The sequence below is a fragment of the Grus americana genome, chromosome 2, assembly GCF_028858705.1.
Source record: "Grus americana isolate bGruAme1 chromosome 2, bGruAme1.mat, whole genome shotgun sequence".
NCBI classification, from domain to species: Eukaryota; Metazoa; Chordata; class Aves; order Gruiformes; family Gruidae; genus Grus; species Grus americana.
Genome location: NC_072853.1, coordinates 129,373,461 through 129,517,639, shown reverse-complemented (window position 1 = coordinate 129,517,639; position 144,179 = coordinate 129,373,461). Strand labels below are relative to the sequence as shown.

The 144,179-nt window shown below is 40.9% G+C and overlaps 1 protein-coding gene and 2 long non-coding RNA genes across 10 annotated transcripts; 2 read left to right on the top strand and 1 right to left on the bottom strand.

Annotated features, from left to right (window-relative positions):
* Positions 1-42,607: 42,607 nt before the first annotated feature.
* SATB1 (SATB homeobox 1) lies at positions 42,608-136,279 on the bottom strand. Of its 8 annotated transcripts, none has more exons than XM_054817554.1 (12): positions 136,159-136,279; positions 114,064-114,299; positions 110,085-110,261; positions 109,154-109,280; positions 108,303-108,426; positions 90,249-90,360; positions 87,155-87,609; positions 78,433-78,645; positions 69,823-69,978; positions 47,549-47,752; positions 46,966-47,061; positions 42,608-44,331 (listed from the first exon to the last, which is right to left on the bottom strand). In XM_054817554.1, the coding sequence occupies exons 2-12, from the start codon at positions 114,272-114,274 to the stop codon at positions 43,843-43,845; spliced, it is 2,364 nt and encodes a 787-aa protein (XP_054673529.1). In that variant the 5' UTR covers positions 114,275-114,299; positions 136,159-136,279; the 3' UTR covers positions 42,608-43,842. The 8 variants fall into 8 exon arrangements, with proteins under 8 accessions (XP_054673529.1, XP_054673531.1, XP_054673530.1 ...); XM_054817556.1 differs by having other exon boundaries at positions 42,608-44,328; XM_054817555.1 differs by lacking the exon at positions 136,159-136,279 and adding an exon at positions 117,196-117,329.
* Positions 118,892-122,002, top strand: LOC129203289 (uncharacterized). The gene is made up of 3 exons (XR_008575974.1): positions 118,892-119,020; positions 119,739-119,884; positions 121,104-122,002. It is a non-coding gene; the product is annotated as an uncharacterized LOC129203289 (long non-coding RNA).
* Positions 136,280-136,430: 151 nt separating the features above from the next.
* On the top strand, positions 136,431-142,164 carry LOC129203290 (uncharacterized). Its single transcript, XR_008575975.1, has 4 exons — positions 136,431-136,476; positions 137,471-137,656; positions 139,320-139,430; positions 141,117-142,164. It is a non-coding gene; the product is annotated as an uncharacterized LOC129203290 (long non-coding RNA).
* Positions 142,165-144,179: the final 2,015 nt, after the last annotated feature.

Here is a 144,179-nt window from a genome sequence, read left to right as displayed (position 1 = left end):
TGTTGGAAGACACTACCTCCAGAAATGACTGAGTCTGAGTTAGAAGAATGAAGCAAGCAAGCACCAAAACTCTTGTAAAATACAATATGTCTAAATTTGACAGTGTAAGTTTAAAATCCACAGTGTGTAATGAATTCTAATACAGAGGACTGGAGTAGCACATATCTGAAATTTGTCACGGATATTTAACTTGTTAGGAAAAATGTTAAGACTGGAAGATCTTTTTCTTTGGTCTACTTCAATGTTGATCACAGCTGTTTGCTGCAATTATGGAAAACAAAGTAATATTTAAATTTCAAAATTTCTTTTTAAAGGCTGCATAGGAATTTTGGACATAATTTCCCTGTAGTCACAGGAACCTATGGGAGACATTTTGTCTGGAGGGTGGTCACAGAACATCCATTTTATGTTTCACAAGCTGCAAAGTCTTTCCCTATATCCTCTATGCTTATCTAAAGGCAACATCCACAAAACTGGAATGTGCCACAGGGGGACAGCAGTAGAGGACAGGGACATCACCAGTGCAGTAGCCAGTAGTGAGTGCATTTGTTAAAGGAAAATACCTCTAGAAGAAGCTATATCTTACTACCAGAGAAAGCAAAATCCCTCCCAGTTCTCTAACAATCTTACATAGAGGAAAAAAAAAAAAATCCTTCCTGACTGCAGATCAAATTCAAATTCCAAATTATGTAAATAGTAAATTATGTAAATACAGGCTTCTGTGTCCCTTGTCTTCTTAATGTTATTGTCCTTCACCTTTTTTTACAACAAGAAACAGAAAAGGTTTGAAGCACACAAGATTTCAAGATGCTGCATTTCAGTATTGTCTGGAATGACAGTTGTGCTCCTAGACCCTTGAATTTCAACAGTAGCTACAGGGTAAAGTTTTGCTCTTAAGCATTCATCCTGACTGTGCTCTAAACTGTCAGGAGCTCGGAGGAGAATAAACAGAACATGGGAACAATCTGACCACGGTCCCCCTGGATCTGGGGCCCTACAGAATTAGTGCACAAAAGGGAGAAAATCTGACAGCTCAGTGGGGCCAGATCATTTGCCCTATGTTTTTAGTGGTGAAATTTATTTATTGGCTATGGCTCACTGGCCCAATAGTCCAGGATTAGAGGTTTATCTCCTGAAAGTGGAATGTTTAATTCTAGTTTTGATTTTACCCCAAAACAAAGTCTCTGTAATTCTGTTTTTATGATTTATTGGCTGCAGTTTTCCCGAGATGAAAGTAGGAGTTCAGCAATCTGTTCTTGGAAATCCAGCATTTTGCAAGGATTCTCTGTCAGCAAACATGTGATAAGCAAAGACATTTTCTTGAGTTTCAGGCCAGTGGCTTATTCACAAGATATTTTCCTCTTTGAAAACAGGTCTTCACTCTCAGTGTGTTGCTCTATTGATCAATCTGTTTTGAGAGAGAGCGAGAGCTCAGAAAAAGGAAGTTTCTTTTTTACCACATTAAATCCATTGAATTTGCCAGAGCCAGACATGATTATTCTCCAAATGGAAAGGGTTTTACCCTAAGTATCTTGTAAGCTTTTCTGGATGCTCCTGCAACACACAGGGAAAGGAATCAGCTAAGCTACCAGAGACTAACAACTTTGCAGAACAACTCCCCGTGGTAGAGGGAATGAACACATTGCCTCCTGACATGAGTCTTTACCCACATCAGTGAATTTTTTGTGTCTGTACTGGGAAGGGAAGTAAGGAAGATGATTGGGTTTTGCCACCAAGCCTGAAGCAAAAGGAGTATGTGAAATAACACAGCCTTCAGAGAGATCCCCGTGCTATTGCAGCCTATGCTGTCTGCGTACATGGGCATGTTTATTCCCACAGCACTCAGAGTAAGTGCTTACTCTTCAGTGGGGCAGGAAAAGGCCTGGAAAATTTTGTCTTTATCTATTTTTCCCAAGAAGATGATGCTGTAAATGATTTTCAAGTCTTTGAGGCCATCCATGCAAAATTGATCCACATAGGGAAATTTCCTATGTGAATATGGTATACGGCAATGGTGAAAGAACATTTTCAGCTCTGATCTGTCCTCAGCTTCTTCTAGACTTCTGCAAAAGCTCATCTTTTTGTGTCTTACTTGTCCGCACAGAATTAAAGTCACATTAATTTTTCATCCTGCTTGTGTCCATTGGCCTCTCTGGGCCAAGGACTGAGAACTTTCAATAAATATTTTCATTGTTCTAGTTTAAAGAATTACTTGATAACTAGCCTGTGACTGAAAACAGAAGAGCTTTGGTCTGCGGCCTCTAGCAGAGGTGCTTAACATTGAAATTCTGGTAAAAAACCCTACTCATAGTGATATTGCAAACTAAATCATTTAGTTTCCCACCTTAGTGTCCAGTATTAGCAAAAATCTTGCTAGTAATAGAGAAAAAATAGAAGATTTTGATGCTTCCAGAAGCCAGAGGCACATTATCAAAACCTACTTGATCTTCAAATTAGTAATAGAAATTTATCAAGAACAGGATGCTTTTATGAGGCTGGCAGGAGATCTTTTTGCCCTCTGGGCTGGAAACACTAAACCAGTCATACCACTTTCTACACTGGACAGCAACAGAAAGTCCAGAGACTTTCTGGGAGAAAGAATGGGGGAGGAGGGGGGGGTAAAAGCCCATGCTTTTAATCCTTCTTCTCCACTGCCATTTGCAACCCCTGGATTTTCTACATTTAAAATTTTGTGTCCCATTTTCCCATACTACATTTTATTAACCGAAGATTTTCAGAAATGTTTTTCTTCTCCAGATTCCCAAGATGGAAGAAGTAGGAGAGAATTAAATGCACTTGAGTATGTTTTTTTGCTTCAGCTTGCAATCCTGAACAGATTATTCCATTTGCTGTACTTCAACTTTCACTCTTGTGAAAATCGGAAAGAAGAGCTATTTACTGCAATTATTTCCCTACCCTCCATTCATGTCTAAAACAGTGACAAAAACATAATGGATCACTTTGTTCATTGAATAAACAACCCACAAATGCAACTTTATAAGGTACATTCCCAGGAAACAGATCTATAAACCTGGTAAATGCACCAAGACCCCATCAGGGATGTTTGAACTAAATCTTAATTTGTCATTCATGAACACTTCACATGCCCCTCTAAATGAGTTATGTACTGCATCATCGACAGGAAATATAACAGACTGCACGTTGGAGATACCAAAAAGGGCTTGTGGGAGTGTTTTATTGAGCATTGCACAGGTGTTAACAATAGAGTGGGTAACACAGATCAAAGGATTGTGCAGAAGCCACTTGATAAGTTATAAACTGTTCTTCATCTACCTTGTCTGATAATAACCTGCATGTCCACTCCGGCTCCTCTCTTCACCCTGTGAGTGCTAGCTCAACAGAATAGAGGTGAACAGCAACGCTATCACTGCTAACTTGATTCCGCAGCTTCAATCCCAGATGTTTTTTTATGACAACTTAGAGCAAGTTTGAGGCTGATCTAAATTGTGATGATGACAAGTCTGGCAAAAAACCCTGATCTTGCTCTAAAACAAACTCAATTTCCCACTCTTATCAGGCCTTCTGCATGGTGGGGATGGCACAGTGCCAGTGGGAGACAGCCCATCTCAGCATCATGGTGCGACTGTGTACTTGGGTATCTGAAGGAGCTCCTCAGCAGTGCAAACCAGCTTGGGCAGAGGGGTAAGGAGGGAGTTGCTCAGTTTAGGAGGATTGCTCCCAGGCCTCCAAAGAACATCCTGTAGAAACACGAACAGTAGTCAGTTAGTTTTCAGATATGGACTTTTCTTTGTAACAGGCACTGATTTATAGGAGGAGGGAGAGTTGAGGTCACTAGGTGATTGACATGACGCAGTGGTACCCTAATAGCTGTACATCCATCTTCTCAATCTTCTCTTCCTCCTTTTCCATCCACACTGGAGCTGTATTATCTGTCCTGATTATCAAATGAGGGTGTGAAAGAACAAATGACTGTAGTCACAGAGTCTAGCTTGGTAAGTTTTGTTAGAACTCTAATTTAATCTGCTCTGTTTTTGTTTCAGTTTGCAGGCTTTCTCCCCAGTTTTCTGTACGCTTGAGAGCTTTGCTTCAGATCAGTAGTCATGGTGGCAAGTGCTGGGCAGTGGGCTGAAACAATTTTATCTTGATGTGATAAAATAAAAGTGCATTACAAATGGCAGTGACAAGGTTTTAGTATTGGCAGTCTCGCTGAAAAAGGGATGTGAAAAATGTCTGCCCACTGGGCCCAGAAGTTGTTACTGTACTGACTGTGCTACAGAGGCACTTGTGTTTTTTGAGACCAAAGAAACAGATGGAGACAGAAACACTGATTTCCATGTATACATTCTGTTAACATCTTCTCTTCTCAGCTTAAAGTTCGCTTCACGTCCTTGAGCCTTCCAAATAGCACAGTAATGAATATGGAAGAAAAGTGCATGTTTTTGACTCAGCATCAATAGAGTACAACTCAGTACTCTGTGAAAAAGAAAAGTACAGTGAAAAAACCCTCCTCCTAAAAGTTATTATTTTTGTCTGAAGAACAGTCTCACATAGCCACAAGGCACACTGTCCAGTGTGATAGCCATTGCGCTGACAAACATTAGGGGCAATTCTTACTCTGAAGACCTTGCAGAAAACTTGGAACTGTTTTTCTTGTTTTATAAACGAGCAAGAGAGGCAAACAATGATTGAGGCACTGCATCCTGTTCCAGTGTCCAAACCACAAGAATCATCCTCTTTTTTACAGCTCCCCCATGTAGGAAGTATTGGCTGGTTGCTGACTCCCAGTATCTGAGCTTGAAAGAGAGGGGCTTCATTTGGAGAAGCCCAACCTACTAACAGACAGGGCGAAAAAAAAGAAAATGTTGCATCCAGGCACTTGCATTTTGAAGTTTTGAAACCAGATTTTTTTTTTTTTCCAGTCTATTAATTTGTTCTTCCAATCAGTCAGTCCCACAAAGACATAGCTCCCCAGGCACACACCCTGCTAGCAAACCTGCATCTGCAGAAGGTCCCTCCTTACGCTATATGCAAATTCTTCTGGAAGCTGGGAATCATTTGACTTATGAGGTTCCCGTCTTCTATACCCAAGTCATTCATCTAATTTACATGTATTCAGCTGCTTGTTTGTTTGCTTAGCATGCTAAGTATCAGTTTTTAGAGAGATTCACCATCTATATATGCTCTTTACAGGATGTGCTCATGTGTTACACAAAGGCTGTTTCTCTGTTTACCTCTTGCTGACTCCCTGGGGAGGACTGTGATGAGGTCTCCTATGCACCATGTGAAGACTTAATTCCATGCTGTATAGTATGTATGATATAGCTTGCTTCTTTATCCACCCTTGCTGTTGGGCCGACCTCTTTGTTCTATGGGCTTCTCTCCTTTTCTTGGCAAATGAGATACTGACATTGTTTTGTATTCTTTATGTTCACCAAAATAAACAAATTATGAGCAGTACGCACCACAGCAGGGTGAGTGGGTCAGAGAATTGTCTTACTGTTAGGAATCATTGAAAGAACGGCTTCATAAATCCTTCCAGGGAAAACTGGTCTCCAGCCCGAGCTATGGCACAACCTTTGGTGCCGTGTAACTTTAAAACTCAAGTTCAGTCAAACAGAAAGTTGCTCTTAAAAAAACCAACCTACCATCTAGAGTGAAATTCAAGACAGACTATTTCCTCTTTTTTGTCATAAAGAATATTTTTCAAATTTTCAAACATGGTGCTTGAAGAACATATATTTGTACTTGGGCACCTTGAAAAAAGTGGCTAGATTTTCACAGATGCTGACTCAACTTCCCACTGATGATAACGGGGTTTGGATCAGGCCCTCTGTTTGTACATGCCTTGTAGGTAAACAGAAACTTTAACATCTCTTGCTTGTAATCCTCTTGTACATGCAGAGAACAAAATTCACCATGTGAAGTAAGGAAGGAATAAAATAAACATACAGGTCATGCTTGCCAACAAAAGCAAACAGCAGGCCCTCCAAGGCAGCCTAGAAAACCTGCCTGTGAACAGTTCTGGAGTCTCAGTACTGTTTTAACATAACAAACCCCTTCTGGGACTACCATGGTAATTGCTGCAAGAAAAATAATTTTCATCTGGTAGCTAACTATGCTGTATTTCAAGCCAGTGCCTAGATTATCCTTAAATACCTTTGACCCCAGGGAAATTTAAATTTAACCTTTTGTCTCATTGCATTTACTAGTTCCAAATTACCATTACCATTATTTTCAGTTCTATGTTTGATAGACTATGTGACCTAGTGCAGATAACATATAATTGAGACTGGTCAAAAGTAAACGATTGTTTCATGAGCTATTCTGGGAACTGATCAATGTGTTAATGTCATGTCTTGCAAAGTTGATTGATCAAGTGAAAAAGAAAGAACAACAACAAGAGAAGTTTTCATCCATCTGCTTTTATAGGGCACCATTTCAACCAGTACCCCAAACTCCTCCCTATTTACAGCTGCGGATAACTCCTGGCTGACAAGACAGGGGCTTTCTTCTGAAGAAAAGTCGCTCCACATATTGGGACTGTAACACGTTCAAGATGAAAAAGACATTATCCACTCACACCCCCTTGAGATCCAGAGGGCAGAAATGAATGGTTCATATGCTCTCTCTCTAGCTACTGAATAGCATCTCTGTAAGAATGTTGTCCGCAGGGTAAATGTTATTTTTCACAATGCTTTTTGGAAAGCTGTAGTATAACCACCAGAGTAAGTTCAATAACACTCATATTGAGGACAGTGAGAACTGGGAGAAGAAGATCTACAGCTTACGAAAGCCTGTAGAAAAAGCTAAGAGTTGTGTAAAAAAATGCTAGAATTAGTAAAAATCTCTGTTTGCCCTTCAGCTGTCCTCTCTTTTTTCTATTAAAGCTTTGGGGGGAAAAATGACAACAGTTCATCTATTTTATTAACATCTTTTCTTCCCAGAAGAATTAGATGGGTGCAGACAGCAAGGATGGAGAGGATTATTTTAGGCTAGTACCTAGGGTATTAATTATATACCTAGGGTATAATTAGGGTATAGCTAAGAATCCTGGGATAATTATAGGAAATGGAAAACTGAGGCTGAATATTTGAAAAAAAAAATTCTTTCTGTCTGTACTGAGCTGTAGAAGAAGTTGCCCCAGAGAAACGTTCATTGTTTTGCATATGTAAAAAAAAAAAGTGATGAACTATAAATTGGGAAATATATCTTATAAATGTCTTTGCTTTCAAAACATGCTTCTCATTTGAACTTCCAGATGATCCACATCTGTTGATGTCCTCTGGTTTTCACTTGTGCCTTGTTTATATCAGAAATAAGAGATCATGAGATTGAGGTTAAAGAGCTGTTCATGTGCTTGAAATTCTGAATCATTTGCTTTTCCATGCATCCCTTCTGCTATTGTTACTGTTTCAATGACAATCACTCGGCTCTTTTCCCCACGTAGTCTCTAACCTGTTGCTCTGCTGGGAACTACATCATAAGGAGCAACCTTTCCACGGAAGGAAGATGGACAGGATGCAGGAACAAATCCCTCCTAACTTTAAGCTTTGGGATTATCTGAAAATGATAAGAAAAATTCAAAATGAGGAACGGGAGGAGGAAAGGAATGAGTCCCCCTACTACTCGCATAAGAAGGCCGGCCAGAATGAAGCCACCACTCATTTGGCTCTGAAGGAGGTTGTATTCTGGCATGCCATCTACCATCTTGCTCAGCCAGCAGCACAGACATAAGCAGAAACTCTTCCAACTGCATTAGCTATAGGGAGGGAGGACTTCCAGGAGCAATACCGTGGTAGCTTGGGTAGGTGCTTCAATGTCTCCTTTTGCTGAACACCAACTCCAGGGCCCAGCCCACCAGTAAACTTTGCAATGCACTGATCTGTCTGAACACCTCTGAGGGCTTCCCACAGAATCTGCAATCAACCCTTAAAGGTGTTTGGGGGTTTGCAGGCTCCAATCTGCCCCAGAATGTGAACAAGGGTATCCAGGTGAGGCACAGGCAAAAAAAAAAAAAAAAAAAATATTTGAAATGTGCTTTTAATGACCATGGGGCTTTGGTCTGTGCCACTAGTATTGACCAAGACTGGATTACTTGTGTACTTTTTCCTCTGGCAGTACCTGGTACTGCACACCACTTGCTTAACCTGATCTTCTTGAGGGCAGAGAAAAGGAAAGATTGAAAATTACAGCTAGTATTTCGAACTGCAGGAGAGTGTCCCTGTTTTTCTCTTGTTCTTTGCAGGAAGCTAATTGCTGTCATCTTTCTAGGAGAGAGTGCCCTTACAATTGAATCTCAGGAGTTTTATAACATGTCTTAAAAATGGTTTGTTTATTATTTTGGGTTTTTCCTGTTGTTTCTCCCCTCTCTCCACTGATTTGCTTCAGAGAAGCTAAGTGTACTGTACATAAACCGCTACAGCAAAAACTACTTTCTGTTTTTCCTCCAGATTTTTACATACCTTTTTAATGACTTTCAATCAGAGGCAATCTGTAGTAATAAAGCAATGGATGTTTATTATTATTGCTATTACATTATTATTATTATACTGTACACTATTGTTATTGAATTGTAAACTTGAACTCTGTGGTGCATTTTTACAATTTTCTGTGATTTGCAAGTGTTTTGGGGGATCATTTACATAAGGCACAGAACTGATGGAGTTTTCATGCATCCTACAGTGAATTTCACTTTGTAGATTTGTTTTAAAAGAGTAATGTCACTCATTTTTGATTACCTTAGTAATTTGCTCTGCCTCTAGTTGGTCACAATTTTAATTTAAGGAAAGGATTCAATGTCTCAGAGACACTGACGGATCCTGCCAGTGAATCCCACTGCCTGTGGGAAGTGCTGATTGATATTCAGAGCTTTAACACTTCCCATTTTGCTGAAGGAGGAGCTTCATCACAGACATTCTAGCTCTTCGGGCCCTATTTTTCACTTTTTTATATCCCAACCACGTGTCTCGTGCCGTGCCACAGCTACAGTACTGAATTCCTCATCAGAGAGCTCTCTGAAAGCAAGATAATATTCCCACAGTCTCAGCAGTTACAGTGTCCTCTGGGAGGTAAAATATCAGTTGTGGGAATTGACGGGACTTGCCTTCTCCTTGTTTTCCTCTTTTTTCGTTGGTGCAACAACAACAACAAAAACTTTTCTTGAAGAGAGGGCATTTATTTAAGCTTGTACATCTTGCCATGCCCTAAGACAAATACAAGTTAGTGACCAGACAGATTTTAAATCTCTATGGGTTACTGCACAGAGGGCAGCAGTTGTCCCTGCTGCGATCATGGGTCGGTAATGGTTTTGAAGGGATTGCAGGTGCACCCACACATCTGTGGGGTACAGCGAGTCACAAGGCACGTAAGTATGAACTGGAGCTGAGCAAAGGCAAACGTTATGGCTCTAGACGTGAAGCTGATGGTCCTGTTCTTTCAGCTCTAGGTGACAGATAATCCATTTTATAGGCATTTGCTGAACGGGATCAGTCAAGGGGATGTTTCAGTGCCTGGGATGGTTTGACCTGTGATTGTGTCAGCCCTGTGAGGAAGCTTGTCATTCTCAACTGCTCTTTTGCTGCTTTATGCATCAGTTCTTTCTCCCCGTGTCCTTTTTAGCTGGGTGAAGTTTATATGTTTTAACCATATGGTAACCAGCTTAACTTAAAATCTTGCTGCTGAGCTGAGCAGAAAGCTAGTCGTACACCCAGAAAGCAATGCATGGACTCTGCTTTTCCCTCCAGCAGCACACAGAGATGTTAGAAATGTCTCCTTCACGCTCACATTTTCAGCAGCTTGCCCCAGCCCACTGAAAGGCTTAACCTTGTGCTTCCTTCTGAATATGGCTGACACGGGCCACGATGAATGTGGCACTGGAGCCGTGACGGTTTCTGATAATCTCAGGGGTTTTTGTTTTGTTTTTTTCCCTCAAGAAAGAAATTGATTTGTATTTTATCTGCTTTTGGCAAAAGCAAGCAAACAGACAAAACAGCTACTGTGGAAAGGTGGGGCCCGAGGCCTGCAGGAAGGCAGCAGCTTCTGGCGAAGAGCTTCACAAAAAGCCCAGAGGCCCCAGGGGTGGGAGCGCTCTTTCAGCATTTCTTGGAGACTTGAAAAGGGAAGGACAATGGATTTAATCTCCAGGCAGGTTATTTCTATTAAAGCTCACAAGACAGTAAAGGCAAGGGTGGCTCCGTGAAAAGCTCGGGCAACTTCTCTCCCTCAGAGTCCCCAAGAGGAGATGCCACCACAGCCCTGATGCCACGCGTGTGCAACCCTGAGGAGCGGGGAGGCAAAGGCAGCCCTGAAACCGAGCTCACGTTGGTTAAAGCAGTAAAGTGGAGAATGGCAGTCACCAGGGTGAATGCCTGGCAGAGGACATGCTGACAGCACAGGGCTCCCAGTGTGGCGAAACTTATGGTGGGAGCAACAGGTAGCAAATATGGCGAGCAGCCATAGTGGGGCGAGCAACGCGTTCGTGACCAGTGGTTTCTTGGCTGAGGCAGTGAAGCCTGACACCCAGAGCTGCGGTGGCTGTGGAAATGTTGCACCTCCATGAGGGTCAGTGGGCCAGAGGAGGAAAGCAGTGACTTGTCACCCATGCTGTCACTCATCCTTGCTGAGGGAAGGCTTGGACTGTGGCCAGCGTGCTCTGGAGGCTGGTAGTTAGCCATAGAGCATTATTTATATACTCTTATTTTCTTTCTATTTTTCATTCCCCTCTCCCTTTTGCAATGATGTTCTGCTGTTTAAGTCCATGTTCTTAACTCATTGCGTGTGAGGGGGAAAAAAGAGCTCTCCATGTGCACCCGAGCCACGAGTTGTCTTAGATTTCTGGGTTTGGAGTTTATGCCAGGGTTTAAACATTTCAGGAAGAATTCCCTAGAGGCCCCTCTCGGCTGCCAAAAAGCATCCTGGCAGATGGGTTGCAACTCCGTGACTCGATGCAAGTGAGTGGGAGGACATGCCTGCTCAGCATGTCAGGGCCCTGATGCCTCCCTGCACTCGGGCTGCTCTTCAGCAGCAGCCATGCTGCTGGGTCCACCCTGCCTGGCAAGGGGAACGCTCCCAAAGAAACTGTCCTTGCATGCAGCTATTGATCTCACCAACTGCTGCTGTAAACGATCACTTGCGGTGTGGTCTGTAATCAGGATGAAGCTGAGATTTATTGAAGTTCCCCTCCTCAAGGGCTGGGGGTATTTATCTGAATTCAGTGGGTCCTCATTTGCCTGGCGACAGGACTGTGCAGATCCTCAATCACCGCCTTTTTATTTTCGCAGCAGCAGACTCTTTTCTTCTTGAAGACTAGAAGGGCAAAGCCCTCTGAAACAAAAACCCTTGTCAGAGGTTAAAAAAGCCCAAAACACTAATTAAAATAAATAACTAGGGACATAGTGAGAATGTTTGCCCACAGGGCAGGTTCTTGCAGGCTGTATTTTTCAACATTCCAGAAAATAACCACTGAAAATTTACTTTTTTTTTTTTTTTTTTTGCAAGCACCTACTTGCAAAATCCTTTCAGTAGCATGGTAGCTTCTCTTCAACATTTAGCACGTTGCTGTTTGCAAAAAGGCAGTGAATATTTTCTTAGCACATTCTAAATTATTTGAAGCTTTTTGCTAAAATAACAAATTAGTGCTCACCTTAGCCAAACCCACAAATATTTGTACAATTAAACAGCAAGCTTTGTAGTCAGAGTAGGAAAAGCATTCTCTTGTATTTTGTGGCGCCAAGCAGATTTTTTTTGTCCCACTAGATTAAGTTAGTTTAACCAATCAGATAAAAAGAGAAACACTGAATGTATGAAACAATAAATTAAAGACTTCTTTTTTGGGAATGCTTAATTTATTAGCTTTGATATTTGGAAAGACTGAAATGCTGTGGAGGTGGGATGGAGATAAGGTCTTATCAGGCAATTATACCTATGGGTTTTAGAGGATTAGAGAAGGTAACTGTAGCATGCAGGTGGGTCAAACCCAAGTGAATAGAAAGCAAGCAAGGTGGCATGCTACCTTCAAGTATGCCTCTCAGAAATGTCTTTTTTTTTTAGGCTTTATGTAAGTTATTCTTATGCAAGTGGCCTGCATTCAGTCTTCCTTGGTTTTGCCTCCTGTCCATTGTAAGCAGCTGGGAAGAAGGTAGAGGTGAGAATAAAACAGATTAAAATGGGAAAGGAAAGATGTGAACTATTTCCTTGACCCAGCACAGACCTGAGAAGAGATCTGAAGGTGAGGGCACTGTGCCAGCAGGCAGATTTCAGGAGAGGATTGACATGCTAAGTGCCTGGTAGGGAGAAGGAAGCCGGGAGCCTCTGCTGTAGGCACAGGGCAACGATCCTGCTTCCCCTGGCCTGCAGGACACCCCTTTGGCAAAGACCCTACTTGCTGGAGCAGGACAGCAGTGGGATTTAGGCTGTGTGCCAGTGCTCATTTAATTATTTCCTGTGGTGACGCAGAGGTGGAATAGGGGGTCACTGACCATCAGAACTGAATGCGCTATTTTATTTATGATACATCATCTCTTTATTGATAGATATAACTCGCTCACTCTGTAATTCACTAAGGACAAGTGAAGGCCAAATATTTCAAAAGTAATTTTAAAGTGATGCATGTAGCTGACAAAACGGGTGTAACCCCCTCCCCTCAACCCCCCCCACCCAAAAGAAACACTGCTATTTTGTGGAAAGTGTTGACATGCTAGAAACTATTCCATTGCTTTAATATAGAATTTCAGCCTTTCTGTTTCCAGGGATATTTTCATAAAGACATGGTCTTTATTGCTTGAGAGATCATCTGCTCCTGCTGCTTATTCATCACTTGCAGCCATATAACACACAGTCCTCTGTGACATCATAATCATCTCCAGAGCAACTAATTATGATGCCACAATCACAGGAGTGACTTCAAGTGAGGAATAAGCAGCAGGAGCAAATGAACTTGCTAAGTAACAAATAGTCTGTTTTCAGGCAAATGTCCCTAGTAATAAAATAGGAGGAGGGGGGAAACCTACAGAAAACATGACACATGGCCAGAAATGTTCGTAAATAGAACATTTAACAAAGTTTTTCACAAACGCCTCTTTGATGTCACATGCTGTAACTAGCTTCTCTGGGCCAAATCCTGAAAAACTGGAATAACTCCAAGGATTTGAGTCACTTGTATTGGCAAAGAAACGAAATGCACCAGATTACTTTGCATTTGCCCCAGTGCAACCAAACCTACTATGGAAATAGAATTAAAGCAACATCAGAAGGGCTTTTGCGTTCAGATAGGCAAAAGACAAGAAAATTGATTGGAATTGATAATTCTCTAACAACAATGACTTTAAACTGAATTAGTTAGAATTTGGCTTTGTAGAGTCAATGGTTATGCATACGTAAGCATGAAAGAGAAACCATCGTTTCACCTGTGTTGCAAGGTTACCATAATCTTGAAAAGATTGCCCTGAATAAGATTAAAATGGTAATCGTGACTTTGGCAAGAAAATACCATGATGAACCTCAGGTTTCTTGTGGATCCACTTGGTTTCAAATAAAGTGCAAAAATGAAAAAGATTTTTTGGAAACTGAAGACTGAGTGAAGAAGTAGTGCAGTTTTTGGTGTTTTTTTTTTTTTTTTTTTTTTAATTTACGGAAAGTATACTCTATATTGAACAACAACAGATGTCCTAGGAGTGAATGCAGGGCCGTAATTCACTCTCAAGGCTCTGCTGCTGTTCATAAACTGCTCAGGCGCTGTCTGACATCGGCAGAGTCCCGCAAGTGAATTACAGTCCCCTACCCACACTGGGGCCATACATTATTGGATGCAACGGGCAGCCAAGGCACAGTTGGCTCATGTCACCAAGTGGTTTGTAGGCAAACTGGTAGTAAACGAAAAATTTTTATTAATCAGAGGTATTTTTTCTAAACTCCTTTGTTACTTACAGGATATGTTCAGAAGCAAGTGTTGGTATTGCAGAATTGTCTGCATTAGTTTTGGGATTTGCTGCTAGAGTAGAAGCAAGGAGCTTTGAGGAGCATGTTAAACCTCCAGGAGAACATGATGTCTGATTTTCATTCATTTCTGCCTGCGTGGCACCATGAGAGTAGGAAAGGACATTAGTGCCCACAAAATGGTCTGGGGAACAGGTGTTACAGCCGATGGCAGGTTAAAATAGACCTGGAGGCTCCAAGAAATAGCCATTTCCCAACTACTAGAGAATAGCCCAGATGGTAGATATTCTGATATCAGTGAATCTTTAATACTATCTCATAAAGATTTAAAATGCAGTTCAATTTCAGCACAGTTATAAACTCACATCTTACAGTCGTACCAAAAGCTCCCTTAATACAATATGGCTGCTTGCACTAAAAGCAACTTAAGCTAAGGATCACTAGTAAATCATTTGTTTTATGCTCAATTTCTCTGAAAAAGTATCTCCCAGATGTAGTAACTTTGTTCTCAGCATTTTTCTTCTGGGATTTAAGCAACCCGCAATCCCTTCTCATCTTACTAGGTACCTAAAATGCTACATATCGCAAGAAAATTTGGCCAGAATTCTTCACTTGAAAGGAATATTCGGTTTATTTTAGAATCCTTAATAACTACAGAAAACCTCCCCCATCCCCCAAAAAAGTCTTTACTACCACTCCTGTCCCCAAGTCCCATTGCCACATCTCCCATAATTACCAACCCCCAGAGGCTGATTTTTGAAGCCATCTATCTGGAACAGGCACAGCTGAAAGGAGTGGGAGGAGAGCAGTGACTCAGCACTACAGACTACAGTGCAATTTGCTTTCTTTTTATTTCCACTTCACCATTAAGAATTTAGCCAGAAAGGTTAAAATGAGGAACATGGCAAGAGTCAGGGCAGAATCCAGAACTGTAAAGAAAATGAATGGGTTTTTTGTTTACTTATTTTGCTGAGCGTTTTCTTTCACAAAGCATTGGGGAAGGATTGGACTATAAAAGCCTACCTTTTAGGTGAACCTATTAATATGGGCCAGGTAGTTGCTAGGAATAAATTAGGGAAATCCTGTGATAGCTTTTATCAACGTGTTGAAGAGTTATAGTTTAACTACTTCTTTGTTTTCAACACAAAGGAGCTGGTGTTAGGCATCGAATTTGGAAGAGGAAAGAAATAGTATGCTAATGTAATTCATGGTCAGATGATACAAAGTCAAAAGAAGTTGCAAATCTGAGTGAAGATAGAAAAATTACAATAGGCTATAGAGAGGCTAGAAGCATCGTCAAAAACAGCATAAAGGGATTCAGTGTGGGGAAAAACAGTAGCTCAGATAGAACAATAGAGGCAAGTGATCCAGAACATTGAAATTCAATGGAAAGCAAAAATATGGAAAGCAATTGCTCCATAAAAAAGGAAATGTTGTTACTGGGCAGTAATTAGATATGAGTTTGGATTGCAAATAAATCAGCCAAACCAAAAAAAAAAAAAAAAAAGAAAGAAAAAAAGAAAACAAAAGAAAAAAGAGGACAAGTGCAATATCAGGCTTGTATATGTCAAAGTGCAACATGAGCTGAGACAGTGGTTCTTAAGAAACTGTGTTTGGGTTGACTCTTCCTTTCTGAATGTCACAGTAGCAAAGGAAAAAAAAATCCTAGCAAGTTATTAAGTTCTTTGTGTTTTTCTGTGAGGAACTTCAGATTTGTTTTATCTTTTATCCTCCAATGCCTTACAATCAGTGAGGGACTATTCCAGTCTGAGTTGAAAAATGCTTTTGCCCAAATTGCCTCCAATAGAGGAAAATTCATTGGACTACCCCAAGACCTGACTCTCCCCATCCACGTGCAAGTGCTGAGTGTTCTTCCAGGTACCTCTGTTATTAAATAGCCTCTCTGCTGACATCCCCATACAAACCATTACTGCGGGTTTTTTTCTGTCTTGAAGAAATACACTAGTCTCAAACCAGTCATCTGCATGTTAAGCTGTATTTAGAACAAATCATTTTAAAGCAAAACAACAACAAAAACAACAAAAGAGCCATGCTGATTTTTTTCTAGATTTTTAACAAAATGTTTGATGTTGTAGAGATTTCCAAACAATTAATGTGAAATTGGGGATTGTTGTTCCCATGATTTATTTACCATCTATAGAGAACTCAGCTGTGGTGCTGCTGCTATTGCTACTTTTCCCTCTGCATTTAGAGTTGAAAACTGGTAAGCTCTTTGTTGGGGCACGTTTCCATTGCATTAAAGTGTGCTGGAACTGCAAGGTTCAAGCTATAGCAGCGTGAACCAGTTGTTTTGACAAAGCACATGCAGAAGAGGCTGGCTTGGGGTTGTCTTTATTTCTTTCTCTCCTTAATACATTGTGTAACTTTGGGAAGGCCTGAAGAGTCATGTTTTGAAACGTGATTTTCTTTTCTAGTAAGGAAGGTAGTGCTGTTCCCACATCAGGAACTTGCAGTTAAACAAGCCATCCCCAAAGCTCATTTCCTCTTGTAGGCTTCATGCCCCTCCCTAGAAAACTGCAGTAGTGAACTTGTGACATGCTCCATTTGTGCCTAAAAAATGCAAAGCAAACAAAGCAAGGCAAATACCCACTTTTCTTCGGAGCACTGTGGGCTTCCTGTCAAAAAAGGTGCTTTTCCACAGAAGAAGAAAATATCCAGGTTGCAGCAGATGCAAGGAATAACTTGCAAGGTGCCCTGAATTTTTGTTCTGTACAGCTTAATAGAAAAAGAGTAGTGCCATCAATGATGCATTTAAAGTGAGCTTAAGTAGTGGGGAATATTTCCATGTCCCGTCTTAGCTGAATTGCTGTAATTTTGCTCCACTAAACCCATCTCATTGGCAGAGGGAAGGAGGGAGGCTGGTTGCAGGTCTGTTGCAGACCACACCGACCCTCCACTCTCACCTTCAGCAGATCCCCCTGGGCCACTTCAGGAGGGAAATCTTTGTCCTGGCTTAAGAGGCTTCTTTGGTTACTAGTTGCCTTACAACATGATTCATCTGGAGCTGCAAATGTTGAGCTGTTTTTGCTGGGCTTTATTTTCGAAAAGGCAAATCTCAGAGGGCAGGGGTAGCTGCTAGGCCCCAGCGGAAGGAGGGTATTTTGTTTGTGCTTTCCTTAGCCAGAAAAACATTTTTATTTTTTTTTTTTTTACCACTGCTACTAAGAATCCTATTTCCCCTGCCTCTTGTTTTAATACTGTAGGACTGCTTTTAATGGTGGCAATGTAGCCAGAATTAGATCTAATAACAGGCATCGTATAGAGAATCCTAGATGCAGCACCACATAAATAAACCAGACTGGGTATTCTACAAAATTGTAAAAATGAAATAAGGAAGGTGTGAAGTTAGAGGGTTGATTTATGTGTGGAAAACTAGTGCCAAGAATATTGTTATGGGCCTGGCTCCTAGTGGCAAGATTTGTTAGCAGAAACTGTCTCTAAATATTTATGCTCAGCTAAATAATTGCTAAATAATTCCAGTTCTCAGCTGGAAATTCAGGATCAGGCCTAGTCCGAATGGGTGGCTGAGTTGGATGGTATATTGGTATTTTATACAGCAGTCCTCTTACTCAATGACACTTGTAACTTTCAGGATATAATTAATCTCCTTTTATAAAGTGCTCTTCATGGTCTGTCATTGGAACACTTCTTTTAGAAGTATTTCTTTAAAATAAATGAAGCACTTAAAAGCAATATATTCGGTGTTATTTATTTGGGAATTAGTGAAGAAAGTTGTGCTTTTCTGCTCTGATTGTGTACTCTGCTTTGCATGAACTCTATTTTTGTCAGTTAACAACTTTGTGTGTGAGAGTGAGATTATGCTATTACTGTCATTATTTAGGCTTCTGCAGCTTAGGGACAAGATTTTTTTTAATGTTCTTTTTACCATGTTGGCTAATACTTACTGTGCTCAAGATTAATGGTGGGCTCCCTGTAAGGAGTTTTTTATGGAGAGACTCTAGAAGAAATTACCTCTTATGAACATACAGGGAAGAGAGAGCCTCATCACTCAATGCAGCTGGGAGACAGACATCTACAGTACAATATTCTTGTATTTTCCTCATCTCAGAGCAGTGTTACAGTGATGTGGCAAAGGGGACTATTTTGAGTTTATGATCATGAAACAAAGAAACATTTTAAAGGGACCTTGTCAAGATTGGGACTTCTGATATTGGTACAGGCCCCCCCAGTGGACTGGCTTTTGGTTACCTCTGTCTTCTCCCCCAGACCATCCCCTCCTCCCCACAAGACCCCTTCTATAAACCTGTTGAAATAACCCACTGTCAGGATTTATAAAAAAAACCCTGATGGTGGCAAAAGGGAGAAGAATTGCTTCTGGGCAGTTAGCACAGGACGGCCAGGGCCTGGGAAGGAGCAGCGGGCATCACCAGCTATTTCTACACATGTGTTGTGGGATCTGAGGGCTAGAGGTACCAAATGGTGTGCTCTTGACATCAATGAGTTAATGGCTTAGCATTTTCAAAACCTGAGCCCTTATCCTCAGAGGTGAAGTGGCGTTGATCTCTCTTGAAAATCAAATGCTAGGAAGAAGATAGGTTTTTCCCAAATAGAGACTAGGGGATTTGTTCAGGCTTTCACATGCTTTGATCTCTAACTCAGTGACACCACCAGACTTTTGGACAAACCTGCCATGGGTTGCCACAGTAGAACCAAAATCTTTCCTCCTCTTCCCTTCTCTCAGATCTCTTTTCTGAAGTGCTAGACTGCCAGAAGCACTCCCTCTCCAAAGGAGGGAAAGACAGTTCTGCAACATTAACAAATGACTGGTCAAAAAATGCACCTTAAAAAGACTCTTAATCTTCTGGACTCTAAGACTTTATTGCCTTTATGGAAGATAAGATATCTTGTATCACTTACATGTACAAAGCAGCACCTATCTTCTGAACCAGATATATTTTGAATATTTATGCAGAAACAGCTCCTTTATGCATTTTCAAATGTTCCTGATCTAGTTTAATCAATTAAAACAACATTAAATGCATTTGAATATCTCGGCTCTTTCTCTTATCAATATAATTCTCAAATGTTTTCTTTTCAGAGCCCAAGGTGATGAAAAATAGATTCATTTACTCTATTACTTCTTATAATTGTGGCTCCAAGACTTTTTTTCCCTAATTTTGAAGCCACAAGAAGACTTTATGTGGCTCTAAAACTGCTGTTGGTTTTCATACCACAATACTCAAGGGCATATCTCTCCTTCAGGCTGCTATTGTTTGCAATCTGGAGATAAAGGCACACTTGATAAAACTCTTAATGATGTTAATATTAATACTTTGGTGGAATACTTTATCCTCTAGTAATAGCTTTAAAGAGTTTGTTGAGATTTTGTCATCTCATACATTTTAATAGAAAATTAGGTTTGTGATTAACACGAGAAATATATCTACCTGTTACTTTATTTTACTTACAGTGTCATATAACGGCTACCAGTGGAATAATGTATACCTTACACCATATGTAGCTCAGCACTCATGGTGAATACTTGATGCTTCAGACAGAAAGCGAGTTATGAGCATTAGCATAGGCCACGCTGTTCAGTGTCAGTCCCTTGGGAAGCTCTGCACGGAGGTAGCCTGCTCTGAGAGCAGGGTGTGAAGCACTTTCATCTGAGGGACGGAAAGCTCCCAATCTCATAGGTAACCCAGGAGCTCCGATACTCCTTTTGCAGGGAGAAGGTCATTTTCTGATCTGTAAGCCAGCAGCTCTGTGTAGGCTCTGGAGCTAAGCCAGGAACTCAGAGTTTGTCCCTCTCAGCTCCTTTGGAAAGTTTTTATGCTCGAGGAAGTAGGAATGGTGGCTTGAGAGCACTTAACTGCAGGGCCATGGTGAGGAGAGTAGAGGAGTCCCCAGCTGTGGGGGCTTTGTCAGCTGGAAACACCACCAGTAACTATATGTGACTGCAGTTGCTGAAGCCATACAGTGCCTGCACGGAAGGAAGCTCAGGGTAGTCCCAGGGCAGGGAGATCCCGTGCTGGCTTCAGCTCCTGAGGACCTTAGGCTGCGGAGCATGCAGCACAGCATGGTATCTGGATCATTGCAGTGGGGTCCGCTTTCATAAAAGCCAGGATAAAGAAAGAATTCAGGGGCTGCTCAGTGCTTAGGGACGTGCCTTTACTGTGCATGTCTAACAGCCATGATGCACACTCTGCTGGCTCCTTTGGCTCCCATTTCTAACCCACTTTTGCCATATTTATTTGTCATGGATCTCCTGAAACACAGCCAATCCAGCCATCCTCTGGTCTGACTACCTTAGGTTCAGGTAGTCAAAGTCCCATTTCACTACACTGCCTGCTTTAGAAATAGAAATACTGATGACATTAGCTATTCAATCTGCACCCAGTTCTCCAGCAAGCACTCAAGCAGGCTAAAGCAAAGGCTTCAGTAAAGGGACTTAAGCCCCTACGTGAGAAGTCCTCCTACGGGCTGTAGCACTGCTCACTAACGGTTTCTTAAGAAAGGTGGAAGCAGACCTGCTTAAGGGAAATTTTATCAGGGCATAGTCAATGGTATCTAGTGCTATTGCTACATAACAGGAAGGAGGCAGCATTTGCCAAATAGGCCAGATTTACTCACATGTGGGAGAGTAGGTGACCAACCTCCGGTCCCCTTGGCGGAGGGCAGCGCTGCTCTGCCTGGCGTGCGGCTGCATCACAGCGATGTGAACGATACCACTACCCTTGCACGGGTCAATCACTTCAGATGCTATTGCATTCCCAGCTGCATGATTTATTGTGGCTGCCACGTGAGGGCTAGTGAAGACAGCCAGAATGAAGTGCTGTGCCAGTAACAGCCTTGGTAAATTAAGTAGTGATGGGCCTGAGCAGTAAGATTTTGATATGGATCTGAATTTTGAACAGCGCGAGTTCGAGGGAACTGGGATCCTGATTTTGGGCTCTGTCCCATTTAGAATTACAGCAAATGAACCCATCACCATTTTGAACCCAATGTTTCACACTGTGATAGTGGCTGTGGGAACACTTGATCAGCTGCTGTCAGTCAGAGCAATAAATTGGCCAGCTTTGTGTCAGCTGATGAAAATGCTGCAGGAAAAAGTGCGGGCTTTAAATGTCCTTTGGTCTTTCTACTCTCAGGCCAAAACCAAAAGATCTTCGTAATAATATAAATAAGAATGAATTCCCCAGATCCTCCTCTCTTTCAAGCTGGTAAAACAATCATCTTCTCTTCTTGCAATGCTCATCAGAGCTCAATTCTTTGTGTTGCAGCCAAGTATAGCAAAGCCACTGCAAATTAGGGAAAATAAACATTCTCTTCTTGCTTGTCATTTGAGGTTATCTTAACCTAATTCTAGCTGAATCCTACTTTGCAGGGCCTCATTACACAGCCCAACTATTTCTTCACCTGAAGGAACTTGCTTCCTCCTGAAAAACTTCTCAGAGAGGAAGAAGTTTTCATCCCTCACATACGGAAGGAATTTAATCTTGATAGTAGACAGTGTGCAGGATTCATGCTTCATAATGAGCTTCCACTGTGAATCAGGATGGGACTTTAAACCTGTTAGGGGTGGTGTAATGTGTTGATGAAAGATAATCCTGCTTGGAGTTCCCTAAAAAGACCTAACAACTGTTGGGCAAACCAGTAGTGCTGGACAGACAGCTCAGTCTGTATGAGTCTTTGGGCTGTTCTGAATACATCTTTTTATCTTCCAGGTACATTATCCAGTGTGTAACTTCCAGGTGACACTTAAGTGGTATGTTTAGCTTGAGAATAAAGCTTCATTGCAAAATTCAATGTATGGTTGTCACCTTGCAGGACCTGCAGAGAAACTCTGCCGGGGAGTGCAGCGCGGTAGGAAGTCTTCAACTTGCATTAAGAAAATATGATATAGACTACATGGTAGCCTTCTTTTTTTTAGTGAGGAGCTGAACTATTATTTTCACTAAGCTTGACAATCTTAAGTATTAACAGTCTCCTTGACTCGCATTAGATGTCCTATAGTTATGTGCATGAGTACTAGAAATATAGAGCTAGCACAAATGAGTGATTTCTTGCTGAATACCCAGTATTCATGACACCAACATTTTCCTTTCTCTTTCTGCTGCCCCAGGATTAATTAAAACTGTTACCTAGACCTCTGTGTCCAGGGAAACTATTTATCAGTTCATTTACTGTTTGATCTTTCTATTCTAGATGCTATTGTTATTCCTGGGATATTTGCTTTCTTTTCAATTTTTCTTCCCGTATCATTTCTCTTCCAGATAGTTCACATTGCCCAGTGTAACCTTGCTATCAAAGATAATGGACTTTCTGAAAGTCTCTTTAAGTCCCTTCTTCTATGAATAATCCTAATTGCCTAAACAGCCCATATGGCTTCCATGAGATTACTTGTTTAACTAATGGTTTCTCTCTCTTGCCTTACTGTCCCTTTCAATCCATCTGGTAATCCAAGGTTATAACTGGTCACAAATACTTTGTTAATTAGTTTTTGCAATTCAAAACGAGAAAAGTAATCACTGAATAAACGGTTCTTCTTTGTTCACCTTGTAAGGCTAACACTCTTTGACAATTCAAAATTCTAATGAAAAGCTCTAGCAAAATTTTGAAATATTTTCATCTTCTCGGCTCTTCTCACTAGCATTTTTAAACTCCATTTTCCCTATTATAAATCTGCTGGACTTACCTAACGTGTATGCATGACAGTAAGTCTGACAATATCAGACTACAAATATGATTTACTAAACATGGTTATTCTGAGGAGTGTATTTCTGTCTTGACAGTACCATCATGTATTGTGGTCCTTCACTGTCCTACAGTGCCTTTTAAGCAGTTGCCTTTTTCCAGTCTCAGGAGAACTTTTCAAGTGTGACGAGGTGATAATCTATAATAGGATTTCTGCCTACAGAGTACTCACAGGGTTTTGAAGCTAATAACTTTAACTAAAGATATTAAGCATTTTTGAAGGAAGCATGCCAAAAGAAAGAGTAATCTCAGTTCCGATGTAGAACAATAGATCACCAACTTAAAGGCTAACTGATGAGTGCAGATGTTCAGGGATCATGGCTAATTACATCAAAAGCTGGCAACCACTGGATTCTAAGTACCATATGTTGTTTCTCAAAACTAAGTGATGCTGCTCCTATCCAAGAGCCTGCCACCACTGTCAAGAAGCTAATAAAAGAGTTTGGGGTCTCAGTGGATCTGCACTGGAGCCAACAATGTAAGTTTGAAGCTGCCACTTCAAGATACAGCCTAATGTTTGTGTGCCCAAGACCTACAGTAGTGCTCCAGTCACAAGTGTGGGAGTTGCTGTCAGTTCCTCATGAGAACAGTCTTGCTTGCTAGTATTTGATGGGAAATTTGGTAGGGAAATGGGGTGCCTACAGTAATGGTAAAATGTTACATTATTACAGATATTCTGTAAATATGGTCCACCATTTGTTCTGTGAATCCTATCACCAGTCAAACCCTGGAAGAATTTTATCTGTTTATTCCATTGTGCACAAATATTCAGGATATAAGTCTTCCTCCCACAGCAGCAGGGAGCGGATTGGCTCTGTTGAGCCCTGTACTCTTAGCTGTGCCTGTCTGCAGGCAGGAGCTGCTCCTCTGTGTAGATTGAAGCAGTTGTACTTGCCCCACTGCATGGTCATGGCTGATGTTTCAGCTCAGCCCAACCTTCTGTCCTCTCCAGGGGTGAGGTTCCCCCAGGCACAAGGGTGGCTTGTCTCAGCCAAGGAGTTCGGCAGGCTGGGCAGGTGGAGAGTCTGAGCTGGAGCATCAAGCTAGCAGAACAGTGTAGATATGTCCATGTTGGCTGAATTCCTTTTTCTTTGGAATGGACCCCTGGAGACCTATGCAAACAGAGGCCCGTGGGTATTAGCTGTGAAAGAAAGAAAATATTCTGCAGTAGCTTTACACTAAATTTTTCTAGTAGCCCAGTGTCACAATGATCTGTATTCTGAGAGAATATTTGTGCAAGAAAAACTGCATACTTGATATAAAACAGTGACCATTTTTATTGTTGACTGGATGTTCTGCTTATCCATACTTACTGTTTTTGCCTCATATCAAAAGTTGATAATAGAAATTAAACACCTAGCAACTGTAGTGAAAAAAACGTAGGGGAAAAAAAGAGGGAGTGCTGAGGACTCTGAAATTTCAGTTCCTAAACACAAGACCTCATCTTCTGTTTCATTACAGTAAATGATGGCAACTTGACCAGCAATTTGGGGAATACAGTCCTTATGAAATGCTATGTTAAACATCCATTTTTTAAAAGTCCATTCTGTGCAGTTTTATGATACATTACTTTCTCTGAATTTCAAATGTGTCAGCTGTCTTATGAAGGAAGCACATTCTTTGAAATAGATCTAAATGGAGAATAAAAAAATGGGGTTTTAGCCAAGACCAGACATCGTAGAAGTAACTATACTTCAGGTAGGAGGAGCTCTAAAAGGACAACACAGAAAGTTACCATAATAAATACAGCCACAAAGGTTCAATGAAATGACATAGGATTTAATACTTTAAAAGGCAAACCCTTTACCTATTATACATTATGACAGTAATTTCTAGCTCATAACACCTCACATAGCGATTGCTATCAAGAAAATCTTCATTTGGAGTGAGAGATGCCTCATCAGGTGTGCTGGAACACTTGCTACACTTGCACCTTCCTGAAATTGCCTATAACCATGACACTTACTATCCTGCTGTTTGCTCACATTTAAGATCAAGAAATTATTCATTGTTTAATACAGCATGTAATGCCTCCCCTAGAAAACACCTCCTCTGTGCAAACATACCATGTATTTATTATGAATGAAACTCATTAATAAGTAGTGCAATCAATATTTGAGCTCTCAAATATCAAATGCTAGAGGTTGCCGTTTGGCTGCTATTCGTCTTAATGTCAGGATTTGGAGAACAGGTTGTACTTCAGTGGAGGTATCAATTTCCATAAGTCAGAATCAGAAGTCGTGTCACCTGTTTTGCCATCTATCTACTAAACCTTTCATCTGTCTCTTGCACACATGCAGACTTGCTGCAGTCATTAGTTATGGCTGCAATACTTACTGGCTTCAGTTTTACAGGAGTTTTTCCCACCACTGTGTTTATGCCCAAGCCGGGAAGATCTTTTTCAAATAACTCCCCATTCAATCGCTTTCTACTCAAACTGGTTTCCTCATTCTTAATCAGACTCTTATTGCCATTCACACTTCATCATGTGTGAGGCACTTCAGTCTATTCCAAAACCTTAGAAAAAGTTGAAAACATAAGTGGGACTGATCAAATTTTTCAGTGTGGACCTCTGTATTCTTCTGTTGGCTGTTTTTCTTGCTGTATTTTTCTATTATGAACTCAGTGCGTGGAGACTGCGTTGTACACCCAGACAAATGCAGACCTGAGGAACAAGCAGGGCTGTAATGTGAGAGGTGAGTGAAGTGAGTATGAGTAAATGACTAAATCTGTAGGAACTGAGAAACGATCCCACTGGCTGGGCTATCAGCAAGAGATTTAAAATAATTAGAAAATTACTGCTCAAGCCCTCTCTGAATGCAGCTGGAGGTCACAGAGAGAAGCAGCTCTGGGGGTCCTCAGACTGTACCTGGTCTTTGCAGGTCACTGCACAGATTTTGGTCCTGGACATGTGCCCTGCACCGTAAGGCAAGCAGCTCCCGTGGTGAGCAGCGCCCTACCTTCCCTGTCCTCTGCCCCTGCCTCCTCCTGGCAGGGATGCTCACTGCCCTGCTCTGCCACCACCCCCTGCAAGAGCCCATCCTCTGATGGGCTCACCACAAGGACCAAATGCCTCCTCCGAAGACTTCTGCTGCACTGGTTTTTCTGGTGTAACCTTTCATGAAGAAATACTTGCTAAATAAATAAGCTATACACTTTGTAGAATGTTTCCCAAATACCACTCTCTTTACTGTGGTCAGGACAAAAAATACTGAATTCAATGCAAAATTAATGCAGCTGGTTTTCAGTGTTCCTTACATTTCTCCTGACAGATATTTGGACTTTGAGTGATGTCCTTTGGGGACCCTAAAAGATTCCTTTTTGTAACTTCTTCTCAACATTTATAAGCTCAAACTTCTTTTCTTGAAGATGAAATGATACATATTCTGTTCTTTTTTTGTTCTTTATCATTACATGAATTCTTTTTAAATGCCTGTTCTACATGTCTTGTCTTTGTCTTTTTTTCTGAGAGCAGAGAACCCATTGCACCAAACCTTCTACATAAAGCTGGACTGGAGCCATCCTACTATTTGTTAGGGCTGATCTGTTCAGATTATTTATTTTATTCAGTTTATGAGCAATGTAATACCTGACCCATTCACAGACAGACATCCAGGCATCAGGCTTCATAGCCTCAGTACAAGTAAATATATAATACAGCAAAAAGTAAGAATGTAGCAAGATCAAGAATGTAAGCAGAGTTCATAATGTCCAACTGAACTCATTAGTTGTATGAAGACAGATACCCCAAACCATTACAGGAATATATATGCATGTAATTTAATTCTGTTACACAAATATTTTAAAATGTCATTGTGCCACTTTCTAAATTGAAATTTCAGTCTTTTATTTTGGGGCTGTTAAGCAGTAAAATGCTTATGTGTTCATATCGGAAACATAGGTACAGATTCCTGGCTCATTTTCTGCTATAGATATAGAAACCTTCCCCGCTCCATATTTTTCCACATTTTTTCCTCTAGGTATGTAAGAAGCACATTTGCACAGTAGTCCAATACAGCCTGTGTAAATCAGTGTCATTCCATCCAAACAAGCAGAGCTATACTGATTTACACCAGCTGAGGCACCAGCTGAAGATGGTTGTAAATTTTGTGGTGGTTTTTGATTTCAGACTCCCTCCTTTTTTAAGGATATGTGTGATGAAATCTCTCATGTAGACCATGGACAAGTGCACTATGCCTTTCCTTTTGAGAAGCTGTGTGGGTTTGTGCTACATGTAACTCCTAAAGGTGTTTTTAGCTGTCCTTGATTGTTCTTCTACCAAGTCAGCAGTTAAGCATAGCTCTGAAGAGACACAGTTTTCTTACTTGGACTCTAGTTTTCCATGCTTTTTTTTTTTGAATATTGACATCCTTAATGCATGACATGTTAACTGAATAAATACTACTTCGAGCAGTGCATAGCTGAACTTAATTTTTAAAGAAGAATATTCTCCTCTCTTAAGCATCACTGAAAGCTTATACACAGAAAAAAGAACAGTTATCTGCTGAACTGTATCAGCGTCCTCTGATATAGCCATCTTTAAAGCACTCCTTTGGGTAATAGTACTAATTAAATCCTGCAATGCTTATTCAGTCTTCTGTCCATAAAAACTCCCACTGATGGGATCTGAGAGTCCTCTGAAAAGCAGGGCTAACTTTATTTACGTATATAGATATGGATTCAAATGCCTAACATTACACAGTCTGTTGGAAAATGTCGGCCTCCATGCTCAAGGACCACAGAATAAGAGACTTCAGAGATGGACTGACAATCAAATAGGCTCTTTCTAAGCCGCCTACCAGTATAAAGATGCACAGTAAACTACAGTGTATACTGCTGGGTAGAATTTCTTTCATTCAAGGAGAAAAAAAGAAGCATTGAAATGATAGAAAAAGAAATTAATAGTGACTGATTCCACAGTATAGAAGGAATTTGTGGGATATGAGTTCAAGGTAATGCACAAGTACAAGAATAAACTATTTCAACTATTCATACACAATGCTGTCTTCCAAAACATTTGTAACTGCTCTAGAGAAAAGCTCTACACAAAGCCAGCAATACAAGTAAAAGTGGTTTGTTGAAACACTGCTGTGATGAAAAAAATATGGAAACATTAACTATACAGTAATGTGAACTGGTCCTATTCTGTATGGGTAAGTCCTTAAAATTTTGTTACTGTTGGGTGAATGGCACATGACACAATTCATCTGTTAGCTGTGGTTTGATATCTGGTGCCCTGTCCTGTCCAGATTTCTGTGATTTGAGCAGTGGAGGGTTTTTCCTTACTGAAGTAGATCTTGTTAGGAAGGGTTTTGTGATCTGCCTGGATCCTACCAGGTTATGGGGGTGAGTCCTATATTCTCCATTGCTGTTTACATGTCATGTTATCGTGAATGTGACCTTCTTCAAAATGTCTTGGCAATTCTGCTTGACCTTACCAGACCCTTACACCTCTGTTTTTGAAAGTCTGATGGAAAATCAGTGGGACTGTGACTCCTAAGACGCAGATTTTCGAAGCTGCCTGTTTACCTTTTGATGATTTTGATTTCTAAGTCCTGAATGTTAAGCATCTAAATCCCTTTGGCCTTGCAAAGCTAAGAGGACTGAAGAGAAATGGGGATGGTTTCTGTATAGCACTTGGAAGAATATCAGGTAGTTTATTTTTGCCTGTTCATCCAGCTGCTCAGCCATTTACCATCCTAATAAGTCTAAGTAGGCAACCTTCTGTTTCCCTAAGGAGTCTAGATTGCCTGTGGCTACGTGGATTGGTCTCTAATAGACAAAATATCCTATATGCAGAGGAGGTCGTGCTGGTGCATTGACATTTGCTCAGGGAGGGGAATTTGCCATCTCTGTCCATCTTCTCAGCTGTTTTGCAGGCCATTTCTGTCCCTTCTGCAAAGGCTGTGGATCCCGCATGTTAGCCTCCCACCTTCTGCAGAGGTAAGCCGCCCCCCTCTGTGGGTGTGCAGGCACCGTCCTGTCCTGGGATGCGGGAACTCTGCACCCCGACGTGGGATCGGGGCTGATGCGGCTCAGGTATCACCCCGGAAAGCTGCTTGGCATGCAGTGTGCCTGCTGCTCTTGGCAGGCCGGTGTTTCATGGCTAATCAGCATGTGCTGGAGCACAGACAGCAGAGTTTAGAGTGGAACTGACCCCCAAATGTCCCTTTTTGGAAAAAAGCAAGGGTCAGATTAAAGTAAATCTCACGACTGAGGCGGCTAGGCTGGAAGCTCTCTTTAGTCTTGCTTCTGGCTCCAGGTAGCCCCTAGCATGGCAAAGGCCAGCTGGGGGACTGCCCAAAGAGAAGGACAAGACCAGCTTTCGCTCCTGCTGGCAGCCGGACCCCATGGCCACACCACCCCTGTCCACAGCCCCTCTGGGCTAGCCGGTGGGCTGGCAAGCCTGTGGGATAACTGTGCTCACCCCTCGGCCTGCCACAGCTACGTCTCTGGGGACAGCGGATGTTTATCTGATGTCAGCTGTATCAGTTTAACATTAATATCTCCAGCAATTAGTGCTTTTACAAATCAGTCATGAACTGCAGTTTTAAACTGATTTTAACAACCCGAGCACACTGCCACTAGGAAATAAAAGCAAGTATTTCGACAGGAATATTTTAATGAATAGGAAAGAGAAACAGACTGTACCTGCTGTACCTGCTGCTGAGCACTTTGTATTATGTTTTAAAGAAAACAAGAGTTTTGTTGCATTTTTCTCTTGTTTTTTTCTGAGTAGTAGAAGATCAATTTTTCTGGCTGGACACAACATAGGAGAGGAACTCTCAGGCTTGTAATTCCCTCAAACAGGCAGTAAGCTTGCAAAGCAATTACGGGCTTCTGTGGATTAGGATAAATAACCTCTCTGAACTACAGTGTTGCTACATACAAAACCAAAGTATATCCTACAGCAATCTCTGCTGTGCTTTGGTCTATCTTGAACCTGCCAGAGACTAACTCAATAGATTACTTTCGCTTAAGCTTAGCAATAAGTAGATATATTTACAAAATTTCCAAACAACTTAAAGCAATGTTTGCTCCTCCTTACTCCCAAGGCACAAGGAAGCTCAGTGACGCTGTTTTTTCCTGCAAGGAGGTCCAAGGAGACATTGTTTTAGCATGATGTTAAACTCCCACGAGCACCCAGAAGGAGCTGGACCTGTGTCTGGGGATGGCGGGAGACCAACAAGAGCAATGCAAGAGGACATGAAGAATTCCTTTTCGCAATGAAATTTTGAAGGAATTTTAGGAAAACAAAAAACAGCTTCAATGTTTCCAGGAAGATGTCAGGGTATGTGATTGGCTTAAGGTCTGCTTGGATCTTAGCGATGCATGTGTAATCAGACATCATATTCTAGATTCCTCCTTACCCATGCATCTGTCATGACATTGCTTTTATTCCCTTGCACAGAAAGAGATGTGCCAGTATCCTCATTCAGGCTTTTGGGGGATCAAAGTGGTAGGGGTAGGAGGAAGGAGCAGATCCTGTGTTTCAGTACTCTTCAGGGGCTCCTGGCCTCCAGACGGTGAAATAAAGAAGCATGAGAATTAAAGAAGGCAGAGGATAGGGAGCAGCAGAGTGCTCCTTAATGTGCAGCTTTTCTCCCAGGATCAGGCTTCAGCCCGTGGCTGGGGCTGCTGGCAGTGTGTGGGAATCCCACTGCTGGACCAGGGTGCTTCATCTGAGCCCTTGTCCACTTACCATCATTAAAGAAACCACAATCTTTTAAATGAGACATGACTTAGCCATTACTTTCTGGTTATGTTCCAAATGAGTAATCATATTTTACACAGGTTGCACATTCTTCAGGGAGAGTTTTTGATCTATACTTAGGATACTCACTATTAATAATAGGGACCTTTGCAGAGGTAGGTGATAGCTCATTAACATTCTTCCCAGGACCTTCTATGTTTAGATGTGTTGATAATGCTGTCTTCTGGTACAAGTGCTCAGAAATAAAACTCTAATATAATCGGCAAATTAGCTGCAGAATAATAAGCTTCATTACAGCTAGCCAGCTACTCCAGCCTTCTGCTTTTATCAATGAATTAAAAGCTCTTCATCTGCAGTTATTACTGTAACATGACACGGCAGCAATGCTGAACAGTTGAGAAGGCGATTTTGCCGCGATAAGCATGGTCCCCCACAGACTCTGTGGTTCTGTAGCATGCATACCTAGCCATGGGATTGTTCTCCATAATCAAAGATTTCATTTAAAAATAAAGCTGCATTATATCCAGTGTGCCTGTAAAGGCAGCTTTTAAAATAGCCCTCCGGTGTAGGACAATGTCAGGATGTCAGTCTGAGTCTGCAGGCAGACAGGAAATTATCAAGCCTAATTCAGCTGCTGCAATCCTCCATGTATTTTGTGCGGGGGACAATGAGAAAGTGCTCAGGTCCCTGCACAAAATGTAACTGTGGCAACTGAATGTTTAGTGAAACCCTAATTGCTCTTTAGACTTCTGGATTTCCCAGGGGCTCTTTGTGGAGTGTGGGGTCTTCATTGGTGTCAGTGTCCTCTTCCGAGGTATTTGTATTTGTCCTCGGTAAAGATTGCAACTTTCAATCCTTCTCCTTTCTGAGATTTAGAGATCTTTATGCTGACACTTTCTTTCCATGATGGAATTCCCATGATATTTGCTAGAATCCTATCTGGCCTTTCAGGGTTGGTGTGACTAAACAAATATATGATGAAATATAGGTTGAAAAAGATTTTTAAAATAATTTAAAAGCAGTTGTCAGCTCAAAATCTGCTTGGAAATCCCTACTGATTTCAGCAGAAGTTACCCTGGGCTGATATCTGCCAGGTACCTAACTACAACTTTGTTGATTTTGAAAAGGATCTTGTCACTCCCTGGCTTTGGCAATGGCCAAAACTTGTCTTTTCCAGGTGGAAAGTCCTTTGAATGATGGTCACCAGGCACAAGGACACCAGAGCCTTGTGGGAGTGCTGGCAGAATGGATGTCTTGGGTGCTGGATGCCCAGGCCCAAGAAACTCTATTTGAAGCAAGAAGTCTGCAGAAACTTCTACTACCTTTCTGCTGTAGAAAGTCCTCCTGCATTTCTCCTGCTCTGGGCAATGGTAGCAGTGATGCGGTGTTGTGCTGGGTCTTCTTAAGGTGCACTGCTGTGAGAAATGGAAGGAGAAAGTAAGCACAGAAGACAAGAGAGAGGTATTATGCCAAGGCTGGGCTGCAGTCACCCTCTCCTCACTAAAACGTTTCTCAGATTTAAAAAAAAATAATTGCTAAGCAGTGCAATAGCACACTAAAGAAGCGGGCATACAAAATCTTTTTCTGAGGAGGAATTTCTCTTAAAAACCTCATTCTCCCACGCTATCTCCAATAAATCTAGTAACAATATTTTTGTTAGTCTTCTCCCCCTTCTTTCTTAAGCTCTTCTGAAAGTGTTCCTGCATGGTACATTAGCTGAGGTGCTGGAAGCAGCCTGTGTTAGCTAAGTACAACTTAATACTCCCTGCCGGCACAAATAAAGGGTTGACACGAAGGTGCGAATGCATACCCAGCAGATGCTCTTTAGGCTGCATTACAGTTCAGAAAAAGTTGTATGTACTCATATGTTACGAATTTAAAACTGTGAAAAAGCCATCCCTTCAACATCTACAAAGTCCTTCTTCCTTTTTGGAAGTTTCTAGCCTTTAAGCTTCTTTCTGCAAGGATAAGCATATGCACTGAGTGCACCCTATGGAGTCAATAACTTGGAAGATTTTTACAAAGACCCTAAATCTTTTTTTAAAATGAAAAACCTGAAAGCAATCTTTGCCTGAGTCTCAGTGGCTTTTGAATGCTTTAGACATGACTACATAGTTCAGTATCTGGAAAAGAATAGCTGCTTTTTTTTTTTTTTTAACCGAAAATTGTGTTTCTGAAATAGATGCTTTTGCTGAATTTGATTTTGTGGGTGTGAGAAACGCATCGTTTTACAATGAAAAATTTCAGCTGCTGTGCAAGAATGCTCAAAGAAAATGATTTTTTTTTGAGTTTGCATGACTTTTTTGTGCATGTGTTTTGAAATACCACTGCAAAATGAAATGCAATTTTGAATTTCTTCCAGACTTGCCGTGGGAAAACAACATTTTTCTAATAAAACAATTATTTTTCTACTGATTTTTTTTTTCATTAGAAAATGTATGGGATTTTTGTTGTATTGTGTTTTGTTTTAATCAGCTTTAATAATGATTAATACCAGACATCACTTTATACTGAGTCTTTATCAGCACATGCCACAGATAGCACGTATGTTATATGTTGGCTCCAAAAATAACCCATCCAATCCAGGTAACATTAGCCTTTGCAGGTGCTGATGGAAGGTAGGACAGGAACCGCTCTGCTCCTCAGACAAGTCAGCTGCTCATTGCCAAGGAGCTGGTGCAGAGGGGGCCTGGCATCGCCAACTAGCCAAACTTCTCCTCAGCTGAATCAGTAACACTGCTGCTCTGCCAGCATTTGTGGGCTTCCAGGTTTTTGGTGGCCTTCCTGGTCACTGATATCCTGTGCTGGACGAAGGCCAGCTATTTTCATCCGGGCCAGGGCAATAGTTTTCCAAGGGATGGTCCATTCAAGAGCCAGTTAATATCTATTGTATTAACTCCTTCAAGGACTTTTTATTTGGCTTTATTAGGGCTGAATGTTGGTTTGACTTCTGCTGCACATTCGTCTCTGTGTAAAGATGAGGCAGGACTATTTCTGCGCCAAGGAGAGGCCCATCGTTGCAGGAGACAAGAGAACAAACATTCTCACAGTATAATCAATCTTATAGAGCAGATGGATACAGTAATTAGAGCAAAAACAATTTTGCCAAGAATATTAACATTTCAACAGTTTATCAGAAAGGGGGTGTTGACACCGGTCAATAATTTTCTGATTATTGCAAAAACATCTTAAGTTGTTGACTATTTTGTGCAAAATAGGACAGACTAATTTTGGCCTCCTGACCTTGTTTACAGCAATGGGAGGTAGCATTGCCACCAAAATCTTCTTTAAAAAAACAAACAAACAAACATGTGTTTTTCCATGATTTGAAGGTATCGTAGGCCATAAAGATGTATGGGGTTTCCAAAGAGCATATTTATTTATATTTTACTCAGTCTTATGATACTTGGGTGCATGCTGCAAAAAATTAAACAACTGTTGCCAACAGTTAGCACAAGTCAAGCCTACTCATTCCCTCCCCTCTTCCCATGTGTGGATGAGATAAACATCATGCCTATGAGCCCAAAAGAAAGAATAATAATAAAAAAGAACTTAGAAGAATCCAAGTCCATCAAAGTTTAAAACACCTTCTTCACTGGGGAGGAAATATCTTTTATTTGGTTTCTACCAGATGAGTGAAAAACTGGCAAATCTTTGTGAGATGGGAGGAAATACTGAAGTAAAATGAGTATAGATGAGGGGCAGGACATTTTACTGCCACTAGTTTATATTTCAGTCATCTATTTGCCTTTTATTACCTTTTTCCCCTCCTCACTTTATTCTTTCTTCCATTATTTTTCAGTATCAAGGCAATCCTTCCCATTCACATGTTTTCTCCCCTGTGCTGTTCCTCACTTGTCTCTGGTGCTGTTCTCCTAGTGCACCATCACTGGTGGGCCGTTAGCACGCTGTTACACCGCCCCAGTGGATCGGATCATTACGCTCTGCTGAAGGACTCTCTCGTATGCCCGCTGGAAGGGATCCCTCCACGAAGGAGCAAGGTGCCTTGGTACAACTGTTGATTACACAGCTGGATGTGAACATTTGAGAGAAGTCATCACATATCTCCTGAAACAATTTCCTGCCCCTATAGCCAGCCCTATAGCTCACATTTGGGTGTTGTGAAAGGATGAGGGATGCAGATATGAATTCACTTTGTGTCTTGCTTTCCTTTAGTGAATCACATGAGTTGGGCTCTGGCAGAGTCCAGGAAGGAGAAGTCAGCAGAAGGAGGGAATTCCCTTGATGTCGGGAAAGCCCTCCAGCCTACCTGCCAGACCCCAGCACTGAAGAAGCGGATAAAAGACCACACAGCCAGGCAGAAATCTGCAGTTACAGCTGCTCTTCTTGCATGTTGCATACAACTTCTTACTAGCAGTGGTAATGCTTTGCAGCTATAACTTCATAGCCCTAAATTATGGTGGTACAGATGGTTTGATAGTGATGAGCAGTGCTTGCAGCAAAACCAAAGAGGTGTGGGGTAGTACGGCCTTAAATCAAATTTAAGCCTTATATTCACACCAGCCCCATTCTCAGTGCTGGGTGAATATAAGGCCAATTCCTACCATAAGTCAGAGCAACACAACGACTGTTTCAAGCTTTGCTTGGTGGCCTGTGACCTCTGTGAGGCCACGGTAGAACTGAGGGCTCAGATGGCTGAGCCAATGTGTTGGCCACACGCTTTCTTTGCCCAAATACAATCATCTCATCTGTGGGAAGTGAGGTGAAAAGGTACAGTCCAGTGGCCATGAGTATGTCTTGAAAAGGGTGAAAGTTAGTCTCAAATTTCTTCATCCTTGGTAGAATAACTATTTATGACATGTGGAACATTTGCTCCTTTGTTTTTCTTCTTGACAGGTTTGCTGAAGCCATGCCCCAAGACAGCCAGTGAAGTTCAGGAGGCAGGTTTGAAAGAGCCTGCCATAGACACTTGCTCAGCAGATAAGTTGGAAGCCAAGAGCTGTAGGATCCCGAATCTGAGACTGCTCCAGGTACCTTTAAGTTGTCAGAATATCTGCCTCAATGCCTCTTTAAGAACAAGCTGAGGTTTGAAAACTGACAGGCAGGCAGAGCTTTCCTGTTGTGTCTTGTGCCTCTTACTCATCTGCTGGCTGGGTGCAAGGTAGAGCCGCCCTAGGCTACTCTACATCATGACCACACTGGGTGGGAGCTGGATGTGGCGTTTCACCTCCTTTCTTACAGCAGCAGTGAGTTAAGCCTTTATATTATGATGTCTAGGAAACAAAGTAGTTTTTCCTCTTGCCCTAGCAAAGTAGCCAGAGACCATCAGGAGAGCGGCTCAGCAGCTGCAGTAGAAAAGGGGCAGCTGCTACTCAGAGCTCTTGCAGCTGCTCCATGCTGGACTCCGTGGGTTAAAAGTCCGGACTTAAAAGTCCTTGTGAGAATAATTGTCCCATCTACTAGGTGTCTGGCAGTGGTTGTGATCAACAGCTGAGGTATTGATTAAACAGGGGAGGCAGTGGGTAAGCAGATAGACTTATATTTGCAAAAATAAGAGCACATGAAATTGAAGCTGAATAACTGGAAATCTGCCCCTTTGAATCTTTAAAGGTCAGGAGTGTGGATCAAAGATCAAGTAGTGCAGGAAATCGCAGGGGAATAAATGCCCTGAAGGGCCTGAAACAGCCTGAGTTTTAGCCTTCAAAGTTTGTGCAAAGAATCTCCCAAAAGGAGGTGGAAAGGAGGAGGGCAGACCGAAGCCAAGCCCTAGGGCAGACGGTGGCAGATGCTGCACGCTGGAGCAGTGCTCCATGGGACACGATGCCAGCCCGAGGGTCTGCCTGCACAGGAATGATACATTGGATTAGGCTATTCACCCTGGCTTCAGGAACAAGCTGTATCAAACGTGAAATGCAATCACATTGCTTTGATCTGCTTTCCCACGGTGCTTTTTTTGTCCAACAGTGCGCTTGCAAGCGGTGCCATGCTCATGGGCTACGCAGCACCCTGGGGAGGTACCCCCAGCTGCAGTGACCGTCCCACTGCTCGTGGCTCCCCAGAGTGTGTTGCAGAAAGCCCAGTGACAACTGGAGGAAACCTGGGATCAAACCAGTACATTCCCGTGATTCTTCTCCCAGCCATCCTGTAATGCACGCTAAAAAGCTTGGGAGTGACACCTCATGAGGGGATGATGCAAATATATACATCTATTTTTTTCCAGTCATCCTGGAAGCACTCACTTATCTTTCCCCGCTGTGAACCTTTCCAGTGGGCTTTTGAAGAAGAGAACGGAACAGGTCAGCTAAACTTGAATGCAAGTGAGATGTGCACAGGGGAGGCTGAAAGAAAGGTGATACCACATTACAAAAAATGGCCCAGTTTTGTAGACGAACGGTGTCAAAGGAGCCTGACTTTACTCTTGCTGCACTTAGAGCATAGTTGTGAATAGTGACTGCACTGGTACCATGGCAATGACCAAAATGATTTGGGTTTGGGTATAAATTTTTATGCTGATGTGTGTGGAAGGGAATGTTTTGTAAATATGAGGTGACCTACTCCTCAGTGAAATTATTCAGATCATTTTTTTTAAAATCTGGTTATGAACGAGATAGAGAATAAGTGCACAAACTGCACTGAGCATACCTGACCAAGAACACAGTGCAAATTTCATCCCATTCAAATTCCTCTCACTCATGAGTATGGAGGACTCAAAGCAACCGTGCCCATGGCTGAATGCTGAACACTATCCATGCGGCTACCACCACCGAGACACATTAAAAAAACAGTATAGCATAATCTTCACATGTTGTCCAGCGCTACAGAGTGGAAAGCAGTCCTTGGCCTCTTTAACAGAAGGTCAGCTCAACCCTTTGCTTTCACAAATTCTTTGAACTTTTTAAAAGCCATTTGTGCTTTAGGTACGAAGGGGTGTCCATAGCAGTGAGTTTGGCAGTTAAATGTGCAGAAAACTGCTCCCTTTTGATGTTGTTTTAATCCTGCTAGTTGAGAATTTCAAACATATTGTCTCTAGTTGTGTTACAAGAAATTTTGAATTTTCTTTCTGTGTTCACCATCCACGCACTACGCATGATTTTGCAGGTATTTGCTAAAGATGCAAGCTGCCACTGCCTTTTTGCAAGCCTTTTATCTTTCCTCTGAAGCAACTCCATTACTCGATTCGTTCTTTCTGCATTTTTGCAGGACATCCAGTATGTGAACCACAAAGTGCTCCTCACTTAGTTTTTCCTGGTGGCTAAATCAGATCTCCTTCAATTTAAACTAGTCTTGCAATTCTCCAGTCATCTCTAGGCACAACTGCCCCCAATAAGATTTTATCTGGATATTTCTTCTCACCTTTCCTCCTTTTCTGTCTCCTTCAGTCTCTCAGCTGATATTAAATCCTTATTAGGCTGGGGATATAGCATTTTGCCTACTAAGGCAAGCCAACAACACCACCTGTACTTATTTCCCAGTCCAAGCTGTCATGCTGATAATGATAAAGAATCACTTTTCCTACACTTTTGAAAGGACGTACTCGTTTACCTTTCCCTCCTGTGGTTTGCTCTAAGGTAAGTTGTTTTCTAAATTGCTTTGCCCAGCTGAAAACGTTGACTGCAGATGAAGCGTCATGTTTAGGTTGATGATGGGAGACAAAGAAGAGTTAAGACCTTTCGGGTTGTGCTACATGCGGGGGAGCACCCTCGAGATAGGGCAAGAAGGGACGCACATCTGTGGGCAGTGCTGCTTGTTACCAGAATGGTGTCCTGCTTTAATGTGGATGTGGAAGGGCAACGACATCTGTAAGGTTGGTCCTGCAAAAAGGCTGTTTATTTTGTAATGGAAATAACAAAACAGAGCGGTCTTCGCTTTAAATTCTGTTCTGGGAGAAAGTCCCCTGCAAAGTTCGTAGGACTCTGTATGAATTTTTCTGGCCCCAACAATTTCCAGTCATTGCAACTGATGCTTTAAGACAACTATAGCAGTATGAAATCTCACTTTGAAGCCTCTTGGGGCAACTTATTTGCCCCAAAACTAAAGAACTGTGCATGCTTATATAACTCTGTGTGCCCACTGTGATAAACATCTGGGCCATACAACACATTTGATATTTTAGCTCCTTTGGCACAGCTGGTCCAAGGAGGAGCAGGGCTGGAGGAGACAGCTCAGAAAAGTAGGTTCGAGGCTGCAAACATGCTGTTTGTGGTTGGATGTGATCCTGGAGCAAAATGAGAGGTTTTACAGCCTGGATGTTGCTTTAGCATATTGTGTGGGTAAGCAAGTAATCTGGAAAGAGAGAACTAACTGCAGCTGCCATGGTAGCTGTCAGTCTGTAGATGATGAAAAGAATCCTGCATGTCCTACACGCAGTGAGAGTACCAGAGGACAAAGCATTAGGGGACCTCTTTTGCCATGGACAGCTGAGGAGGTTTCTGTGTTATCCTGGATCTTGTCTGCCAAGGCAAATCCCATCACTGGAGACCATTGTACCATTTCAGGTCAGGATCATTTTCTGTGGAGCCTTGGCAGTACGTTGAAGTATTTCCGGATATCACTGAGCATGGCTTGCAAAACAAGCCTGTTCCTCTGTGCAAGGGTGGCTTTACTGGTGTTCCCATCCTTCTCTGGCACCTTCCTATTTCCTTTTCCTGCTCCCCTCTGGGATGCATGTCCCTTTGCTCCCTCTATCAGCTCAGAAACTACTCGCCTGATGGTGGGTTTGCTCCAGACAATGTTCTCTTTCCAGTGAAAGTGGCCTGTTCTAGCTACTCTGCAGGGCTCACAGCGGGAATGGTGATGATAAAGGGTAGATGACATCAGAAACATAGACTCCTTGCTGCCTCATGTCAAAGTGTGGCACATATACCTGAGTGCTGGCATGGGACCAGGAGAGACGACATTTGGGCAAGATGACCCAGGGCAGGAAGGGCACCCGGGCCAGGCCAATGCGAAACAATGCGGCGTGGGATTGTGGGAGGACTGCCAGCAGCAGAGCGGGCGCGAAGGCTCCCGTATGAACCTGAAAGCAAACAAACTCGCTGCCAAGTAGCGCTACTCCTGCTCCAAGGAGGATCACTTATTGCAGTTTGAATTATTAGCTCATTTGTTGTAGTAAAAGACTGTGTGGACGCAAGGCACTGTGAGGAGACCAAACTAAAATTACATCTGTGTTCAAAAAAAGGCCTGGGAGTATATTTATATCCCTGCTTTGCTATGGGACTGTTATTCAAAGCGCAATATAAATTATTATGTAAAAATCAAAATACCTTTGGTCTCTGCAATGTACCTGACATCAAAGCGCAAGTTTGATAAGTTAAGCAGAATTGCTAATACTTGATGTTCAAGTAGATCTTGTGTGGTATCTAATTTATAGTGCTCTTAACATATGGGGCATTTGCTTTGGCAAATGAACTTCGCGATGTTTGGTGCTTTCCCAGCACACAACCAAAGTACTGACTCAGTAAATCACTGAAACAAAATCACTGGTTTGGGGGAACCTTCCTTTCTTTCTCTATTTGCTGTACCTTCCCAACCTAAAGAAAAACTTAAGTGGAATAATTTACTTTAAAACCTGGACACTCGTTTCTGTGTCATCTGACCAATTTAGAGTAGCTATACGAAACACAAATCTAAAATCCTGCATTGTAGGGTAGGGAGTCTTTATAATGATAAGCAACCTTTGTATGTGTGACTGGGGCTTGAGACTGTCGCCAGGCCATGGACTTCTTGGAATCTGGGCCCTCTTTGGTTTTCTTTCAGGCTTGAAAAACACACGCTGGGGACTCTAGCATATACACATAAATCTTGTCAGTTAAATATAGATTAATGGGAATCAGCAGGAAATAAAAATACTCCACTTTTTATGGTAAACACCATAAAACATGGTAAATACTTAACGTCAGTTTTAGAGCAAAAAAACTAAGTCCTGCCATTCCCCACCCAGCACTCAGTTCCCTCTTTTTTAAGCATTTGGCTTTCTTTGCAGCTTAGATTTTATTCCTAGTAAGCGATATTCTTTACCCATACTTCCCTAAGTAGTAAAATACTCATTTTGTAGACTCTCAGTGAAGTCCTGCTCAGTGAGTTTCACTAACAAATTCCCAACTAATAGTGTTTTGATCTCTCAGTTTGTGTTCTTCAATACAGAAGTCCAGTCTGATTTCTTAATCTTTGCAGAAATGGAAAGGTGGTGAGGTTTTTTCTTTTTTTGGTACGATTACGCCAGATGGTGAGAAAAAGAAAAAGCAAAAGACATAAGGTAATTTTCTAGGTAGTCTAACCAGTCCATGAGTCAAGGTGGCATCTGCTTCTAGTAGCTTAACTCCTAACAGTATAAATTTCTCCACATCCACATAAAGTTGGGATCCTTAATACCCATATCACCTCTGAAAACACTGCTAAGGATTTAACAAAAATGCTTTTGGTCACTTAGGGGAAGTTAAAAGACTGTACTCACAGCCCACCCACTGGGACACAAAAATGCACTGATTCAAACCTCTGTGCAGGTAAGATGTGACTACAGAGGCTGAACTACTTGGGAGATAACCTCAGCTAGGCTTGGAGAAAGAAAAATGAAGATAATGGAAAAGAAACTGCTATAATAACCATCTGCAAGCGCACATGGCCTCTACTTCAACACCCATAAAACTTAAAAGGATAAAAGAAAAGGAAATTGCTTTCAAAATAGCAAAGACAATTTTATAAACATTTCTTCTTATGCTTTTATAGGATGTTGGACTTGTTGCCCTGTTTCTGGTATTATGAGTGCTGTGTGTATTAGCTTTTAGGGTGAAGAGAGGTATATTCCAGGAAGGTCTTTCCTTCACTTTCCCTTCTACCCTGCATATGCACATTAGTTTAAAAGTGGTTTTTGGTTTTTTTTTCTTTCTGTTTTTGTTTTTGTTAAGCAGCCCTATTGTAATGGTTACTTGACACTTCGGCCAGCCCAAGGGTGCCAGTGGTACCGTCCTGCACGTCAAATCAGCTTGCATTGCCTGGGCTACATTTCACCCCATCCCACGGCTGTGAACAGGGATCTCTCCTAGCTCCGAGCACTGCGTGACTGTACAAACAACGATCCCGTTTGAAGTAAGTGAAGAAACCCAATGGTGACCCCAGTGGCTTCCCTGGACTAGGCTTAGGATTTGCCCTTTTGTAACCAGCATAGCTTTGGGCTATCAATAGCGTTATAGCTACTACGAGTCCCTTAAGCGAGGGCATCATTTGACTGCCCTCCCCTTGGAACACAACGCCAAATTACACATCCATGTCCCTCCTGAGGCTCGTGTCCCTCCCAGAGCAGTACTAAGGCTCTTTTCTTTTAACTGGACTGGATCCTCAAGCCCAAATCATGGTGCAGCCCCAACACAGTCCCGGGAGCAGCCATAGCTGCCGCAGGTGGGAGCTGCTCGATGATCCCAAGGGTGCCGAGACAGAGGACCTGGGCAACCTGTGGCAGTTTTAAATGTGTGGAATGAAAACCTGCTTTGTTGCCCAATATGTTTCTTCCTGAAGAACTTAATGGAACTAAACCTAGAAAGTTGCTGCAACCTAAGGGTCACTTGCGCCTTTCAAACTCATCTTGAGTTTTGCAAACTTTTCGTCATGTTAGAAGAACTGAGCTGAATTCGAATCCCGAATCGCACCGGGTGTAAGTTGTTTCTCTCCCAGGAAAAGAGCACAACAGTGTGTGGTCCATAACTTCCAGCTGCAGATTTCTCTTTAGTCTAGACATGAGCCTTGCATAAATTCAGAGCTCACCAATTATTATGGCTTTATCAAGAACCTTATTAGCGATCATTAAAAATAATCTTGCTTAGAAGGGGACTGCTACGTGCAAAGGCCATCTTTCCTATTTACTTTGTGACTATTAATGTGTTTTTTTAATGTTTATACATTAGTGCAAGGAATAGTGTTAGCATAATTCTAGTGTAAAATAAAACCAGCTGTATCCATTATAAGTGCATTGCTGCCAGGAACTGTAAATATGTTTATGCCTGATAGCCTTTTGACTCAATAATATCCTGCTATCTCTGTTGGGCAGGCAAGTTTTTAAACCAAGAAAAGACAGGTTATGATTTTCATAACCAAACTGTGTTTCTTTTTGAAGTATGTTATCTAAATTCGAATTTTAAGAAGGTCATTAAAAAAAAATATGCCTGTGATTTTAAAGGAGAACAATTGAAATGTCGTCTTCAAAGTGGTGGCAAGAAGGTACAATGTGCACTAAGAGCAAGTTATTCCTCCCAGATATACACATACGCAGACAAACCCTGCCATATCATACCATACAAACAATTTTAATTGTGTAGTTACAGTCAATAACCACTCCTAGTCAGAACATTTCTGCATAAAGAAAATTGTGATACACTTATAAAAACAGCCAGCTGTAACAAAATAACTGGTGTTTTCATAGCAATAAACTCATAAAAAAGAAATACACCTTTATACAGAAAATTTATACAGCTGTAGCTTTAAAATTGATTGTAAACCAAAGGAAGACACATTGCAAACATCAATTATTTTCACATTAATTGCATAAGTTTCTAAGGTGATCTATTAGTTTTATTTACCTAAGCTTATTTGCATGATAGTAAAAATTGCATACAACAATAAGAGTGAAGCTTATAGTATGAATTGCTTGGATAACATAGAGCACTTTTTATAGGCAACTGTGTAAAGCACATTTTCTCTATTTAAAACTTTTAAGACACTTTGTTTTACTGCCCATCAAAATACATTTATAAATAGAAAAAAAAAATCAGTATGATAACAAGAGAAGCAATATTACATTTAACGGAAACTTCCAAAAAAATTAATTACAACATGATGCTGCAGGATCTACAAATAAATAATGAGGACTAAATTGTGTTTCACATTTTCTTTTTCATTTTCTTTAAAACCATGTAACAATGAGAATGGAAAAAAAAAATACAGTGACCTTTATTTCCAAAAGAAAACAAATCTGAATTACGGCAGTGCCATATAATACAAGGCATTTGTTGGCATATGTTATCTTTAAACTGCATTCCACAGTCTATAGTTCTTTTGTAACATACAATAGAACAAGAGTAACAAACTCTTTTTATTTTATTTTTTTTAAATAAATGTGAGTTTCCAAAGATCAAGTGTGGAGTGCTACAGTAATAATTAAAAAAAAACAAGAACAAAACAGAAACAAAAAACAGTAAATCACAAAAGTTGTAATGCTTGTCTGAAGGCTCCAGAATCAAAATCACTGGTATCATGCTTATTGGGTACACTCACAGTGTATCCAGTGAACACAAATTAATATCAAACAATCCTCAACGCTTCATCTGTTGCTGCGAAGCAGTTTGTAAAACAGAGTAAAACATCTAGTGCAGTCTGCATTATCCTTTTTTCAACTTTTGTGCAAGTTTTGGAAGATTCATTGGCCAAACAATGAATAATAAAGGTTTTTGACAGAACGCAAGATGGAATTTTCATTTCATTAGTAAATACCAGTGGCACTGTTGAAAGAAAATAATACTTTTAGATCAGTCTTTCAATTCAGCATTAATCTCTGTGTTCCCTTCTACTGATAACTCTTCTTCTAGTTTAACTGAGAAAAGCGTGTTTGCATTTTTGTCTTGGATGCTGTCTTCTAAATCCTTGAGCAACTCTTCTTCCTTGTACTCTGCAACATCCACCTCTAAACCAGAATTGTCCTTCAGCTTCCCATGGTGCTTGAGATAATATCGTTGGTTCTGAAAGAACTTGATAATGGTGTACTTGGGCAGGTCAAGCTGAGCGGAGAGAGTCTGGATTGCTTCTTCGTCTGGATACAGGCCTACGTCTTGTATGAAACTCTGTAGGATCCCTAGGGCTTCAACAGAAATCTTTGTTCGCGGTCGGGGTTTCTGACGATTTTCATCCTCAGATTCAGCTGGTGATGCTACTGTCGGTTGCCTTGGGGGTAGTCTGGGACCTGGTTGCTGTTGCTGTTGCTGCTGCTGTTGTTGCTGTTGCTGCTGCTGCTGCTGCTGCTGGAAGACAAAGCACAGCGGTTTTTTTGTACGGGTATTCTTGCTCATATTTTGTGTTACCAAGAATATCTGGGGTGGGGGGAAATTGCAAAGCTATAAACAAAGGCTTAGTAAGTTTAAAGAACAAAAAGAAAAAAAAAAAAAGAAAAAAAAAAACCAAAAAGGCCCGTTATTGGGGAACCAGAATTAAAATATGAGTTAGTAGCTCCCTGCATACCTCACATGTGTCTGCATGTGTGTGAGCAGAGACGGGGGATGAAGGGACAGGGGGATACGGACAGAGAGGTGGAAGGAACACTCTGGCTTTGTCTGACTGAACGCGCCGATGACGTGACATCGGTGCGGTTTAGCTGACAAATTTTAATGAACATGCTCCACGAGTCAAGTGCAGACAAGACAAAATGCTAAGTAGGTGACATAGTATAGGATTAACTTGACCAGCTTAGCCAGAACTGTAGCAAGGGCAAAGTGAGAAAAGTGCCAGATGAGGGCAAACGCACAGGAGCTCTGCCAGCAGCAGCAGCTGCTGCCCAAAAACAAGGGCTGCAAATCTCTAGCAGTATCTAGACTAAGGGACTGGGGGGATGAGGGAGAAGGAGAGCTTTTGAGCTAAGTGCGGAAATATCCCGCTGCTGACCTGACCATAGCACGTGCTGAAGTCTCGTCAAACTTGCAAACGTTACGACAGAATGCATTAGCGGGAAGTGCCTAACGTCACGCTGTCAAACAGAGAGATGTGGAGGTAGGAAATCTGTATTTCCCCTTCCGGCTCTGACCTTCTCTTGCCTGCGGTCTCAGAGAGGGTCTGTCTTTGCCTGTGTTCAAGTATCCCAACGTATAAACAGGGAACAAACATATTTACCTGCTTCTGTGTTTGTGCTGGGGATTATTTAGTTAATATTTATAAAGCACTAAGATGCAAAGCTCTAAATAAGTTGCACTATTATTATTAGAAGGGAAGGAACATGCTGCATTCCAAAAACTCAGGCAATAAAAATGAGCCAGTATGCACATCAGAAGAATAAGATAAAGCAAATCATGATGTAAATAATTAACAAGAGCTTAAAATGAAGTTTTGCAAGCATGGATTCAGAAACATTCTTAAAAGGTGAGGCACTGAGCCCCAGGGACAGAAATGTTTTTCTCATCCGCCACTGGAGTACAGTACATTGTAAGATCATGTTTAAAATCAAAAGTAAATTTATCAGCTACTGTTTTTGTTGACAATTCTTTTGCTTCACAGCACAGGAAGCACTGGTTAGTAAGATATTTTGGATCAGCAAATTTCTCGTCATATGGTACAAACCACCAGTTATTATTAAAAAACAACAGCAGCAAAACAAGCAGTTGCTATCACTACATTTCATTTCCCTTTGCGAGTCTCTCCTCGACAATTTTTTGTGTGTCGGTAGTGGTTCCCAAGCTTCCAGTTGCAGCTCACTTGCAGACCCTAAGAAGCACAAAATACTGTACAAATAGTATAAATATCGGAGGAATTGTAATTCTGTCCACGTCGCAGTGCCACTCGTGGCTGGGGAGACTTCGCATAGGTCTCAACACCCGGTTTAGAAGCCACTGCTTTACGTGATCTTCTTATTGTAAGATCTGACACAAGTGCTAGTGGAATTAGGGCTCTTGCCTCATCCCTATTCACATCCTTTCATGTTTTATGGTCTGTGAGCAGTCCCATTCAAGGCTTCAATCCCAAAGAGATTCAAGACTACTCCCAGCACATTAAATTCTTACAAGACTGGAGGCTTTGTATATACAGTTTGAAAACTTGTGTCTTAGCTACATATTTATGCATCTACAACAATTACCATGTAGAAGAGCAGAGACAAAACTCAGGCCCAATCTCCCAATCCTTACTCTTACAAGTCATATTAACAGATTACAGTGCAACTGCTTACGTGAGTAATATTTGCTAGATCAAACACACAACTTTTATCAACAAGGCAAGAAAATCTAAGTAAGTGGCATAGTGGTTTAATGTTTAGACTGTGCACAAGCTTCTCCTTTTATCCCCTTAAGAAGCGATTTTATTAAAAACAATGTACATTTTCAAACAAGTGCTGTTTTATTACTTAATATAGATCTTTCTCTCTCTTTTTGCTAAATCAAACAGCAAGTTTCCAGGCTTTCACAATTATTTTAGTACTTGATATCCTAAGGGATCGTCTTATTCAGTTTGCTTTATCTTTAATATACACTTGTGTTGTTTCTGGCTGCAAGATAACTCTATCCTTCCTGGCTTTGTAAATATTTTTCTGTATAGGTAATACAAATGATACACTGGGTCTCAGCTGAGGTTGGGGAAGCAGGGGGTAACACCTGCCCTTTAAGAGGGAGCAGTGAAAAGGCTGACCTCGGGTCTTTCGTGAGAAGGGATTAAAGAGCCCCCAGCTCAGAGAGACAGCACTCCGCACTGCCGACCCGGGCTACAATATTTAGCAAAACAGCCGGCCGCGCTCCCGGTTCGCGGTGCCCGTGTGAGCCAAGGGTGGGCGCAGCCCCCGAGGAGGGGGCACCGTTGGGGCTGCCCCGGAGCGGAGGGCGGCCGTTTCCGAGCCCCGCGGCGTGGGTCCTGCATCCCCTCCTCTCTCTCCCTGACTCGGTGCCCTTGTGCCGGCTCACCTGAGGAGCAGCACCCAGCCAAGGTCCAGCGGTCAGCAGGCCTGGTAAGAAAGCGCCTCTATGCTCTCCTTTCCCAAGGGTGGTGGGAGAGGGGCTCTGAAGGAAAAACAGACAAACATTGACTCGCCCCAGCCTCGACTGGGGTTAAAGTGGGATGAGGAATCCCCTTCCCTTCACTCCTACCCGGGGCGAGCCGCCGCTGCTGAGGGTTGTTGAGGGCAACAAGGTCCTCCCGCTTTGCCGGTACGGCGTTTTGACAACGGGTGCCAAACACCTCTGCCTTTCGGTCCTGACGCCTGCCTAGCCGGGGACAGCCAGCACGGAGGCTCGCCCTGCCCGGCGCACAGCTGCCTCCGCGCCACAGCGTCCACGCACGTTTGCGAAAAACCACCGAACCGAAACAAAAACCGTGGGTGGTCCCACGCTCTCCTTTGAACTCTGGTGGCGGACGGCAGCGCGCTCTTATCTCGTACCGGGAGACCTGCATTTAGCCTGGCCGGGAGGAAAGAAACACTAATTTCCTTTGCTCCGTTTAAAGCTTTATTTACTTAGCGCTCTGCGGGATTGGCCAAGGTAAACTAACCTGAATCTGTTCTGCTGGCACATGGATAATGTGGGAAGGCCTGTCACCATGGTGATGAACTGCATTGCTTTCTTGTTCATAAATGGCATCGCGTTCAGGCTGAGGAAGACTGAGGAACCTTCGGATCATGGAGAGATTCTCCCAGAGGGTCCTGTTCTCTGGTGAGGGATCTTCTTTCCAACGTAACAGCTCACAGAGCCACCCCTTGAAGATAACACCAGCAAAACATTAGTTTTTTTTCCTCACTTCACGAGGGGCAAAACGAGGGCGAAACGTGTACTTTAACGGCGCTGCATTCTCTCACGCGCTCCCCCTTTCACTGTATAAGGCTGGGCTTAAAGCAAGCACCGATACGCCGCGAGGCTGCCGCGCTATTTCACAGACCCTCACCAACCGCGAGCGTTTCGGAGACCATCTTCCCCTTGGTCCCGCACCACAGCGCTGGTGCGTGTGTGCTTGGAAACAAACCAGTTGATGAAGGCGGAATCCCTTACGCGCTCCCCCTCCGCAGGACGGGGGTTTCGCTGACGCCACTATATTCTCTCTGCTGCCTATTTTCTTTTACGCAAGGCTACACCCATCTGAGAGCATCGACACGGTGTTTCAGGAGCCAGTAGATTGTCTGCTGAGCAATTTTTAAAATCCTGGCGCTACTACTCAAAACAAGAAAGCGCTTCAAATATCTGCCTTGACTGTAGGGCTGCCTAATGTAAATCGCAGTGGCAGAGGAGCTCCCTAACGTCCTTTCGAAAGAGAGGAATCCTTTGACTAGACGTAGGCAAATAGTATTTTCTTCCTACCTGCTACAAGTAGAGGTACCTCTGCAGGTGAACTTATTTCAAGGGACAGATGATTATCTGTTACATTATTTTTCTCACAGACCCAGAAAAAAACACAGTCTCTCAGTTTTACGTACATTATTAGGGTCTGGGATGGGGGGCAAGATATGCTCAAGCTTCTGATAAACCCTTTATACCACTTCCAAATCACAGGACAGCAAGTTGCCTAAGAGTGCACCTACTCTAATGCAGATGTGGGTTTGGGATACATGCTATGAAGTCAGCTACAGAATCCCCTGCAAGAACTGCAGCGGTTGCTAATTTGCTTCTGAAAGAGACCAACAAGTTTGTCTTGAAAACTTAACAATTGTTTTCTTAGGTATTCATGAAATTTAACTGAGGATTTCTTTTCTTAATTGTGCAGTGGTAGTTTTAAAAGAAGAGTGCAAACGCTCTAGCTAGCACAGTGTGCATCAGCAGCAATTTTTTTGTATATTAAAATTTAGAAACAAAATATTACACGTATAAAATATGCATACTTCCTTTCTTTTAGCTTCAAGGATCTGTTTTCAAAACTAGGTCCATGCAATTTCATTTCTTAATGCTGTAGGAAAGATAATGTGACATTTTATTGAATCAACAAATAATATAAATGTACAGAAGCTTTTAGATCCTTTTTATATGTACTGGTAGTTGAAAAATGGTTTATCTAGACTAGTTTACTACTAGATACAATAGATACATAGATACAATATAGATATGTATTTTCTTGAAGACATTCATATCTTTAGCTAGCAGTTAATAAATGCAGTGTAAAAATATTGCCACGATAGGAAGAGGTGAAAGTAAACAAATAATCTTTATGCATTCATATTGTATACAAAAATATTTAGTGAGGTGTGTATAAAAATTTGAAGTATATTCTCTTGGATATAAGTGGAAAACTGAGCAAATGACACAGGAGAGAATGCCCCCAAGAAGTAGAAATAATCAAAATGACAAACGTTAGAGAGATGGTGGTAGCAGAGCTGAGAAAGCAAAAATTTAAATGGGGCCAAAATCCGCCGGGTGCTCACTAGGTGTGCCTGGGAGGGAGGGAGGGGAGCGGCGGCAGCAGAAGGGCCCCCTTGCACCCCGGGGATGGAGCGCACCCCAGTCCTTGACCACGCGCTAAGGGAGCCTGCCGGTTATTGGCCAGGGCTTCGCAAGCTGGGCCAAACGCCTTCATATAGAGCACGTAAAGTACAGCCTGTCCCAGCTGGAATCCTATGGCATGTTTTTAAAACAGTGGCAAGTGAGTTCTCCCTCCCCATCATAAGGTGCCCTGGGATGCGCTAGCGGGTTACGGTACGAACTCTCCCTGCCCCTAACAAAATCAACACATTGCGCATGGTTCTCTGCCCACCTTGCTTCCACGGGGATACGTGCTGGGTTATGCTCAACAGCAGTATTAGTTTTCTGCAGCAAGTTAAAAGATGTACAATCAGAAAACATCGGTAGTTTGTTGGGGATGGAGGGGAGAAGAAGAGAAACAAATCTGGATTTTATTTCTAATTGAAATGCAGTTATAAATTTTTTCATTAAAAAACCCCTACAAAACCATCCTGCCCTGAAGCATAAAGATTATTCTTTGGTTGTCTGGAGTCTACACTGCTTCACATCGAAAGTGTTGGTCCTCTTTCTAGTGGTGGTGAAACCGAGAGCAGAGCTGACTATGATGGCAGTTCGGGGAAAGTGAAAAAAAGACAAGACAACCTGTGCCCTCCCATGACAGCTCGCTAAGGTATAGAGACAGACTGGAAAAGAAATTGCACCACGGTTTTAAAAGCTGCACATATTTTGTCTGGTGACCACATGAATCATGGATTTTTATTTTTTTTTTAAAAAGATGGTAGAAACTCTTTTTCAGTAATAAAAATAATTCCTACGCAATCACATTATATTCTGATAAAACATATTTCACAAGAGTTTTTGTTAACTAAGAAATTCCTTCTCCCCTTAGTGTCTTTTCTGTGTTTCTATACTTACTAGATCAGTCCTTATTTTTATTAATTACAGATGACTAACATCACATTTCCAGTATTTTCCTATCAACTTTTGCACTGAAATAATGCTTCTAATTCCTTATCTAAAAATGATTTGATGAATTGTAACCCGAAGCATGTCTCTGCTAAGCCTTTCAGGGAAACTGATTTTGAGATATTGAAATCAGATGCTTCTGACACGATACACAGCGTAGACTGCTGTCCTACCAAAATGTCTCTTTTCCACTGGTTTCTTCACATTTTTAAAGAAGTAGACAGATAGTCTGATGAAACATATGACGGGCAACATGGAAACAACCAACTGAACTCTTCTAAAATTACAAAGACAGGGAGAAATTTTTGGTCTTCATGGTTTCTTCCTGAAAATACTTATGAAAATTGATCTCTCAAATGTTCTCAGAAAAGACAGTGAACGGGCAGTAACAGAGGCTGTAGGGGTTTACTTTGTTAGGAGACTAAACACTTAATGCCAGTATGCTTTCTTTTGGTTCAAAACAAACAAACAAAAACATAAGTATTTTGTTTAGTTTCAGGTTTGGAATTCTGTAACTGACATAAAGGTCATTCATAAAAGTCAGCTAAATGAGAATGTATGAAATGTTTCTGTAAATTTTAGGAAAAATGATCATACAGACTTTTCTAATGGTGAATTTTAAGTTCCGTAAAATTTCTAAGTTTTGTTTCCATTGGATCTAAAGAAGTATGAAGTGTTGTAGTTAATGCAGTTGAATTTACAAGTGAACCTAACAAGGCTGATTTTTCTCCTCTTACACTCAAATGTAAGTCTAGAGTAATTTCTGTCTGGTTCAAACAATTTATTCTGAAGGAGGGCTTGGACCACTGTTTTTTCATCTCTTTATAGTCTTACAGGAAGTGGAAAGGACCACAAAATAATAAGGAAATATTTATAATTCAGATTAGATCACAGCTGGTTTATACAGCATATACGGTACATCATTAAAAAAAAAAAAAACCAGCCTTAAAGTAATTAAGCCAACGCATCTATGCAGCAAGGCAAACCCCCCAAAACTCTGCAATGACATTGGGAACAACCTTGATTTTAAAACACAGTAAATTTGCCAGGCAACATTACACTGAATATAAAGAGAGTACAAAGCAAAATATAAACATTAGCCACATGTAAATATGTTTGGAGAACTTTCAGGATGTTACTACTTTTCAAACTGACAAAGTTTAATTTGACACCTTCTGTTCTAAAACCTTTGTTTCTATTCAAAATCACGCCTTTAGCTGCTATCAATCACTATGCTCTCCCTATTACTTAAAATACTGGCATGGGCCCTGGATAAGCTGAAAATGCCATGCAGATGAATTCTGAGATAATATGTTCAAACCTGTTATATACAACACAAATCCTGTAAAGTTATGTATTGTAAACCTACATTTATTGGGAACTAAAAGTCTTAAATCCATCTGCTACAAAGAAAATACTGTTATGCACTTTCAAGTAACCAAGTACCATCTGCAAAGGTCTTGCTACAGTAAGCAAGAAAATGGTGAAAAAAAAAAAAGATGCTAAACCTAAGATATTTAAAATAAATAAGAGTCTTCTGTCTGGTTTTCTGATAGGGATTTAGTAAAGAAACATAAGACATTAGAGGAAAAAAACCTGTGAAAGCCGAACTGCCAAACTATTGCAGGAAAAGCGCAAAGAGGATAACTGCCAAACATTAGACTCTGCAAGACCCATAAGCGTGCTTATTTTAAAGAAAGCATCTATGCATTTTATCTATGTATACAAATGCTATTTTATTCAGTCTGACCTGTGCTGTGTTTAAATAAAATCTTCTTCTCTTTCATGTAGAGTTTCTAGCAAACTATTCTTGCATTCTGGTATATTTCTTATTAAAAGGAAAAAAAAAACAGATAATTGAAATCTGCACTTAAGGTGTAAATACCAATTCTAAATAGATCAAAGAGGGTAGCATTACAATTATGAAAGATGTTTTCTGGGCAAGGCTTTCCAAATCAGCAACAAACACATCTAGTTTGAGAAGAAAGGGCTTCAAGGTGGAGCAACTGAACTCTTTCGTTTGGTGAATTTGTTATAGTGATAATAATTTGCCAAACGAGGATTATTTCTTGCAGAATAACTAACAAAGATGCCAACATTTTTTAAAAGAGCTATAATTTGAATCGAAGAAGGCAAAACATTTTAGAGTATCAATGCTAAGATATGAACAGTTTTTCTTTGGTATAGTATATCTAAGATTATTCTGTATCATTCTCTGGGGCATATAGTATAATAAAAATATATGGTGTTAAATCAGTCTAAATAGGGAGGTATTCGATACAAACATTTTAGCAGGAAGTGTGAATTGCACTTCAGCATCTACTGTGAACAAAGACTAAGTACATAATCCATTAAACAGTACTTCTAACTCAAAAAATTGAGTATTGTAGACTAAACTAAAGTAGGCATTTTGAATGAGCACATTTTCAGCAACTAACTATAAAGCTAGCAATTTATCATTCAGCAAATAATTTTCTACTTTTAAAAGAATCTGTAAGTGTTACTTATGTTAATGAAGACTGTTTTTAATCTACCCACAAACATGCTAATAGAGGGCAATTTTTTTTTATTTACAATGCTGAAGGCACTCTAGTTTATAGAACACAGATATGAAATTACACTTGGTGAAATGGGCTCTTAATTGTCTGAGCAACCCAAATCCTTCACCTTTAACACAAAAGCTTATAGACAAAACAAAGGAAAAGAACTCATGAACTAAACTTTAAATATTGACTTTTTCCCCTTCAAAAGCCATCCAACTTGCTTCACAAATCTCATTTTTGTTCCAAATGGCCACGTTCATCATAGATATTTCCATTTCTTTTCAAAACAGAATCCACGCATAGAAGAGAAGGAAAAAGGCCGACATCACCACTACAGTATATGCATATAGTCTTGGTCTTTAGCATTAAACTTGTAAGCTGCTCATTGCACAGAAAGGTTGCTTTTGGAAAAGTCATAATACTTTGAACGAGATACATAATGGTAGCAAAGGAGTACTGAAAGCATTTTAAATTATTTACTAGGTTAAAAGGGTGAAATGGTACTTTAAATACATCAAATTTCATCATCTGGGCCATTTTTTGGTGGCAAAGTGGTATTGATCTTTCCAAATGCTTAAAATTAACTATTTCCAGAAGGTCATTATTTGATTAAAGGCATTAAAGTTGAGGGCAAGAAATGATGCACTTTGTCTTCTTTCCCATTCAAATAATCATGTAATTTAATCAGAACTATCCCTTCATGTCCTGTAATAAAAATGTTTGTCTTAAGATATTGTTCTTTACCTAACATATTAACCTTTAAATGTTATGAAGTTCTTAAGAATAATCTCTGCTTAGAGAAGATTCTTCCATAATGCAATGAAAGGATCTCCAGAATTTAAATTGATAAGGCCAAATTTCCCTTACACATTGATTGGAAAACGCATTAAACCCTTCAACTGCGATTTCTCACAGTGTTCAACAGGATCGAAAATTCAGGGAGTTCTGAGTCAGTAAGCTCATGCATATGGCATTGGGAAGCAAAATAAACAAATGTCACTTCGGCACGAACAAATACGACAAATAAGTAACAATGGACAGTGCTTTAGTTTATCTGGGAAATGCTGTTTGCGTTCCATTTGTATTATCTGGAAAAATACAGCAGGGAACACCCACCGCAGGGTAAGAACAGAGCATTTAATTCAGAATTCATTTTCAGGCTGAGATTGCTTAAATCGGACTTCTTTCTGGGTGAAATACCTGTGGGTTCAGACACGGGAACAAGCCTAGATGATGAGAGCAGCCCTTTTTAGCCTTAAATGTTCTTCTGGAATTTCCTGACTGCAGGAAAATTTATTCTGACTGCCGGTTTATCTTTCGCAAAATACATAAATTGTCCTGGTTATCTCCTATGCAAAGCAGAATGGACCTAAATGCTTCACAGAAGTGAAGTCTATTAAAAACCCAATATTTTTATAAAAATTTAGGAAAACTAATAATCTACCAGACAGTAGTTTTTGATACCGACACGTTTGTTAGTGAAAATCTTTTCAGTTTAATTTATATTTTCAAGTAATTTCAAGCACTGACCTCAGCGAGGCACATACTTTCCAGTAATTTTAAAAACTGCCGTGAATGTTCAATACTTTGGGATATCCCTATTTTTCTCACAAAACTTTGTATCTTTAATTCAAGAAGGAAAAGCTGGTTTTCAGCCTGTTCCAGAAGATGAGTAGAGATACCAAAACACGAATGCCTCTTCTTGAGACGTGGCCTAAAGTGATAATGAATGTCCCCAGAAAGATGGTTGCCTTAGTATTTTATTTACACTAATCAGCCTTAAATTTCAGGCTTTGGCTTTGAGCATTCCCCTAAATCAGAGAAAGTTTGAAACCTGAAGCTGTCCTTTATCTCCAGCTATTTCTGGTTTATCTATATTACTGGCTTTCATCACTAGAACATTGAAAGGGGAAGCCAGATGTGAATTTTAAGTAAATCTGTATCTGCCATCATAATAGATGAGATTTAGTAAAACAAACAAACTGAAAACCCCACAACCTCATAGGGCTTTTCAGAAGAAAGGTAAACTTCACCAGCAGAAAAAACTTCCTTTGAAGAATACTGAAACAGATTATGCCATTTTCTTAAATTTTTTATCTAACCTATTATTCAGCTGCACCATCTGTCTGGATGTTACCTCCACCTTTTCTCTGGGTTGTGAAAAAAATAAATAAATTAAAAAAAAATGACCAAACAGCTAGCAGTGGTATTGATAGTATTTCACTGCAATTTTCAGGTGATATTTTACGGGAAAAGGATTCCCAACGTCTCTTCTTCCCCTCTGCCTTTTCTCCTCTCTAGCTGCAGCACTTAAAAATTAAATACGTATTTCTATTCTTGTAAACATCTAAACAAATAAATAGGAAGAGCAAACTTGCTAAAGCAACCTGTAAAATTCAGTGACGAGCAGCAAACAAGTACAAACCCCAGATGCCCCGGAGAGCTGTGGTCCTGCTCCTGCAGTCTCGCCCCTCGTACTAGACCTCTCCCTCTACCCGGGGCCACGGTGAGTGGCCAAGAGCCAGCACTACCGAAAAACTTGTCGGGTTCAGGTCTGAGGCTGTATCAAAACCGGTGGATACGTTCCCTGTGTATGAGCACTTGAGACATACCACCAGCTCATGGGAAGGAAAAAACCTAACCGGTAACTCTAAAACTGACTGAAAACATAAGTATCATTACTTTTTAGGTGAGTACAAAGGGAACTGAATAATCTAAATGAAGCTTGGTTTCTCTGCTCTTAGCATCCTCCACCTTTCCTTTCCCTTGTTCAAAAGTATCTTATTCACAGTATTGCCTTCAATTGCCTAGCAATGATAGATAGGCACAAGCCCTAATCAAAACCATAATATGCATGCCTTTGAAAATCTTACATAAAATGTAACTACATTCATATGTAAAAAGAGGGCAAAAAAGTAATAGAAGCAAAAAACAGTGGGTGAAGCTCTACTCTGCCTTCCTCTACTCCAGACCCTTCCTCTTTCACACACACGATTCAATTGGCATCGTAACCGCGATACACACGTGACAAAGATGGAATTAACAACTTAAAAAAAAAAAGTCTAAACAAGAAAAAACAACTGCTAATTATTAAATAAGTCAGTCTTAGTCTGGCACATTACTTTTTATAGTACAGGCATGTAAAATGGGTCAGTGGTTTTCACAGAGGGTGACTGGTAATATATGGCCCTTTATCTTTTATTTAAGTAGAGAGAAGTACCGATTTCACTGCAATACCAATGCTTCAATTGAAAGTAAATATAACCCTAAATCCAACCATGACCCTTAATAGCCCATATTTATTTATTCTTCAGCATGCAATCAATGTTTGTATGGCAGCTATATCTGCAGTTTAGTTAGAGTCTTTAATAGAAAGAGCCTGACAATTTTAAAAATCTTTTTTACTACTATCAATTTACAAGTGAGGAGCAAATGTTTGTTATCACGTTACTTACAGAGATTTAACATTTGCTTTGGGAGAAAGACCTCTAGTAAAAAGGTCATAGGTCAAAGCGTCACTTCCATAATTACTTATATGTATATATATCACATTGTTAGATTTATTTTTTTAAAAAGACTATAATTTCCCAGAGGGAGTAATTTAAATCTCTGGCTTCTTGTCATAAGCTTTTTCTTTCTAGAATTCATTTTGGATCACAGGAAGATCTACCACACATGGAGGAATCACAGGCTCATAGATATTTGGATTTCATTGTAAATTCAGTTCAGCTAACAAGACGTTCCAACGAGCGACATCATTCCAAAACATACACAGCCTAAATCCGTTCTCAGAAATCCCTTCACATTTTTACGGCCTAAATAAATGTTTTCATCTAGATTTGGATTGGACATTTAAATATTCTGAGAAAATTTCTTTTAATCTTTCTCTTGCAGTTCAGCTGTTTTCTGTGGCTCTGTTTCATAGTGAAGAACGCTTAATGCTCTGACAATGCCAACGGTGAGGGGACTCTTAAGAAAATTGAAAAGAAACTTTCCTAACTTTCCTCCAGATTTTGTTAACCACAGAAACAGTCAGCAAATTAATACTGCCCATTACCTCAATGGACTTAAAAAAAGTTCTTTAAAATCCACACCTGTGAAAGACAGACGCCTGCCGGTAGATGAGAAGGGAGCAGCCAGAAGCATATATCTCACCCATGGAAAAAGAAAGGCAGGGAAGCCCTTAGAAAGCTGAAATACCCTTACATAGAGCATGGTTGCTCAGGCTTGAAAGAATAGGGAAGCTGGATCAAAAAAGAAGATGGAGAGATCGGGTTTCTCCCTCCCAGCCAGGCCAGGGTGGGAACCAACACAAGAGTGTTTTCAGGTAGTTTGCCATCAGGTTGGCCATGAGAACAGCCACAAGGGAAAAGCTCCTGGAGAGAGCAGTGCTTAGCGTTAGACTTTTCCTCACCGGCCAAGGAAAGTGCCAGCCAAGCTGAGCCCCAGCCGTATTTCCAGGCAGCAGCTTCAGCAGCAGCTTCTGCCCTTAAATGAGGCGCTGCATGGAGCAGGCACGCTTCTTCCTGCCCCGCTCCCTCCGTCCCGTCCCCTTGCCCCAGGTGAAAAGGATCAATGCCTTTAGTTAGCCTCTCTCCTCATATTCATGATTTCTTAGATGTGAAGCAAACTGGGCACCCCAAAGCAAAAATAAAAAGAATCTGAAGCCCTTCATAGCTTTTTTAAAAATAACTGTTTTTATATAAACAGTGGAAAGTTCCTATATCTGTAGAGCGTTCTCTTGCATGTTACCTGTACTAGAGATGCTAAGCACCTGGCTCAGCAAAATACCTCGTCACCTAAGTAAACCCACAGATGTAACTGATAGGTGTGCAAATCTTGCTCAGTTGGGGTCCAAAACTTCAGGGAAATCTGCTAAGGACCGTTCAGTCCAAACACCTTTACTTTACAAAGATCCTGAAAACTATTTTCGTGTGCTTCTCAAACACCATCCTGAAATAAGGGAACATGACACTGCACAGGAATAAAAATGAGATGACCACTGAATAACAATGTGGACTCAGATAAAATTTGGCAGATTTGGAATGAGATAAATATTTGCAAATTGGAATTTTTCCCCACTTAGCTAGCTGCATGCTTGCCCTAGTGTATTCGTAACCAAAAATCTGAAGTTTGACTTAGAGAGTAAATTTGAGGAAAATAAAAAAAAATGGACACAATGAGAAATTACTAGGAATACTGAAATTAAAAAATATCTGGAATAAAACATTGTATCCTTTCTCACCTTGCACTAGAAATCCTTTAACATCCTTTCAGGTGTTGTGTGTTTTGAATTACCCAGTTTAACATTAAGGGAGAAAACACTTGTCTATCGTTTCTAATTCCTTCCTCTGCCCAACAGCCCTTCGCCTGAATTGTAACTGGTCACTCCTTTAACAAACTGCTTCTTGGACCATTACTGTATATTTATGTTTGCATAAGATGCCTTTAATCTTTGCAGTAACGTGTTCAGCAGCTCTCAGGTTTTCAGGAAGAATTTTACCCTGTCATTTCCTGTTTAGTTACGGGTTGAGCTCGCTTTTGTTTTCTGCGCTGTTTACTTGGTACCCTGCTTCCCCCGCTGCCGGGAACCTCGGGCTGCTCGCTAACTCTTCAGCCTCCTCCTCGGCTCTGGCACTACAGCTTTGTTTTCATTTCCGTACGTCATTAACTCTCATACAGCTCGCTCAGGTTCCCCCCCCCCCTTTTTTTTTTTTAATAATAGTGCTTCAGTTTCTTCATGTTAAAACACCAATATACTGAATCTTCAATAGCCTCCTGAACCAGCGATCTGCCCACAGCAGGCACGAGCATCCTGAGAAATCAAGAGTACAGCTCTTTCCCCAGCAAAATCCGTGTTGCAGGGACGGGAACGATGTCTCACCCACGAAGCCGGCAGTGCTGTCAACCAGCCCTCGGGTCCCCAAGACCCAGCGAAGCCCAATGGCGTGGGGTGCCCATGCTCTACCCCACGCACAAGGGGATACTCGTGCGAAGCGCCTGCGTGCAGGGGGATGTCCCTGGGGTGGGACTCCGGCGCGCAGGGGACAGCGGTAGGACAGGAGAAAGAGGCAGATGGAGCGAGAGTGGATGTTGAGGGTGTATACGGGAGAGGAACGGGGTGGGGAAAAGTCAAAGGAGGGCTAAGAGGAGAGCTGTAACGAAAGAAATTAGTGAAGGTGGCGATAGGAAAACAAAACAGAAGGTGAGGATACAGAAAGCGGGAAGAGAGAGATTAAGAAAATCCATCCTGCCAGACAGAGCACCTCTTCTCAGGCAGACAGCAGGTGCTGCCTGAGGAAGAGCTGATTCACGCATCTGGAGTGTAGGAACCGAAACACCTCTACCGAAGAAAGAAAAACTAAAAATAAAAGATTCAAAGGAGGTAGGAGAGGGTGCCATGCTTTTTTTATTTTGGCAATCCAGTGCTTCCCAACTGCCCGACATTTTTTGAATAGCTTTGCAAAGAAAGGAAAGCTGGATTTCTGGATCCTTGCAAGAATCCTGACGATTCATTTCAGCATTATCTCTTCCAACATGAGCCCTTCCTGCCCTCCTCTTCATCTTACTCCAGACCCATTTTTGAGACACCTGCAGTCATAGCACCTCCAGGACGAGATTTCCGCTTTGTTCGGGGTCTGCACGGACCCCGGGGGAGTCGGTAACGGAGGTGGCACTGCCGTGCAGCGAGGAACGCTGATGGCACACCTGCCCTGACCTACTCCAGCTTGGCTCTGGGGCACTAGTCACAGTCACTAATTGCTGGCCAAGTGGTACGAGTGTGGGTCTTTAACCCTCTCTGCAGCAGTCTGGGGCCAACTACGTCGCCAAATTTTCTGCTGCAAACTGCGCCTTCAGTGGCTTTCAAAATCTATCCTGCTCACCTTCTTCTGACTGATTTTGAACACTGAGTCTCAGCCCCCCGTCTCCCGCACCTTTGATATTGCCACTGCATCACAAGTCACTGGCAACGGATAAAAAAGATCTCTTACGAAAGCTACTTTTTTTTTTTTTTTTTTTAAAACCTCCCCTGGAAGCCTTATTACAGATTAGATTTCATGAAATTCTATCGGATGCACTGCACTGCTCCTCTCGTCTGACAATACCTGCAACGGCTTCTGGGGAATCTGCTCAGTTGCATTCTGCACACCTACAGTTTTCTTCCTTGCTGTAAGAATTGTTATAGAACCTTATAATTAAAACTTTCTATCAAAATTGTATTAGGTTTTTTTTTTCTCTGTGTAGGAAAAGTAGTCAACAGTGATCTACTAAAGAGTAGACGGTTTCAAAAAAACCCCTTACTAAGTTGTGAAGGTTATTTAACTAGGGCAAGCTGAACAATCTAAGTGAAAAAAAATGGATTTATAAAAAAAGCAAAACAATTTACAGACAACATTTAGTTTCCATAATCTGCTTTCATAAGAAATACTGGAATGTTTTCATTAAAAAAAAAAAAAAATTCCATTTGCCAACATTCTAGACACTTTGAAGATTCTTTTTAAAAAATAATCTTTTCCCCAAAGGAAGAAATAAAGGGAAGAGTTAACAAAGAGACAAAATTCATGATGAAAAACTTTGGCAGAAAATTTTATTTCTGCTAAACTCAGGTAGCAGCGAATACTACATTTTTGATTAGAAGCTCTTCTTAAAGCGAGGTGTTTTCTGGCATGTTATTTTGAAAAACAGCACAGTAGGATGACTTCTTTAATAAGTGGGCATAAAACCCAGAGATTAGAAAGTCTCAGAGTGAGAGACAAAACCCCCGTGCCATACCCGATTTCTTTGCCAAAGCAAGGAAGGTTTTTAATAAAGGTCATGGAGAAATAATCTCTAAAGACGGCAGTGTCTCTTTCCCCCTATATGTTTACTCTTTTATTTCACTCCTTTACAGTGACAGGCAGCCCTTAACACGTGCACACACACATGCACACACAAAAGGAAACAACAACCAAAGAGGAGAAAAAAAAAAGAAAAAAAAAGAAAAAAAAAAGGAGCCTGAAATTTTAGTTACACCACATGTGGTTTTCATTTGTGAAAAATGAACAAGCTGTTTGTGGTTAAACTGTCTAATCTGCTGTTATCAATCTAGCGCTGCATTCAAGATTTACAGGATACATCAGCTTCTGTGCCACATTAGCTGTAAAAGGGAGAGGGGGTGGGAGGAAAAAGGAGGAGGAGAGAGTTTATCCTGAGGAATAATATTTCCAATGCAGCCACACTCACACTACATCTGGTTGTGCTGGTAGCGGCAGTTAAATTGAAATATTTCACAGCGTGTGTCAGAAACATGCAGAATGGTAATTATGACAGATCTGATTAAGCCTGAGTGCCACTAGCTCCCTGGCCAGCTCCGGTTGTGCAGGTGTGACCTTGTGCGTGCCTGCGTGTGTAAATAAAATTAATTACAAGCGAGAGGGCGAAGGCTTCGGTGACATCACAAAGCGGAGAAACTCCCAAGGGGGAGACCTAATGGAATATTTTCCCTCAGTCTAATAATACAGTTCATATTGACTTGAGGTAATTAGTGGGATCATTAAAGCAGTTTTCCCGGCGTATTTGGCTGCCTGATCAGATTAGTGAAAATGTTCTTCAGAACAAGCCCTGTGTGGTCTGCCAGAGAAGGAGGAAATAAAAAGCAACAAAGCATATTTTGGAATGATAAGCAGCGCTGGACTTTTTGCATGGCATTTTGCAGGGCCGGTCTCGGGAGCCTGGGCGCCCAACTCTCCTGACCGATTCAATCTTTCATCCCAGGCGCACGTGCTCCCGCTGCGTGTCATCTAAGACTTTTTAAATTTTTGTTCCTCTATCCTTCAAAAGTACGCCCTCCCTATCCCTCGATGCTTAAAAAAAAAAAAAATATCAGATAAAAGCCTTGTGGAAGTGCTAGCCTTAGAAGAACTACATTAAGGTAACTGGGGGAAGGAAGAAGAATAAATACGTGATCAGCAACCCCCCACATCTCCCCGAAAAGCTAACGGAAGACTGAAGGCACTGGTTTGAGAATTGGTAACATTTTCATTTCCTAATGAGCTTACCCCGGCAAAAAAAAGGGAAAAAAAAGAAAAAAGTTTAACTATGATATAAAGTCTTCCACGGTAACAGAACACAGAGCCCTAATCAAGAAATGGACCATTTGTTTAAAAACAGTCTATTGAGCATGCTCTACCTTGCAAATGGAATATGCCAAGCTCTGTCACAGATGGCAAGCTTTGACAGTTCCCATCCGTAGCGTCGATACTCGACAGTTCAGCACAAGATCAGTGACATTCTGTCTCATTAGAGCCACGCTAATTATCACAGCTAGTTTCAGGGGAAACCATGTGTTGCAATGGTCAATTTGAAGGAGTCTGTGCATCAACAAACTGGTAATAAGGATCAGACACCTTATTATATGACAGCATGCTGCCTATGATCTGATTTACTGAATCAGAGGTACTGAGGCAACACTGAAGCCTGATGGGTTATGGAATCGCGTGTACACAATGCGGATCTGAAATATCCTTTAAAAATAAAAGGGAGCTATATAGAAACAATACAAATAAAAATTTTAAAATGGTGAAGTTATAATGAGGACTTTTTTCATTCGTCATTAAGACATGCAGAGATGTTCAAGATGTCAGCCAGTTTTATCTTTAATCAAATCATATAAGATAAATAATTCAAAATGAAAACTGTAAAATTATGGATTATGCTAAATTATAATTCATTCCATACTCTGATTTTTCAGTTTCAATAACATGTACCAAACATTCCTTATGTTGTGCCGTCTTGCTGCTTTAACAGAATTTTATATTTTGTAAAGAGCTTTCTCTACTTGGCTCTCTTTTTTTCATTTGTACATTTAATGACTTAAACTTGTACTTCTCCTAGCCTCTCCCACACATTCGTGACTCCTTCCGCCAGACAAAAAAAAAAAAAATCATCCAACCAAGAACCCGCCCTTTGCTGTTTCTGGACACCTGGGGGGGCCACATCCTGCCAGGCGCTCAGCGGTCCCAGCTCCTCCCAGGGACACGCTGCAGGCTGGGGCCGTCGCGGCGTTAAGCATTAACTCCTGACCACCCTAGGGCAGGTGTGCGCCGCATCCCTCCAGGGAAGCTCTCCTTCGGGCTCCAACACACAGCGTTTCCTGAAGCTGCTACCAGCTCTTCAAACAGCCTCTACGCGGACTGAACAGCTCGCGCTGCCACCCGCCTGGCTGGGAACCTCCACCCGGAGCCGGTTTGACCCCACGTGTAAAGCACGCTCAGGAAGCGCACTTCTTCATTGGCGTGTCAACAAATCCAACCTTTGCCTTACGCGTTGAAAGTGCTGCCTGGCCCCAAGGAGCTGTGTGAAGAGGTCAATATAATCCTCTTACCAGTTAGGTATTTTTCATTCTTTTTCTTTGGCTTGAACTATTTCAGGTTTTAATGCTTTTTTTCCCTCTATGCAGATTTCCATGGGCAATTGCACGCTGATATGAACCACCTCGGAGGTTTTAAGGCGGTTTCTGTTCAGTGCATCTTTGTTGATTCAAGAAGTTGCTCTCTACGTTTTACTAGCGGGACCCCAAGACTCACTGAAGTCAACCCACTCCACCAAGGTCATACCAATAATGTGGGATATGGCCAGGATCAACGCCGGCCCTTCTCCAGGTCTACTCAGATCGAGCGATAAGCAAGTTAACTGAACTCAATTTTTCTACCCCTTTTTCGAGAATTAATTTTAACAAGATTCCTAAGGAAATTTCCTGAGGTTCTAACCTTTATTTCTGAGAAGTGATGTTGTAAAAGAAATTAAGACATGGGGCACAGGAAGGACCTGGAGCGCTATAAGCATTCATTTTGTTCCCACAATAGAAACCCAAAAATCTCTTTCCCTCCAACTCGGGCGAGACAGAACACACTATGACTCTGCAACACGATATTTTGTGAAAGAAAAACAAATCAGCTCTATCATCTGCCAAGTTTCACAGTTTCACTGAATGACACGTCACTTTATGGGGCAATTCTTGATCACGCGCAGAAGCCCATCTTGCTTTCTCAGTTCACACTCTTCCTCTCCCATCCCTGCTGACACCCGATCCCGTCCCGACTCCTGCTGCTCGTGGAGCCTCTTCAACTGCCAGAGCAATCACCCCCGGGTAGCCGAGGGAGGAAGAAAATAAAATACAAAAATAAAATTAAAAATTAAAAATAAAAATAAGAGGCTGCGGTGTGGTGTACTTCTGCAGCTAATGTTTTCTAACTACTGTATCTCGCTTTCCCGCGAGGGCGAGGGGTTTATTTCCAGGTGGACCCATGAAACGACGGCAGACCTCAGAGCACGTTTTGTTTCCACCTCGCGTCTCCCCGTGCAGTATCCCTCCCCGCTCCACAGAGAATCCATTGTACGCCGAGGGGAGGGGGGGAAAGAAGGGTTTTAAGCCAAGATTTAAACCCAGGAAGTGACTCAGCTGCTGTGAGGGAGACAAAGGCGGGAGACGACTTGACGGAGACACAGGGTGACAGGCGAAGGACCGAGCCCCCCCGGCCTGCCCCCCAGGCTGGACCCCTCCAGGGCAGCCTGAGGTGCAGTGCCCCGAGGAAAGAGCTTTGGAAATAGATTTCAAGGCCCCCCCGCCCCTTAAAGCCACATTGTTCCTAGAGGATTACTCTTGGCGATAAAAAGGTTTCTTTTCCCCCCCGTTTGGAAAATAGTTTAATAGATCGTTCTATATCTGCGGTAATGGCATGTTACATCTTCGTGCCAGATCCACAATGCTGTGCTTGTTCAGTGTGGGAAGCTGTTTAAAAATGACTTTCCTATTAGAGTATATAGCTTAGTCTCTAGATGGAAAAAGCCAGATCAAAGATATAGCATTTATAAAACTGCTGGTTAAAAAGATAAAAGTGAGATAACAGACATCAATTTTTCACTATAAATCTCTGGGTTTACTACAACATTAAAATTTCCAGTAAAAGCAGGGTTTTATATACCTGAACTCTAATGGCCTATTCTGAAAATATTTATGTCAGGAAAAGCATGGTATTTGCATGCCAAAAGCAATTTTAGTGCCAATGTTTAGCATTCCCTTCCCATTTAACTCCTTCCCATCTACTCACGAGTGTTAGATGCTCTGCCTAATGCCTACCCGGTGCGCCTCCCCATGCAGCCTTTCGGGGGACGATGCTCCAGGTGCGTACTAAGGCAAAAGGTCGAATGCTTCTAATAAAACACCACCGCACAAAATACTTGCCTGATGGCTTAGGATGGAGTCTCTTGCAATGGTCTGAACCACTGATTTTACCTATATGTTTTGCATGTGAAACTATTCATTTCCAAGGGGCTAACTGTCTAACCAAAGTGGAAGATGGGGACCGAAGGACAGGAAATTGGGCAACGCGGTGCAACAGCTCAGAAGTAACGGGTCAAAACTCTCAGTAATTAGATGAGGTTTCTGGAAGTATGGGTAGTACTCCATTAGTTTTACACTAAAATTGAAATCAAAGCATGATTCTGTGTGAGCCAAGTGTCTTGCCTTCAACATATAGGCACTTTGATTCGGTGAGAAGGGAGGGCGTTTGGCACCTCCCTGGCCATACACAGCGATCGGCAGGATTGACGCTGCAGAAGAGCATCGATTTTACCTGTTTATGCTACTATAAAGTAAACTTATTTAGGTATAGTAACGCAAGCTAGTGGCCTTACCCTGTAGCACATGGGACTCTCAGAGGTATGGCAGTTGATATTACTTCAGTTTTTGCAAACTGTAACTTCCGAAATTTAAGAAAGCTTTAGCAATGTAAGCTGATTTTCAGCAAGTTTTGCTTTCTCCCCTACCTCATACTAGCACGTGCAGGCTGCAGCCTTTCAGGATAAGCCATTAACATAAATGTAACTCCTGAAAATACAGCAAACATACAGGAGCACTGCAAGTCTCTACTTGCCTTATCTCTCGGGGCTTTTAGGTTTGGGGGGTTTTTTGTTTGTTTGTTTTTATGGAATAAAATTAGATTTCAGCATCTGTCACCATCAAGGAAAAAAACTCATCCCTGGCTCCCACATGAAAACATTGAAACCAATGCAGAGTTACTGAACCATGATGCCTTAATGATCATTACACAGATCAACTTTTTTTTTGTTTGAAATAACGAAATTAAGAATGTGCTTTCATAATTACTTGAATCAGACTGTCAGGTTATAAATTTAATAAAACCCCAATATGATTAAATTGTAAAAGTAACGCATACCACACAAGTTCATATATGTGTGGATTCTTTTCATTTTGACTTATTCAGGGGTGCTGATTAAATTTTAGTAAACCATATTGTTAGTATTACCATTCTATCACTAAAAACCAACAAACTGGGAGCAGATGCAAAGCACTTGGTAAACCTTTCTGTCTTCTGTTTGCATGTATTTTTCTAAAGCTCTCTTTTGAACATAACCTAAAAAAGTTACGTAGACCTATTAGGCAGATAATTTGCAATAAAAATGTAAGATTTTAAATACTGACGTTAGGTGTTTTGCCAATTACAATTCTAAAACTCCCCTAAGATATGATGTACACAAACAATTTGAATGATGATATCTTCCTCAGCTCCTCAGTATAACCGTAGTAACTTTTAAAGTATCTATATTGAATATAACAGAATTTGAATTTATTCTGCAGATAATATATTGATCCTTAAAAACACAGAAATTTTAAAAATACACAGAATGCTTACATTCCTATATGGGAAAAGCATTCAACATTTGAAGGAATCTTCTAGCTAAGTCCTCAAACTCATTCAAACCCACGTGCCAGACAGTCCCTTTGCTTTGGGAAAGCCAACAAGCCGCCAGCAAAGCGCACCGTGAAACTACAAGTAGACAAACCATCACTCACCTAAGCCAGAGCACGGTCTCACCAACATCACCGCAATCTCTTCCTGCTCCCGCCGCCCCTTCCTTGCCCTGCGCTATGACCTCTGCTGCACCGAGCCCCTGCAGCCAGCTGCTTTGTGGAGCATCAGGTCCGTATGCGGTCCTCCGTCAATCGGGTAACTCTTGCCAAAGGCACTAACACAGGGCAAGGGAAGATGCTCGGTTTTTACCTTGGCGCTACCTAAATAAAAACTTCTGTAGTGCATCATTTAATAGCTCTTCTGTACAAAGTGCTCTAGTCAGCAGAACATTATCTGTGGTCTCCTGGCTCAGGCAAGCCCAGACACCTTGCAGATGCTGGCTGCTTAGACACCCGATCTGATGTTGACCCAAAACAGTTCCTTAAAAAAATAAATAAATAAAAAGGTCCCTCAGCAAACAGCTATCTTTGTCCACTGGCAGAGCTGGTTTAGGTCACATACTGTTTTATACCATAACTCCAGACTACACTCAGGAGTTAATCAAGATTTTATATCCAAAATAAGATAAGAGCAGCAATGTTCAATTTTAGTGATTTTAAAAACAAAACTGTTAACCAATACATCATTTTCTAATACGTGTTCTCCAGACTTTTCCCTATAACTGGAAGGGATTATCCCAGGATTTCCAGTTCTGAGCAGGAAAGCAATATCCCCAAATTAAAAAACAAAACCAAACAACAACAGACCTCTCTCAAGAGAGGTTATCTTAAAGAATATGCTTGAACAAGCCTCTTTTTTTGTGCAAGGGAGATTTCTTTACCCAAAGAAATATTTCTCTGTACCGCTGACAAGTTCCAATGCAGAATTTTTTACAATACAGGTATCTCCTTTAACATACGTGGCTTTGCTACATACTTAAAGCTTATTAATTGGCTGACTAGTAGTCAACTGGTTAGAGAAGACCAAGCACATCCAGTTTACCTAAGAGGTTACTTCTGTGAAGCAGCTTTCTACTACAAAAGGCACTTTGGCTAACTACAGACCTGAAAGCTTGCTTAACACACAAATTAACATTGCACTGCTTAAACTGGGGAGAAAAATAACCTCTGAGAATACAGGCATAATCTCCATAATAAAAGGGAAAAGAACTACATGTTTGGTGTTGTTTGTTTTCTGTGCTTGGTAGCAAAGTTTGTACAAGAATCTAAATTTTATACCAATGCTCTAAAAAAACTGCACAGCATCCTCTGGAAGCTTTTGTGCTTGATTTTTGATTACCTGTCCCTTTTAAAGTCAGCATTGGAAGAGCCGTCCCACCCCGAAATTTTAAGACTAAGCACTTAAATAGATATACTATCACACAAATCAGATCAGATCAAAATTACGTTGACCGACAGATTGGCTTCATACCTTAGTTTTGCGGAGAACTGCAATGGAAAGGGGAAGGTGTAGGAAACGGACAGTTCTCTAACCCCGAGTCTTGACATGTAAATAAAGACATCTGAAGAGCACACAGGTTGGAAGCTGCTGTAACATTCTATCATAATTAGAAACATTTCAAGAGCCCTGTAATTTCCAATCAAAATTACAGTAATTTCCGATATACAAGCCATGATTCATGACAGAATTTTTACATTCCATGGGAGATTATAGTGGCCTGATGTATGACACACTGAGTACAGCACTAACATAAACAATTCAGTTTAATGTTTAAACAGCACTTGGTGTTTAGAATCCCACAATAAAAGAAACATATTATTGTAGAAATTATCACTTTGACAGTGATTGAAGGGTAGGCAGGCATGTGGCCTATAAAGCTATAATTTTTACAGTCCACAGCTTGAGTTTAATCATTTTGATATAACATTTCCAAAATATTCCTTTAAATGCTCCTTACAGCATATAACTTAAGAGACAACATCCTTTCTGTACAATGAAATGGAGTATACTCCAAACCGTGAACAACACAGAAGTCAAAAGTTAAAGACTATTAAAAAGAAAACCAGCACTGACATGCTGACGGCCCAGGAAACGTTGGTCTAACTGATCATTACCAGCTTTCCCTGGAAGATGCTGTATTTTTCTATGAAGTAATTTTAGAAAAGTAAAGGAAAAGTGACTAAGTGGACTTAACATTTAATCTAACGTGAAAATTCAACATTGCAAGCACTAGTGCCTTTACCATTTCTTTCAAGCGTTGGTATAAGCGTGGTTCTAGTCTTTCCCGTTTTTCTGTACGTTTCTCCTTTACTTGCTTCTTGACTACATTCTCACTTAAATCAATGCTTTTGCATACTCTGGTGACCTTTCTCAGAAGACATGTCACTTATGATAATCACAGCCAACAAGTGCTTGCTGATTTCCCTCCCTCGCCACTAAACTTGACAGAAATTCTTCAGTTGAAGAAAACAAAATAGGAAACCACGCAACAAAGGCTTAAAACTGAATATGCAATATATACATACGCACACACGCAGGTAACCAAGCAGCCATCGTATTCCACAAAGATCATACATGTTTTCTCAGATGTAACTTGTATAACTGCAGTTTCTTGGGGTTTCTTTTTGGTTTTGACGTGGGCAGTGCTACCCCACCTCCCATGCACAGCCTCACCAGTGGGTCTGACTAAATATTTTCATAAAATCCAGCGCTCCTTGTTACAGCGCATGTAATTGCAAAACACCAAAGCATCAAGATGAATTCGGCACCAATACATAGAGCTCGCCCACAGCTTTTGCCACATCCACGCCAGCTAAAGAACTGATGAACCTGATGCTTTCTGAGCTGCGCCAGACCCGCGGGTGCGCAGCGAAGGCATCTCGCTGGTGGGGACGAGGGAGGGATGCGCCTCGGGCAGCCGCTTCTCAACCCTGCCTGGTCAAGGGTAACCAGAGGCTACCTTTGGACTTGGCACGGAGCTCCGAGCCGTGGTACTGGGCTGGTGCGCTAACCTGGCCGCTCGTCGTAACTCACACAAAACCAGATCAAAACCAAAGCGGGGGTGTGTGGGGGGGATAATCACACAGGACAGGGAGGCCGTTGCGCCCTGGGAACTTTACCTGGCTTTTGGTTGCCGCAACCTTTGCAAACAGTGCTTGAGACACCTTGGCTCTCTTCATTTCCTGCTGAATCTCATCGTAAATGGAAGCATTAATGTTCATGGAATTATTTTCTGTTTTTCCATTCCTCTCTGTAGCAATAGTAGCTGTTTTGACCTAGAAAATATATTTTATGAGACATTTTTCATTATGAAAAAGTTATTTTCCTCCCTTTCCCTCCCCAAGTAGTTCCCCTTTCCATTTTATTCCTTTTATTCAATCTTGCTCTGATATTCTTTCAGCTTTTCAGAGATTTAACATTGTAAGTTATCTGTGGTTCAGGCAACTGGGAAACAAGAAAATTCAGCATATTGTAACAGGTGAGTACATCTGAAATATGAGTTATCATTAACTGACCACTGTGAATTTCAATGTCATAAAACAAATTAGGAGGAAACGTGTCAAACATTCTTGTAGAGACTTGTGAATCCTTACATGATTTCTTTGCCCCACGCAAATTAAGTGAAAATTGTAAGTGCAGTATAAAAGAATCTAATGAAATAGAAACCTGACAGATATATGTTGATTCATGCCTTATGTCCAGTACACTGAAATACATGATAATGTAGAAAAGTTATGGCTTTAGATTTAACTTTAAAAAATATTCTCTCATTTGTTTAATTCTTCAGCTGTTTTTTAGAAAGCAATAATTTAGAATAATGCATATTTTAACCACTCATTCATGAAACCAAGATAGGGCTTTCTTAAAAATATTCTAGTTGTATTTCACTTACATCCTTCAAATATTTATTCTTCTTGCAGTCCAAGTTAAAAAAAAAAACATGAAAACAAGACAGAATAATTACACTACCACCTCTATGCTGCATCTGCAGCATTAAGGAAAACAACAAAAAATACATCAGTAGTGACACGATGTGCAGAAGACTATTCTTTCCTTCATCCTCTGGAAACGATGATAGTGATGTTTCAACACCAAGAATCATCCCACCAAGGTTACAGTGCAGTTTCTGCAATATCATTGAAAGGTACTAAAAATCAGCAGGTACCCAGCTTATGCTACAATATTCTCAATAGTTAAGGATAACGTCTGTCTTTAGCAGCTACTCTTGCAATGCTTGCCCAAGATTAGTGGACCTAATGGACTGCTAATCCTAAAGTGGACCAGAGGAAAGGAAAGACTGGATTTCTGCCCAGAACCCACCACGTGATGATGCAATATCAAACCTTTAGATTTCGATTCAAACCTACTGGTTCATACTGAGATTGCTGAGAGCTGAATTAATTTAGCCATTCAGAAGTTACGCGTCTAGTCAAAGTTAGTCATTCAGGATACCTCTAAATCTAATGGACAGAGCTTGGCACTTCCAGAGGGTGATTCAGCCTACTCTTAAGTATGTGTTTAAAACCATGGTTTCACTATCAGTTTAATCCAGTGCAAGTCAGCATCCTCCTGTGCTCTAAAGTCCCTTGAGGTTCAAAGGGAAATCATGACAACATGATAATTCACCTTCTAATCTCACTCTCTATGAGCTTTCATATGTCACAGGTCTCACGATATGACAGCCAAAGGGTTTGGGTGAGAGACGTACTTAGGCAAATCATCAGCCCATTTTTTCCTAGAAGTGTCACACTCAATTTGTGTTAACTATCCTCCATAGTGCTTTTAAAATAAAATAATTCAGCCCAGAAACTGGGAGTGCACGCCACTTTTGCTGAGCCTGATTTGTCTATCAGGCTTTTCAGGAGCTGTGCTAAGACATGCCCATTAGCTGCAAGGGGCAAAACCCCAGCAAGAACAAGGCGTCCACACACACTTCCACCTGCCTTCTTCTGGCAGGCGTTAGCACTTTCTGATGTCTGAAAACAGGAGTCCTAAATGAAAAGGGAAATGGATAAAAATCCCAGAACGTGGCATTACAGTTCATCACGTGATTTGCTTTCCTCTGAAAAAAACTGGTACTTTGCAGCTGTGACCTGGAGAGTGAGGCCTTGCCTTTTCTGCAGCATGACATTTTACAGGCGACGCTGCAGCGGAGGATGGCCAAGCCTGGGCCAGCGGCTGCTCAGAATCATCTGAGGCACCTGGCAGTGGGCAGCGTGAGGAGCAGCACCACCAACGTCCCTTCTTCCCACCGCTGAGTGGGAAAACACATGCCTCACACTGAGCAAATCAGCATGGGGCTGCAAGAGCAGGTGCATCTCCTGAACACCATACAGTGAAATCATTTGAAAATTACAAAACCAGTGGCAATTTTATAACCTTTAAATGAAAAGGATTCACTAAAAGATAACTGACAACCAATGGGGATGTTAAATATACAACTGGAGACAGCCTTCTCTGCTTGCATGTAAAAATCAGGCCAAGCTAAATTAGAAAATGAAAAAGTGATGGCTTTGTCAACACATCTTCTTGGACCTCGGGTCTAAATTTCGGCAGAGTTATTTCAGTCTTTTCCAAAGAAATATTTCTAACTTGTAACTAATTGTTGAGGGTCCTGAGGGGCAGACAAGAAGACAAAGGTATTCAGCTAGGATACACAATTCCCCAGTATCTTTTGGGAAGGAAACACTTTGCTCTTGTGATCCTGATTGAAATGTCTCTCTGCTGTAAGCACGCTGCCTTTTTGATTGCTACTCAGCTTCAAAAGACAGCTTCATGTTGTAGCAGCACTTCATAGACCACTTAACTGAGCTGTGAACACCCAGATCATCAAAAACCAAGACACACACCATGTTGGAGACATAATTTAATTGTGCATCTTGGTCCATACTCTTCAATGCCCAATTTAATACGGATATGCACTTAACCTGGGGGAATTACTGAAAATCCTCATTCTGGTTGGCAAATCACATCTATCTTTAAACAGGTACAACAAACTCAACAGCATCTAATATGTCACTGAAGTTAAAAAAAAAAAACAAAACCAAACCAAAAACAAAAGCAGAAAAAAGAAAAAAAAAAGACTCTTATTGCCCTATTGCCTTCTGTTGATATTGAATTAGGAAGTGAACAACAGAAAACACTAATTTCTTCATCAAAATGCCATATTAGCCCAAAGAGCTTCAGAGGAATGAAAGTCTTAAAGTCATAAAATGATGGGTTTGGCGATTATCAAGAGATGTTGTTCACAGCCATACCCTCTCTCCCTCTCCAATTTACATCATTGGCCAAGTATAAAAATTCTTCCCCCGCCTCTTAACAATTTCTCTTCAAAGATCAGGTATAGACTGTGGCTGGACTAGATGGACCATTGGTCTGCTCCGGTCTGATGAATTCCATGCAATAATGCTAATTAACCTCTTGGAGAATATCCATACATAAAACTGTTTCATAATTTATACATAGCAAGCATCTAGGCTGTTGTGTTGAATTTAGAATTGACTTCAAGACAGAGGCTGTTTGAAGCTGGGTTGAAAAAACACCCTCCTCCACAAAAAACCCCAACAGAAAACAAAAAAGCCCCCAACAGTGCAACTTCAGGACTTGGGAGAGGAGGTGGAGAAAGTATTCATTTTGGAGAGAAAAACAAAACAAAACATAATCTCTCATCTCATCCATACTTAAGCACAACCTCTCACCCCACCCACGCTTATAGCCACATTTTCTTTTTAGGAAAGAAACCATAGATCAGCTAAATTTTTTTTTTGACAGTAACCAAATTTTGCAAACACTAACTGAACAGGGAAGCATTATTTTACAAACATAACAAACTGAGAATCAGAAACTTGTTTGGCCATCTTTCTATCACTAATCAATTTAGTCATTTAGAAATACTTGGAAAAAAAAAAAAAAAAACACATCACATCCATCCCCTCCTGGCCTGCTCAGATATATCTCCTCATCAAATAAGACTGATTACAGTAGAAAGAAGTTCTGGATTCATTCAATTTTCCTAAACAAAGGACAGGTTGTTATAGAAGGAATAACCAATCTGAAGAGGTTTTCACAAACATGGAAGCTCATTTCTTCCCCATCAAAACTGAAACAAAAAAATCTTTTATAACACATTCTCATAAGTACAGTTTTAGCTTGGGAACAAAAATCTTCTTTAATCCTGGTTTAGCTTTTAATATTACATCGTACATTAAAATTCATAAAGTAGTTCATTCCAGGCAAAACAAACTACTTTTCAGTTCTGCTCTGCAAATAGCACAGGAGGTACAATAAATGCTGTTGCTTTCAGAACAGCTTTTATCAGGACAAGGTTTACTACTCCATTATTACAGTGGCGCCTGGAAGTGCAGTTATAGTTAAGTGTCAGGGTTTCCATTAACTCTCCTCCATGGTGGTTTTCGCGGGGGGGTGGTGAGAGAGTTGCATTTATTATTTTGTTCATTTTTACTTTCATTGAAATGCAACTTGGCAAAAAGATTATCAACCTAAATCTCAAATTTTGCAGACTTAAAAATAAAACTTTTGCTGTTAGTGATGTATGGCGTGCGCGCGTGTTTGAACTCCAGGGCTCCACTGTCAAGTTTCACAGGAGCTGGTGTTATCCAGAGTTGTTTGCAATGGAAGTTCACCAGTCCTCAGACACCAGCAAAGCAGTGTCCTCCTCAAGACCATTCTTTCCAGGGTGACATCCTATCTCTGGGACCCAAGCTGAAATTGCTTTATCGTGAAGGAACTGTAATTTATCTGTAGGCAGAGGAAGGCCAGGATTATATTTATAAAAATGAAGGGTTTTGCCAATTGAGTACCCAGAACCACGACTCATGTGAGATTTGTGGATACTTCTTAAAACATTGCCTTGTTAAAATTATATTCTGCTCTTGACGTTACACATACTCTGTTTTTACACAGAATGATGATGGGCCCCAAGAGTTAGTGCAAATTTTCTTTGGGGAATATGAGTGGCGAGGATTTCTTCCTCAGCTCTGCTGAAATGGAGATTACTTGTCCTGAGAAGAAGTGTTCATAACTGCAGGACAGCTAACGAGCTTTAACCAGAATATTTTGGAAAAGAAAATCTGTGGTTTGGTCACCTGTCTCCATCCTCCCCCAGGTTGTACTAAGGAAGAGGGAGTCCTCTTCACCGCAACTCCCGAACTGGCCCGATGAGAGGGAGAGCCCATCCCTAGCACCGCCCTGGGGAATTCCATCCACCCTGAACACAGCTCCATGTTCAGTGTACTCTGAAGTATCCCCACATCCTCTCGTTCCCACACAACATGTAATAGACCCATCCTCTGAACTTGACTTAGGGATACCTGGAAAGGACCTCTGTGGGGTGATCTGCAAGATGAAGTTGTTGAGGAGGGGAAAAAATAATAAATAAAAGAAATATAGAACAAGAAAGGATCTTTTTTTTTTTCTTCCTTCTAGGTTGGAAAGGTTAAACTAAGTCTCCATGCAGTACCTACCTGATGGAGATGCTAATATTTAAAAACACCACTGCCCCAGGAAAGAGCCTGACAGACAGGCTTCTGCCCCAGGAGGTGGCAAGATGAACAACGTCCAAGGGAAAAATTCTTGTGTATGCTGTCTCCTCGCACTCAGTACACCAGTGTGGAAGCTAGTAGCAGACTTTTACAATTTGATCAGCTTGGAGGGCTATACACATATCCCAAAAGCTCATGCATTACAGGCTAATGATTTCAATTGAAAAAAAAAAAAGAAGTAAGATTTTGTTTTTTTGTTTAAGTCAGGGAGAAAGGGAGAAGTAGGGGGGACAAAGAGCTTCTTAAAGGATTTAAAAAAAGAATTGGAAACAATCCAGATACATTAGCTCAAGTAGCAACTAGTTAGAATGCTGTAAAAATGAGATAAAGTCAACGCGGTTCCTTCTAACTCAGGCACCAGGGTTTATGCTTGGTGAGTTCCTACTATCCTATCAGACCTCCAAGGTCACGCTTTCTGTTTTTGCATGCAACAGTATGCAAAATTAACACAGAACAAGTTCAGCTGCTAAATGGTTAAGTTTGCTCTACTGTCTGGCCACCAGTTGGCAACACAAAAATGCAAAATAGATCCTTTTCAGGATGTTTATTTTCACATCCTTCCGAAACTGATAACTTGCAATTGCAAAATAAACCTTCATGTGTGGCATATTAGCTCTCATTTTTCATGGTTTCATAGTTTAATTGTTTCAAATGTTACACTGGTCTAAAGATTTAATATTAAATATCTTGGCTCTTGCGTGAATTCTGTTGTCAGGATAAATGGTCTGTTTTTTCTTTCAATAGTTATCCAAGAAGCTCACAGCTAAGCTAGAAAAATATTATGCTGTATTCCTGTATAGTGAACTTTAAATAATCACTTATAATAAATTTAGTAGTAAGGACATTAGTAGATTTATTTCCTTAGTATCAAATATTCAATAAACTGTGGACATTTGTGGGTGTATCAGAGTAGTAGTTTGCATTAATAATTTTGCCGTGTCTTGACTGTAATTTACTTCTGCTACGATTTGTAAAGTTATACTTGCCAGTGCAACAATTAGAATAATTTCACTATTATTTCTAGCATTAAGTATTGTACTTATGTTAACAATGTGGATATTTTGATTTTCAAACTTAGGGCTCTGGACGCTTAGTAGCAGGTGGCAAGTGCTACACGCATTTATAGGTGGGTAATTCTGGCAACATGCAAAAAGGTTGCACAGAATCCCAACTCAGAGGTTTCTACACTCTCATTCCCTCCGCTCGGTAAAGTGCGTATGCTTTGCTGAATGACAGAGAACAATCTAACAACTAGAAAAATAACTGGTTTGTTCTGCAGACCTCAAGTATTAGCCTATAAGGCTTCCTTGTTAATCTATTTTCCTTTTGAAAAGGATCAAAACAAAACCACATGCTGTTTCCACTTTGAACTGTCGCAATTAGGTTAACTATACTCCTGACTACCACTAAAAAAATGAAATGAAATTATGAACAAGAGCACAGCAGAGACAGATAGATTCCCCCCACCCCCCAGCCCCTAAATTTGGACTTACTTATGTTTTGTCAGTTAAGAAAACCCCCAAGTCTCACTTTCTTTCTGGCTGCAGGGGATTTATACAGCTTAAAGTGTGAATTAAAACCAAGACAAGGACTACCTCTGACTTGACATCCTTCTGGAAGGTCCTGTAATTAACTCTGTTCTTTAGCTGTGAAATTGCCCAAGACCACTTGAGACAGAGTGAGACATTACCTTGGCAGAAAGAGATAAGTTAAGAAGGAGGGTTAGCCTTTGCTCTGAATTACCTGGGCTGTGGGAGCAGGTACAGATATTAAAACAAACTCAAATGTTATTTTAAACAGTTATCTATATTTAACTATTTTCCCCTAAAGCATTACTATGTAAATAGATTCTCATCCTTTATCTTGAAGAGTATCTGTAGTGGATTTCACAGACTAAACTCAGTTAATGATAACGAAACTAGACCATTAGCACAGTCTGTTCTTTCTGCTAAACATTTTTTTCTTTTCTTGTGAAAAGTACTGCAGGAGGTCAAAGTGATCTTCTGACCTCCCTTTTCCTACAATTTTGTTCGTTACTTTAGTGTGGTCCTTAGTATCCATTAGCTGCAGGAAAATTAGAAAAAGAATCTCGAGGAATTTATAGCATTCAGAATGGGTATGGAATACAGTCACAGGCACAAGCCTAAGCCTGGTTAGCAAAGAACTGCTCTGTGTTTATATACTCAACCGTCACAAAACTCCCACAATCTCAAAGCCTTGCTTTGTATAGCAAATCTGGACTGTGCATACAGCATGATTCCCACGTATCTGCAGATCAGTTTGTTTTGTCCTTGCATAGGTGCAACCTTGAGCCACAGCAATGCTGAGTATTTCAGAAAAGATGGGTTTTTCAAGTGTTTAATTTGTCTTTGTGGAAATCCTATGCATTCCTATGGCTCACACCTGTATTTCTCATGTACCATAACACCAGCATCAAAGTTTCCTTGACAGACACAAGAACTACACCACTGATTTTCTGGATCCCACCCTATCAATAATTTGCAGAGAATTAAACCAATACTCCCACCAGATTTTACAGAAATCAACAGGAGTTTCATTTGAACAAATACTAAATGAAGCTATAATGAATATATCCAAATCTTTCAGAGCAATGGATATAGCAAGTCTGTTATGCTATCCGGTTGTCAGCAGCTCAACCTGGTGAAAGTGTGCCCAGAATTTTGGGATGGAGTCTTCTTTCCCCCATCCCTTTAGTTTTACCTGTTTGCTTTCTGGTTAAGGCAATATGACGTACTCACACTTCTGCTTTCATTCCCACTCAGTTTAGTGGTCCAAATCCTTCAAAATCCCTATTTGAACCTCTAACATTAAAAACAACACCTGAGAATTATAGGAAAAAAAGACAGCTAAAAGCCAGCATCTTCCAGGCCCAGTAAAGCTGGTATCTCAATAAAATGAGCAAAACACTCTGTAGGGGCCATAATGGATAGAATTTATCTTAAAACTAGAAAATAGGTAGTAATAAACTGCTACTATCATCCATTATATTTCTTAAATTTAATTTGTGATATGCACTGCAAACAGTGATTCTACGAGTGTTTAAAAAACGCAACAGCAAAAGCTTTCTTCTTTTGAAGAAAGGTATCACCTGGCAGGACAGTGAGAAAACACCACGAGCAGATCTCAAAGACAGAGAGAGTGGTTTACTTGTGGAGGCCGGCTAGGCGGTGTGCTTATGAGAGGTGCGGGGCCCATCGCAGAGGCTGCGTTCAAGCTCCTTTCTCTTTCGTCCTGGTAAATTCGATCTCGTTCGGCTTCTGGCAGCTGCAAGAAGTTCTGCATAGCCCGAAGGTTTACCAGTAAGGACTGCGAGGCAGTCTTGGGATCCTCTTCCTTTCGGAGGATTTCTGAGAGCAAGCCCTGTAGAGAGGGAGGAAAAAAATACGCTGGAGAGTTAGCCTAGGTGAGCGCCTGTAAAACCGTGCTCTGCAAAGCCACTGCTTATCAGTCCTCTGTCTTCTTTCCACTGGGCTGAGAACGAGAGCAGCAAATGCACTAATCACTTCACACAGGAATATATTAATGGCATTGTAGGTAGCAGAGAAGAGAGCCTCAACTGTGCCCTTAATTTTATTAAGCATCTGGTTTACATACAACATAAACTGAATCTGCCTAATAGGTCTCCCTTCTTTTATTGGCTTAACTTGCCATGAAATCTTTCACAGTCGACAGACAATCACAAGACGTTAAGAATAAGTGAAGTACAGATAGTCCAGAGGTGTGACACTGGGGCATTCTCAGGCTTCCCAGACAAAACGCATAGCCAACCTAAAAAAATGGCTTTCCACATTTCTAGCAACTTAAACAGCTCTCTGAAAGGAAGTGATATTTCACAACTAATCTGAGACAATAAACTCGCAACCTTCCTAAAGTACTGCTTAACTGACTCAGGTCCATATTTTTTGTAAGTCAATATTTCATTTTAAGAGCTGTATATTGGAGTTTAACAAGTGACAAAACTCACTGTTGGATGCTCCCCCTCCTTCACCCTTCTTCTCCTCCCACTGTCCCCCTCTCCTCGCCAGGACAATCCTAATTCTCCCCCAGTCCATTGCCTGGGCTATTTATTTGAGTGCCTCCTGTGCAGGTCCCATTTCCTAAGTCCATTTACCATCACTGTCCTTTGACCACTTTCAGAGTCCAGCAACGATAGATAAAAGCGAACACCGGGGCCGTGAGAGGCAAACAGCATCCAGGGCATCTGCAGCAGTGAGCCAGAGATGGGCAGGCTGCAGACGATAGCGTGCCACCAGCAGCTTGTACAGACCACACCAGGTTTCCTACGTTTAATCATTTCATCTCGGTTCTCAGCAATGGAGGAGACCTGGCGGTCCGGGACACCTAATTACTCTAAAAGACAAAATATTTATGAACCCGTGAGTGCAACTAGAACTTTAATGTCAACAGGTTCTTGAAATCTGCCCCATGCCAAATTCTCCTTTTAAATATGTCAGGCGTACAAAATGCTCTACTGTCTTGAAGTAACAAGGCAGTGATAAGAAAACTAACTTTTGCAAAGCAAACGTGAACTTCTTTTTAAAATAAATGTTGTTGCCATGCTGGGACAAGGAGAGGGTTGGTATGAGAGGCTTTTCTTGCTAATCACAAGGGAATATGGATGTGATTTTAAAGAAATAGCACAACCCAATGTCTCTTTTCCTAAAAAACTGTTGTAAGTTATTTGGTATAATGGAGGAGTGAAGGGAGGGAGGGAGGGAGGCAAGCAATAAAAAAAGCTAAAACTAAGTGAGAGAGGCAATCTTGACTGAAGATAACCCATTCCTAACGGAGTGCAACATAAAGCTATGGCCCAAGCATCAGCCTCCTCTGTAGGGAAGTCTGATGCTCACAGCACCTAGAGTTGTCACCTCTCTCAAAGGTCCTATCCTTTCGGGCAAAAGCCCCTTACAAAGGTGCTGCTGCAAGGCCACTGCTCTCGGGCAGCTGTATTTTGGCAGGGTCAGAGCCCGCCTCGCGCAGCTCTGAGGTCTGCATTTGCCCCGTCACCCCTCCATTTCTAAGAGGCGATGAGGATGGAGGTGCTAACCACTACACTGGGGCCAGTGTGGTCCTCATGCCTCTGTCTGTGCCTGCACACATAAGAGGGAAATGGGATGGAAAACACAGTCTTTCCAGCACTAAGCATGAAAAATAATTTGGAGGAAGATTTAAAAAAAAATAATCCTGGGGAATACTTTCTTACCACTATTCTTCATCCCTCCTCTTTTCTGGTGTCCAGGCAGAAACTATTCAGAAGGTAAATAAATGAGTTACAGACAAAAGCGGCATTTGGGTGGAGTGTAAGTTTTGAAATTTTTCTTAGTGATTAGTCTCAACGATAAACTTACTAACAAATAGGGAAGTTAAATTCTTATCCACTATTTTTTTCTACTTCTAAGTACCCAAACCCACTGTTACTAGTGTTTGTCAGTGGTGGGGTTACGCTGCCCATCCTCCAAGCGGCATCAAAAATGCTTTTGTGCCACTGGAGACAAGGCAAAGCTGTCTGCAGAGCACAGGATGTATGATCGAGGTGTAAGCAGATGTGATTTCTGACTGCTACTGTGCTGAAAACAACTGCACCAGGATTAAAAAGAGGAAAGAAAAACTAAACTGAAGTGGACGGATCACTGGCAGGAGAGGAGACTCCTTACTAACAGCCAGCCCACTGTCAGCCACAGGAAACGTCCTTGAAAAATACTTTAGCCCATAATAGAAAATATTTGCTCGTATAAGCCTTTGCCACATAGTGGGCAGCTAAAAAAAAGCAGAAAAGGCTGTTTTTCTTTTATAACTTTTCCCCTCTCAGTAAAATAAGTAAACAAAGAAAATTGGGGTTTGTATTTTTCCTGTGTTTGTCAGTACAACCATTGCTGCAGGACACCTCTTGGTGATTAGAAACGCCATTAAGTATTCATTCTCCTCTCCTTCCCCCATCACTGCCATGACTCTTTGCATGAGCTGGGAGCAGAGGACACAGATGCGGAGAGAGGAGGGGAGATGAGAGAGCGGGGAGAAGGCAAGGAGGAGGTGTTTTTGCTTCTAGGAGCTTTGAACCTAAAGGTCAGAATATGTGAAGGAAATAACATGAAAAAAAAAGGTGTAGTACCTGGTGCAGGCAAAGACTTATAATGCATTTTGCCTGCTTCGAATATTACTTCATTGCTACTACTTCAATTTTCTGAGCACAAAACTTCAGCTAAAGATTGTTAGACAAGATGTAAAATGGGAAAATCCTAGAAAGAAAACATCAGCTTTCACATCCTGCCCCATGCTGACGTGCAGAGAATTACTGTCCGTTTCACCGGGCTTGAACTGGTTTGCCAAGATACAAGTCTTGGTGTGATGTCCTGATATTGCACCTCAGGTTGCATAAAAGCTAAATGCTGTTTTGCATAGAGATTATAAACAGCGCCAGGCTCTGAGTCCTCCTCTCTGTTCCTCCCTTGTATTCTTTTCGCACTGGAAATGCGTTTTCTTAAAATGTTACCAGGTCCCATTGAAAAAAAGCAAGCTTACACGTCATCGCAAGTATAATTCATTACTAATTGCACAAAAATGTTCAATAAATATTATCAGGGCTTTCAAAAGCTAATTATGAATTCTTTAAAACTGGAGATAAACGAAAGTGTCTGCCAATATGAACGAAAACACTGCCTGTCTGGCCCCCAGTTTGTCTCCTCTTTGAACGTAATCACTGATTCAAATAGATTTTATCAGCCTGATAGAACTTCAAAGCTCCCAGAAGAAAAAAAATGCAGTTTGCCCAAACCTCCCCCAAAACACGCAGAACGTCCCTGAACGCTATCCCGCTCCGCGGCAGGGTGCTCCCATCCCATGTCCAGGTGGAGGATTATTCGGAGGCTCCACCCACGAGCCTGGATCCCCGCCAAGTAAGTTATAAGCAGACACATTTATCTATGTCGCTTAGTAGCAAGAGGAGAGCTGTCATGATAGTGTAATAGCACCTTTTTACCTTTTATTCAATAGTGATATGGATAGTGTGCTTTTTCTTAAATTACACTACGAAGAATTATATGAATACAGTGGCAATTTCTGTTATACTTAAGCAGGCAAATTTCTCTCTACCACATAATTTACAGAACTCAAATTCAATAAAACATTACATGATGGTCCATTACTGTTATCAATTTTGAATAATCCATCTTCATTTTTCATTTTACTGGAAAATAAAGTGTGCCAAAGACAAAGTGGAAGAAAAAAAAAAAAGTGCCTGAGAAGGTGGTTTGTGTAAACTTAGATTTTGTTTTAAAATTACACAGAGCAGTTTACTGCATCCAAGCATTCTCCCTCGAAATAGCAATTGCCCAGAATTAGCATGAGCACAGTCCTAAATACGCAGAAGTTTTCACATATGAGAAAAGGCATTCTACATGAACGAAAGGCAATGTATCCTGGCAGCTAATATTTTAAACAAGCATGGGGGTGAAGTAGAAAGGAGGGGAGAGAAAAGGCATCTGGCAGAAACACTGAGAAGTACCTAAAAACCTTGAGGTGAAAAACTGTCACGGGTGAGAAGAAGAAAAATTACAATAGTCAGACACAGCAAAAGCAGCAAAAAGCACTCCCCCTCCTTTTGTGACGACGGAGCCGAGAGGTCACCTCCGTACAGCGGCACCCGAGTTCATGCAGCAAATGTTATGGTTGAAAGTGTACACAAACAGAGACAGGAGCCCCGAGTTACAGTTCCAACCACAACCATGACTAACACAATTCCTTGCTCGCGCAGTACGTACATGTCACCCTGCCGTGCACCAGGTTAAGCTACGCCTTCAAGTCAAATGTAAGACCTGCCTGTGGGAACCCAAGCTTTCCGTTTCCTGACTCATCTCTACATTTACAAAGGCAAGACAGAAATGGCAGAGGAGTTTGTTTATTTGTTTAAGGCTCCGAAGGTGATTCAGCCAAACAACTGCCGATGCTCTGCTCCGGCTCTCTGAAGAAGAACAGAACAGAGTCAAGAACCTCCCAGTTTTACTGCAAATCTGCAGGGGCAGGCTGAGCCTCTCTGCTGACAGCAGAGGCTGGCATGGGGCACTGCGCTTTGGGGGGGCTTCCCCAATGCATCGGCACTGTCACCCCGTGGCTGCTCTGTGCCACCCGGGCCAGCGAGCTGCTCGCAAATGCCATTTTCTGACCAGCAAAGCGCCGGAAAAAACTGAACTCGCTCTTTCAAAAGAGCAGAGGTGTCTGCACAGTGCACTGACGTCAGCTGGAAAAAATACTACGTTTATTAATTCGGCCAAACGGCAACCGAAACATAACCAGCTCAATTTACTGAAATTACCCTAGCAACTACAGAGTGGTACGCACATTTGGTAGTCGTGCTTGAGGTGAAGTTCGGATCTGCTAGCACAAATCCTGACTCAACAAACTTTTCCATGGTGCACTACAAAGAGGTGCTAACAGGATTCAATCTGTTTCTTTGCAGCCAGCGAGCTGGAATCGCAACTGCTGAAGGACAAATAACACTTCAGACCCCACTACGCCCTGAAGCCTTCCTAGAAGGGCCACTGCGAAATTTCTCCTGGAGAGAGGTGCTCCATCCTCTGAAACCACTTCTGCTCCCTATAGCAATTGTTCTATTGTTTCTGGATAGACGCTAATTTTCATTCAAGTTATTGCCTTCTCTTCGATTAAACTTTGCAAGGCACATTCCTGAGAACTACACATTTTTGAAACCGCCATTTTGAAGTTAAGGGTAGGGGAGAAGTTATCCAAGACGATATTAAGGACACCCTTTCAATTTTCTGAGGTGCGGCTGAAGGATTTTTTCTGCCTTATAAATAGCAGATAATTTAAAGAAAAGATACCCTAGTTTTCATAAGTAATTTTACCAAATTCTTTCCTTTGAGCTTGAAGGAAGCAGAAATATTTCTAGTCAACATTTTTCCCCCAAAATCAATACTTCTTGGAAATTAGGGCCAAGTGCTGAATTACCACCCTAAGCTGGTAGAACCTCCTCTTCCCACCCAAAACCCCCACCAAATTCTGTATTCATACTGCAGAGCACAAGTCTGTAAAACAAGAGGTGCCAACACCTTCAGCCAATTCAACCAAAGTCCATTTTCATTGCCAAAACTTTCAGCTAAATTACTTTTAGTTTATAGTTCATTTCCTTCCTTAACTTTTACGCTGAAAGCAAATCTCTCCCCTCATCTGAGACTGTATCTCGACATCAGGGTTTTTGTGCACAGAACTCCTAACTGATTTCAGTGAGATCTTCTGCTTTCAGAAACTGATGGCATGATATGGTCCCTGGACACGGCTCAAATATGCTTATGACAGTTTCAAAAACGTCAGTGGTAAGCCTGAGTTAGCTTTTTATCTCAGAAAACAGTAGATGAATTTAAACAAGCATTTTCACTTGCTCTAGCCAAAAAGAAAAAAAAAAGACAAAAGATATTACATCAATATTAGAAAATAATATCTAAATATCATCAGCTATTAAAGTGCTGCCCTAGTTTTAGGTAAATATGATGTATCCTTGAATAACGTGAGATAAATTCCAAAGTACAACAAGCAAAACAAATTTAAATGCTTTCTTACAAGAATCACAGGTATCTTTACAGGTATTTATACTTGGACATTAGCTGTTATTGTGGGTACAATTAACAATTTTCAGTTGTGCAAATGTGAAATGTGCCTACAACAAACTCCTCTGGATTTCAGTGGGACTTTGCTTCATATTAAAAGTAGGCTGAGATATTTCTTGGCAACACTGAGGCTCCTACTGCCTAGGCTTCTAGTATTTTTCCTTTCTGTTCCCTACATTTGCCACAATACATAGCAAATACTGCAAAATCTTATGTAGCTAACTGCAAATACTAATTTGACTAGTTAATGCAATTTGTAGGATATAGGGATACCACTCTGTGTTCTTTCAAGTAGATTTGGTTGAAAATTGCCAAAATATGTATTTCATATATATATATATTTCATATCTCTTTGTGGGATTTGTTTTCAGTGTTCATTTTGGGGTTTTCCCCTAGTTTTGGGTCACTTTGAAAACATTTTACAAAGCTGGTTAACCACAACATCTGTGGAAGAGTTGAACTTTAAAGAAATATTTAATAACACTTGTGGTAAGAAAAATATATAGTAATCAGGAATCAGTATTTGCACTAGAAATCTGGTTCTACAATTGCATTCATCACACCTCAAGAGCGTCTTCTTATAACGTCTCATATAAATTCAATGTCCAGTCAGAACCAATTGTCCTTGTATTTCAGGTAACAAATACTGTTCATGCACAAATGATAAGAGACCAAAAGCTGTATGCAAAACTAGCTGACAAAAAATGAACAAATTACTTTGGAGGGAGGAGGAAGTTGAGAGAAAACAAGCTGCTTTTAGGCAAGTCTGAGAAAGAGGTAAGTATCTAATCAACTATTCAACTATTCAACTGAATTATTTGCTCAGTTTTTTGCCCAGGTAAGATGGCAGCTGCAAACCATGGCAACTCGAAGTTACTATTATTATTTCAATACTTCATAGTATCAATAGTTAAAATATTAATCATTGTATTAAACAAAACTCTATGTTACTTACTTGTAAATATAACAACTGGCACTGCCTGAACCTAACTTACGTAAGTAATCCTTCCATGAGTTCATGCATCCCATGAAATTTGGTATGAAAGACCCAGATCCTGAAAACCTCCTCTGCTGTTAAGAGGAAAGACACAGAACTCTACAGAGAATTCACACCACGACTCTACTTTCTTTTAGCTAAAGGAGGATGTAAAAATTTTTAAGGCAATAATAATTCAGAACAATTACAAATGACATGCTGATTCAAACCTGGTACCAGTGCATTTGAAACAGAATTTTTATTCTCTAGGCTACGCAGGGAGAAACATCAACATTTCAACAGAAGCCCAAATTATGATTTTTTTTTTACTACATCCTATAATGGACAAATACTTGTTCCTTAAGTTCAAAAATGTGCAATCAAAGCAAATTTACCTAGGTCTTTTAAAAATATTTCCTTTTAAAAAAATTCCTATTTTATTTTCTGTTAAATCAGACTTCTAAAATTTTGAGATCTTATTATTTGCATTGGATATACTGACATTTCTTCCATAATTTCTGCTTGATTAAATTCCATGCAACATGGCATTAAGTTAAATTCATAGAGCAGAATAAATTATAACAGGGTTAGCTTCTAAAACAGGTGTAAAAAATAACACATTTTAGTGTTACTTATCAGCTTTGCTGGGGCTAGTTTTTTCTGCACTGAAGAGCTGAAGTATATGTTCTGACGTGGACATCGGCAATCTCAGCAACTACTGTTTTTGCGACAAACTACAAAAATACATGAAAAGAGTAGATCATCTAAAAATAAAGCTTTTCTTTTTCAATCTTTTCAGAAGCCTGAAAAGACGTTATTAAGACTTTCACTAGCAAATAATAAAAATAAACGAGGACAAAAGACCATCTCGGGTACACCTGTGAAAGAAGACAGGTTGTTCAGTGCATGCACGTGGTCAGCACGGCTATACCTTTGCATCACAAAAGGCAATGTGTTGGGTGACTTTGTGAATGGTTCTGCATAGAGCTGTTCATGTCCTTCCCAGGGAAGATTCAGGTTAAGATATTAAACCATCGCAACTAGAGAGGAACCAGGGTGTCTGTAAGAACAGCGGGTATTGCCACAAACCAATCACTGAAGATTTCTGTACTGTATCAACGTGGACGCTGGTCCTGCAAGGAAGCGCGGTTCCTTCACAGGAGCTAAGTGACAAGGCAGAAATGAGGAGAGAGACCTAAAAAGTGATAATGACTAAATATATATAGAGAGAGAAGGTACTCTTGGGTTTAAAAAAATAAGAAGACAGACAACTGACCTGAGTTCGGTTAAAAGCCACACGTGCAAATACTGCCTGTGAGATTCCTGCTCGTTTCAGTTCGTCACGGACCCACTGGTAGATTTCGGAAGACACCTCTGTGTTTGTTGAGACCTGCTGCTCCAACGGCTTGTTCATGGATCTACTGACAGGAGGAGGGTGGTTCAAGTACTGTTGGTTTAAGGACTGCTGGGCTAGAAGTCTGTTCACTGCATACTGCTGGTTCAGCAACTGGGCCATTACCAGCTGCTGATTTACCAGCTGAGGGCTAATGGGAGTAGATACAAGTCCAGGGTGCAGGTTTGGAAGCGGGGTCCGAACTGATGGTTGACTACCATGAGAAAGCTGAACAGGGGATGGAGGCTGTTCGGCTGTGTTCCCTGGGACCGGCTGCTGACCGAAGTTGACATGGTTGGCACCTTGCTGGGATAGTTCAGAAAGGCTATCCATCTCAACTACGGTGGAAAAGAAACATTGAAAAAGCCAACATAAGACTGAAAATCACAAATTTCACGCTCTTCGCAAGATGTGCTAATAAAAATAAATGTAAAATGGCGCATTCAGGTGTAAGCTTACTGTACTCTCCAGCCTAGATCAGCAGGCCCATAACATCACTGTTGTGGCTATTTGCCTTCAAAATATACCTACAAGTAATGGTGTAGTGAATATTCTTCTAAAAAAAGATCCAACAAACCGCCCATCATTGTCACTGGGCCCTTGGAGGAACCAGCAAGAACATCAGAGGCAAAACCACATGCTGGAAACCACGTATGGCAAAGGAGTAACTTCCTGACAGTTTTGCAAAGGTGCAACGCAACTGAACTGCAAGCGTGTGGCTGCAGAGCGCGTCCCCGCAGCGATGGATGCAGGGGACTTCAGACAAGGCAGCAAGCAACTAGAGAGGGGGCAAACCCGAGAGACGGGGTACCAGACTGTACGCTGCAGAAGATGCGGGTGAAACAGTAAAAGCATCTGTGCAAAGGGTAAGGAGGGCTGTTATGGGAAAGCACTCCCCAACCAGAGAGAGAAGCCCCCGGCGACTGGTTTTGTTCCTCCCATGGTGTCCCCGCCACAACATCTGCAGTTCCCAGCCACTGGAAATCTGTAACAAGCAGGGTGGGGTGCGGACCTCCCCATGCTCTGCTAATTTCTAGATGCTGCATCAATTGTACGGGACTGCTAGGAACTAGTATAATTTATGTAAATTACACAGATGGGCTGCTTTATCTTGCAACCATGTATGCATGGGGTTTTTTCAGTGACTTGCAACATGGTTGAATTTTTTTCTTATATTAACTCATCTGCCTTGACACACCCTCCTTTTTAATTAACAACACAGTTTTTTAAACTACAAGAGTTCTTCCAGCTCCCCTCTTGTGCATGATAAGACAATATGAAATAACTCTAGGCTGATGTAAAGGAGTCTCCTTTTTATCAATGTATGTCACTTTTTCATTTTAAACAATCTCAGTTCTAAAGCTTTAGCAATGCTGGTCTGGAAATAGCCTTAAGAAAATATGCTTTATTTAAAATCCAAAACTCCAGTATCTTCACAAAAGTGTTGTAGCAATTTTTTTTCTTATACTAGTAAAGCATATTTTGGGAAAAAAAAAAAATAAAAGGTAGCGTCTGAGCTTTTCATAGTAAGTATGATCTTCACTAACAGTCATTCCGTGCAAGACCACCCTTTCCTCCACAGGGATGAGAGCTGGAAGAAGAAATCGGCACCTGGATTCTCACCCACAGCCCTGCCTTCCTCCTCTGTCCTGTCATAGGCAGAAATTTAAAAAAACCAAAAACCATGTTGTTCTGCAGAGAGGTCTGGTGCCCATGGCCTGGATCAGTGCCCCAGTGGAGCACCCGCCGCTCCTCATCCCTGTGGCTTTGGGGGCAGTGGGGCCTCCCCCCAGCATGAGGTTACACAGGAATACACACACACACGTTTCCTATGCGCTGGTTTCATTGTCCCTGAATGAACGGACGGTGAACCCCTCTTGGCACGTCATCTAAGTCAAATTTTGCAGGGATTGCCCCATGCAGGAGCGCTGCAGCAACGGAGGTGGGAGAGGATGGTGCGGAAAGGTCACCCTCCCATGCAGGCGCTCTGCTGCCTGGCGCACGGACCACCTGAAACCAAGCGAAATCTCACCACTGACTTCGGTGGTCTCAGAAGAAGGGTTTGGTGTTGCACAGAAGGTACAAAGCAGATAAAGGAAAGAAGCCGCCTTTTTTCACTAGCGGAAAGTAGAGATCAACCCAAGTGGGCCATTCGCTTGGAATAGTAATTCAAGCAATTATCACAAAAGTGATGCATTGTCTTCATTACAGCCTTAAGCTATAAAAGGCAAGGAACCCGTTTTGGTAGATGAATGATTTTGTTTCAAATACTGAAAGCTAAGTCAAGCTCAAAATTCAATCCAAATTGAGGTCTCATTTCTTCATTCTGTTGAAAACTACGTAGAAATTTTCTGGCATAAAGTGTTCAAAATTATGTTAACAGGTTTAAGAAATGGTTTGAAAAAGGGACAATACAGAAAGATAAAAGGTATTACAAAATTAACACGTCCCAGTGATAGATTTTTTCCTCCAGTAATTTACTTGTGCTTGCTACAACAAATTGTCACAACAACTATTTGTTAAAATGAATCGAAATTAGGGTCCCAAAGTTAGAGAAAGATATGAATTTGTAAAATTATAGCATTCTTGTTGGAAGGCAGTGATAGTTATAGAAGCCTGTTTCTTTAAATATACATTAGTCAGAGCAAGAAAAAAATACATACATTGAAAAAGTCAGTCCGTCACAGTTCCAGGAACAGGTTTTTTAAACAATTATTCTGGGTGGTAGAAGATCTCTAGATTTACAGAATGACAGCTTTACATCTCTGGCAACCCAAGTCAGTTTGGCTGTTTCAATAGCAAATATTTATTTAAATGAATTCTTTCACTATATATGTACTTTCTACACCTACTCATCAAAAGCATCCTAAACTTATCGTGAGGGGACCTGGCTTCTTTTATGACTGTGACAGACCTCAGCGTGACACATAATGGTATGTATCCACCATCACAGCAAAAAAAATTTTTTTTTGCTTACCCATCATATCTTTTGCCTTCTTGAAATGTTTATACCACCTTCCAAATTCCTGACATTTTGCTGCTGAGACATTTGCATAGTAAGTGCTGTTCACAATGGAAGAAATCATACTCTGTGTGAAAAGGGGAGAAGAAAAAAAAATCTGTAATACAGAGCAGTACAAGTCAAAGCACAAATTATTTCAATTGTTGAAACCATTATATTTTTAGAGTTTGAGAACCGTATTGCATTTTTAATCCTATCATCCAAACCCTTTTATAAAACTCATTAATTGAGCATAAAAACAAACCAAGGTATATTGTAAATGGGAGCAAAAAAAGCAGAGGTACTAAGAGAAGAACAAAGTTATCGACCAAGAAACATCAGGCAATGGGATGGGCTCTGGACGGAAGATGCTAATCTTGAAAGTGCATTTTGTTGGTACTATTTCTGCTTTAAAATTTGATTGACCCTTCACATACCCGCAAGTTTACAGGCATACAAATCCTACACTGACTCCAGAAATACAAGCAATGCCCCAAGTTATCCATGCCCATTCCCTTTGTGCCACTTATCACAGGGCAGACACCAGAAAATCATAGGATGAAAGTTTATCTGAATGACCTATTAGTAGGATAAAATAAGAGGGATTATAGTAGAATAAAACATGTAACAACCCAAAATGAACCCGGACTTGCTTTTCCTAAACAGGGTATTTTAAGTGATTCACAGAAACAGGCTTATGAAAAGCTCTCATTGTCATGTCTAATTCTGTAACTGAATATTAGCTGTAAAATAAAGGATGATAGAGATGATTTTTTCTCAAAGGTTCTCGAGATATCAGATAGCTACAGTGAGAAATTTACCTTCTGCTCATTTTTGACCAATTTTAAAATAGTGGAATTTACAATGCATAAAACTTTCAGTTCCAGTACATTCTTTTACAAAATCAATTAAGACTAAGCCTTGCAAAATGAGATAATGCTCTGACTTCAAAATTATACTCAGTATATGATGTACGAACAACAAAATTAGCAAATGTAATTTCAATAGACCGAACTTTGCCACCCTTTAGATTTCTATGTGGAAAGCAGTTACTTTTAGCTTAACTACAGGAATTGTCCAGCATATTGAGAAAACAATGACAGTCAAGAAGACAAAGCCCTGATTATTATGTTTCTTCGCTATTCAGCGTGTAACATTTAGCTATATTTGTGATGTCGTAAAAATCGATGTACAGCATCTACCCTTTCTTACACAAACTACAATAGCCACTTGAAGAAAGAATTTGGAGTAAAAATGCAATAAATATTACTATAAGTCTTCTTTTATAAGGCTAGTGCAGCTTCTGAGTAAAAGTACCTTGATTATTGATCTTAGTGAAGTTCATTATAACCATTTTCTAACGCATTACTCAGTAACGTGCTATTTGTGGAGGCTCAGAACTGCTAGAGTGAGGCAGTATTATTTGTGCCAAATGTGGATACTCTCTACTCACCAGGCAGCTATTTTAATGTTTCTCTGAATCACCAAAATTCTTACCATTCCTTGATATTAATCTGGCATTTCTGAAATTAGCTAGAAGCTTCTTGTCAGTGGCATAAAAGGAGAATGAAATCTTAATAGACTACTGCAACTCTAGCCTGAATGACCTGAACCAAGCTCAGCTGAACCCAATTTCAATTTCCAATATAATAGCAGTATCATTAATGTCTAATACTTACAAAATTATTGTTTAAGCTCTTTTACAGATTAAGCCTTTTTAAACATGGGCATACATAAGGCATGATTTAAAAAGTCCTTTGGATCTGAACTGGTAAATTATACGAATGCAGTTACCGTACATGCAAAACCTGCAGATTTGCATGTGCAAAATGGGGAACTGCACATGTAATGGGCCACCATCCCATATTAGCTTGTGTATATTTTGTGGATGCCATTTAGACTTCAAGGTGGTTTTCTCTCATTTTACTTTGCCCCTTTCAAATGTCTTCTCCTGCCCAAATAACTTTAGCAAGCATGAAAGCATGTACATTAATAATAATTTTATTAAACTACCTATTATTAATGAAGATATTTGTCTAGGATTTCCTAGTCCTCCCTCTCATGTCATTTTACAAAGAAGATATGCCAATGACATGGCAGTTTGTGACATCCCCTGCTTCTTCAGGAATAAATTTAACGCAGTTACTTTATTTTACAACCAAATAGGGGACTGGTCTGTTTAAATAACGCTGCTAGGAATTTTAGCTTCTTTGACACAATGTGAATTTCAGGCTCTGATGGCTAATATTGGGATTTTGCTCCGGCTCTTCAAAGTAGATAAAAAAGAAAAACCCACAGACATTATCAACACATTTTAAAATGAAAATTATCCTGCTTTTTCTTTGAGAACACTTCACGCAAACATTCAAGTGATATTACCTACGCTAAGAATCCTCATCAGGAGGAATCAATGATTTATTTACTAATTCACTGAAGGCAAAATTTTACAAGCCAGATAAAATATTACTACCTTGTTAACTCAGAAAATAACTTGACAACATTGAATTTCATTGTTTCTATGCTTTATTTATTATGTTGTCATCAAACCTGCAGTCACGTCAGTGCAGAGAGATGCACTTTGCTAATAGAAATTCCTATATAATTCCTATTGCTGTAGAATTCCTGTATGTTTTAATGGCAATCTACATATACGAATGCCCACTATGTTTAAGGCCTCAAATTGAAGATTAACCCAATGGGTCTTCAGAGATCCCCGATCTAGAGTGGAGGCATATTGAAGGTTTTCTTATTACACGTGAGGAGCTCCCCATGTCTTGGTTTATACTTATCGATAATCAAAATGAAAATGATTGTATTTGAAACAGATCGTATTCAGGTACTACTGTATATCGGCATTCCTTATCTGTGAGGCACAGGGGCAGATGTTTTCCATGTACAAGGATGATGAATACAAACATGTCATACAAATATTCAAATGCATCACATTCATTACTCATAATCTGATTTCTTTTTCACATGCCACAAAGAAAATTGATAGAACACAAAAACTGGTCACAGATCTGCAGTCTTAACGTACCTCCTAGAAGTTTACCCTTGAAAGTAAGTCATGAGACTTCCAGATCCCAAATTTCCCTCTTTCCCCTCTCTCCATGCCTCCCCCTGCCCCAACCACATCACTTGCTGTCCTGTTCTGAGAATCAGGAGATCTCATCTGAAATGGTGCCACCTTCACAGAAATCCCACTATTCTGGAATGATACCATCTGCTGCAGCCCAAGTGCTCTTTTTTTAGCCAAATAAGTTAATTATAATTAGGCATCCAACAACTGTGTGGAGGTAGGGATAGAATTCGTTCTGAAGTTCAGCTGAGGTTCACCCAGCGTAGTTTGAACCAAATCCCATTCTCTCAGGAAGATTAAATAGCAGAGATTTGAAAACCAGACACCATCGTTTCTCAAAGAAGTTGGAGGACTCCCTGAGGAAGTATCTTAAATCTCAACCAGAACTCTTTTCATATGCCCATCAAATAAAACCCGATAAAACGGTAGCATCAGACACCTTTCACATTGTGCCAGGATCTAATGCGAGGTGCGTCCTGCAAGACACGGGGAGGACCCGACCGAGCCTTTCGTGCTGGCTGGTCGCTGCAGCCGCCGCTGCAGGTGCTACACGGGAGGCATTTCTCAGTCATTGCCTCTGACACTGCTCTCCAACCAGGTGAAGTACTGTTCGATCATCGCTAAAAGTATACTGTTGTCCTTTTTGCAAAACAACAAAAACAATGTTAATCAGGTTAATTCAATCATCTAAACCAAAACTGTTCATGCTTTTCTGCCAAATCAACCAACCACAGCAAAATCTGTTATCAGTGATTGCTCAGCTTCCAGTCAAAAAAGCTTTTAACCCCCACAGTCCCAAAACTTCCCCTAAATAACCTTAAAATTATTTTTATATGGGCAGAATGAGGTTGTTTTCATGCCTCATGAAGGGGTAGTTGGGCTGCAGTATTTACACAGAACAAATACATGCTAACAGACTTAGCGGAGAGTAACAGACACAGCAGCTTCCTAAAAGAACTCGGCTGAATTAGATATAGGGAATTCCTTTGCAAATGAAACATTTCTCTCAAAAGGAGCATTGTAACCAAAACTTATTTAGGCCTTCCAGGTTGTTTAACTAGGAAAAAAAAATCCGAGCTCTTTTGCAACTCATTCATCGGTGTTTAAAGTTTCAAGCCTGCTCAGTGGAAGGGGCAAGGGCTGCAACAACTTATTTACACAATTATCTAAATACGATTAAACAGCTGATGGACAAATATTAAACTGGAAAATGTATAGTCATTTCAGCTTAATGTAATCCTCTTTCTGTAAACACCCAAGATGATTTTTTTTCAACCAGAACAGTCCTGACATCTCATAAGCCTAAGGGTGAATAGCAAGAGATTGTTTTTGATAGTTATAAATATTCAAAAGACATGCAGACCATCTGCTTTCATAATACAGGTAAAGCAAGACTGAAATGGTGACTGCTGTATAAAAATGGTTCTTTTAACAAAGTCTTCCTCTCCTCGAAAACTATAAAGACAGATGTCAAAAACTGTTTACACAGGGTAATCAGGAGCGTGCAAAATGTAATATTCCTTTTACACACAGTGCTTGCTAAAGAGATTTTTTTTTTCTTTTTCTTCCCATCTGTGTGTTGCAACACATTTCTACAAGTTAAAAACATTTTTTCAAACAGAGATCTCATGAATACCCAAAAACATGCTATCTGGTTTCTGAATGCTAATTAATTTCAACTAAGGAAACTGATTTTTTTTCTGTAGGAAGGAATGCATGCTTTTGAAATGGAGTACTTCAACAATAAGAGACACTGAAAACAGAACACCCCACAAGTTTAATTCTGCACTAGTTTGACACTGGCTATTTTCACAACTGTTTTACATTCAAACCCACATCTGCTAAATCTGGCTATAAAACAGACAGCAACTATTCTCCCGCTTTTCAAATGAGATTTTATTTATGTTTTACTATTTATCAAGTTTTTCAGCATAAAGCCTTGTAACAACATAATGGTTTTGTCAAATGGTAGGTAGAAGATACCTCATCTTCCAAGCAGAATATGAACAGTGCTGCCCATAAACCCTACAGTCAATTTTCAGAGCAGAAACACTAATCTTGACAGTAACCTTTTAATGTATTATATTAATGGCACAGAGACGTTAAGCACCTTTTTTATAATTCTCAATAAAATGAACATTTACTGAACAATCTGTCAAACTACCGGCTCCATTTTTTAAAGCCAAACTTTTAAGGCTCTATTCTATTTTCTTTTCCATAAATCCTCCACTTTACATCCCCAGACACCATCAGGGTAGCATGTTCCAATACTGCAACCCTAACATGCCTTTAAAAAAAAAAAAAAAAACAACAAAAACCAAAAAGAGAAAAGCTACGAGCCTTTGTCCCTAGACCTAGTTTGAATAGTGATAAAGTTGCAGAACAGAACAGAACTTAAAGATTTGGGGGGGACTGGAGGGGAGGAGGGAGGATCTTTTCATCAAGGACAGAGGAACTTTGTTTCCCCGATCCTAGCCACTATCAGTGGCTTTTGTTTGCGTGGAAATTGCAAGCATCAGTTTTAATACAAGCCGAACTCTTAGGAGTGCTCATTTCTCAGGAAGCTCTACGTTAACATTTTTCAAATGAGAAGAAAACATTCAAGCCCCATCCGGATAACACAGGATTATCCCCAAATCAAAAGATTTTAGCCTGCCTGAGCCTACGCCAGCCCACATACTGCAAAAACCCAACCAGGGCAAAATGTTGTTCCTAGTATTCTGGTATGGCAGAGAATTATCATCTGCCACTCTGAATAAAAGCAGACCAAATATATCCAGCTACTAGCTGTTTTTTGGACAAGGAATCATGAAATGGACAGTTTAATTGCGTATGAAGAATTATGTTAAATTCCTTGGTCCATTACCTTGAACTATAGCAAGTAATGCAATGGAATTTGTTGTCATATGCCCTATAAACACGTAGGATAAGGGAAAAACCCACAGATGGACGGAGAAGAAAAAAACTTTTGTTTGTGCCTTTGGCATTGCACTTGGATGGCTATCTGACCTCCATACTGTTGCCAGGGTCAGGAGAAGTAAGGATCTGCATGGCAAATGCTGGTCATATAAGTTAAAACTGCCTAAAGGCAGATTTAAAATGACGGCACAAGCTTTTCTTCCAATACATGAGCACGTCTTTCCTCCCTTCTCCTATCCTTGCAAAGCCTAAATTATCTCCTCCTCCTTTTCTGCCTTATGTTGTCTTTAAGTATTAGAAATGTACGTATTAACATGAAAATAAAGCTACACTGAATGTAATGAGGGAAGATATAAACCAAAAAGAACCCAAATCGTATATACATATATACATGTACACTTATATACGTATAGAAATATACCCCCACACAAGAAGACTTTGCAAATCAGAAATGAGGATTCAGCATCTGAAGGAACGGATTCTTGCACTATTTTTACCATTTTGTAATGTAAATTCCCAGTTGCTGCATGACAGAGCAGCATTCTCCCAATGTTTTCCGAGCATCTCCCACTGACGGATATAAATAAAGCTCAAATAAAAAGCTGCTTCCCAAGATACTAGTCTTATATCTACAAAGGTTAAAAGCTTAAAAGAGAGAAAGATAGGTAGGTGGGAAATGTTAATTCAGACTTGAAGAACTTCATAACTGCTTTACAAGCTTTATGGCATAGTGCCTTAGACTTATGAAAAAGAAAGAAAAAGGAGCCACGACCTCAACCTATAAAAGATAAGGAGACATAAGACATTTTTGTCTTCATTGTCAGATGTCTGACACAACTCTTTTTAAGAATCCTGGTTTTTATTGCACACTATTTGTAAATAGCAGGTACTTAGTAGTAAAAGTCCTAGATAAACACTTCTTAAAAAGCAGATAAAATATAAAATAATCAATAATTAATAAGTTAATTATTGATTTACTTCATGGAATGAAAATGGTCCTATATTTTGAGGGGTGTATTATTGCCCTAATATTTTGATTCTGATAGTGCCTTTGCCAGAAGAGCTCTGAAACCAGAGAGCTCCATGGGTAAGGAAAGCACTATCCATTTTAGCCAGGAAGCTGCTTAAAAAAAGCTTTCATGAAGTAACTACATTGCTTTAAACCCTTCTTTTAGCTTGAATTGGGAATGCACGTTTTCAAGGGCTCTTGCCGTTGCCTCTACTTTGGTGCCCATCACAAAGCCCTCTCAGGGCACATAGGTAGAATTTCTGCTGGATTAAGCTAAACCCAGAAGCTGTGCTCCAACCGTGGCTGGACTTCAAGCCCACAGGAGCAGAGCTGAGCTACTCCAGGGTGAGTTCCATCCCTCCCTCCCAGCTCCATAACATGGAGACCATCTCCGGGCTGCTGCTGTGCCTATGCTAGGCAAGGCGCTATGTGAAGGTGGCGCGCCTACGCTCACCTCTTCTCCTCGGGACACAAGGAACGAGACTAGAGGAAGCTGGAGCCCAGGAGGACAATCCAGATCACGCACAACAGACGTGGACAGGGCAAACCAGCATTTCTTGTGCAGGAATAAAGGTTGGGATAGGTGGGGCCTTGGAGATCTCACAGATTGATCTGCTTAAAATCTGAGTAAGAGACACCTTCAGCCTTTTTCTTAGGTGGATTGCTTTTATTTCCAACCACTCTGTTCCAGCCAGGTCAGAATTGTTTCCTATCTGGAAATGCTAATCCTAATGCATATGCTTCCAAATGCCAACCTAATGCAAATACTCAGTGCGATAGGGGACATTCTAGATCTATTAATGCATTAAATTCAGCTCTGGGCACATAAAACTTTTCAACAAAAATGAAGTATATACTTTCTCCTGATAGAGACGTTGATAATTGTTCTATCTTCAACCAGCCGCAATGGTTGTTTTCACTACAGATTTTGTAAAAGGCTCTTCAAAATTGCTTAGTATTATCCACCACGTTAAGGAAGATTTCCTTGCTGGGAAATAGGACATGATTTTCAGCAAGTCTCTTCTCGGATTCCACTGTTCTGCTAGGCAAAGCATCAGATGTCTGGCATGAAGTTGAGCCCTAAGGCACAATGTCCAGACAAGAAGTCATCAGACTCAGTAGCACTAACAGTTGTCTTGCTGAATTTCTTTTGGTGTTTAGGATAAGCCTTTTCTTTGATCTCTTTTTCCTTTTTCTACACAAGTTTTTGCAGATTTTTAAAGCCAAAAGGGACCATTTTGAGCATCTATTTGGACGCTTCATAAAAAGAGACCCTAGAAGTTCATATAGCAATTTCTGAATTCAGCCAACTTACCTGTGGCTGAGCTAGAGCAAACATCCGATATCGATCTGAAGACTTGTGCTGGATCTTTGACCACATCCCATGGTAATCTCTTTCACTAGATATGTACCTTTTTTTTTTAAAAAAAATGTATGACTATCTTTTAGTTCAAGCTTCATTGATTTCCACTCCTAGTCAGTGCATCTCTCATGTCTCTGCTTGCTTGCTTAAATACCCCTCTAGTGCCAAATGTAACATCCCTTGCCTATCCTTTGTTTAAATGGTTAAGTGCCAGATTTATTGTTTCAGGCCATGCGTCTCTTTATGAGCCACCTGTACATCTGATTATTCTTAATCATATAGACCCAAATTCTATGAGGATATTTATGCCACTAAAAGCACATGAAGAAACTACTTTCTGTCCTGAGAAAAATGTAAAAATTTGTCAGGAGAAAAATGAGTTATAGTATGAAATTTGATATGGATTCTTAACTTCTGCTAAGTAAAATCATATGAAGGTCACATTTTAAGTAGCTATGTTAGCCAAGATACTAGTTTCGCCTCTGTGTTGCTGCCTTTCACTGACAAGAGTTTGTGAAAAGTACAGATGCTCTGAAGAATTCATAAAAAGATGCAAGATTCAATGAAGGCATCTTGAAAGATGCCTTCATTAGTTAGTTCCAGCTAACTTGCCATGTGGAATATGCACATGCATTTTGAGAGTCTATTTATTAATTTATTAATTATTTATTTATTAATTTTTTTCTTAGTTACCCCTTATATTAAAATATATAAATTAAAAAAATGTAGCTAGATTAGGTTTAGCACACAAAGCTCCTCCTCACCAAAAACGCAGAATAAGGAACGCAGCTTTAAGAGCTTGGGGACATACTATCTGGCAAATATATTTTGGAGGGATTTTATTGTGATACATATATATATGTGTATGTGTATATGTACACACACCTTCTCCCCGCCCCCCCCCCCCCCCCCCCCAATTCTGAGAGAGTCTAGATACACTGATTCAAATACAGACACATTAGGTAAACTTAGGGAGCTGAAATCTCCTCTCCATCTCTAGAAAGGCCATTGACACTAAAGTCCTTCTCACGCGCCTCAGTTTTTCATCGTCACAAAACCCATCCATCTGCATGACGGTTTGCTAAAAAGTCTCAAATCCTTTGGAAAGGTGGCACAGCCAGGCACAGGGCATGCTTTAGTGCAGTTCCCCCCCCCCCCCGGCTTCTGGCACAGGCTTACAAAAGAACTGCAACTCTCAATGTAAGATATCTTAGTACTTAAAAAATAAAATAAAAATAATTAAGAGACAGGTGTATAAGAGGAGAACCTTTCATCTGTTCCCACCCTTGGGGAACAGAACTTTTCCCTTTTGAGTAGTTTATTCCATGGCTTGGAGTGAGGCAGGTCTGAGGTTGCTGCTGTCTGGAAAAACCTGTCCTCGGATCACTGCTGCAAGGCACCAGAGCAATCTGATACTATTTGTGCTGTTCTTAAAGAAGTGTCCGAGGAAAAAGAAACAAAGCTCACCCTCGCCTTAGGTTTTCCTGCCACGTTTCTTGGAAATAAAAAGGAAGAATCTAATTATTAACTTTAAAAAAAAAAAAAAAGGTGGGGGGAGGGAACAAGCTTTGAGAGTTTTGCTCAGAGTCTGTTTGAGAAATGCATCTCTTCTAAGTTATGATTAGAGCGAAGACATGTAATGAGTCTGGTCTGACAAGGTGAGAGTTGCTCATCTCTTAGCATTGCCTCTCAATATGTGGGTCCTGCTTTGCTTTCATTCCTGTCAGGTAAAAAAATTATTACCAATTCAAGTAATTTTCTCCCGACGCATCTTTATGCCTACACCTCTGCGTCCTCTAACACAGACGTACCTCAGCTTTAAATCTGCTGACAGTGACGCTACAGCACCTACAGAATTTGCTCAGCTTTTGGGTAGGTTTTATAACCACGCTGATCTCTGTGCCTCCCACCACTGCTAGTAATAACTGAACCAGTCAGGGAAGGTCTCTGCAAACCAGTCCCAGCAGTGATTAAGATGTAGACATACATATCTCCTCGCCCTTTAAATAGAAGGCTTAATTGGCGATGTGGATAGCAGCTTCCTAATGGACAGAAATTAAACTCCATTTAATTCCTGAGCAGACACTTCCAATGCACAAGGTTTACCACACATTTGGAGCGGGGAGGGAGGGGGGAAGGAAGGAGCCGCACGCACAACTCTCTCTACCTCTGACAATCACCGAGGAAAAGCAACATGAGGACCAGAATGGCATAAGTGTGGCAGGTGTGAATTGACCTGCACTGGCAAAGCTGCGAGCTGGGAAACTTGCAAATCACATGGTTGTGCAATACTTGGCTCCAGTCAGTGCTATCATGTTCTTTATTAAAAAAAAAAAAAATTAACAAAAAAAAATCTTAAAGACATGTACATCAAGTTAAGGGATTAACTGTCAAGTGACATTACTGAAACAGAGACAATATATTTCTTTATTGTTAATGAAATTCAGTTAAAAGTGAAGGAAGTGATAAAGAAAGTACTGTTTTGTAATGTATTTTACATAAGAACGTAATATAGAAAGGGAAGTGCAATTAAATCTTAATGTGGACTTTTTTATTTTTAGTTTATCATCTGGTTTACATTTTGAGCCCCTTTGCAGCAGTAAATTATGCTGGCATTTCTTAGGGAATAACTGCCATGTTAATTTAGTTTAATAAAATAACTGACAGAAAAGGGGGAAAAGAAGCAAGAAGAGACGGCACGCACACACACCCCCCCCCCTTATCTTTAGCTAAGTATTCAAATGCTTTCTATATGAATTGTCCGTGGTCCAACTCCAGCACCATGTAATAATACAATACATTACAACACAGTACAATACAATCTTGGGTTTCTGTAGCGCCCTTCATGCAAGCATCCCAGGGTGCTTTACAATCATTATGAGTTAAAATTAAAACTGAAGCACATACAATTCCTAATAGAATCATTTTAAAAATGCTAAACAGAACAAATAACTTTTAAGTCTAGATTTAAAAGTCCCAACAGCCAGAGCTTTCCTTACTTCAATTGGCAATGAGTTCCAAAGCTAGGGAGCAAAGCGACTAAAGGCTCTCTCATGTTATGTTAAAGGATCTCTCATGTTGTTTATACTTGTGCAGTACTCTACAGCCAACAATTTGCCAATAAGAAGAAGAAAAAAAAAAGACTTATTTGCAATCTTGCTTTAAAGAACACTGGGGGAGTGGCTTGTTAACCCTCTAATAAAGTTATGGAAAATAAATAAATAAATCAGGGTTCTCACTCGGCCATGACTGCGTTAAGAAGTATGCGAGAAACATGAATGAATGAATACAGAATTTTGTAGCAGATTGCCTCTTAAGCCACTAAATATAAAAAGAAGAAAAAAAACATGGAGAGAGAGAGAGAGAGAGAGAGAGAGAGAGATATAAAGAACATCATCACTGCAAATATTTAAAATGCGAGTTATTCTATATACTGTTTTCAGGACCACCGAGTGAAAACAGAGGTCGAATAGGGCTCAGTTCTACAACACATTTGCCTTCTAAAACGTACATGTATCAGAAGAAAATGTGCTGTGTTCTTTTTTTATTCCGTCACTTCCCTAAAACTTGAATATGATGCAGATAATCGTTCGCATGACACAGTTCTCAAAATTGCTGAGATACAATCCCAAGTGGTTAGCGCACAAAGTGGGGAGCACAGTCCCAAAAATGTTATTCCCTTAAAAAGCATAAATTTTGTACTTTGCTCACAGGAGAGCCTGGCGGAAGACAGCTGCTTATCTCCATACAGCTGACTTCAGGGGTGTAAAAAAACCTCACGACAGAACAGATACTAAGGGACACGCTGACACCTAACAGAGTCCTCTGAAGTCAGAAACTGCGTTTATTTGAGAAACAAGGTCTTTTCCCCTCCTCCTCCCCATGATAAGTCCCGGCCCCATAACTGTTTTGGAAAGTGACTTTGATGTCCTCATTATAGTTAATTCTAATGAAGAGGCAGAAGAAACTAGCTATCTATTTTCTCCTTTAATAGACCGCTGCCCAGATAAAACAGTTGTAGACTGACATAGCTTTAACACTGAGAGTGTTTAGATGCATCTAAAGAACATAAATCTGTGATGAAAAGATCAGGCAATCGGAAGGTTGGGTATCCCGCCAATGTCCTCATGCAGCTCTACCAACACGCGGATTTCATCCTCCGCATCCCGTCAGCAACAGGCTCCGTACTGCCCGCTCTATCTGGATGACTAAAAATCATGGGCCCGAATTTTGACAGATAATTGAAAATATTTTAAAAATCCAGATACCGCATCAGCTTGAAGAGACATCAGAGTGAATGCTCTTGAGCAACTGAGGGGTGGGTTGGAAGCCCTGCCTGCCAAAACCTGAGCCCAGGCCCTCAAGGATTTACTTCCCTGAAATAATTAATGACATCTTAAAAATCTAAAGCACAGTAACTTCTAAAGTAGAAAAAGGAGCTGCATTCCTTACTCAGGTTATTAATTATTGGGGGAGGGGAGGAGGAGGAGGAAGAGAGGAGGAGAGAAGAGAATCACAAGCAACAAAGAAATCCAAGGACTTGCTCTCACGTCTAGGCAGGTAAAATTGAAAGGGGAGGGCAAAAAACACCTTTCAATTTTGTAAAGCATGAACTAAAAATTGCTCTTAAAAAGTATGCATTTTGGCAACTCTTCCTTGGTTATTTATAGGTCTGAAAATTTTAATTTTGGCAAATGCAACTTTTTTTGGCTGGGATTTTGGACGGGTGTGGGGGGGATCAGAGCAGCAGTGAGGAAACGCCAGAGGATTTCTATTATGCTGCTTATTTGCTACGATGGCCAGGTGCCTTCAGATCAGGTAAACTGAGAAACACTGATGTTCCAAGCAAGCTTTCTGTCTGGCATCTCTGCCAGATCACATAAAGCCTGCACGATGTCAGCATAAAACAGTATGTAAATTCAGGGCAGGATATTTGAACAAAAAGGAAAGTATATGATCTATATTGTGCCTATGTCAGATGCAGACAGTCATTCACTACAGCACGGAAGTTTGATCAAAATGCAGTCAGGATAGCTATATTTATCACAAGTGCAAAACTATTCAGACTTCGGTATCATACCAGCACTTGTTCTGTGTGCGCATACATTTTACAGAATGCAAGTGTATATCCCTCTAACTGAAAAAATGTGATTCCTTCATCATCAAGAGCAAAATTATGTAAAAGACATTATGGACATGGAGTGAGGGGGTGGTGCACACAAATATCTTAAAAAAAAATAATAATTCAAAATAGTAATACAATGCAGGTAAATTACTACATCTCTAAGTACCACAGACTCTGGATATATTCCATGGAAATATTGCATGTCCCCTACAAAATATTTTAAAACATAATAAACCATTATTATGAGATTCAAGATTTTACTATGCATCAGGTCTGGATTTTCTGCAATGCACTGGCTATTGGTTGTCCTGAGAGTTAGGCTAGCTACACTACAGGGGAAGAGAAAGAATGAATACTTTGCTTCAGCAGTGCTTTTGCAGTGGTTTGATATAGTGAAGAAAAAGGGGAAAAAAAAAAAAGAAAAAAAAAAGAAACTCAAGCTTGTTTGTGAATACTAACAACAATCATTCAGAAAATCTTTTTGTAGAAAAAAAATCAGGTGAGATAATACCAGTAGAATAGTCAATGTCATTTGATCACTGCCATATTTTCAAAGCAGTGCCCAGATACTAATTAATCTCTACAATCTTTTCGTTTGGTAGGTGACTTGTTATCTTCATTTCATGGAAAAGGTTACAGGAACTCAAGATAAGGGGTACATCTACATGTTCAAAAGCACACAGTGAGTTTGTTCCAGAATTATTAAAAGAATTTCCAGCCTTTTCTCAGGCCAATAGCCCATGTTGCTCTCTTCTCCCTCATAAAAGCTTATGTATCTATCTATATATACAGAGAGAGAGAGACAATGCAACAGAGACAAAACAAAACAAAAAACCCCCTATTTATATCAGTATAAATATGGTCTGTAGTATTTCAGTTATTTTAACTGTGGAAGTAATAAGAAACCTCTGCACTAAAAAGTAAACCAGAGCAAAACTGTGAAAGTGAAGTATGAAAATGCTGGGACTAAGGCCGAGTCGAGAGATGGAAGAATGAACATTAAATAAATAAATGCAACAGGCCTGCCTGTCTGCCTGCCTGATCACTTTAGAGCAGCTCCCAACAGACTGAGGTAGAGTAGAGCTTCTGTGCAAGGGGTTGGAAATAAGAATTGATGGTAGAACAATTTCTTTACAACCCTTTGGAGACTGAAGAGCCAAAACAGGAGGGAAATGAGATCTAGGCCACTTGCAAGATGCACCAATTTAACGGAATGCACGAGACGGCCCAAAATTGAGCCCTAGATTAAATTTCAAGTTGCCTTCCCCATCAAAAAAGGTCTGGAGACGAAGCAAAAAAGAAGTGAGCCATGTGTATCAAACACGAGAAGTCTTTCACCTGGCATCTGCGTATGCTGCTAGTCTCTAGCAACAAAATCTGCAAACCTGAGGTAAAGCATGAAAATACACACTGCAGCAGGTAATTCAGAGAAGATTTGGCTTTTCCATTTGAAATCTGCAGTGTCCTTTTACCTTGCCTGCTTGATACCAAACAATTTGAGGTTAAACCTCTGGACGGATGCTTGCGATTCCATGGCAATGCAGAACCACGCCTTTGCTCCCGTCCGTCCCGAGGACTGCAAGCCATGTCAATGAGGATTCCCCGTGATGCCAGCTCGTAGACCGAGTGATAAACCCGGCCTTCGGGGGTGGCCACAGCACTCGCAGAGTGAGACAATTACAGTAGCTTCAAAAAAGACCATGTATTCAACTCTCCTGATGAGAGCAAGAGTCGCAGGGGTATTTTACTGAGGAAGGCATGAAGAGTTCATACCTGTACGCCCCGAGGTTTTAGTTGGACAAGAAAGTAAATGGGGGAAAAAAAAAAATTAAAAGAAAAAAAAGTAAACCTACTCAATTAGATGATGATGTTAAGTTTTCAAGACCCTATAATTAAGACAAACTGGATCTCAAAGTTTGTTTGCTCACGTATTTTCAAGCCATTAAATATCTGCACTATAAAAATAGTTTGCTTGGGTTTTTTGCAGTACATAGAATGTCAGTACTCTGAATAAATATCAGCATTTTTTTTTAAATACACAAAATGCAAGATTAATTAAGAAGATACAGTAAAGTCTAAGTGAGGATGACGATTCTCAGTTTTCCATGCTTAAATGGGGCTTTGGAGATGCCACGCATTGAGGACAGCAACTTAAATACTTTAAAACAATTCCTTCCATACCTACACAAAACAGAGCACTGCTAATGACAATGACAGAAAACGATAACTACTCTCGTTTCCACTTTGAGTCATTTTTCTGTGGTTAATAAATTATATCCATAACAGTGTTAATAAGTTATGGTACGGTGTCACTGCATTAGTTTGCATTTGTGATGAAGCACTTTGTATGGCATTACCTATGCCCATGGCAGTACATAAGAGGAGAGACCTCTTCTCTGCTCTCAGAAGAGTCTCCCATGCCGGCATTTTGACGGACCCTCCAAGGAAACATTGCCTCCCGACCTCCGCCTTGCTCTTACTTCTCACCTCTGTTGCAGCAGCACACCACTGCGGGGGCAATTCTCCAAATTTAATGTTTAACAAAACACAGACACTCTTAAATCAGTGTCCCTTCCGTAGGAGCGATACACAATGAGTTATTAGTTAGGCAAATACGGGAAGCATTCAGGTCAATTTAGTCATGTGAAAAGGACACCGTCAAATCAACGCGTCCTCCCTCAAGCTCCCGGAGGGAAATGGGAAGATTTAGACTGACTGATGGGCTCTCGATCAACCGCTGTAACAGCTTCTTTTCCGAAAGTTAGGAATAAATAAATATATTTTAAGCTTAATGTGATTTAAAGAAAAAATAAAAGCCGAAACCATTTAAATTCTTGTAACCCAACTACCACAGCACTGGTAGAGATAGAGATAGGGATGGCAAAAGTAATAAGCATGCTTTTACCAACAGAAAGAAGCTCACAGCTTTAAGTATATTCTTTTACAAATAAAGAAGTGCCCACCAGTAAACAACCAGTAAAGCCCCAAATCAGAGTTCTGTAATCTGGAGTTTTGGTAATCTCAAGTGTTAACTTCAAGAGCTGCTATTAGGCAAGATTTTTTTGCCTATTAAAATTATTATATAAAAATCCAGTATAGTTTAAAAACAACCTTTTAAAAGAGAGTAATTATTAAATTGTCTCCAGTACCATGATACCATCTCTAGTGAAGCATTCCTTTTAAAAACTTTTTTCTGTTTTATCATTGCATCATCTACATATACACAGAAGCTGCTATGTGAAACACGATGTCCAAACAGAAATGAAATTTTCCATCTCAACAGAATTCACTTGCTTTGCATCAGTATCAAGTAAAAACTAGCACTAGTAGATTAAAACAGAGAAAAAATCCCAAATTATCTGCAGCCTCCATAAGACAGCAGTGCAAAAGCTCACATGCTTTTACAGTATGTACGAACAAGATAACTTTGCAGACGTATTACTGGAATGGTTTGCAACCAGTGAAGATAATTTTGATTATTTCCACTTCAAAACTTCCTGTATTGGTGCCACATCACTGAAAACAATCTAACCATAGGGGAAAAAAAGTGATGGGAAAACAGCCTGCTAATATATCTGCTGGAAAGACAGACAGAGAAAGAGAGTAGTCCTCTATAGATTAACTGAAGTCTTTCGGAGACAAAGACTCTAACATTTTGAGCAAGAGAAATAAAATCTCCATAAAAATACCTTGACTTCCTCAATTTCACTTTTCCGCTCCCCACCACAACTAGCATCATTTATTTGTATACTCAATTTGTCTCTGCTGTGCCACAACAAAACACATTCTAAAATTTAAAGGTAAAAATAAATATTATGTTCCCACCACAACATCATCGGACGCCTTACTGCGTAGAAAAAGAAGTTGCACCTTCACAGTAATTTGACAAAGGAATGACAAAAAGAATGGCAAAAAAGAACAATCCAACTAAGGCTTGAGAAAAGCATCAGTTCAATATTTAGCAATGCATAAATTGAGGTTTCATTTTTGTTTAGGTATATTTTGATTAGAACTAATAAATGGCTGATTTTCCTTTGGTTGTTTGCAACAACAACACATCATCCAAAGAGCTTTATTCTTTATTCCCTTCTCATATAGCATGCCAAAGACTGTCTCATTTTATGAATTAGCATTTAAAACTACTGTAGGTTATCTAACAAGCATTCAGATTCAATAGTACTTTTGACAGCAGTAAGTAAAGAGCCTTTTAACATCTTGAACACACGTGCTTGAAAAAAGTAGTTACATCAAAGCAGTTCAAAGACTGAAGACAAAAACCAGTTAAAATCCAGTTTGCTGTGAGACAATTTTCGTGAAAGGTTGTTTACACCACACTACTCCCCATGGGAAACGTTGTAAGACTACGTTCAAAATGAATCAGGCATATTTATAAAGATCATGAAGTGGTCAAATGAATTTGCATTTTTGGCAGATTCACTCCGTGGGTACTACTTGCTACAGCCTGTAGAAATCTCAAATCTCACATCAGCGTTGCCTATAGTGCTTTATTATTTATTACATGTTATGCTAAGTACCTGTGAAAGGGGACATTCCTTGGCCAATGAACTCTGGTTCATATCCTTCAGTAAGTCCTTCAGAGCATTTCTTACTGTTGTGTGAGACCATTGTTCAGGAGGCAAGTCTTCTAGTTTAGGGCAACTATTTGAGACACAGATTAGAAAAGGGATTATTACAAGATTGCATCCTGCTGCAGAACATTCCTTTAAGACAGACAGATTTCATTTTGCGCATCAAGCAGATGCATCTGGAGATTGCTCTCGGTCTCCTGATTGTTCCGATTAGTTAATTACTTTATACAACACATCTGCTGTATTGATGCATGAATTATACATCAGCTGCATGTGGCGACTATTTTTTCATGTTACTTCTACCTTCCTGCTCTGATGCGCTTGGTAAAACAATTTAAGGTGTAATGCTTTCTCACGACTGATCATGAAAAGCATTAATATATTAACCATTTTTTTCTTTTTTGTTACCGTGAAATTTAAGAACCTAGACAGCAACAATAAGTGTGAGCAAGTCATTCTTTTACAAAATGCACACAGATGGTACTGTTCATGATATGCAAAAATATTTTTCTCTTAAGTAAACTTTATGTAAAATGCCTTCTTGTAATGCATCATTTAATTGACTAAAATGCAATATAGTTTTAATGAGATATCCAAAGAAAATCTATGTATCAGAGCCATAAAAGTTTTCTGCAATAGTATACTGTAAGTTAAAGAAGAATTAGAGTAACTAAAAAGGAATTTAGATAAGCCTTTGTACTTTGATCACACAGCACAGTGGGAAGTAAATACAAGCAATATTAACAGTAAGAGCAGAAAAGTAACAGTTCACATCCCAGAACTGGTACGCAACTTACCTGTGTAACTGGATTTTCAGTGTGACCACATGATACACGTCTTGCAGCATGTCTGCCACTGTAGCATCAGGGGCATCTGTCACATAGGAGAGTGGAACTGGATTCCACTTCCCAACCTGGATAAGCCCTGCAGGATTTTTATTTTTTGAGGGGGAATGGGTGAGAAGGGCAGGAAAAATTGAAGGGAAAAAAAAAAGTAATTTACCTGTTAATTCCTAGGGGCAAAAGAAATATCTGATTTTAACAAGATCACCACCTTTGTTTCTAGCCTCTTAAATCTGGCAAAACAAAAGAACACCCCCCAAAAAAACCCCCACCCACACACCACCAAGGATATGCTTTATCTACATTATGAAATTATACAAATGCATTACAGTAGAGATGTTTTTTAATATCTATAGAAATGCATTTTCCTAAGTTCCCAGGAATTCAATAGGATATGATATAATAGTTAGCATTCCTCTTAATAAATTAGAAAGGATTTTACAATGCAAGGACTGAGTACAGAAAAAAAAAATACTTTGCAGTCTATAAAACCATCAGGAACAAAATAAAAGAAACAGAGCTGGATATTCAGTCATAAATGCAAGTTGACTCTCAACAGTCCATCTGCTCAAATATGCTTTACACTTCCTTGTGGATCCTCAGTGGAGCAGATTATTAAGGTCAATAAGCATACTAATGATTCAGTTGAAGTCTTTTTTTTTTCTTTAAACAAAAAAAAAAAGAAAGAATCTACCTCCACATTCCCCATGAACAAAACGTGCACTAACTAAACAAAAATACATTAAGAAAAAAAAAATACAGAGACAGAATCTACAAGAAGTTGAAGAAGTAAAACCTGCATCGCATTCCTGAAAGAAATCCTGCCCCTCCCCCAAGACCCCACAAACAAACATAATTCATTGTACAATTTCGTAATCTTATTTACCTTTTGCTTGGGCAGCAGAGCTGTGAGAATATCCAAGTGATAGCAACGCCATTTCAATCAGTTGGTTGAAAAGCATATCCTTCCTCACCAACACAAATTCTGCATGCTCCTCCTTAGAATCATACTCAATGGCATTTTCGTAATGTTCCACTACACAGAAAACTGGAAGCATACTTCCTATTAAAAAAATTTAAATTTAACGTATTAAACTTGAGTTATAGTAGAGTAGGTGGGTCTGTACAGTGTTATGTAAATAAAACCTGTACGAACAGGCAGAGGAGGCATCAAGAATCATCACAAATATTTGATAAACATGTTCCCCGAGTCCCTTCCCCTCACCCTCCCCAAAAAAGAGAAAGTTCTACAAAACACACATCTCTCTGAAAAGCAGAAATGCAAATTTACCTCGCTTGATCGGATACAGATTAAAGAATTACCTTCTATAGAAATAACAAGGTTGACTGAAGAGAAGTTGATTCTCTCTGTCCTGCCTGATTTGTTGTGAGTAGCAGGCAGCATGAGAACCTAAATACATACTGCAGATGTCTTCACTGTAAGCCATTTTAGTACCAGCTACATAATTTTGTTCGTTAACACTAAAACTTTCTTAGCCCTGCCAAAAATATTTAATTGCCTTCAACATCAACAACAAATCACCTTGCGGGTTACACATTCGCTCTGAAAAGAGTACACAAGGAAACAAGGCAAAAGTTAACACTAATTCGTGCTTCATTCATTGAGTGCACTTCAGCACTACTCTCACTTGCATCTTTAAGAAACAAATCATGGTTTCAATGCCGCTTTAAGACGTTGTACCTGCAGTTCGGGCTTTTTTTGTTGTTGTTGTTGTTGCCTCCTGTACTTTACATTCAACATTTCTGGTATTCATTGCTATTTTGGTATGCCTGAAAGTAATTACTAATTTCTAGTTTTGTAGCATCATACGACAAACCCTCCCCTACGCTGCACAGAATATTAAGCAAACAACCTTGTTCCCTTTCCTTTGGCTTTTTTTTTTTTTTTCCAATCTTTTTCCTCCCTTTTGACAACAGACAGAGAAGTAACAAATGACCCGAGCTGTTTTAGGGACAAAGCCTCTCCCGGCAATCAGATTCCTAGACTTTGTGAAAATCCCTCCCGGCCTCCCAGACGGACGCGGATGACACGATGACCTCGGACCCGCGGTTTTTGGGCCTCGGTCCTGTCCCACTGTCTCCAGCGGCATGGGTTAGGATCTTTTAATGACAGAAAGCAAAAGGGTTAAAAGCAGATGTACAGAACTGTCTTATGGCAGCCTGCCAGAGGGGTATCATCTTTAGCATAAATGATGACAAGGGTTATTTTAACAGGGCACCCAGGAACTCCAATTAGTCCTACAATGTTAATGCCTCTATAACCACTGCCCTCTGGACTTACGGAAACCTCCTAACCTGCTAAGGTGCACCAGACATACCGTAGTCGACAAAGAAGATTTACTCTTGACAACAGATAAACGCTTTAAGACCGTGTCTGTTGATTTGTGCTCTAACATATAGCAAGAAATCACGATAAAAAAGATACCTCTTAAGCACGTATATTTAAACTACATCTGTTCACCAGAGAGTCAATCTCTGGCAAACAAACCCCTTCAGGCTCGCTTGGAAAAGCTCACAAACTCACTCCAGTTTGCCCAATAGGCTCAGCATGAAAGACAAGACTAAAAGCTTGCCAATATTTATGTAGTGCAGGAAGGAGCTTTTTTTTTTGTGTGTGTGTGTCTTGTTATTTTAAATCTAAGTGAGACTGGTCAGGAAGGGAGAGAAGACCAAAGCAAAAGCAGTACATGCAAATCCGTGATTTCTTCATTGGTTTTAATTAAGCTGTCGAGAGCTTTCTAAAACACACACATGCTTCATCTGCAAAAAGGTGGTGGGTATTTTTTTTTCCTTCCAGGCTCTCACAATTGATGTTTGACCTACTACCGTCTGACTCGGAGTGAGGGCTCAAAATTCTTAAGTAGTTTCACCGTTAATACCTGAAGATAAAATGTAAACAAAGCTTCGATTTAACCAACAGCACAGATACACTCAAAACCAGCTAAAGTGTATTTCTTTCTTTCCCCTCATCAGTTCCTACACATTAAGCCACAATCAGACACAAAACTAGCACTGCACAGGTACCTCGCTGCATGTCAGCACACTTTTTGCCAGGTACACAGTCTCGTGAGCTGCAGCGTTCTGAAAAATGTGGTACTTTGAACAACACGGGAGAACCTCCTGGCCAAATGTTGATGAACAGCGTAGATTTTCAGAGGTGGATCCTGGTAGTGCAACACAGGTATCATCTGACTACAAATCAAGCCACTAAATCTTTTAGCAAACTGTCACTGGTGTCCTTCTGCTAATGTGAAAAATGTTATACAGGAGAGCACAATCTCAGCTGGCTGATCGCTCCTGCTAGTACTTGGCAAGACCTCCAAGTGCAGCAACTTCATAACCTTCTAGTATTAAAGGGGAGAGCATTGGTCAGTGCTCGCTGCTAAAAATACAGCATGATTTAAACCTGAAGGCAGTGTTAGAGCTTTTGCTGAAGGTTTACGAGTCTGTGTAAACAGCACGTCTGCCATAAGGAGCAGTGAAGTCTGTAGAATCCTTGTCTAAAACTGTCCTGGCATTAAAGTTTGCTGTGCAAATATCACATAATACCAGAGACAGCTGAAATCTCCTATTTAGGAATTTATGGAACTTATATGTTTGCAGGCGTCAGAAAGTCCTTTTTATATAGCCCCACTGCTTCACTGTACAATATTAATGCACTCTGCTTGAAAAGCCGTAATAAATTATATTTTTAATGCTCTTACCCTGGCTTTCTTAAGATGCATACATTCTTGGCAAACAATCAATAAATAGGGTAATCATGAGCAGAGGCCAAAGAATTTGCTGAAGTGCTGTTTTTCCATTTTTAATAGATAAAGATCTAACAATACGGACTGCTGTGTCTGTTCATTTCAGGATCAATATATTCTTTGTTTTCGCCAAACCGAGGAAAAAATAAATGATTGTACGATAAATGTTATGCATCAGACACAATGAAATTCCTCTGCCTTCTAACTTTGTGCATTTAATAGTCTTGGTTGCATTTTGCACTTTGCTTAGCAAATGCAAGAAAAATCTGGATTATAAACATACACCAATTATGCTGAAAAAAAGTAGAGGCTGTTTTAAAACAAATGCTAAATTACATGCAGCATATTTCGATTTAAATTAGCAAGCCTGCAGGATATGGTCAAAAAGACACGCATTTCGATAAGCAAAAATGTATAGATTATTGTCCATTAAAAGTATTTTCAATGCAAACAAAAGCCATCCATATACAAACATCGATGATTCTAAATGTGCCTTTTCCTTGTGTAAATGTCTAATTACAGCAAACCAGCCACTGAAAAATATGACACCCAAGTTGTTCATTGTTCAATAATGAATTGTACTTAAGAAAATAAACTGCGAAGATTGACATCATAAATGACTTTTCCAATGTGATACCTAAAGATTTACACTCTCTCCTTTAAACCAACTTGCAACTGTTATGGAAATACTGCTGCCCTTCCAAGCTTGGACCATCATTAAGAGGAAAGGCGAGAATTTGGTTTGGGGATTCGGTATTTACTCTTACATATTTTTGCGTTTCTTAGCCCAACACTTACTCAAAGAACTAATGCATTATATTACTTCTATTTCAATGTAGGAATTTGCTTTAATCAGGGCAGCTAGCCTTTACCTTAACAAAAATCAGACTCCACCCTGTAAAGCAAGATGCTCCACCCAAGCATGAAGCTTACATTTCCCAAATGTGATTTATATCAGAGTTGGGAATATATAGTATTTTAGAATGGAGATTTAATCCTGAAATATAAATGAAGTAGAGTCTGCAAAAGTATGCTTTCCCCCCCCCAGATATTATAAATCATATTTCTGTAATGCAGAATTATCAAAAGGGTTACCTTTTCTAATATTAGTTTTCATCAGGTGTCCAGAGTGTTTTAAAGGCACTCCTTGCATTTTAGTTCCTGTACTTCCAAGTCTTCCTCTTCCTAATGGGCTCCCATTCTGTTCCAAGCGCGCAATTTTGGCTGGTGGACCCTTCGGATCGCTTACATTGTTAGACATTTCTGAATGTTCTTTCCCCTGAGTTGCCTCGTTCAAATGATCCATACTCAGTCCCGCCTCTAAAGATCACCTGCCATGATTCAAAAAAAAAAAAGTATATATATGTTGTACACGTGTGCGCATATGTATACGTACACAGCCTGCACATGTACAGAGAGAGAGATATATGTATCGTAAGCTCATAAAGAAGAACAAATAACTATTTTAACTGGAAAGAAGATGCCATTTTTAAAAGAAACAAACTTATTCTCCAAAAATGACCTCATACCCCAGTTTACAGAGAGATCGCATCATAATCTGGTGGAATTATTTTTGAAAAGCCAACTAGAGTACCCCTTTAAAAAAATATTCAGAGATATTCTATGAAAACTGAGAGACACTAAGACTCATATAAAGGATGATGATTGTCAAGGTATGTGCTGCAACACAGCTATTGTTACAAACCTCACAGAAAGGTCTGTTATTAATCCCGGGTGTTTTTATCGTGCTAAGAGAGAAAGAGAGAGACAGAGAAAGAAAAAGATTCTAGTGAAACATTTCTCGATCTACTTGATTAAAAAAATGGATGAACAACAATAGAAAGATTGTTAAAACTTTAGTTGAGGGAGCAACAGATTTCTTAGAGATGTAGAATATTGTCCATCTACAATTCCTCCCCACCTTAAAAATAAAAGTTGGAAGAGAATTTAACATTTAACTTTGGAAAGCAGTGGCAGGAGATGGTTGCATTTGAGTTTCCTAAACATTACTATACAAAGAGTTTATCAACTTTTGCAAAGTTCTAAATATGCATATGAAATTTTTCAGATGTTAAGCTTTAAGTGTTAAATGGAGTAGTTTATTGAATTAAGAAAAATAACTGAGAAGAGAAGGTAGCATCTCACAAAACATAATGCTGGAAAAAACCCCCACAATTTCAACAGTACTTTTGAAGCCCTTAGATATTAAAAAAAAAAAAAAAGCAACCAACCCTGAGTGATGCTAAGTAACTTGCTGGCACAGCTATTTGAAACCAAAAAACAGAAGTAATTTCAATGGCAAATTAAGAAAAGGTATACGCTAGCATGATTCTATTTCCCTTTTTATAAACTTTTGAAACCGCCATCCATGAATAACAATTCCAGTTAAATCACTAAAAATCTCCGAAGCCTAGAACATAACGGAGTAAGTTTTGAGGATTTTTGTCACTCATCAGAATCTGTTTTGCCAACTATATACATATAAAAAAATAAATCAGTTGCTGAGAACAGAGACATCTTTCTGGTTATGATTTCATTCATCAATACTGTTGTGATTGTTAGGTATTTTATCCTACCTTTCTCTGACTGCGAAAGGTGTGACTACACTGACAATTATGTTATGTATATAATATAATCACTAAGGACAGGTGACTAGACATTAATTTATGAACTAGTATTTACATTAGCAAGTACAAATACTAATACTGGGGAAGTCATATTTAGAAAGACTGGTGTGAATCTGATAATTGCTACTTTCTTTCAGTTGCCTAGTAATTCAATACATTTTCTGCACATTTAATAGCAAAGCTATTAAAGCCTAAACATCTTGGGGGATTTTTTTTTTATATACTTCTATGTCGTTGGTATATATGCCAATGACAATTCTGCAAACTGTTTTTTTCTTGTTTCAACACCACGCTGCTTTTCCCCGATATGGTGAAGAAAGAGGTAATATATTAATCTGAATGTTTACAAGCAACCTCAAGAATGCCACTGAATAGCAGAAGTTCAGAAAATCGTTATTTTTCCTTATGCTGTAAGGTGACAGGCTAAGGTTTACCATTCATCTTGATCCCATCTGGTTTAGGTCGTGTGTCTCATTAACAGTAAAGTGCCTATTTTAGCCACTTTTCAAAAAGATTTTTTTTTTTTTACTGCGTTAACTGCAGCCTAAGCAAAGAATTACAGACTCAAACCGTTAACATCTTCCGATGTTTCTGATGATGCTAACATACTATAGGGCTGCTTTTCTGAGACTGGTCTCTCTCAAGAATAAGGGGATTAAGAAAAAAAGGGAAAAAAAAGGAAAAAAAAAAGGGGGGGGTAGAGTAAAGCAAGCAAACAAAAAAGCCTCAAACAAGAAAATCCTTGTCACTTTTGGCAACTTCAGAAGTACTCTAAGGCACCGAGGTTCTTTGCTACAAAAAGTATCTAGTCATCATGAGTCAGAATCGCACTACATCATGTACAGTGAATAAAAGTGATAGATCGCAGTTTAGTTAATACACTGACTACAACCAAAACACCAAATGGGTCATTTTCGCTTGGCCTGAGAATACCCACCCATCGGCATCCTTTCACCGCTTAGTCATCTTGTAAAAAGCTTTATGTTACAAAGCAAAATTACATGCACATAAAACACCTAATTTACTCATTTAAACTCCATGCCCAAGGCTAAAGTTCACTGAAACCTCAGTTTGGAATAGTGATGAGCAACAACCAGCGTGGCCTGCCCAGGGAGAGGGTTGCAGGGAAGAGCTATCATCTCCGCCGGTTCCAGGCCAAGAGTTTCCCCGGGTTTCGCATTTAGGCATCTTTTCACAACTACAAGTTTTCATCACAGGCACTGAGAGAAGAGCACAATTTCAAGGCACAGTTTCCCAGAGACAGCGTACACGTACGGGCACACCGCGCAATTTCTGAATGAGAGTCGGTGCGGTATCTCCTTTTGTCACGATGTAACGCCGCCGGTATTATATTATTTCTTTCTCTCCTCCTGAATCAGCCCCCTCCCCATGCCTTTCCCCTCCTCTTCCCTCCCTCCCCCATAAAAACCATAATCACATTTGAGAGAGGCTCCGCACTTATCCGTTCCATATGGCTCTCCCAATCCAGGCCAAGCTTTCCCTGTGACCTTTTAAAGAGACAAAGAAGCAAAGTACTTATCTAGAAACAGAAACACTGCAGTTTTCTGAGTGAAATTAGCAAAACCGACCCGAAACTCACCACTTCAAAACTTGACAGCATATAAATAACAAAAACAAAGGAGGTTTCCTTTGCAGCCCGAGCTCTTGAAGAGGAAGAAGTTCAAGACTGATGTTTTCTAGGTCCCCCCTTTTTTGGAGGGGGGGAGAGGGGGGTGTGCAGCAGACCTGAGGACTACTTCCCCTAATATTCTCTTATTTTGTCTTTTTTTTCTTGTTGCTATTTTCCCCTAGGCGGGGAGGGGCAAAAATAGATAGCGAGAAACAGAGTAGCCATGAGCAAAAATGGCAATAGACAAAAAATAGAGATTAAATATCTTTTGAGAGCGCCAGTTTTCGAGGTTTAGCAAATGAAGAAGGAGCTGAAGATCAAATTGATCAGACAAGTGTAACGCTCAAAACCAGGAATTAATAAGAATAATAAAAAAAAATGAAGTAGCAGGGTTAAATTGAGGTGGTGGGTGACTTAAGTCTAGCTATCCCTTCAAAAATAAAACCAATGCGTACACCAGCAAGTGAGAAAGGGGGGTATTAAAAAAAAAAAAGCAAAGGGAAAAAAAAAGCAGCTTTTCTATCCAGTGTGAAGAGCAGAAAGTCTACTTCTAGGTTGTCACTTACACTATTATTCTCCAATAGGCACCCAGAGGAGCAGCACACACAGAAGGAGCCCGCTCCCCTCCCCCTCCGCAAAAATACACACCGTAACAGCCCCCAAACTTTCTGCGGAAACCTCAGCCCCAGAGATCGCTACTGGAGATAAAAAAAAAAGAAGAAAAAAAAAAGTGTAGAGAAAATTGCAGGAAAAGGCACTAAAATGCCACTTTTAATCTCGCCTTTGCGGTCCGGGGAGGGGAAAAAAAAAAAAAAAAAAAGGCAGAGAGGACCTGTCTCCTCTCATTTACCGGGGGCTGTTGTGCGAGTGAGGGGGGAGAGGGAGCGAGAGGAGGGGAGAGAGAAAAAGAACAGAGGGGAGGAAGGAAACACACACAACAAGGCACACCACCACCACTACAAAAAGTGACGAGGTTTCACTCCCTCCGAGTGAAATTATAATTAAAAAAATCCCCAACCCTCTCTATTTAGAAAAAAAAAAAAAAAGAAAAAAAACAGCAAAAACCCTGGTTCTGTTTCTGGAAAGAGAAAAAAAAAAAAAGAAAATCTGGGAACTCCGAGAAGAGTTACTCGCAAGAAGGGGTAAAAAATATAAAATAGAAAGGTTGCAAAAAGCCAACAACAACAAAAACCAAGCCAGCAAAAAGCAATAATAATTGAAAAAAGAATAATAATGGTAGGCTTTGTTTTTTGGTCTTTTTTTTTTTTTTTTTTTAATTCTCGTTTCCCCTGGCTGGCTGAGTATGGTTGTTATTTAGGCCGGTTTGGTGGTTGTTGCTGGATGTTACATGGATATATGTCTGTGTGTGTGTATGTGTGTGTCCCCGGACGGAGCTGCCTTGCTCTGCTCTCTCTCTCTCTCTCTCCCCCCCCCCTCTCCCTCTCTCTCTGTTTCTGTCCCCATTAAATTATTAGTTGACTCATCACTACTCCTCCTCCTGCTGCTGCTGCCGCCGCCGTCCCCTGCTCAGAGCCTCCTCTCCGCTGCCGCTGCCGCTGCTGCCGCTGCTTCTTCTTCCTCCTCCTCATTTTAATACAAAATAACACCGAGGCCACCGGCTTGCCTTTTTTTTTTTTTTTTTTTTTTTTTTTTTTACAGCCCGAGACGGGAGGAGGACGTAGCCTCCCTGCTGCTGCCCGGAGCCCTTCCCCGGCGGCCCCGGATCATCCGACGCGTCCTGGGAGAGAGAGAGAAAGTGGCAGAGGAGGAGGAGGAGGAGGATGATGAGGAGGAGGTGGTGAAGGAGAGAGGCGTGGGGGAGGGGAGGCGAGGCCGAGGGAGGTTGGGGGGGGGGGGTGAAGAGAGGTGGCAAAGGGGGACCGCAGTGAGGAGCGGGGAGGGGGCGCCGGGCCGGGGGGAGGGGGGGGCGGCCGCCGGCGGTAGGTGAGCGGGGGGGGGGGGGGGGGCCGGGGGAAGAGGGCGTGCGGCTTCCGGGCGCGCACGAATTTGCAGCCAGCTGGGTGCGGGTGAGGCGGCCCTGCCTGCGCCGCGTACAATGCCCGCCGCGCCGCCCCGCGCAGCCAGCGCCGGCCGCGCGCCCCCAGCGCGCACGCACGCACGCACATGGCAGATGGGGGCCTGCGGCGGGGGGGGGAGGGCTGAGCCGGCGGGAGCGTGGTGTGGGGGGAACGGCGGGGGGGGGGGGGAGAAGAGGGGGACGAGGAGGAAGAGGAGGAGGAGGAGGGGCGGGGGTGAAGGCTGAACAATATCATGCCGGCGCTGCCGAGCGCGCCGCGCCAGCGCAGCGCCCGCCCCTCCGCGCGGAGGCTGCGCGGGCCGGGCCGCGGCGGGCAGGTGCACAGCGGCGGCAGCGGCAGCAGCGCGGTGCAGAGCGGGGTGTCCGCGCCCGGGGACGGGGGGCGGCAGGTGGGGCGGGGGCAGCCCCCGGGGGCCAGCAGGCCGCGTGGGGAGAAAGAAGTTTTCTTCCTCTTTATCCCACTTGATATCAACAGAGGTGAGAGAAAAGCACCGGGCGCGTTTCTCGGAGGCGGCAAAGGTTTCGTGACGCAGTCCCTGTTCAGTCGAGGGCATCATCCGCGCGACACGGGTGAGGCGGTGGGTGCCGTGGCCAGCCAAATCATCCAACAACGTACCCTAGGTAATTAGTAAATCACTCCGCGCTCATAACGGCGAAAAACTACGGCCCCACCACGATGCGGGACGTTACAAAACTGTCCTTGTATCATGTCTGCAGACCAGGACCGAAAGCCACCCGTAAAAGGTGAAAACTAAATGGTGGTAACGTATTGACAAAATAAATAACTGCAAGACAGACATAACTTTTTCCCATCATGCACTTGGAAAAAAAGTAACCCAACTAGACAAACTTGAAAGCAACAAGTTTGTACAAGCTACGAGATAAGAGAAAAATTAAACTTCTTTATTGATAAAATGCATAGTGTTTGAATATACTGTGTCTGAAAGGAAAGTTGCATCATCAACTAAAGAAAACGTGAATTATTGCACAGGCAGATCTATAGCCAAAAGGTACAGGGTAGTAACTTTAAAAAAAAAAAAAAACAAAAAACCTCTGTACTGAACTGCACATACGAACTTGAGGCAGCAGCAAAAGCAGGCAAGTGGGGAGGCTGATACACAAAATAGCACGGCCTCTGAACAGAGAAAAGGCGAATCAATAAATCTAGGAAAAGCAAAATTATCACTACACATATATTACTATAAAAGAAGAGGAATGCATGGAGACTAGGTAAAGAAGCAAGCTGAGGTTTACTGAAATAAGCACAAGCAGCATACAGGGCATGCAGGGAAAAGAAAATGGTAATAGGGTAAAATACATGAAATATTTATCATATTCTGCAGTGCACAAAATAAATTATAATCTCGGAAGCAAAGAAATGCAGTGCTTGAAAATGAATGCATTGTTACATAATACTGTTATTCAAAGCGAAGCAAGTGGAGGTGGCGTACATAGGAAACATGAAAAGTTGTACCTATGTTGCATGTCCTGAAATAGGTTACTAAGATTGTTACCAAGAGTGCTGAAAGGGAAAAAAACCAACCAAGAAACATGTTTCACAAAGAAAAACAAGGGAAAATGTAGATGACATCTTCCATAACATATGATCAAGGGATAACTGTCTAGCGGGTTGTTTATTTAGAAACTGGTCTTTTTCCAACAAGATAGAGTATTATTCAGTCCCTCTAAAAAACAAAAACCCGAAAAAAAAAGAAAAAAAGAATTATCATTTCCCAAAACGTTTGAATACTTGGAGGAAAAACAGTGTTAACTAGTTGAATTCAAACTTTGCAGGCACAAGGGAAAATATCAACATTGTATCATTTTTCATCCCTTTCAGGAAAGCCTGATACAGTAAACTTTAGCATTGAGCAAGACTGACCGCTGAGGAAGAAAATCATGAAGGATGAGGGAGTTTCAGCTGGCACTATGCTGCCTGTGGTATGATGGAGGAAAGGACATTGAAGGTAATTTGAGAGATGCAGAGCTAATTAGAATAGAGCAGATATTTAAAAATATGATTTGGAACAAGATTTGGGACTAAACCACCACCTTATAAAATGATTACCAGATATGACAGTAACAACAACAACAAAAAATTAAAATCTGTTCTAAAATAACTTTTGCTTTGGTGTTCACAAACCATTCCCTTCATGGTCAAAAAAAACCTTAAAATGTTTGGATTAAAACAAAGTGATTAATCTAAAAAGCAGAGACAGTGAATTAAAGGAGCAGGGAGATAACAATCTGATAATACAGGAGCACAGAAGGCCTAATAATGATATTATTATGCACACTAACCAAACACTGACAAACAAATATTCTGTTAATTATATAATCATGCATATGCTTCCTATGCTTGAGATAAATGATTATGGAAAATAACTCTCCTCTTGAAACTGCATATATGTACTAAACCTTATAAACTCCCTACAACATGGATTAATCTAATTCCCGTACATCACTTATGCCTGGTAAAGTATTTACTACAGACTTGGAAGGCTGTGCGTGGAACCCTTGCTTTGACTAGAAAGCACAAATTACTGAAGGCTGCTACGTCTTGACATATAGACAACAATCAGATTTCTCTTATCAATACCAAACTACTTGGAATAAATTCAAGATACAGATATCTGATTTTCATTTGACCTATTCCAATTTGCACTTCACCGTGTCAACTTTGATATTAAAATGTTCCACTGGAATAAAGAAATTTGTAATAAAAACATATAAAGAACAGAAGATGAATAGATATTGTCATGGATACATATGCAGGCAATCATTTAAACATGCGGCAATAGTAACATCACATTTTTCATAGCTTCTAGTCAACATACAGCAGACAAATATAGGGTCAATAAAGCTTATTAATCCTTAATAAAGTTGTTGCACTGTGTTTATGATATATAAATGCATTTTGCACTAGGCTGTGTTGAAATAAGACAAATACTTAAAAAGTTGGACTGTGTTTTTTCAACCCCACAGTGAATTAACTCTCGAGCAGCAGTCTCAGTAGCTGCAAAACAAAACAAAGTCTCCAGTGTGGCATGCTGCCTCGGTGCCTCCTAAGGTCTCTATTCCAATCTTTTCTTGTTCAAAATAAATTAGGAAATACGGGCCCAAATCTTGAGGCTTGGCTCTTGTGCAACGCAAACAGAAATGACCTGGCAGCAGAGCAAAACCAGCATGGCTGTGTATTCTCTTTTATCAGATTTCTTTGGGGAGATCAGGCTGATTGGGTTTTATACATACGTACTTCTGACAACTCTGAGGCCATTCGGGTAAACTCGTAAGCACCAGCCCATGCTGGAGGTGATGCAGAGTTGTGCAACGGCAGCGGGACTGCCGAGAAACTCACTTCTGTGGGGAACTGAATGCGTCTTCCCCGCTGCAGTGGGTGATGCGTGCACGTCTGCGGCTAACAGTAACTGCTGGACAGCGAGGCAATGAAAACACCAATCCATGGCTTTCTGCAGGTAAACATCTATTGCCAAAAGGCGGATGGCTCCCCGGTGGGCTTGTGCATAATTGCTGCATGGGTTAGACACAAGTGTGGGTTAAGAGGAAGGATGCGCCTTACTGTCCTTTCCCACAGCTATCTCTGCAAGCCTCAGCACGGTCACCACTGCGGTGCGGGCGCAGTCCCGCGGCCCTATGAGTTTTGCACCTCCGATTTAAGTTGTTGAGGGGACTGACTTCCCCTCTGTTTTGCCCTGAACAACAATACTTGCCTGACACCGCTCAAACACTTCAACCAACCTGACTGCGGCAACCTCAATTTACATACGACCCAAGAATCCGATGCGCACCGATGTGAATCACAGCGTTCTGTGACATCCCCCACGCTGAACTCAAAAGTTACATACCAACCTAGATTTTTTTGACTGCAACCTGCCCCAGCCTGGATAGGATGCCTGTCAAAAAGCAAAAGTGCTATGAAATGAAATTCATAGCACTGAAAGGCATCGCACACAAGCTGTCGTCCCCTCTCACATTTTGCATGAGCAATTTCTGCTCGTTTGTGTTCTCTCACACACGATGTCCTGAAAGTTACGTAAAATGAATATTTAACTTACAATAGTCAGCTGTATTGAACTGCACTTAATTGCTTATTAAGTGAAGTAAATTATCCTTACCATATTAGTCAGAGGTGAAAAACCTACATATATGGCTACATGTAGCGCATTCATTACTTTACAGACCCCAAATCCCTTGGAAAGTATCAGATATCTACACAGTGTCCCATGGTGCAGCATTTTGTAGTTGGATGTCTCAGCTAGCTTGCAGATATGTAAAATCATATACAAACAGACATCTCCCTATTGATTGCCTCTGTGACGAGGCTCGTTTACTCCTGCAAACATTTTCTGCAGTGTATTTCAATCACGGAATCTTCTTTTAAAAATAGAGTTGAATAAGAATATGCAAAATGTGGTTTCAGATAAATCAAGTTACTTTTAGGCAAACTACTGCACCATTTTGCGTAAGTCCCTTTCACAGCTGTACGTCTATTTTGACTAAGATGCTCATACAACTGAAGTAAATGCCTACACTTGCTGATGTGGCCCTGACAGTAGTTTCAGTTCACCCCTTGGTGCCAAATGAGTCACAGAGAGGCAAAACGCAGGAAGAAAATTATGGAGTAAAACCCAACAAAGCCATTCAGCACAATGACGTGAAGGGTGAAAGTGACCGCTAATGAGAATAGAGAGTCTTTCACCTCTGGTTGCCACGAGGAACCCTAGCTGGTTGAAATTGTAACAGACAGGTGTCCACTTTGCCAGAAAAGATCACAGCAATGACTATTAACGCATTAATCACATAAATCTTACTCCGTAGTTGCACAGTCTCTACCTGCTATGTAGACAAGCTGAGCTTGCTTCTAAGTGTATCAGCATTGCAACTTCCACAAACTGTACGTTATTTAATATAAGCCAATATTTGTGTGACTATGAATTTCAGATCTACTTTGAATAGAAAGATTCGACTTTAAAAAAAAAAAAAAAAAAGCATTTTGTGGACCATATCCTCTTCCATCCGTAACAGTAGACTAGATCCTTGATGAGTCATGCTCGTAATTTCCATGTGGCAGCTACAGCCAACTACTTCCACAAAAAAGAACAAACAAACAAAAAAATGCAATAGAACTTTATATAATAATATTTAATGCAATTAGGCAGCTGGAAGAAAGGAGGAAAGCTGCATCTTAGGATTAGCCAAGTTACCTATGTCATAAGTATATGCTCAGCAAGTCACTAATTTCACAGCTTTCTCCCCCGAGATACATTTTTTAGACCTATAATGTGAAGTTGTTTAATGGTTTAATGTGGGACATGGGGAGATGAAAAAAGAGTGGTTCCTCTTAAAACTCTGATCATGACAGCACTAGGTAACTCCTAGGCATGACACGGGCATGTAATTGTTACCTGAAAGAAGAGTTGGTTGATAAGCAGTTATTTTAGGAATGTGCGTGAATAGAAGCTCTATTAATTTAACAGTATGTAAACCATGATCCCTGCACATATAAACCAGTAGAGTTTCAGTTACTTTTACTTGTTATCTCTTTACCAAGTTATCTCCGAAGTGCTTTGCAACATTGACTGATTCTGCTTCTCTTCCCTTTGCTGACTCCCTCCAACCCCTGCATTTCTCTTCCAGTGGAAAAAAAAAAAAAAAAAAAAAAAGGATGTTTTTAGGAATACAGAAGTTTAATCCAGCAATTCTGGGTGAGGATGAATTTCACACAGCCCAAGCAGCAAATCTGCACATTATGGTAGAAAACAGTCTGAACCATTGTGGTTAGCACTACAGAAGGATTATTCAAGCATTATTAGCTAGAGCTTAGATGCTCACGCTGTCGAGCTCAAACCACAGTGACTTGTTACATAGGAATACTTCATCAACAGGACAAGCAATCGTCTTTTTCTTTGACCTGATAGTATGTATAAAATCTACTGATAAAAATTGAAAACATGGAAGAGTTTAAGTCTAAGGAAATGGTTAGAACTGATTGATGACTTGAACTATGTCAAACTTTCATTATGAAACCCAAAACCACATGAAATGTCCTGTTTCCAGTTTCATTGTTAACTCAGAACTCTGCCCAGGTTCTGCTACACTTTTTCTAACGTTCAAAACCTTTTAAGTAAAACTGTGCATCTAATTACGGCCAAACTTGACAGGAGTCAATATTCATTGTACATAAAATGCATGCAAAATGTGTGGTTTTGGTGTAAAACAAATTGAAAGTCGGTGGTTTTGGCCGAATTCGCTTTTTCTTCTAGGGCTCCTTCCAATCTCAAACTCAGATGATTCCACAATAACAAAGACTAAAATGAAAGAGTTTTTCACAGTTCTTTTCAGGAACAATTAGCTCTTAATATTTACAGTTCTTTTAAGGAACAAAGTACCTGTTAATATTCAGGCCTAACATAAAAAAGGCTTAGCATATGCAGTGTCACCCCAGATAAAGGTCATTTATAGATGTGTCAGAGTATGCTTAGTTTAAATGCAAACAACATAAGGCAAAACCAAGTCACTTCAAAATGTTATTCCAAGTACCCTGTAAATGTTCAAAATACTTGTCCTGATTTAGAAAAACTGCAAAAAGAAGGGAGAAACTAACAAAGAGGTATTCAAATATTTAATGTATTTAATTTTACATTTCTAGATTTCCTGCTAAGTGGCTACAGTGGAAACAAACTGAGATGGAGAGCAGCAGTTGGGAACCCACTAGAATACAGTATTTTTAGGGCAAAGTGAAGTTAATATTCATAACAGTTCATTTGTACTCATGCAAGCACTAGAAGGAAATGCCTGAACAAGTGTGTAAAATTAGTTCCTGCATTAATACAAAAATTTTTGGGAAAAGTTTGTATTTTATATTGACATAAGAATAGCTGAGTAAGAAGAAACTGAGGCATGCGCATGAAGTTTTCTAGCAGAGCTTCAGCTGCGATAGAAGAAATAACATTTGAAATAATTATTTTCACGGTGTCCATGTTCATTTCCTTAGGATCTCTTTAAATAATTTGTTTCTGGCAGGTTATACTACAAACTCCTTCGTGTATTGTATTCTTTTCTTCAGAAATGATGGTAAGATGCTCATGAGAAATTTTGAAATATCCTGCATTTTTCTTTAGAGGTATACAGACGGAAAATCTCTGCACCACATCTGAAAATGTGCCGTTTCAAAGGTGGGTGGAGCCAGGTGAAGAAATGCTCCAAATTACTGCAGTTGTAGAAAAGTAATGTCCAAATCAACTTAGTCCCGTGTCTGTGAAACACAGGACACCTTCAAATACAAAAATCCCTCAATACACTGCCATGAATGAACTACACAAAACGCCCCGTGATCTCACATCCAAGCCCATGCTTAAAGCTCCGATATTTATTTTGTGTGTGTGTGTGTGTGTGTAAAGGGAGAGAAAACATCTTTAGCTCTTCTTTTACTTAATACCATTGGTTGTTGCTGTGGGCATACCGCAAAGGGTTATCATCTTTTTCGCTTGATTTAGGTCTGCGAAATTCTTTCCGTGACCAAAAGAAACATTATGCCCAGTCCATACCGAATTTTTTAATAAAAAGCAGTAAAGCAATCTGCTTCATTGTCAAATGATTGAAAGAAATTTAATTAATGCCTTTGGAGGGAACGCCTATATAAGTATCACAATCACAAGAATGTGCGTATATGCATAGATGAATACATATGCACAGCCGCAGTCTACCCTGTTGCTTTAATGTCGTAACACTATAGGCCATGAGCAGCTGAAGGCAAAAGTGAACTCCTACAATTTAAAATATCGTGCTGACACAATCTTAAGGTTAAATGACATTGTGTCATTTTTTAGAAGATTAAATGCTGGCTTCATCACAGGACAACTTAGCCCTAGAAAAGGAATGCAGTATAGAAATGCTAGCAGACAAACAAATTAAAAATAGTAAGTTAGAAACAGGGGCAAATGAGTTTATGCCACACCGACAAAACCAAAAAGAAACAAAAAAAAGCCCAAACCCAAAAAGCAAAAAACACAAAGATGCATGAAAAGCAGTATGCTATGTTAGATGTTTATCTATACATAAGAGACAGGTGTCACAAAAACAAAACAAAAAAATCACGAAGCTAAAGAGAAACTTTAACTCACCAGTTTCCATCTGTTATATCTGAATTCATGCATAATTGATTATCCATGACTGGTAAGTTCTTTTTTTTCACTAGCCTAACACAGTTTTCTAAACATTATGTGTTAAATCACCACCAAAGTAAAGGGTGTTTGAGAAACCGTAAGGGCAGAATAAAAATTTTTTAATGAAAAATAACATGTCAGTTAATAATAGAGCTGACCTATGTTTAAGAGAGAAATTTTAATCATGTGCATATTAAATATTAATAACCTATTCTGTTATTGTTATAATAAGGTTAAGTAAGCTTCTCCATGCTTAAGGAAAGAGAAAAAGTAGGAATATGTAATAGTGAAAAAAAGCGCTGAGAAGCAGAGACATAAGGAAAATGTGTCAACAATAAACAAGAGGAAATGAGAAAGAAGGAAAAGATGAAGGTGGAAACTAATCTCTATGTGTCATTATGACTGCCAGAGTACTGGCAAAGAAGCAGCATCCTTTTATTTCAATTTTAATCATTTCTGAATTTTAATACCCTGCTCCTTTTGTAATTCTCCTGGCATTCCCTATACGCATCCATCCCAGCCAAAACACCAGTGTAAATTAAATGGCACGCAACCACACCACTGATGTAGTTCTCCCAGTAGAACCAACTGAGTGACCAAAAAGCAGAGAAGGTATGACTACTTTGTGTCCCTGTAGACCACTGGCCAATTAAGTGACTTAATGTTCTTCAATTCCTTTAATTTTGAAAAGAAGGGCAGTGGTTAGGTAACCTGGCAATATAGAGCCATTAAAAAAAAATAAAGCAAGCCAGTAGTAATACAATAATCAGTGACCATCAGGGCCTGGAAAAATGAGTTTGCTCTCACTGGCACTAAGGAGCATCACATGATTATTTAATTACAGCTCTAATTTTTGTCTCGTGGATGGCAACATATCAACAATTAATAGGGCAAATAGAGGAGACTGCATTTTTAAAGAGACAGAACCTATATGAAATACTGCTTGAAAATGCAATTTATCAGACAGTATAATGCTTCTCAAGGCATATCTGTCATCATGCCACATGTATAAAAAAATTCTACTGGTTCAGTTTTCTTGCGTGGTATCTATAAAATTCTTCTGGAATGCTCAGAAAATAATAACTACACCTATGAGTATCCTAACTGTCATTTTAAGTGGCAATGCAGAAGTCAGTTTCTTGTAGGACATGCAGTCCAAAAAAAGAAAGTAGTGGAATCACAAGTTTCAAATATTAAAAGTTATTATAAAATTATTACATGCTTTATCTTAAAAAGATTACAACAAATTTTTTCAGGCCAAAAGGATTATAGTATTCAGCGAGTCGAGTTAAGAATAAAAGAAAGAAAAAGAAAGTCAATAAAATACAGTCAATGGGACAGAGACTGATTTTGATTGATTGATTTTACTGTGAGATTTTCTTACAAAGCATACCGAAACTAAGGGCTCAACACCAATACTGTGCGGTTCCTGCGTAGCACTGCTAGTTAAGAAGCAAAAAACAAAACCCGAAAGAGGACATGCATATGATTGATTGAAAAGCTCTGCTCTAAAATGGTTGGATGCGGTTCCCATCGTGCCTCATCCTGCAATGACTTCAGTGCAAAACACGGGGAACTCTGGGAAGCTCAGTATGTGGAAGAGCACTTTTCACAAGCTGCACAATTACAAGAATCTGCAAATGTATCAAAAGAAAAACTCTCATTTTATGCACCTGATCTTCCTTGCAAATGTACTCACTTTTCCACAGCAATGTGTGGACCAAGTTACGAATCCCATGAATTTACATTATCCACAATGTACTTCAGACAGTATTCGATATCTGACATGGGAAAGGCAAGCTCCAAATTTCCTCTAAACATTAAGCTGTACATGTGAAAAACCTACCAAACTACTCTTAGATATTTTTTTTTTAATCTTACTTCTCAATATACAACTTAAACATGCTTTTTCATTTGGTATTCTAAAATCTATTCTTTAAGCAAGCAAAGAAATGCTGCGTTTGGACTCTTGCACAAAAAACCCAACCCTGCTAAACAATAGTTCAAGCACTATTGCAAAAAGAAGTGTAACTACAGAAGAAATACTATTTCAATAAATGCCCCCTTCCTCCCGAAAATTGTGTAAAATTAAGTTGTTTTCATTGAAGACACGAACATTCTGGATTGAAGATCTTAATCTATAATCTTAAAAAGAAAGCTGGCAAGCAAGAGCTTGTACGTAAAAGTATATATCATTCTTTTTATGCACTGGTTACTATACAGATAACATGTCTCACAAAGACTGTAATTAAACGTCTAGTGCAGAAGTAACACTAAAAAGCATACAGTATTATTATATTACAATGAATCCTTAGAAGCTAAAACTGTCATTTTTTTAAGTTTTAAGATGCCTTTAATTATTCTTGAGACTTCTTACATTTATCAAGGAAGCCCACCTATGATGAAAAGCGTTAATGATTTAAAATCTTTCTAACAGGGCTCTCCACAAAAATATTAATTTAATCTGTGATTATAAACATTTTAAAACTCACTCTGCAATTTCTCTCCACTTCATTTTTTGCCTTTGGTCCTTCTGTGAGTTTGCATGCACACACACTCTCTCGCTTGGTCTCTCCCCTCCTCTCTTTCTGTCTCTTATTTAATGTATTAGAATTGGGAATACAGGGCGTGTATGATATTTAGAATTTTTATCCTGTTCATTGCAAATGTTTTTAATTACCTGGCTGTTACAAACAGACATATATTCTAAGTGCAGTTACTGACAAGGCAATACCTTTTTCGTACCTTTGCATGTGGGTTTGAGTTCAGAGCAGCAATTCTTTGCGCTTGTGCTGTACCATGTTTTCCAGTCTAGGACTGATGTACAAATATAAAGAATTAATGAATCCTTCAGTGTTCTATGAAACACATATATTACTGATTTTACAGCTGGGTAAATAAACTGGGGGCATATTAAGGCCACATTTATAAAGGGATTGCGTGCTGCAGCTTCCTCCTCTTTCATATGAAGTTGCAAGTGCTGAGCATTTTCACAATCAGGCTCAGGGCATTAAGGATTGCAAACGTGGCATGGTCAGTTATTCAGCCAAGATCACACATTTTTGTCACGGCTGAAACCAGAACCGGGATTCTAGACACCCAAAAAGATTACGAGACAATCTTCCAGGTATGTATGATCCGAGTGCATCACCACTTCTAGTGAGCAGCAAGTGGAACGACACATAAATGATTGCTGCTGGCCAAATAAATCCTGTCAGAGCAGGATCCTGGGAAGATGAGATGCACTCGAGGTTTAAAGCACCTCCCTCATCTCCTCAGGTCATATCATGTCATAATGTGCCAAGGGAAAAAGATAGAGCAGATAGTCGCTGGGAGTTATGCAAGGCCAACACAGCTGATAGACGTGGCCCATCCTGATGTTCTGCACCCAGGTGCAGTTGGGGTGACTGAGGTCCACCTGCAGGCGAGCAGACTCTTCTGCCTATCTAGCCTGAAGTTCACAACAGCAAAGCACAAGGTGGTGAGAGCTAACTCTTCTGAACCTGCACAGCTGTGCAGACGTGTTTCCAACGATGCTTTACAGCAGCTCAAAGAGAGGAGCTGGCCTACGCTCCGGTGAAAGGAAGCTGTTCTACAGCCTATCCTAATCCCTGCATACACAAATGCACACCGTCTCGTGGGAAAATTGAGATCGCTTCATATTGGTATTCTAAATAAATAGCTAAAAAGTGACCTTGGCATACACACTAAGCGTGACCCTCAGCCCATCTGAACACCTAACACTGATCCCCTACAAGAACTGTAAAAACAAAGGTCTACCAGTCTCTGCAGTTACACACCAGTGTGCATGGGAAGAAAGTCAGGCCCAGCAAGTTTAAAAGGAGATATTTACAATTCAGACGCTGCCTGAGGTATGTTACTATGCTCTACTATTACTCTACTATTACTATGCCATTCCTACTACACTGCGCCAGATTACACAGATTAAGGGTAGATTACAGCTGGTACAGGGCAGGAGGACCAGATCAGAGCACATGAACAAGATCAGTACTGGCAAGTCTCTTTAAAATTAATCTCTATCAAGATTTATACCTACAGAGAGCAATCCAGTGCAGAAACCATTACAAAGTCGACATTTGCAAAGCAACAAAACGGATATCAATTAGGTAATGAAGCGTTGGTGATAACTGTGGTAAACTTAGATGCCTCAGGATGGCAAATGTTCAAAAACAGCTACATTTTTGAAGGGAACATTATAGTACATCCTTTTTGAAGTAACAGTTACAAGTTGTGGTCAGGGCTGTTGAGAGTTCACGACACTGCTCACATGGGAACTGACGTACAAGTTAACTTAATATTAAATGTAATAATTTCAGAATCTGAGGAAAAAATGGACCTCTTAGGTAGAGGTTATTACTGGAATCTTCTGAAGGAGAATTTAGGGAAGCTTTCTGCAAACTGTGGGTTATTCTGACAGTGGTTATCTTCGGCTCAAATGCCAGCTACTTGGACACGCTAGTCCAAGATCAAAAGTAGCATCAATAGGGTTTTCTGACATGGACTTTATAAAATTGCAAAATTTCAGTATAACAAGCAATAAGAACTGTAAATTACTCTTTAACCATCAAACTGTTTTACTTTTTTTTTTTTTTAGAATCAGTAGCAACTTTGTGACAACTAAAGTTTAAAAAAATGCACTTGATTGCATAGTGACAGATTTGCAGAACATTTTTCATCACACACACATATGTGCTTTCAGTTATTAATAAAATGCTTCTGCCCTTAATCTGCCGTTGCCTGAATATACAATTTCAGTGACTTAGATAGACAAATACCGTTAAGGAATTCTGTTTTCCCTGGTTGAGGTGCAACTCAAATACATCAAGTAAAACTGAATACTATGTCTTTAAAACTGGCTTCTGCATGCCACAGAAAGGAATACCGAATCACTTTTCTATTAAGTTCCTCTTGGAGTGGAATGCTAACAAAACTTTCTTTTCTTCCTCCCCCCCCTCCCCCCCCCTTCCTTTTTTCCTCATTTTAAACAAGGAAGAGCCAGCTGCCCTGGATAACACCACAGGTAGATATTAAAATGGAGACAGCCATTATTTAGTGGCGACAGGAATATAAATACATGCACTAACCTATAAACTGGTGTTTACTTCAGGAAAGTAAGCCATATTTTTCCTCTGATTGCCGTGCTGTCAGTTTAATGCAGCGTAAATAAACAGTAGGTGCATGATAGCTTTAAGTAGAAAGTGCTCATTCCACAAGAGGAGCAGATTACTGAAGCCTGATGCCTATAATGGCAAAAGCAGAACTTCCATTTTACCTGAAAATATAGCCTCCTGTGCTAAGAGACTTGTGGCTTTTCTATTAAATTAATTTGTCAGAATTCTATGAAAAATATTACATACTCAAAGAACTTTACCAAAAACATTCATTTTTGCAGCCCTCAACTTGAACCATTTGAAAAAACAAAAGCCAATCAGTCCTCTGTAATTTCATCATCCCATTGCTCTAAATGAAAGCTTTATATAATCAGAAAATAAAATGATATATAGAATTGCCTATACTTTTGAGTTATTTTGTTCTTATAAATATATTCCCTGACCGAAAGTAAAAAAATTCCCCTTTGGAAAAAGCAATGATTTCTGAGAAGATTGTATATACACTCTACATCTATTAACATAAATTATAAGAATGTAAAATGTTCCAGATGTGTTTAAACTGTTGTAGAAGGAAAGTTTGTGGCTTCACTGGATATATATTAAATATATCTAGAGAGAGCAATGGCAGTTATGTACAAGAAGGCAATAAAATGCTTCAGTAGTATCTATGTTAAAATAGCGTAGTTCCTAGATATATGACTAAAACATTTCAGAAGTCTTATTTCCTCCAGTTTTAATTCAGAAATCTACTTTTAATGTATTTCTATATATACCACAAGCTATTTTATTAATAAAATAATCTCCTTGATTTTTTTTTTCACATACAGCTGGAAACCTTAAGAAGGACTTCAAATTTACCTGACGATGATTAGATTCAAAAAAGAGGTGACAATAAAAAGGTGATAATACTTCCAAAAATTGTGTAGTTGATACAATTAAAAGATTTGGGATTTTTTTTCCAAGAACACCAGACTTCGGCTGATCATCTTCTAAATGGCAGTCACACACATTTAAGCCCCTCTCTACCCCAAACCCGAAACGTAGGATGAGTTAGTGCTTATCCCGGACTCTCCTACTCTAAAGGGGTTTCTGTGGCGAAGGGGTGGATGTGCCCGTGTTCCCGGCAGGACTGAACGTGGCGTTGCCCATGGGATGCTGGCAGGGCTGCAGGCAGGGCTGCAGGCAGGGCTGGCACTGGGAAGCACAGCAAGAGAGGGCAGGTGCTCATCAGCTGACCCCGCTGGGCCTACGCTGCAAACCAAAAAGGTGCCCTGCTCCCGTACGAGCTCGGGCTATCGTGGCAGACCCTCTCTGCTTCTCGTTCTGCCAAAGCAGCACGTCCCATTGGCGAGTTACAGATCGACCCTGTCTGCTTTACAAGTGCTTGCTCGGGAGCGCGCAGCAGCAGGTTAGGATTCACGCGTATCACGAAAATAACAGGAGAGGAGAAACTGCGAGAGTTACTTTCCTATTTAAAGTATTAAGAACAAAGAATATAAAAAGGAAACGGCCAGTTTTTCAAAGTGCGCACACAAAAAGCATTCCATTTAAATGTTTTTTGTTCCAGTAAACTCTTTTGCATACAAAGGACTTATTTATTACATATTTGAACTTGTGGGAAAAAGGGAAGGAATGCACTGATTCCTGAAATAACTCCACAGTCTTTTTGGAGACTTCACTCTTCTGTGCTCTTGTTCTGCTCAGAACAGTTTTATTCCAGGGACGGAGGAATTCCTTGGAGTCAGTTGTTTCTTTTCCACTAGCTGTTTGTATTCAAGAGTGGGCATACATAGCATACTAGCCCATGATTTTAATTTCTCTTCTATTGCCTTATTATGTGTGTGTGCTATCTGTTTAGATGCGTGCTTACATGTGAACACGTTACATTCTCTGCCTGCTCGTTTTGTTACCTACTCTACATTATTGCACATTTCTGCGCAAACCATTGCTTCGACTTGAAAAGCAAGGTGATACCAACAACAATCTCGTATAGAAAATGAAATAGAAAATGAGTGTATGTATAAATGCATTAAAGAGCATATAGGAATACAGGACTGAAAAGAGCACTCTGAAATCCTACAAACAGTGCTGCAGAGTAATTAGAAGATACAAATTGCAGAGAACATCCTACATTCATGTCTTTACACTCTACGCTTACTGTTTCGAGTTGTTTTTGAATAGTGCGCCTGATTTGACACATTTCTATCTGGTGATTGTGTTAAATGCTTGAAGAGATAGTGAAATATCCAAGCATTCCTTGTGCTAACTACAGCTGAAATTTTACACTTATTGTAACCTTTTCTAACAATGTGAGAAAAACAGAGTAAATATATTAAATTTGTTTCACAACAGATGCTTAGGTTGTTAATATTTAAGATGCCTATTCATGCTATTCCTGTCTGCACATTTGTCAAAAATGTAAGCTTGAATGCTAATGTTTGCCAGCAGACTACAGCAGACAAATATACGAATGCACTGTACCAAAATCATATAAAGTAGAAATAAGGGACTGCTGCTAACTCCCACCCGAGTAGCATGGACCAGAATGAAAGGGCACTACCAGATCATACGCCCTTGGAGTCTCTGCATCTCAATTTGTGAATTATTTTCACAGAAGCGCTGCGCTCAGTTGCACTGGCTAAAACCAGCGGAGAGCTTTCGTCAGTTTAAACTCATTTCAGCTTAGGAGCTGGTGCAAAGTATTTCATCAAACTTGCATTTTAGCGAAGTTTCTCTCGCAGTCAGAGAAGCCTGGAGACTGGCAGAGGGAAACTCCGGACCGGGCAGGTGCCTGTCCGGAGCGCTCCCCCGGGCACCGAGCGGAGACGGCGACAAAAGGACGACGGTTTGAGCAAAACCTCGGGTGGCGGGTTTGGAGACGGAGCGGAAAAATCAAAAATAAAATCCTGGAGCACAGAGGCGAGTTCCTGGCACGGCTCCCCGTGACAGCGGCAGCGCCGGGATGGGGGGGACGGACGGACGGACGCACGTGCCACCCACCGCCACGGGCGCGCCCCCGGCGGGGCGATTCGCCGCCGCTCCGCCGCCCGCGCAACCCCCGCGCCCCGCGGAAGCGCCACCCCACGACCCCCCCCCCTCCGCGCGCGCCCCCCACGCCCGCTCTGACCCGCCGCTTCGCCCCGCGCCCCCCGCCGTCGGGGGTGCCGCCGCCCCGTCGCCCAGCGCCCGCCGCTGCCGGGAGGCGCGCGGGGCCGGGGAAGAAGTTTGCCAAACTTTTAGGGTTTTGGTTTTTTTTTTTTTTTTCCCGTCTGCTCCCCCCGTCCCCGCCCCGCTCCCCCCGTGTCGGTGGCGGGTGAGGCGGCGGCGGGCAAGGGAGCGGAGCGGGGCCGGCGGCCGCCAGCGTCGCGACGGCAGGTGTGCGCCCATGCCGGCCGGGAGGCTCCGGCAGCGGCAGCGCCAAGCGGAGCCCCCCACCCCGTGTCTCTCCCCGCCCGCCCTCCCGGGTCGGCACCGCCGGCCTTGGTAAATCACCACGGCGGGTGCCCCCGGCACGGCCCCGTTCCCCCCCCCCGCCCCGTCCCCCAGGAGCGACGCCGAAGGAGCGGGACCGACTCACTCATGGGAGCGCGGCGGGCGAGGCCGGCGACACCTCCGGCTTCCGAGGCGCCGGCGAAGTTAATTGCACTGAAGTTCAAGTTGTCTTTTCACCCATCAGGAGTGGGCGTTTAAAGGAAGGAGAGCGAGGAGGAGGAGGGGGAGGGGGAGGGGGGAGAGTCGCTCTCGCTCTCGCTCGCTCTCGCTCACACACACACACACACACACACACGCATGCACGCACACACGCGCGCACACACACACACGCCCGCCTGCTCGGCTCCGTTCCCGAGCTGCCTCAGCAAGGAGGAGCCCGGACAGAAAACACCAGGGCAGCAAGGTACCGGCGTGGGGCAGCCCTGCCTCTGTCTGTGTATATGTGTGTGTGTGTGTGTGTGTGTGTGCGCGCGTGTGCCTGCGCCCCCCCCCGCCCGCTGCCTCGTACGGCCCCTTCGGGCGGGGAGGTGCGCGCTGCTCCCGGGGAGGGGGCGGCGGTGCCGTCGGGGCAGCGCGGCGGCGGGAGGCCGGTTGCGGCCGGGGGGGGCTCCGCGCCTTGCGCCGCCGCCAGCTCCGCGCCTGCTGTCTCCCGCCTGCGCGGCGGTGGGGGGCTGCGGGGGTGGGGGGACACCGAGCGGCGGCTGGAGCGCGGCGGCTGCGTGTGTGTGTGTGTATGTGCCTGGCGTCTCCTCCTCTCCGCCCGATCCCGGCCCCGCGTGGTGGTGGCGCTGACTTGGTGGAAGTGCCGGGGATTTGTGTGTGTGTGTGTGTGTCCATTCCTGCCGCCCCCCCGCCGTGCGAGAGGGGCCAAAACCCTCCTCCGCCCCCGCATTGCATTCCCCAGGCACCGCGCCCCCGGCCCCCTCCCCGCTCCCCCGCTTTCCCCCTTCCCTCCGTTCTTCCCCCGTTCCTTTATTTCCGCACCTGCCCCCGCGCCCCGTGCCCGCCCCCCGCCGCTACTCCCTGCGCCCCGGCGGCGGCCCTTTCCGGGCAGGCAGCGCCCCACGGCCACCAGCGATTTAAGGCAGCTGAGGCAGCAGCTCCGCGGCCGCCCTGGCGGCCTCCGCGGGACGGGGATGCCCGGGGTGAGGGCAGGCATCTCCCGGGGGTCGCTGCCCGCCCGCCGCCGCCTGGCAGCCCCGCTGCCCCGTCGGGGCCGGGTCCCGCCGCGCATCACCCCCGGTTCTCTCGCCTGGTGTTTCACCTGGCACCATGTGCTCCTCAGTAACGCTGTTTGAGAATTGCCTTTATTCGTGTAACTTCTCCTCGGGGAGGGACTTGTTCTCTCTTCTTTTGTTTTTAAGACCTTCTCTTCTTTCCCGTCTTCGCTGATGCAGGATTTGGAAGTGGAGTTCCTGGAGAGCGAACCTGGCAATGAGCGCAGGTTTCCCTGAAAGCTGAGGCTGTTTCTTATTCCCTAGGAGACTGAGAAGAGAGGGGACCCTGGATGTCAGCCCAGTCTCCCTTTTTTGTTTGTTTTGACTTTGAGGCCGATTTCCTCTTTGAGCTCTGGGAATTGACAGGTACAATTCCTGTAAGCACTTTCGCACGTCTCAGAAACAAGACCAAGACCATGAAGTTGATATGTCAATGCTTTTCCTAGTTAACCAGTGGTACGCCCTTCTATTAATTGCTATTAGAAAGTGCAGCCTTGTAGCACAGTTATTGAATAATCATTAATCTGTGGAGGATACGCAAGCCCAAAGGTTAGTAATAGGAATAACAATGAATAATATTGACCTTGCCGGTGGGGAGAGTATTTTTGTCATAGTTATTAAAAGGCACTCCTGTGTATACTGTGTACAGTGGTGTAAATTTGGACTCGATATGTTGAGTACCAAATTACTGCAGCAATGCCAGAAATTAATTTACCCCATTATCTCCATGTTATCAGGACTTTTTCTCCCTTTAAAATGTATCATCTACTACTCTCTCATTTGAAACAGAAATGCTAAGTCTTTAATCAATTCTGACATTTCCACTAGAAAATAACATCTAGCTCTCTTACACAGATAAAAATTTATTTGCCTGCAGCTGATTTGTTGTAGTGCTTTGGACCTATTCATTTCTCAGAGAGAACTTAGCTTTTTACGGTCTTTAGGTACCACGGGGTAATAAACAGAAAGTCAGTACAAAGGGGGCATTCTCGCTTCTACGAGTCCAACTATCCGCTCCCTCGCGCTGCCTCCTCTCACAGCTACTCTGACTGAGTGGCTGACTAACCGGCAGCCTGCTATTGTCAGAGACCCATCTCCTTTATTTGTATCACACTCTTCTGACTGGCCGGTCAGTAAGTCCTAATAATAATAATCAAGTTACTCATTCTTATAAATTGCAGCTCAGCTATTTGGGTTAGTCGCGTTATCCCCACTTTAGAGGCAGGGAAACTGAAACAGGAAAATTAACACATTTGCCCGAGGCCACACATGGATTTAAGAGTAGATCCAGGATTGGAAGTGAATTTAGACCAAGCTCCCTCTTAAAGATCCTCAAGTGCACTGTGGAAGATGCTTCTTTAAAAAAAGAAATGTAACATAATCCTTATTTTTCATCAATGTTGTATATTAGTAAAAATAGTCAAAATACACTTTTTTTTAGCTCACATTTCCTTTTCTATTATATTTCTATTATATTTTCTAAATACAAGATTTATCCAGCTCTTGAAAAATTGCGGTGATACCTTTCAACTACATAGGGCAGTTTACTCTGGAAGCAAGAAACGTTTAATATGAGACTGTGAGCAGTAATGGGAACAGAATTGCTTGTTATTAGGTTACTGTAAACAATATGCAGTGGATGTTACGGTCTAGTTACAGGCCAACAAAATATAATGAGAAGTCCAGCATTAGTATAGATAAGGTGCTATTGCTTACCTAGGGTACGTTGGTTTTCACCGTAACGCTCCTTCAGTGCTTTCAGCATCAAAATACTCAGCATGGGTCTAAAGATTGGAAAACATGCAGGACAACCCTATACTGTGTTTGAGAGTTATGATTTATATCATTAAGCAGTGAGTTTTACCAAGTTGTGTCATTCATGAAGCAAGAAGTTTATTGCCTGCCCTTTAGCTGTGGCATGTCATCAAAGCTGTATTATGGTATGACTGGGTGCAGATGGCATGCCTAAAAAGCAGGTGTACAATATAACTTTCCTATTACTGACACGTCGATATTTCCTTTTCCTCAGTGTCCACCCCCAGGTGTTTGCTGGCCCAACCTTCTACAGGAACTATAGAAAGTCCTGCTCATCCTGCTCATCCCTGATGGCTGGAATTGTGCAGTAAAAACCCTGTACAGAGTAAGTGTTCACATATATTTTTATGTATTTATGCTGACAGCTCCATTCTGAGCTTTTTTAGAGTCCTGATTTGAGGGAAGTGGGTGCAGATCTCATTGAAGTAATCATTCTCCAATACCATTAGCATTACCTGCCAAAAATGAAAGTGGCATATGAATCACAATAAGCCACTCATGAATTTGTGGATTTAGAGCCTGCCAAGGAACACCAGAAATCCACATGATTACAAAGTCCCATGAGTTTTAGGGACTTTGAACAATGAGTAAAGGTACTTTTATCCAAAGACCATCTTACTGATGAGCCATCCTATAAGGACTCCAGACATAACCGATTCAAGCGAAGGACAATATTAACTGAAAATATTTCTGTTCAAATATTTCTCTTTCAAGTGAGGGAGTGAAAGTGGTGAATCTGCTAATTGAAACTATGTCAGAGGCCCTCCTTGAGGTACCCCTTCTTGAAGTGCTACTGTGACATAATGATGTGGAAATATGCTTTTGTGTGAGAAGAGCTATCAGATCCTCTGGGAAATATCACAGATGCTTTCCAGTTCCTTTCAGACATGTAAATATCTTTATGTTTAGACATGAGTAGAGAGGGGTGGGAAGTGAAGTAGACAGATGAGTGGAGTGGGGTTAAAAGCATCCACATAGATCCAGGAACCAAATAAATACATGTAGGGGGTTTTTTTCTGTATCTGATGTTAGCTGGGGCTTGAAATGAAATGTTCATTATTAAGAAGAAACGCTGCATTAACATGTGCATACTTGAGAGTTATGTTGACCCATGGTTGACAGAGAAGACCATCTTCTGCCTGAAATTACACATGATCAACAGAACTCTCAGTAATGCTGAGATACTTGGGTCATTCCCAAGTAATATGTACCTTATCGAGAATGGTTTATTTCCAGCTTGTAGTATATGGCTAATGCTATAGCAGTGAAAAACACTACATGCCACCTAGCACTTCTTATGATTGCGTGCTTTCTTCATGGTTTTACTTTAAGCTAAGCACATCACAAAACAAAAATAGTCTTTTTTCCCTCTTACCATACAAAACCAGCACCTTGTAATCTATTTATATGTTAGTACTTGTGAAACATAGCAAAAAACCCTGCTTGCTAGTATGGCCTACGCATAGCTGCCTCAGCACCTTGATGAAATGTTAAGACTTGGTTTCAGTAACTATGCTCCAACTGGAATAAGCGTTATCTGTCATAGATGACAATGGCAGTGAACAAATACAACTATGCTGGTGAGGCCTTCTGTGCCTATTTTAAATGTAAGTGGCCATTTTCAGCTGTAGCATAACCTTGTCTGATATTTCATCTTGCTGGTGGCTCAGTGGAAGACACTGAGATGATTTTTTTTTCTGGATGTGGCTGGTGCTTTCCGTGTATTTCTGCAGTCTTTCATTATTCTACTCTTTGCTGGTTAGACACCAATCTCCGGAGCTTAGGCCTATGCCACCTCACTATCTGAATGTCTCTCCAGAAAATTTGTTGACTGAAATGGGGATCATGTCAATAATAACAAATTCATCTGTCCGTCTCCAGACTGGCTTAAGTTTCCTCCAATCATTCATTGAAGGTTCATGTTTCCAGGCCCTGATGCTACACAATTCCTCAGTCCATTCAGCTTCTCTCCAAGATGGTAACTGCTTTGTGCTCCACTTCTCTGTTACAGGAGATCTTTTGATTACCTAAAAAAGTAAACTGCATCCTGTAGATTTCCTCTTAAAACATCTGCTTTACGGAATAGAAGATCAACCTGTTGCAGGTGCGTCAATGACATCAAACTCACTTCTGTTTTGCCCGACTGTCCTCTCTACCTTCTGTCTGTCTAAAATTATCATTTTGGAAAGCATTGAAGGAGTTGTATTAATATTTGTGTGAACCACTTCTCCTGCGCACTGTCTGTTCTTTTCTCCTTCCCCTTGGTGTCTGGTTCGTCCTGACTGCTTTTAAAAATTCTGTTGCCTCTAGTGAGGGACTGCCAGATTAAACCAGTGAAGAGAAACCAGGTGACTGTCTACTTTTACAAATATAGGTTGTGTATAATAAATTCAGGCTTTACATCTATGCAAATTAAATCATCATATGATTCTGACTACATGCATTTTTTATCAAATATGGCATATATTTCACAAATTATATTTAACTTATAGTCATGTTGCTTTTCTGAATACCTAACTAGGAGTTACAAGGTGTGCCATTAGATCTTAGTAAATAGGCTTATGAAGACAGAAGAAATAAGAGAAAATCACCTTTTTTTCTTGTATACCTGGTAAGTCCAGTGGAAAGGCTTTTCCTGCTGTAGGTGATAACATAAACACCTCGCCACTGAGCTGCTTAGAGACACAAGCACATCTTGTTATTAGAAATATAGAGATTTTGCAAAGGCCTAAACAGATCATGCCCAGAATAAGGAAGTTTTAAAGCAATGTGTCTTTGGTCTGGAGTTTACCGCATATAGTTAGTAAGGCCTTCCACTAATGTTTCTCTCATGGAGTGGAAGACATTAGTCAAAATGTCAAAATAAAGATTTTACTTCTGCAAAATTATATTTTCACCTCAGGAATATTGTGAAGTGAAAACAGGATTTAGCACAATTCTTCCTTCAGGGTCTATCTACAGACAGGGCAGTTTTAGTGTAAAGCCTTAAGCCTTGCAATATGATTCCTAACCATAGGTGCACCATACATTGAATAATCAATCTGTCAGCTAGGCTATGACAAGGATTGTGCTGTGAAGGTAACAACTCAATGCTTTCAGTGTTAACTGTCCTCGGCAACTGCTGCTGGGTTGGTTTTTTTTTCATAAATAAAAAGATATTTTGGTGAGAACAAAGATGTCTCTGTCAATACTTGTGTTTTGGTCAATAAGAGGGTCTGTATGGTGTGAAATGCGGGACTCGGGTGGAATGTGAGCATGTGAAGAAACAGGTGTGATTCAGAAAACCTCTGCTAAGCAGTTGCCTAAACCTCAAAGCACTACGTTTGCCTCTCATGATTCATGCCTTGGAGTTAGTTCCTTTTCCACCTGGGACGCCCGAGCGGCCTTTCAGGAGTGCTCATGCCTAAGTCCTCTGGACCCCAGGACCATGACATTCCTCCACCCAAGTATCCTGGTCGGCTTGACCTCCTGGCCACGCCAGGAGCACGCCCCAGACACCCTGACACGACTAGCCTCTTGACAAAGTGCAGCAGGGTCACAGTGGCAATGATGGTACTTACTCCCAGGACTCTTTTTTTTTTTTTTTTTTTTGAGGGGGCTGTTGTGTGTATTCCACAACAATTTAACATGGCGAAGACAGAAATAATCCCCAAAAAACTCTGTGTGCCCCAGCCCTGGGAATAACCTAAACATTAGATTATGATCTACGGAATCGTGAATTTGTTTGTGCTCAAGGGCACTGTTTCAGTAGAAGGGTCGAGACTGCCTTTTCTAAAATAACCATCAGCCTGATGGTCAGAGTCCTCCCTGGGGTGAGAGGAGTTGCGAATTGGGGCCTTTCAGGGCAGCAGAGATGAATCCCATGATTGCATGAGTGCTCTAATCACAGAGTTGTTATATAGAGGGAGATGGGAAGCCAGCTTCTCCTCCAGCTATGTTTTAATAAAACATCAGTTTTGAAGGAAAGATCACAGGAACCTATTTTCATAAAATGAATCAGGGTGTAGATACTGAGTGGATGGAAGCATCTCTCAGACAGCCCTGGGTAGAGCCCTGTCTTTAGAGGTAACCCTCAGGTAGAGCCCTGGCTTTAGAAGGAGGTGAGATTTCAGATTTGGGACAAACCTCATTTTTACCTGGTTAATTCCAGTCAGCTTATGTTGAGGTCAAGGCATGCTGTGCTGGCTGTTTTCCAGGCCACCCAGGTGTCTCTCCACATACACCGCAGGGAAGCTGTGCTTTTAAAACATGATTCTGGATACCTGGTAGGGGACCATGGGCCAAAAAATTTGATGTTGGAGCACCAAAGTTTTTGGAGCACCAGAATCCTTTATAGGCTTAGACCATAAGCCATATAAATCAGGATCTGTTTATTCATAATGGTTGGTTTCATATTAATACCAATACTTAGTATCTGCTGGTAACTGTTCTCTCAGCAGAGTTTCTGGTCCATTTTTATTTTGTATCACAAAGGACGGCACAGGAAACTGTTGGATTGCATATTATTTATAATGAAAATTCTCACTGTGTTTCCCATTGGGAGCTGTAATGGCTAGCATGGCTAGACACTCATATTGGTTTGAATCCTGTGGGATACAAGGTTAGCATTATATTTTTATGGAATTTAACTAAATTAAAATGAATATATATACTAAAATTTTGACCTTTTTTAGGAAAAGTGGCACGATATTCAAAGATGCTTATTTCTCCTTTAAAAATAATTTCATTTTACCTACTTGCAAAGTTCCAAAATCAGGGGACAATATAGTCCTTCAAAAAAAGGGAACAATATGACACAGTCCAGGTCACGTATATCCCCTCCCACAGCGTAACTGACTGCTTTTGCCACGTATAGGATGTATGGGCACAGTTCAGACAGTCTGTCCCATGCATGTTTCCTTCCCCAAACCTGCTTGATACAACTGAAGAGGAGGTTACAAAGCTGCCTTGGAACCCTTCCACTTGTGATCTGCATCCTACAATATGGAATATTCTAAATATCATGGGCTTTCCCTAGCTAACAAGCTGGTTATTCTGGCTATGCATGAAGATACAGATTTGTGTCTTAATTAAC

Excerpts from the sequence above, each read along its gene's own strand:
- SATB1 (XM_054817554.1), bottom strand. The coding sequence starts at position 114,274 with ATGGATCATTTGAACGAGGCAACTCAGGGGAAAGAACATTCAGAAATG. Across the intron at positions 109,281-110,084 it reads CTCTGCTGCCCAAGCAAAAG|GGCTTATCCAGGTTGGGAAG; the intron begins GTAAATAAGATT and ends AAAATCCTGCAG. Across the intron at positions 47,062-47,548 it reads TGCCAGCAGAACAGATTCAG|AGCCCCTCTCCCACCACCCT; the intron begins GTTAGTTTACCT and ends TTTTTCCTTCAG.